Source organism: Sceloporus occidentalis, unplaced genomic scaffold, assembly GCF_023333645.1.
Source record: "Sceloporus occidentalis isolate IW3139 unplaced genomic scaffold, rSceOcc1.0.p SCAF_365, whole genome shotgun sequence".
In the NCBI taxonomy this organism is placed as follows: Eukaryota; Metazoa; Chordata; class Lepidosauria; order Squamata; family Phrynosomatidae; genus Sceloporus; species Sceloporus occidentalis.
The window spans coordinates 13,251-155,976 of NW_028317345.1; the positions used below are offsets into that span (position 1 = coordinate 13,251).

The 142,726-nt window shown below is 47.0% G+C and overlaps 9 protein-coding genes and 1 pseudogene across 11 annotated transcripts in view; 1 reads left to right on the forward strand and 9 right to left on the reverse strand.

Annotated features, from left to right (window-relative positions):
• The window catches only part of LOC149273581 (ribosomal protein S6 kinase alpha-5-like), a gene marked incomplete at its 3' end in the record, with an annotated part of 13,253 nt that extends 13,190 nt beyond the window's left edge, over window positions 1-63 (reverse strand). The window contains exon 1 of the mRNA XM_089506115.1: window positions 6-63. Coding sequence (XP_089362241.1) covers window positions 6-63 — 58 coding nt within the window. The remainder of the gene's footprint in view (window positions 1-5) is intronic.
• A 7,946-nt stretch (window positions 64-8,009) lies between these two features.
• On the forward strand, window positions 8,010-16,879 carry LOC149273582 (D-glutamate cyclase, mitochondrial-like). The gene is made up of 12 exons (XM_089506120.1): window positions 8,010-8,091; window positions 9,231-9,384; window positions 11,072-11,270; window positions 11,692-11,842; window positions 12,451-12,573; window positions 12,707-12,904; window positions 13,249-13,509; window positions 14,358-14,457; window positions 14,748-14,896; window positions 15,409-15,528; window positions 15,857-16,008; window positions 16,739-16,879. Exons 1-12 carry the CDS (start codon window positions 8,082-8,084, stop codon window positions 16,877-16,879), a joined length of 1,758 nt encoding a protein of 585 aa, XP_089362246.1. The 5' UTR covers window positions 8,010-8,081.
• A 1,118-nt stretch (window positions 16,880-17,997) lies between these two features.
• Window positions 17,998-19,113, reverse strand: LOC149273583 (G protein-coupled receptor 68-like). Its single transcript, XM_089506128.1, has one exon. The coding sequence runs from the start codon at window positions 19,111-19,113 to the stop codon at window positions 17,998-18,000; it is 1,116 nt and encodes a 371-aa protein (XP_089362254.1).
• An 8,844-nt stretch (window positions 19,114-27,957) lies between these two features.
• Window positions 27,958-59,976, reverse strand: LOC149273584 (protein Daple-like). Its single transcript, XM_089506129.1, is given in 37 exon segments — window positions 27,958-28,878; window positions 29,106-29,327; window positions 29,656-29,912; window positions 30,074-30,142; window positions 30,233-30,301; window positions 30,437-30,628; window positions 32,810-33,042; window positions 33,220-33,309; window positions 33,586-33,731; window positions 34,256-34,442; window positions 34,539-34,682; window positions 34,780-35,057; window positions 35,177-35,338; window positions 35,797-35,967; window positions 36,637-36,729; window positions 36,731-36,779; window positions 36,936-37,063; window positions 37,428-37,475; window positions 37,477-38,417; window positions 38,420-38,498; window positions 38,594-38,647; window positions 38,649-38,696; window positions 38,698-38,733; window positions 38,936-39,117; window positions 39,753-39,897; window positions 40,428-40,508; window positions 40,510-40,575; window positions 43,272-43,430; window positions 43,623-43,704; window positions 44,111-44,295; window positions 45,499-45,639; window positions 46,036-46,119; window positions 46,659-46,717; window positions 47,121-47,190; window positions 55,121-55,229; window positions 57,636-57,731; window positions 59,906-59,976. Coding segments are annotated over 37 exon segments (6,147 nt in total).
• Window positions 59,977-64,945: 4,969 nt separating this feature from the next.
• LOC149273585 (serine/threonine-protein phosphatase 4 regulatory subunit 3) lies at window positions 64,946-75,840 on the reverse strand. Of its 3 annotated transcripts, none has more exons than XM_089506111.1 (15): window positions 75,699-75,840; window positions 71,673-71,728; window positions 71,419-71,517; window positions 70,503-71,120; window positions 69,230-69,307; window positions 68,737-68,853; window positions 68,270-68,386; window positions 67,987-68,118; window positions 67,585-67,687; window positions 67,190-67,348; window positions 66,672-66,841; window positions 66,343-66,485; window positions 65,781-65,971; window positions 65,299-65,528; window positions 64,946-65,062 (listed from the first exon to the last, which is right to left on the reverse strand). In XM_089506111.1, the coding sequence occupies exons 1-15, from the start codon at window positions 75,838-75,840 to the stop codon at window positions 64,946-64,948; spliced, it is 2,472 nt and encodes an 823-aa protein (XP_089362237.1). The 3 variants fall into 3 exon arrangements, with proteins under 3 accessions (XP_089362237.1, XP_089362236.1, XP_089362238.1); XM_089506110.1 differs by having other exon boundaries at window positions 67,987-68,138; window positions 68,251-68,386; XM_089506112.1 differs by lacking the exons at window positions 70,503-71,120; window positions 71,419-71,517 and having other exon boundaries at window positions 67,987-68,138; window positions 68,251-68,386.
• An 8,422-nt stretch (window positions 75,841-84,262) lies between these two features.
• LOC149273586 (tandem C2 domains nuclear protein-like) lies at window positions 84,263-93,366 on the reverse strand. Its single transcript, XM_089506130.1, has 11 exons — window positions 93,306-93,366; window positions 91,328-91,558; window positions 90,908-91,078; window positions 90,627-90,715; window positions 89,752-89,827; window positions 89,198-89,298; window positions 88,431-88,547; window positions 87,559-87,750; window positions 86,557-86,671; window positions 85,993-86,192; window positions 84,263-84,373 (listed from the first exon to the last, which is right to left on the reverse strand). The coding sequence occupies exons 1-11, from the start codon at window positions 93,364-93,366 to the stop codon at window positions 84,263-84,265; spliced, it is 1,464 nt and encodes a 487-aa protein (XP_089362256.1).
• Window positions 93,367-100,965: 7,599 nt separating this feature from the next.
• On the reverse strand, window positions 100,966-109,892 carry LOC149273587 (fibulin-5-like). The gene is made up of 9 exons (XM_089506116.1): window positions 109,844-109,892; window positions 109,191-109,421; window positions 108,796-108,918; window positions 103,217-103,333; window positions 102,788-102,907; window positions 102,552-102,674; window positions 102,139-102,265; window positions 101,799-101,994; window positions 100,966-101,127 (listed from the first exon to the last, which is right to left on the reverse strand). Exons 1-9 carry the CDS (start codon window positions 109,869-109,871, stop codon window positions 100,966-100,968), a joined length of 1,227 nt encoding a protein of 408 aa, XP_089362242.1. The 5' UTR covers window positions 109,872-109,892.
• A 12,073-nt stretch (window positions 109,893-121,965) lies between these two features.
• On the reverse strand, window positions 121,966-133,836 carry LOC149273588 (thyroid receptor-interacting protein 11-like). The gene is made up of 21 exons (XM_089506131.1): window positions 133,698-133,836; window positions 132,950-133,005; window positions 132,744-132,854; window positions 132,285-132,551; window positions 131,956-132,024; window positions 131,594-131,759; window positions 130,542-130,874; window positions 130,415-130,455; window positions 130,256-130,333; window positions 129,528-129,698; window positions 126,187-129,180; window positions 125,933-126,073; window positions 125,547-125,740; window positions 125,177-125,340; window positions 124,779-124,882; window positions 124,321-124,420; window positions 123,803-123,884; window positions 123,405-123,519; window positions 122,995-123,117; window positions 122,392-122,575; window positions 121,966-122,180 (listed from the first exon to the last, which is right to left on the reverse strand). Exons 1-21 carry the CDS (start codon window positions 133,834-133,836, stop codon window positions 121,966-121,968), a joined length of 5,847 nt encoding a protein of 1,948 aa, XP_089362257.1.
• Window positions 133,837-136,644: 2,808 nt separating this feature from the next.
• Window positions 136,645-141,038, reverse strand: LOC149273589 (ataxin-3-like; annotated as a pseudogene).
• A 1,422-nt stretch (window positions 141,039-142,460) lies between these two features.
• LOC149273590 (NADH dehydrogenase [ubiquinone] 1 beta subcomplex subunit 1-like) overlaps window positions 142,461-142,726 on the reverse strand; it is a 1,163-nt gene continuing 897 nt past the window's right edge. Inside the window, exon 2 of the mRNA XM_089506127.1 lies at window positions 142,461-142,521. Within this exon, the coding sequence (XP_089362253.1) occupies window positions 142,485-142,521 (37 nt within the window). The 3' untranslated portion in view covers window positions 142,461-142,484. The remainder of the gene's footprint in view (window positions 142,522-142,726) is intronic.

The following is a 142,726-nucleotide window of genomic DNA, read 5'->3' on the forward strand; positions in this document are numbered from 1 at the left end:
CTCACCCGTCCTCAGCTCATGCTTCACAGTGAGCAGGTCACCTTCCCCGGAGGGCCCCTCCATGCCCTGACAGGCGGAAGCCTGGAGACTGTGTACCGTAGCTCGTAAGGGGTGTGGGTGAGGACTTCCCTTCTGCCCGGGCACTGCCCAATACCTCCTCCGCCGCCGCCGCCGCCGGACCCAAGCACCACGGCACGGCGCAACCCAGCACCCAGAGAACAGGCACTACCTAATCTGTCACTACACACACAGCGCGCCCATTGGCTGCAACTCGGTGGGGGGCGGGGCCAGACGCACCCTCGCCCCGGAGATTCCCTAGACTGCAACCTCCAAGGTTGCGAGAAGGGGCGGGGCTATGCAAACGTCAACAGAGCACGGCTGCCTTTCATTGCTCAAAGTCATCCAGGCTCCCTTCGCATGCCAGCTACTTATTGGTCTATCGAAGCAGTGTCTGCGCGATTATTGGCTAGTAATTTTTGCTATCTATATATATATTTATATAACAGATTCCCGCCTTTTGTCAGTGCTGTTTTTCTGCAGACTCGCTGCGTGAGTATACAGTGCTGTATACAGTGCTGTATACAGTAATATAACCCCCAGCGCTTTATACAGTAATATAACCCCCCAGCGCTGTATACAGTAATATAACCCCCCAGCGCTTTATACAGTAATATAACCCCCCAGCGCTGTATACAGTAATATAACCCCCAGCGCTTTATACAGTAATATAACCCCCCAGCGCTGTATACAGTAATATAACCCCCAGCGCTGTATACAGTAATATAACCCCAGTGCTGTATACAGTAATATAACCCCCCAGCGCGGTATACAGTAATATAACCCCCAGCGCTGTATACAGTAATATAACCCCCCAGTGCTGTATACAGTAATATAACCCCCCAGTGCTGTATACAGTAATATAACCCCCAGCGCTGTATACAGTAATATAACCCCCAGCACTGTATACAGTAATATAACCCCAGTGCTGTATACAGTATTATAACCCCCTAGCGCGGTATACAGTAATATAACCCCCCAGTGCTGTATACAGTAATATAACCCCCCAGTGCTGTATACAGTAATATAACCCCCAGCGCTGTATACAGTAATATAACCCCCCAGCGCGGTATACAGTAATATAACCCCCAGCACTGTATACAGTAATATAACCCCCAGTGCTGTATACAGTGATATAACCCCCCAGCGCGGTATACAGTAATATAACCCCCAGCACTGTATATAGTAATATAACCCCCAGCACTGTATACAGTAATATAACCCCCCAGCGCTGTATACAGTAATATAACCCCCAGCACTGTATACAGTAATATAACCCCCCAGCGCTGTATACAGTAATATAACCCCAGCGCTTTATACAGTAATATAACCCCCAGCGCTGTATACAGTAATATAACCCCCAGCGCTGTATACAGTGATGTAACCCCCAGCGCTGTATACAGTGATATAACCCCCCAGCGCGGTAAACAGTAATATAACCCCCCCCAGCGCTGTATACAGTAATATAACCCCCCCCAGCGCTGTATACAGTGATATAACCCCCAGCGCCGTATACAGTGATATAACCCCCCAGCGCGGTATACAGTAATATAACCCCCAGCGCTCTTTCCAGGTGACTTTCCAGGCTCAAACACCACACTGAGCTGATGCTTTATGGCGATGCTAATGAAGTCCGTTCCTCTATAGATTTTCTTTAGTCAGAGTGTCTGGCTGGGTGATTAAGACTGAGACATTGTATTGTTTCCCACAGGCAGTATGAAAAAAAAAAAAAATCAGCACAATGTTTTTTAAAACTTATTTTTACTCTGATACTAGGAATAAAAAACGGTGGGAAATCCGCTTTAATGTCAAGGCCACCCTCTCCTGCAGCAGGACAGAGTGGCAACAAGAAGGGCCTAGAATCATTCCCGTAATAAAGTCCTAAAATGAATCCATTTGCATAGAATGGTAAGTGTGTCCTTATTTTATCATTTATTATTTATATGCTGGAGACTGAAATGCAATGAAAATAAACATGAAATTGAATTTAAAAGTAAGTTTTCAGTTATTTTCTAAATATATTTGACACATCGGTCTCTTCTTCCTGGAGTATATATCCCTGCTGGCGCCTACAGCTGATTATTTTTGTAGTGAATTGAAATCTAAATTTAAAAAAAACTTTTCTAAAATATAATCACAGTGTACAGACACAGTAATGAAGAATGAAGATTATGATGTCAGCAGACTTATATTATTTTCTATTTTTTTCCAGTATTAAACACTCATTTAATTTCACTTTTTTAATTTGGCCGAGAGATTTTGCCTTTAATTCGTGTAATTCTAGCGGTAGGCTGTCGCTGGCTCACAGTGGGTTAAACACGTGGTTTAGGTTTGAGTTTCAAAAAACCTAAATTTAGACATCTTTTTTTTTTTTTTTTTGCCGGTTTAAGTGATAATTTATGGCAGCGTGCAGAGAACTGGAGGCCCTTTCTAGAATTGTCTGTGGAAGAACGAGAAACGACATTTCAATATATAATGAATAGGAAATTACAAAAATATACGGTAAAAAAAAATAGATAAATGAACGTCTCTATTTAGAGGTAAGGAGTTATATAATGGACGTTGGCGCCGGGCAGCTGATGTATTTTTCTACATAACGAATGAAAAATAACATTAAGTATAATACAAAGGGGTTAGGAATAAAATGACATTCTAGCGCAAAGGGATAAAAGTGGAGCGGTCACCATAGCAACTAACAAGACTTTTCCTACTGATTCCACTACTTTGTGCCAATTTTTTTCCCTATCCCTATTTCTGCTCAAAAGAAATGCACCAACACCTGCTCCACGATATCACCTCCCCCCTAGGTGATACCCTCATACCCAGCAATCTCCTAGGAAAGGGGCATCAAGGAGGAAAGTGGGGCATCTGGGGAGGACACACACAGGTGAGTGGATAGTGAATAGGGCATTGTGAGGCTTGGTGGGATGCAAAAGCTGGGTCCTAAGGGGCATCTCAAACCAATCCGTTGAGCTCCTATCATCCTCAGCCAGTGTTGCTGGTTCTGTTTTCATATAACACCCGGCACGCTGTGGGCATTTAGAGCTTTCTTTTTTGTTGCACGACGACATCAAGACACAATTTAAAAGTATTGTGCAGAGACAGATAGAGTCGCGTGTTTCTCGCCCCGCCGCGTGTTTCTCGCCCCGCCGCGTGTTTGTCAGACAGGAGCACTGGACGTTCACGTGTCGCTCGTAGAAGGGATAAGCGGCAAAGGTAACCCGATACATCTTGGCTAAAGAGCCAGGATCAAAATTCCGCACAGTGACCAGCAAACAGTGTTCATTTCATTCTCTATTTTAAACGGTTACATAGTGAGCTCCGTCCAACCCTGTCCCCTCTAAAAAGAAACACCAGATCCCTTCAAATATAAATGAACTAAAATTTAGCTTCATTCTGAAAATACGCATGGCAAAGAAAGCCTGAAAAAGGAATAAATGAAAGAGTGTTTAACATGTCAGGAGTGTGTAATGATTTCGCAATAGCCTGTGCTGGTTTCAGGTAGTTGGGGGAAGAAAATTGACTTTGTGCCCTTCACTTCCTGTTGAGTATTGATGCAGCTTCCTGTTCACAACCTACACGTTACGGTCATTATTCCAAAGATTTAAACGGAAACGTTTATATACACTGAACAGAACACCCCACTGCGTCATGGCACGCCGCGAATTACATGTTACACCTTCTACCCCCGGCCAATCGGCACACCGGGGGGCGGGGCTTGGGAAGTAGCGCGTCACTCAAACGCGTTCTCGGGTGTCTCAGACACCGGAGGATGAGATTGGGATGGCGGGATTGCTGTTCCGAATCCCGCCGAGCTCTACCTCTGTCTTGAAAAGCGTGATCGAGTGGCAACGTCGGGACTGTCTCGAACTAATTGGGACAGTTGAGAGGCATGAAATCATAAAAATAAAACATTGAAATTCCCCCTGGATTTTTAATGTATATTTTAATGCTTTTTTTTAATGTTATTTTTAATTTAGGTCGCCAAATTAAAGACAAGGATTTCTGATCTGCATTAATATTTAGTTTCCCCTGTAATAATCTATACATTGTCCTGGGCCATCGCACCTGTAATGATTAAATGGATATAGCCTCTGCGATCATCGGCGCCCGCTCTCCTGCTGCGGCTGGCTTTGTCTATACAAATTGCGCCTCGCGGTTAATAATATAGGACAGTCCTTTGTTTCATTGGCCTAATTTCCAGCCCCGCAGGGATTTGGCAGCATGCGCGTCTCCCATCCACAGCTCCGGCTTTACAGGGATCAGTTACGACTCCCGCTGGGCTCGGAGAAACAGCTTGTTATTGGAGATTTTTTTAAGTTAAAAAACTATTTTTTTTGTGGTCTCAATGCCTGCGCTGTGATAGAAGAAAAAAAAAAATTTCAGCCCCCCTTTTCCTGGTTTCGGGCTTCCCAGGATGCTTTTCCAATTCTCTACTTTTTTGTTTCTTAGAAGAACATGTAGAAATTTCACAGCCCCCTGGCATTAGATTAGAGTCTACCAGCAGATCGGCCCCATTCGGCCCCCGTCTAGTCGCCTGTTTCTCCTGCTGTAAAGATTCAAACCTTGGTCGTTGGTCTCGTCTTAGATTCAGGAGCCGTATGTCTATCCCATGCATGTTTAATACCCTCACTGTATTACCCTCTACCACTTCTGCTGGGAGGCAGTTCCACTTATCGACCACCTGCTCAGTGAAATCAAACTTTCCTCCATTGCATCTAAGCCTCTGACCCTCCAGTTTTAGACTAAGATAAGTAGTGTCAAGTTAAACGCAAAAAAAAACACGTTTCCAGAGTCTCGATGGCTGAATATTATATGGAGTTCTTTCAGCAGAGGGCACCAGGAGCGCAGAATTAAACAGCTCCCAGGGGGTGATGGGAAATGTAGTTTTTGTCCACTGTGAGGCTTATTGGTGCAAGATGTCTGCCTTCTGAGGTCAGCAGGGCTGGTATGGAACTTGCTGCTAATCTGTATGTGACTTGTTACTTCTTGCGGTCTGTGTCTGCCTTATATTAATAGGAGTCTGGATGAACAGCCTTTAATGAATTACATATCTGCCGTGTATTGGACACAGCATAATCCCCGTTTCTTTACAAAATACTTAAATTCCATTTAACGATCAGCTGCAGGGTGACCTTTACCCCTCAGCTCATTAGTCCTAGAGTTCTAAAATATTGTTTTAATAGTTTATCCAAACTGTATTCAAATACCTATAAATGTTACAATAATAGAGTAATACAAAGTATCTGAATGTATACATTTGTTTTAAACGATATAAAACTTAGTATTTTACAGTTTCTGTGTTTATAAAACTAGAATCCAAATGTCTGAGATTTAAGCCTTTATTACTAAAGTCTGGATTTTATTGCGATATGTGGTTTTGCGTCATGGGAGTTGGAGTGCTCGGCTGTGACATCACAGGATTTCAAGAAGTTCATGTTTTCATTCATTTGCGAAGTGCTTACATATTCTCTGGCGCCGTACAAAAGGGAGACATCACTTGTGGGCCAAAATGCATGTTTTTTTTGTATTGTCTGTAAGTGAGTGACTTTATTATCAAAATATTTAAGGATTGTTACCTTTTGTTTGTTAAGCGCCAACAAATTACGCGGCGCCGTACAATTTAAATGGGGCGGCATATACTTAACATATATACATTAATACATACAGATAGAAGAGTTGGGAACCCGGCCCATGAACGGTCATCTAGATGTATGGTATTTTGACCCAAAGTTCCTGGCAGGAATGGTGGACTTTTGAGCTGATATACCGTATTTGCTCGATTATAACACGACCCTGATTATAAGATGACCCCCCCCAAATCTAAATATTAATTTAGGAAAAAAACAAAAAGCCTGAATATAAGACTACCCTATAGGAAAAAAAGTTTTACCAGTAAATATGAATTCATGTAAACAATATTTTCATATTTAATAAAAGCTATGATTGAGAAAAATATATATATTTTTATTTCCTTTTATTTGCCAACCTGCCCCCACCGTTATGCACATCTGCCCCCAGGGTTGCCACTCTGCCCCCAGAAATGCCTTATACCCCCTATTTGCCACTCTGCCCCATGATGTGCCTTTTAACCCTCTATATGCCACTCTGCCTCCAGAAATGTCTTATACCCTCCTATATGCCACTCTGCCCCATGATATGCCTTTTAATCCCCTATATGCCAGAGTGGCATATAGGGGGTTAAAAGGCATATCATGGGGCAGAGTGGCATATAGGGGGTTAAAAGGCATTTCTGGAGGTATATATATATAACTGCTAACAGCAATCTCACTCCTATCAAACCAAGGCAGCCAGTACATGCTGGAACCTGGGGATGATAGGAGTGTGAGTACAGCCTCCCTATGCCATGCTACCACCACCACCCCCCTTACACATCCATACTATCACACACACACACTCATTCACAAACATTTAAATACTCATTCATTCCATTAATCACACACACTTCACACATTAATCACAAAAACCCTCCCCACCCCCTTACCTGAACTGCAGATCTCCCACTCGCGGACTTCTGCAGGGGGCCGGCTGTGCGAGCAACTTCTCTGGCCCCGCCCCCAGAGGAAGGAGGGGGGGGGTAGAGTTATGTGAGGACTCTGCTAGCTTCCTGTTCTCCTGCTGCTAGAAGAGCCGCTGCTCGCGACCAAAGCACCGGCAAGCAGCCTGGCCCCAGCAGAATGAGGTCTGATTAGAAGACGACCTCGATTATAAGACGAGGGGTATTTTTCAGAGCATTTGCTCTGGAGAAAACCTCGTGTTATAATCGAGCAAATACGGTATATCATTATATCCAAAAGGGCCGCTCAGTAAGAATTTCTAGTTTCGGTCTGGTTGACAGAAGCGGCTGGTGAAGTATCTGAGTTCTGATGTCACTGTGTGTTTCAGGAGCGGCGAGAACACGGATGACGCAATGAACGGACCAGTTACACAGCCAATCACACGCCTCTCAGGTACGTTAGCGGCGCTTCCAGCCTTGCATGTGAATAGGGTGTTTAACATTGAAATAACGTTGTATCCAGTGTCATGATGCTAAATTGCAATGAAGGAAAGCCTTGGAAAGCGTCACGACATGTAGTCGAAGGTACTTCCGGTTCAGAGGAAACCGGGTGACATCACAAACACCGTCCAGATTTCAGGAGGCAAATGTCCGTAGTAGCGAGCAAGAACATTATGAGGACATTTAAGTCCCTTTAAGGACCGGCTTTGGGAACCTTTCCTCCACTTTCTGGACAGTAGTCTTCTACTACCTCTGTGACTTTAGGACACAAAGTGACCTGTTAGTTAAGTGAATGAGAATCTTCATTTAAATGTTTAACCAGCCGGTTAACAATTAACATTTTAGAGCCCCGATCCCAGTCCTGTTAGTTGAGGTAAATGTCGTTGGGCAGAGACATATCTGACGGGGCATGATGGAGTCCCTCTCAGACGTGGAGGTAAGACAGCCGGGTACTAGCGGACGTTTCTGCCCTTCCACCCACTCGCCGCTGAGGGACAGAGCCGACGCTCCTTTGGGAGTCTGACAGGGACCTGTGGGAGACCTCAGCTTCGGGAAGATCCTCCTGGCCCTCAGAGTCCTGCATGTGAATAACCGCAGACAAGTCAGACATGTTGGGCTCATGGCGAGTCTGTTTAACTGTATAACATAATATCAGAGTGAATAAATTACCCTTTAATGGAAAAAAACCATCCATTGTTCCGATAATCTAATCTCGTTTTGTTTCATGTCTTCTTAGCAATGTTTGTTTATTTTAAGAATATTCTCAAAATATGTTAATATTTAATACAGAAGTATTTTTAACCTAAAATGATTACATATAATGTGCGTAGAATGATGTATTCCCTCCAGGAGTGTGAAAGGTGGTTTTTAATTTGCAGGAATTTACGTCTCTGTTTCCCCGCAGGTCGATAGTATGCTTTCCCTTCAGAGACTCAGATACCTTACGCCAGCGGCTGTGCGAGGGTTAATCCGATACAACAAAGTTAACCTGACAAATACATCGGGGATGTCTTCAGGTGATGGTCACTTTATTAAATTCATGGTTACGTGCCATGTTTATCTTAATAATTAGCTTTTTCACCAAACATGTGCATGTGATATATATATATATATATATATATATATGTGTGTGTGTATATATATATATATATATATATGGTATAATCTGTATTACAATATATATATATGTAAATAGTTTTTCAGTTTTTGGGGACATTTCACTCCTTTGTACGGGGAACTTTGAGCTATACGAGTACATTTTCTCATGTGGATGATACCAGCATTGAAATGTAGTTTTGTATGGTTTCGGACGCATATTTATCAGCATTCCTCCCTCGTTCGCAGTGCTGGAGGTGAAGCGCACCTTGGTCTGGGGTCCAAACTCCTCATAACGTAACAATAATTAAAGAAGGAATGTATAAGTAAGGCAATGCTGAGACTCCTGGGATATAAACCAGTGAGTCAGTAAAACGTCAGAAAACGTGATTTAAATGTGAACGAAAATCAGCGTTTCTTAAACTTGACCGATACTCCTAGAATATAACTCTTTTGGTTGAGTGAAGGTGCTTTTTGCTGGGGTGGCAAGTATGGTGGGCTTCCAGTCTCCACTCCGCAATCTGTAGAGAGTCACAGAGCGGGGAGATAGACATTGGATTACCAACAAGACGACGGGGAGGGTCATGTGTGTTTAGTTACAGAGAGAATCACAACCAACCCGACCAGGGCCGGCCGAAGACTTAACGCCGCCTGGGGCGAAGTTTAAAATGCCGCCCCCTGCCGACGCCGGGGGGGGGCGGCATTATCTACCCGCCCCCCACCGGTACTTACCCTTAAACAGTCCTGCGGCGAGTCTCCCTGTGCTGCCACGGTGCCGGCTTGTAATGCTGAGCGCCGGAAATTCGCGTCACTTCCTGCGCTCTGCATTACAAGCCGGCACCGAGACCGAACAGGGAAACTCGCCGCAGAGGAGAGAGAGAGGGGCGCCGAGCGGGTAAGCGAAAACCACTCGGTGCCCCTCTCTCTCTCCTCCGCTTCAAAAAAACAAAAAAAAAAAACGCTTGGGGCGCCCCTTCTGAAGTGCCGCCTGGGGCAATTGCCCCAGTAAGCTCCATTGTAGGGCCGGCCCTGAACCCGACTGTTTTTTGTTCCGTTGAAGGTTACACTCAAGCCAACGTGGTGATAATACACAAATCCCTCGCGGACGACTTTGAGAAATTCTGCCAGGCCAATCATGGCCCTCTCCCCTTATTATACCGGAGTGCTCCAGGGGAGTGGAAGTGCCCTCCGCTGAGCAAGGACTCCGATATACGGTAAGCATCTGCCGTCTGCATTGGCATTAATGTTGTTAAAGGTCAGAGATGACCCAAGGAATACACGTGGCCCCGAACCAATATTTTTTGCCAGCAGTCTAGATTTTTTTCAAGTGTTCAGTCAATTTGGTTCTGCCGGGAAGATTCCAAATCGAGCCTAGATTTTTGGGGGTTTCTACTGAATCGTCTCCTGCGTGTAGCTTCTAAATCAAGCGTTCCCCGCCACTCATTTTAACTGAAGTGTTATTTGGGTCTCAGAAGCAATCATTTCTTAAAAATTAATTTCTTAAAAAACGGTAAGGTTCAGGGTCTAGATTTTTTTGGAGGATTTCGGACAAATCTGTTCCCCCAGGTAGCTTCCAAAAAAAAAAAGGACTCCGATATCAAACCTTTTCAGTTATTTGCCGGAAAACCTGAAAAAATAATCAAGACTGCGGAGTTTATGAGGCATGATTTAATGGTTGTTTTGAGTTTTTAAAATATAAAAATTTTTGGCAAAAAAATAATGTCCGCTGTCAGGTTTTCAGCCAATCATCTCCTGCATGTAACTTCCAGGCCTTCCAGACAACTCCATTTACCTGGCATGTTACTTGGGTTCGAGGAAGAATGATTTTCTGAAGTTTTTAAGTATTTCAAACATTTTTAATTTTTTGGGGGATAGTATAGATTTTATTGGCAAAAACGTGAGGTCCGTGGTCTAGATTTTATTGGATTTTCTACTAATTTGTCTCCTGCATATAGCTTCCAAATCACACCTTCCATATCACATATCAGGAATGAGTTTCTAAAGGTTTTTAGTTTCATTAACCCCTTAAGGACGATGGGCGGTCCCTATACCCATTGAAATCAATGCATTTTGAGCCCGTACATGTACGGGCTTTGTCATTAAGGGGTTAAAAATGTTTCACCTTAAGGCAAAAGCTTAAGGTCTGCGGACTAGATTTCTTCAGGTTTTCAGCCAAATGTTCTCCTGCATGTAGCATCTGAATCAATATTTCTATACCACTAGTTTTAATTTGAATATTATTTGGGGTGTAGAAGGAATGATTATCCTAAATGTTTGAGCGCTTATATATTTTTTTTCTCATTCTTTGGCAAAAACTTAAGGTCTAGTTTTTTTTAGGTTGCTTTTGATTTTACACGCCACACTAGAGGACAGCATCAGGATGCCGGTCCCGTGGGACTCGTCAAAAAACTTGCCGGTGCAGGTGGTTTTTCGGGAGTTGTGGGCGGGAGCCGGTAATCCCGCGCAGTCCCGCAAGGCTGCCTTCGCGTTGCTCCCTCACAGCGTCTCTTCTCTTGTTCCACCCATGAACCCAGCAGAGTCACGTGAATTTACGTCACGTCACGAATTTACGACTCTGCTCCGTTCCGGTTGGGAGGGGAGAAGAGACGCTGTGTGCGAAGGCAGCCTTGCGGGAGTGCTCGGGAAATCTGCAGATAAGGTACGGGGGTGGGGGAGTTTGAATGAATGAGAATGCGTGCTTGAGGAAATGAATGAGTATCTGTGAAGAGGGAATGAATGAGTGAATTAATGGGCGGGAGTGGAAGACACACGTTGCGGGAGGTAATGGTCAGAGATTTAGCGGGAGCGGGAAACTGTCCCGCGCAGGGATCTACTCCACATCTATAATAATTTTTGTTGTATCTGAATGTAGTGTTTATGGTCACTTGCTTTACTTTGTAGCACAGACTGCCTGCAATACAGGAGATACCTACACGGAGTCTTCTCCGGGAGCCTGAACACCCTGGAGAGTTATTCTGAGCAGCTGAAGGACATGGTGACCTTCTACCTGGGCTGCAGCTTCTCCTTCGAAAGCGCAGCAGAGAGATTTGGAGTCCCGGTGAGAAACGTAGAGCAGCAACGCAACGTCAGCATGTATTCGGTAGGTGTCTGAGGCTAGAGCTGGTTGACAAATGACATTTAGTCCGTGGGACATTCTGCAAAAGCTCTTGATTTTTTCCAAAAGAATGCAGGTGCCTGTGAAGGGGCAGAAATTCCAGCGCTGAATTGCACCATTTTTATTGGCAAAAGATTTTGCCCACCTGTAATGATATCCTCAGGGTATAAATAGAATGTAGTTGGTACCAATGGATCAGGTCTACTTGGGCATCGATATCCTTCTTCTACAAGGAATTGCTTCTTCTTTAAAGCACACTGGGTGGTTTGTGTTGCGTGTGCATGCAGCCCACTTGAGATGTGGACCCTGAGTGGGGTACAGATAGATTAATAAAGTGGGCTAAGAATCATTTTATAGACTATACCTGCTTTTTTTCTAACTCCCGGTACTTTTCCTCTTCCCGTAGACAGACATCCGCTGCTCGTCCGTTGGCGAGTTCTCTTGCAATCTTGTGGTCACCATGAGACCGATTCCACTGGACAAACTGGATGCCGCGGTAAAGGCAACACAACCGCTGACACATTGCCACGGAGCCCCTGTTCACATCGGCTGCCCAGGTCTGTTAGTGAATTAAAGGCACGAGATGCCCATGACTTTTATTGTCATTGGTTTGCTCATATATATATATATATATATATATATATATATATATATATATATATATATATATATATATGAATATTACATCTCAAAATCTCATACAATCCCCATTCATACTTTAACCATATTATATATATATATATATATATATATATATATATATATATATATATATATATATATAAAATATGGTTAAAGTATGAATGGGGATTGTATGAGATTTTGAGATGTAATATTCCGGTTGCTGCTTGACTTCAGGTGCCTCTTCCGAGACCTAAAATATTTACGTACACTTATGTAATGTGTAAATAGAAGTTTACGCTGGTCTATGGGTAAAAACAAAAAAGGTGAGAAGTCACATTACAGTAGAATTATTCAAACCGTTAAATTGCTAATTTATATGTTCCTTGCCTCATTGGGCACTTCCCACCATGGCGTAAGTAAATCTGGTGTAATGTGTAAAGCAGATCTGTCATACAACAAATTAAAAAAGAGATATTCCCCTGCCTCCCCGTCCTCTAATAACGTATCATCGAAATAGTTAGTAACTTTCTGTCTATATTAGGCTTTCTCGGGATACGTGATCTCCAGAAAACAGATTTTGGAGACCCGGTACGGTTTCATCCAGACGATGTCCCTGTATTCTGGGCGTGCGGCGTCACCGGCGTGGAGGCTGTTAGTAGCTGCAGTACGTATAACCTCACAGCCAATCGAAACCTTATCAACAAGCTGGAATTTTAATTAAAAACAGGGAATATTTACTTTTTTCAGATTTCAATATTACATTTTCCATGTAAAACGTCTTTGTGGTCTTCACTCAGAGTCGCCCCTGGCCTTCACTCACTCTCCCGGCTGCATGTTTGTCACGGATGTGGAAAGCGAGGGCGCTCCGGTTACTCGGCCCGAAGAAGTTCCAGAGGTTTTCCGGATCTCTTGTGACCCCGCACACTTCAGCTTGGTATCGCAGCGGGCAGCGCAGAGAATCCGGGCCTTGGAGGGAATCATCGGCGTAGATCCAGGTAACACAAAAATAATAATAATCCCCAAAATGGGTCCTTATCATGCTGCAGATCCTCCTGGGATTTTATATCACGCTAACACGCAGCGAGGGAATAGCCCCTCGCTATTGGTGTACACACTCTTTCTCGTAAGCACAACTGTCTCTTTTTTATTTTATTATTTTTAATCATTAGCTTTTTTTTTTTACTTGCTTTTTTTTTTGAACTTGGCGTTTAATGCATTTTTAATCACAAAGTAGTAGTTAAGTAAGCTGTAAAAACGATATTAAACCGCGTGAAATGCCATAGAAGACCGTAGAGAGATTTAACCCTCACCGATTGCTAAAAAAAATTCTGTTTTCCAGGCGAACGGGGGATAAAGCATCTTCTGATCCCGGAGGAGCTGCTGAAGTCCAGCCTCTCGCTGTCTCACGCCAAATCCGCCCTTATAACCACCGGGTTTCCCACTCACTTTCAGCACAACCCGCCGGAGGAAACCGACGGCCCTCCCGGCGCTATCGCTATGGCCGCCATGCTGCAGGCCCTGGGGAAACAGGTTGCCATTGTGACAGATGAGCGTGCCATTGATCTAAACAAAAATATTCTCGACAGTGCGGTTCAGCAGGGTAATGTATATGTGTGTTGCTTATAATATATATAATTACATGATTTGTTGCTCCAGTTTGTCAGACCCTTTGAATGCAGGAACTGTAAGAAGCGCTGCGGAAATTGTTGGCGCTATTTAAATAAATAAAGAATAATAATAATTGTTTAGGCAGCTTTTAAAGTACAGTAGGATTTCCGTCCAACGAAGAATGTGTATTAAAGGTCTTTCTAAGAACTTTAAAGTACTTTAATATTTCTTATCTAGCTGAAAGAAAAAAAATAAGAAATCGCTACCCTATAGAACAGGGCCATCCAACCTGTGGCCCTCCAGTTGCTACTGGACTACATCTCCCATCCTCCTCAGCTAGCCCCTTAGCTGAAAGAGCATTATGGGAGATGTAGTCCTGCAGCAGCTGGAGGGCCGCAGGTTGGACGGCCTGCTATAGAAGATTCTCATGAATCTTACATTCGTATAAAGGTGACGTACGACTCCCGGAGCGTCCCTTTAATAGCCCACCGACAATCACTAAAACTTTACCGTGTCAGAAAACAGAATTGTGTTTTTTTTATTAGTAGCAGCCTGTTTTATTATTTATTTGGTAACAGTTCTTTTCATTTTTACAACAGAACATTTATAAACGTCAGAATAATTTGGGATACATAAAAACCTCTCCTTACTGAATATTTTGTTTAAAGTCTGCGTTAGGTGTAATTATCTACTTGTGATTTAATTAGACAACTTTTGTATTTTCTTTTGAGCTCACGCATGGATTTTATATGAAACAGATGGGAGAACCGTGACCGGCTGTAGCGCCTGAAGGCAGTGGGCTTTGTGCTAAGTTTCTTTGTGTGTTTTGTTTTGCCCTAGGAGTGTTAAAATCCCCTGTGCCTCTGTTATGTTACAAAGAGGAGTCTGCGGACTCGCCTGTGAGATTCCTGTGCGAGGACGGAGATCCCGAAAAGCCGAGGTTAGTGACCGCGACTTATAAATGTATAAATTTAAACCAATAAGTAATAATTGTATAATTAGAACATCCCGCCTCTATGGTACATTGTGTGTCTTAGTGATTTATAGTGATTTATGGTATATCTGGGTGTAGCTATGTATCCAATGGGAGATGGGAATTCTTAGTATCTCCCGTTGGCTGCTCGCTGTTTGAATTCAGAATCCTGGCCTAGAGGTACACTGTCAGCTTGGCTATGATCGTTTCTCCCCATCGTTAACACGTATTTCTTTGGCCTGTCTGCATCCTGGAAGGTATGATCACCTGGTGGCTATTGAACGGGCAGGACGGGCAAGCGACGGTAACTATTACAACGCCAGGAAAATTAACATCAAGCATTTGGTGGATCCCATTGATAATCTGTTCCTGGCTGCCCAGCGTATCCGAGGCATCACGACAACGGGTAGGTTTGTAAGTCAGTGCAAGCCCGATTAGAGGTAATATCGAATTAAGTGTAATTAACCAATTAACAGACGGTTTAAATGTCCTAAATATCTAAGGAAATGTGTTAAATATGGATAAGCTATTTAAAATATATAAACTATTAAAACACCATTTTATCCGCTGCCAGGTCTGGGAGTGAAATTTACTAAAAAAATATATATATATTTTTTCTTCTTCAATGAAGATCTGGGATCTTCTCTTTTTCCAGTGAATCGTGTTCTCTCGCCCCTGTGCGGTTTGCATTAGAGCTCCATCTGAGACATTCTGAACATTTATGTTTGTACATTGTACAGCACTACAGCATATGATGGACCCATATAAATAGCATTTTCTTCTTTGTACAGCGCTGCAGAATCTGCCGGCGCTTTTTAAATAAAGTATAATAATAAAATAAATCAACAAACAATAATTCTCCGGCAGCTTTCCCTCGGACTCACAGACTTGCGGAACTTTTTTTTTTGTATTGGCAAGGTATCGGAGACGGTGGGAATGAACTGGGGATGGGCAAAGTAAAAGAAGCGGTGAAGGAACACATTACGAATGGAGACACCATCGCCTGCGACGTGGCTGCAGACTTTGCAATTATTGCAGGTGAGTCTCGCGCATTTCATCCCTTTGTTGCGTTTAAATCGGATGTGTTATTGATATACACTGAATTAACCCCATGTAAAGGATACATTATATATGTATTAGAACCCGCCTTATGTGAATACCACATGAGCAGCCTGCTCTCAGGATCTGCATGATTATTCCTCCCCATTAAGTTATCGCTTCTCTATTGTTATGTCGATCACCAGTGCAAAAGGGGTAAAAATTTTGGGAATCACAGCTCTGTATTTTTAAATTGTTCTTTTACGTGAATCCGGCTGCACTCAGTACTTTTCCATATTAATCTATGTGGCCGCCACTCTTTTCCTAGGGGTGTCTAACTGGGGAGGATACGCCGTATCGTGTGCTTTGTACCTCCTAAATACCTGTGGGATTCATGAGCGCTATCTGAGGAAGGCAGTGGGATTCCCCAGGACTGCAGGGGCCGAGGTCTGGACTGCTGCGCTTCCTACCATCGATAAGGTAACGAGCAATGTCAGCAAATTGTTATATTCGTCCCTTATGAGTTTAACAAGAAGACTTCACTTTAAAAGTGTATTATAAATGGAACAGCCTCCCAGCAGAGGTGGTAGAGGGTAATACGGTGAGGGTATTAAACATGCATGGGATAGACATACGGCTCCTGAATGAAGACGAGACCAACGACTGATTAAGGTCCGAGTCTTTACAGCAGGAGAAACGGGCGACCAGACGGGGGGCCGGATGGGGGCCGATCTGACGGCAGGTTCTATAGTTTTCATGTTAGTAAAAGCATAAAGTTCGTCAATTTTTTTGTTCCACATAAATATGTTAAGAGATTCGCGTTTCTGCCGTTCCTTTGAAACATCATAATATGAATTGTTACAGTTGAGATAAATTTGGAGTTCAGCTTGAAATCGTTTTATTTAAACAACGGCTCTCGTATTATTAGAAAACATACAAAATACATAATATTTCTCATTCAGTGAATTTATGGGCTTACAATATCTTAAAGACGCAGTGAAAATACATTAAAGCTTCTCAACCAATAATATGTGCCGCACGCCATCGACAAAACCCCGCGTGCAGCTTTTATACCACATCTGCCCCAAAGTGACGGATGACCTCCGACTAATCCGATTCTGCGCAGGTTACACGGAAAGCTAGTCCTTAACGCACGCCGTAAATCCACATATTACTCATTTCAACATGCAACTTATTTAACTGCAAACAGGAAGAGAAGATGCTGAAAGTCCTCGTGGATCAGGGAGTGCGCAGCGGGATGACCGGGGACCTCGCCATGGAAGTCGACGGGCTTCCGTTTTATAACACGCATTCCGAGATGATCCAGAAACTTCTCGAGGCCACAATGTAACGTCATTCCTGCCCGGAAATTCTGCGCATCGGCGTCATAAATTACCATGTGATTCAAATGGGGTTTAATGAATCCCCCCCCCCCCCCTACTCCCTTGTATCTGTAGTATGTGTTAAAATGAAAATCATAAAAAAAAATGAATATAATCAAGCGAAAGGGGTGGCCGCACATAACAATTATTTACTGATTCACAACCCCTTCTGTATAATCAGCTGAAAATAATATATATCACAGTTTTGGGGTCCATGGCATAAAAAATGATATTTATCCGAAATCGATTGCTTTTGTCCTTAGACTCATAGAAAGATGATATCCCTGGCTCAACAGAGTATACAGATTTTTCTTGCAGGATGGGGCCCTGCTACACTTGCTAATAAACCCCCCTGGGCTGCTCTGGTTTCAACAATATAGCCCCATTCCCTCACCTGCTTTTCCACAGATGGGCTCTATAGACTAAAGCAGAGCCTGGCCGGGTTCAATTGGTGCTCTATGGGATAGATATCCAGATGCCCCGGATCCTTCCTTAGATACTGATGTGTTTTTGCCCTATTACTGAGACATTTATCCAGGCTGGATGTTGCCTGCCTCATCTGCTTCCTTGATGCAGAGACCGATGTGGCTTATCTCATTAAGCACTTTATTTTTACCGCAGACGTTAGACGAGGCTCTAATTCCCCATATTTTCTCTCTGAGTGCGCATTAAACGTCCGCTTTTCCGCGGCCGGAATATTATAGCTATAGTTAGAACCACCTTTTTCCTTAAAAAAAAAAAATAAAAAATAAAAGTTTGTGGAAACTGTAAATAACGCATTTTAAGAACCAAAATAAATATTTTTTGCGGCAATAAAAGAAGTTGATCGTGAAACGTTAACTTTAATGATTTGATTCGTTAGCGAAATGCGTCTGCGGATACAGAAAATATGCCGCTGCTTTTGGCTGAGATTTGGATAAGTAAAACTCTATGTTGGAACCTTAAGAAAATAGAACAGAAAATGAATTGTTTTCCACCAAATGTGTTAAAGAATATTCACAAAACCCCTGTTCTGATACTAACTATATATACCGCGGGGTCTGCTCGCCAGAGGTCGCCGTCCTGAATGGAGGGCACTGGAAACTCATTAACAGTCAGACTTTTGTCCATGGACAGCTCCGATTCCACGTGACTCGGTAACAGAAACTTTGTTCTCACACAGCACAGAAGTCTCGCTCTTAGAGGGTACGGGCTTGGACCTGCAGATGTCTTCGCTAGTCGTCTCCACGCGATTCAGTTCGTAGGAGCCCTTGGCTACCTTCTGACACCGCGACAGAGCCAAGCAAGAATCTTTCAGCCTGACGAAGTCTTTGTACGTGTTCTCGTTGGCAAAGCAGTACAGCACCGGATCCGCCGCGCAGTTGAAGGTGGTGAGGAGCAAAGAAATATGGTAAAAGTTGAATATGCTCGCGGCGAACCCGCAGTCTTTCTCGAACAAGCTTCTGATGACCACCAAGACGTGGTATGGCCCAAAACAGACCATGAAGATGAGGACGGTGCTGAGAACCAAGTGCTTGATCTGGAGTTTCTTCTTCGTCTGAGTTCCTTGGCTCTTCCGAACCACCTTAAAGATGCGGCAGTAGGAAAAGAGCAGCAGGAAGAGGGGGAGAAGGAATCCGGCGAGGAAGCGATAGTAATTAATGCTGTGCTCCCATGTTTTCATGGGATAATGCTCAAAGCACACGACGTGGCTGTCGGGATCTTTACTGAACTCTCCGTGTTTGAAGAAGAAGTAGCTGGTCATGATCTCCTTGAGCCAAATGATGGAGCTGGCCACGGCAGCCGCCTTCATCGTCCGGAGATGAAGGAACCTGAAGGGATGGACCAGCGCGAGGTAGCGGTCCACCGAGATGCAGCAAAGGAATCCGATGCTGATGTAAATGTTCTCGTACAGGAGGATGCCGCAGATCCGGCACATGACCTCGTTGTACGTCCAGTTATCGTGCTGCAGAACGTACTGGATCCAGAAGGGTAGAGAGAAGATGTAGAGAAGGTCGGCCGCTGTTAAGTTGCACAAGTATATCCCGAGCTCATTCCTGGCCTTGATTTGCAAGACGCCGTAGTACAGGGACAAGCAGTTGGCTGGAAGGCCGATGACGAAGACGGTGACGTACACCACGGGGAACAGCGTCTGGTGTATGGTGTGGTCGATGGTACAGCCGGTGACGTTGGACTCGACGAGGTCCTCTGTGATGTTTCCCATGTCGGAGAAGAGCCGGGCAGGCGCGTGCATCTCAGCCCGCTGCCATTCCCTCTCCGCGCCCCGAACGTTGGCCCGGATTTCACTGGAAATGAATAAATACGTGTTCAAAATGAGTCATACATTTATTGCAGTTGTAAGACATTTTTGGGGTGCCCAACGCATTTCACTGCTAAAGCATTTAAGGACCTGTATGTTCCCTGCGATTATGCCCAAAAATAAAACTGTTGCCAACATCTTAGACACATTGTGTGTTTTTTTACGCGACGACGCGGGAGTCCGAGATCCCAATCCGTTCCTGGTATAAAGCAGCATTAGTAACGGTACATTATATAGAATATATAATATAACGTCTCCACTTCAGGGTTCCGTATTTAAATCAATGCTGAGACTTTCACGCAGGACGTGTCATATGGAACATGTGAATAGATGGGGAGGGGGGGGGTAAATCGTAATGTTAGATTGTACGCTCTCTGGAAATTATTGAGCATTCCTCTCCTTAAAGAGTAACTTCCTTTTTCAGATAATAAAAAAAAGGGGGTTTGGATCTTAAAAAGGTATTTTTACTTTAATAAATTAATTAAATGATATAATTTAAATATAAATAAATTCAACAATTACATTGTAACAGTGCGGGTTACTGCCTTGCGTATGTACGGTATATACAGACTATATAAGTAGCGCCGTCCCCACTTACCCCTAATCCATTCTCAATTTCCTTTTTCAATAAGGATCGACCCGGAATGTTCTCTCTGACCAATGGCCAGCTGTAGGAAAATCAGTTTAAATGAGATTTCATCCCGGGCCGGACCTTTTCTGTCGGTCGCCTCTTTAGATCTCGCCCTGGCGGTCTTTCTGTCTTCCCATCTTGCTATTTCTTATTATTGCGTTTTTTTTCCGCTCACGATACGCTTAGATATTTCCTGCGTCTCCACCCGCCTCGGACAAAGCTTACAAATAATGACACACATCCTCCGCACAAAACAAAAAGACGCTTTCCTCTGTTAAAAAGGGAATTAAAGCCACTGCGGTCCCAGCCCAGCCCCATTTATTACCGGCTCGCTCGCTGTTATCAGAGTAACGGGGGGGGCAGCCGTTGTGGTCTCTGCGGATCCCCTGGAGCCAGAACCCGGGAGATGGGGGTCTCTAAATTCAAATGGGACCCCCATTTCCATACTTGTCTTGGTGGGTAGTTTTGGAATCACTAGTGGTGTAGGGATCAGAGGGTCTATGGCTGACCCATTTGGCCCGGCCCATCCCGTCCCGTCCCATCGGCCCTTTGTTGTCTGCATTAAAGACTCAAACCTTGGCCCTTAGTCCTTTCTTGTTAAGGGTAGCCTTCAGGTTTGCGTTATTCTGTTGGCCAACTTTGAGAAGATTTTACCCCAAAGCTTGCTGGACCTGCTATGGACCTTCACAGGTGAAGACCTCTCCATCTTCTCCGTCTCGCCTCTCCCTCTTCTCCGTCTCGCCTCTCCCTCTTCTCCGTCTCGCCTCTCCCTCTTCTCCGTCTCGCCTCTCCCTCTTCTCCGTCTCGCCTCTCGCTCTTCTCCGTCTCGCCTCTCGCTCTTCTCCGTCTCGCCTCTCGCTCTTCTCCGTCTCGCCTCTCGCTCTTCTCCGTCTCGTCTCTCGCTCTTCTCCGTCTCGCCTCTCCCTCTACTCCGTCTCGCCTCTCCCTCTTCTCCGTCTCGCCTCTCCCTCTACTCCGTCTCGCCTCTCCCTCTTCTCCGTCTCGCCTCTCCCTCTTCTCCGTCTCGCCTCTCCCTCTTCTCCGTCTCGCCTCTCCCTCCTCTCCGTCTCGCCTCTCGCTCTTCTCCGTCCTCTCCGTCTCGCCTCTCGCTCTTCTCCGTCTCGCCTCTCCCTCTTCTCCGTCTCGCCTCTCCCTCTTCTCCGTCTCGCCTCTCCCTCTTCTCCGTCTCGCCTCTCCCTCCATCTTTTCATCCTGCTTTATTTTTTCTATTTTCTTATTTTTCTATGAGTCTACTGGGGACGGAAAGAAGCTGAAGGATTTCCTTGTGAGCACATTTTACGGATTAATTGCTGATGACGCGAGGATAGATTGGAGAGCTCCCTGTACGTGTCAGGTAATCCCCAGAGGGTCCGTAATGAACGTACGTCAAGAGGCCGCTAATGAATGCGAATCGATGCGGACGCTCGGTAAGCAGGTCATACACTTGCTTTACGCGGATCAGGGAGGTAGAACGGAGAATCCCAGGGAAACGACCTCGTTAAAGGAGCGAAATTCTGCGTAATTATCCGGCATATGTATATAGGGGTCTTAGGGGTCTCGCCGTGACAACGGGGTTCCATATGGTCTAAATACACGGCTTCTGCTACCAACTGCTATTTACCAAAATGGATGAATAGAAGAGCTGCCCCTACGGGGGAAAACGGTTTATGGTGTGAATAAAATAAATAAATAGTATCCGACCGATGGACCCGTTATTTTCAAAATGCCCCACGTCCTATTCCCACATTCTCCGTCACATGGTACAGAAAGCGACAGGTGATTGGACGAGGGCAGCCCCAGATACATCGGACGAAAAGTGTGAAAGTGGTGATGTAGGATAGACCCCTTGGGGATAAGTAAGTAATTATTATTATATTATCATTATATTATTATTGTTATTATCTCTTATTTATAAAGCTCCAACAATTTACAAGTAAAGAACTATTTAAAATCAGTTTTTTTATATATATTTCCTTAAAACCTTTTTTAGACTTTGAACCAGAATAACATTTTAACCATAAACCAAATTTAATTATGAGATTTAATTACGAAATGATGGTTTTCATCGGTGAAGCAACCGGTTATTCCACCTTATAGGTCCATCCTCCAAAACGAATGAATATAATGTACTAGAATATGGAGTATTGTGATGCTGTGCGTTTTAAATATGTCATTGTTACATGCAGCCTGGTTGTACAGCGCTGCGGCATCAGTAGGTGCTATAGAAATGACCCAGGAGTTTAATAAAACTATTACTGGCGTTATCTGCGTCTGACATTGTTCTATAGAATTTACTGTGGATGTAGACGGCTAAATACATCATTTTAGGATAATACTAATTTAGTCAAAAATGTAATTCGCTGTTTTATTGCTCTTTGCTCAGTTCAGTGGGGTGAGAAGCCCCTGTGGGTTATCCCGGGGGGGATACCTGTACCCGGTGGCGGTGAGAATACAACCAGGTAACAAACCTTCTAGAACTGAGATAAGTAGCTGATACTGTAACTCACATGAATTTTACTGAATAACCCGATATCTCTGGGAGAGCCGGCTCCCCTCACCCCAATACCATCTAGTAAAGGGGTCCGGGGCACTCACCTCGGGGTCCATGGTGGGTCAAATGTCAGCAGAGGGTGAATGAATTCATCTCCAGCAGAACTTCCCAAGCAAAGGGGGATCCCTTCATCCGATTATCCCCCTGACCCAAACCTAGATGTGCGGTCGTCTCCCCGACGCAGCCCCGGTTCTGCCCCTGTCCTCCTGATGCAGACCCAGATCTGCCCCCTGTGCTCCTGATGCAGCCCAGATTCTGCCCCTGTTCTCCCCGACGCAGCCCCGGTTCTGCCCCTGTCCTCCTGATGCAGACCCAGATCTGCCCTATCCTCTGCTTCTCCTGTGCTCTCCCTCCTCTCCGGCTCCTCTCCTCCCACATGGGTCCCCCCCGTCCAGTGTTTCATGTGTGTATGGATTGGTGAGTAATAGTTTTCCTGCGAGTCAATTTACAGTAAAATAAACCTATATGCGTTCCGTAAGCGTATGTATATATATACTGTGTATTATATTATATATGGGTTTCACATATATGTTCTCTTCACATATGTGTTTCTTTCAATGGCATAAATTGCTTTGACCGTTACAGAATTAGATGCGGGCGCTTGGCAGACCTTTCTCTACCTGCCAGGTGTCTTTTAAAATAACCCAATAAATAAATGACATTTCTGGCAGCGGACGCGATGCATTATTGCGCGGATTTATCAGGCACTCCCTGCTTAAGAGCTGATAATTTAAACACAGACATCCTCGGAGTGTTTACTCCATCCATCGCCGGCCCCTCCGGACACTGAATCACGGCGGATTATGGAGGAGGCTGGCGGGACGGCCGCCAAAATGCAGAAAAGATAAATTCCAGGTTTTGCAATACCGAGTGAGGACTCAATGATCCCCAGTGATTACTCACCATGTGGGGGCAGATCACTGGGGCAGAAACTGTGTTGGGTGATGGTGGATGGGCCACCGCCGGCCGGCCGCATGGATCTCCCAACAAATTCATTTTATTCCTAGCATCAAATTAATACTTTCCAAATCTCCTGTGCCTTATTGAAAGTTTTTGCCCCATAAGATTTTTTCAGGCAGCTGTATATTATACGAGTTCTCACTCTATCTGATCCCCAATCTACTAACACCCCCGACCCCTTATACCGCCTGTGGGGAACAATAGAATGGCTCAGTGATGAACAGGCTTCATTTGCATTACTGTATACGGCGCTCATGGGTTATTACTGTATACAGCGCTGGGGGTTATATTACTGTATACGGCGCTCATGGGTTATTACTGTATACAGTGCTGGGGGTTATATTACTGTATACAGCGCTGGGGGCTATATTACTGTATACAGCGCTAGGGGGGTTATATTACTGTATACAGCGCTGGGGGGTTATATTACTTTATACAGCGCTAGGGGGGTTATATTACTGTATACAGCGCTGGGGGGGTTATATTACTGTATACAGCGCTGGGGGGGTTATATTACTGTATACAGCGCTGGGGGGGTTATATTACTGTATACAGCGCTGGGGGTTATATTACTGTATACAGCGCCGGGGGTTTATATTACTGTATACGGCCCTAGGGGGTTATATTACTGTATACAGCGCCGGGGGGGGTTATATTACTGTATACAGTGCTGGGGGGGGTTATATTACTGTATATAGCGCTAGGGGTTATATTACTGTATACAGCGCTAGGGGGTTATATTACTCTATACAGCGCTGGGGTTATTACTGTATACAGCGCTAGGGGGTTATATTACTGTATTCGGCGCTGGGGGGTTATATTACTGTATACGGCGCTGGGGGGCTATATTACTGTATACAGCGCTGGGGGTTATATTACTGTATGCAGTGCTGGGCGGGGTTATATTACTGTATACAGCGCTGGGGGTTATATTACTGTATACAGCGCTGGGGGGTTATTACTGTATGCAGCGCTGGGCGGGGTTATATTACTGTATACAGCGCTGGGGGTTATATTACTGTATACAGCGCTGGGGGTTATATTACTGTATGCAGCGCTGGGGGTTATTACTGTATACAGCGCTCATGGGTTATTACTGTATACAGTGCTGGGGGCTATATTACTGTATACAGCGCTAGGGGGTTATATTACTGTATACAGCACGGGGGTTATATTACTGTATACGGCGCTCATGGGTTATTACTGTATACAGTGCTGGGGGCTATATTACTGTATACAGCGCTAGGGGGTTATATTACTGTATACAGCGCTGGGGGCTATATTACTGTATACAGCGCTAGGGGGGTTATATTACTGTATACAGCGCTGGGGGGGTTATATTACTGTATACAGCGCTGGGGGGGTTATATTACTGTATACAGCGCTGGGGGGGTTATATTACTGTATACAGCGCTGGGGGTTATATTACTGTATACAGCGTCGGGGGTTTATATTACTGTATACGGCCCTAGGGGGTTATATTACTGTATACAGCGCCGGGGGGGGGTTATATTACTGTATACAGCGCTAGGGGGTTATATTACTGTATTCGGCACTGGGGTTATTACTGTATACAGCGCTAGGGGGTTATATTACTGTATACAGCGCTGGGGGGTTATATTACTGTATACAGCGCTGGGGGTTATATTACTGTATACGGCGCTGGGGGGTTATATTACTGTATACGGCGCTGGGGGGCTATATTACTGTATACAGCGCTGGGGGTTATATTACTGTATGCAGCGCTGGGCGGGGTTATATTACTGTATACAGCGCTGGGGGTTATATTACTGTATGCAGCGCTGGGGGTTATTACTGTATACAGCGCTAGGGGTTGTATTACTGTATACAGCGCTGGGGGGTTATATTACTGTATACAGCGCTGGGGGGGTATATTACTGTATACAGCGCTGGGGGGTTATATTACTGTATACAGCGCTAGGGGTTATATTACTGTATGCAGCGCTGGGGGTTATATTACTGTATGCAGCGCTGGGGGGGTATTTTATTCATAATATGTCACACATGGGACTTTATCTTTAATGATGCCATTCTTGCCCTGGGTGGTCGGGGTAAACGCACCTGGACTGGGTCTCATTAATCGTCTGGCACAGAGATGAAATGCTTCCCGCATTAATTACAAAAAAAGGACTAAAACTGTCTTAATTTTTTAAATGCCTCATAAATTATATGAAATCACTTATTATCACGCAGCTGTTAGATTCTGATAAGGATTTTATGCAGTCAGACTTTTTATGGTTTATTAGATTTTGGGGTAAATTTGCTTTGAATAGGGCAACGGGCAGAGGTTCTTCACAGCTGTCGGAGCCACGAGGGGTGGGGAACGAGCCCCCCACAACCAACAGGAGTCCCGGAGGAGAAGTTACGGACTGCGCACGCAGGTGAGAGTCAGGTACCGGTCACATATTTGTGGGGGGGGGGCCGCCGGTCGCGGAGGCTTTGTGTATATTACAGAGAGGGCGGTTGCTGGGGTATTAATCTGTCTGCTTATTTACTCTCATCCAGAGCTGGGCATTATGTCAGACAGCTGCGCGCATGGATGACTCCTCCAGCCCTTAATGGGTTAAATGGTATGTCATATAAACACCAGATTACAAAGATTCCGGTAAAATCCCTGTTTAATACCCCGCGTCTCTCAGCCTCCCCGTGGGTCCAGGATGCAGACCCACATGTGATGGGAACATCACACGTATGTGGCTCTGCCTATGACCCTCAGCCAGCCAGACACATAAGAATAATACGGTTTCTATAAGAGCACTTCTGTTGTCGAGGAGTTAAAGTGGAGCAGTCACTCAGAACATTCTATTAGTTACTATAGCGATTACTTCTCTGTTACCATTCGATTTTAGAGGCGGCACATTATAGAACCTTAATTAGTTCTGACTTATAATGTTAGAATATTAAATCATACGACCCGCAGACGGGCTCACGCTAAAGCAATGAAACACACGGAACCGCGTGATGTCATAATTTATTTGTATAATCCAAGGAATTTCCAAACAAGGAATAGTAAATCACAAAAACAACAAAAAAGAAATAGAATATAACCAAATTTCATATCTAGAACGATAGACAGGCAAATGGATTTTACGCGTAATTTGTTGTCATGGAAACGCACCAATTATTATAGAAAACAGTAAAAAGGTTGCACCATAGGGACGATGAATTGAAACTTTGGCTGAACTCCAAAAACAGACAAAATGCGGGTTAATGGATCATCGTTCCTCGGGACGGCTGCTAAACGGGCATTGTCAGGAAATTAATTTAATCACAAAACGTTATTTACAAAGTCCGAGCTTCACAATAAAGTCATTTACATCATACGTACATACCCCGTTTCACAAGACCCTTCAGTGTTTTTCAAGCCTTTCGTAAACCTTTAGACGTTGCACACAAATACAGCGTAAAACTGCGAGCCAATCAGAATACAGGATCCTAAAGAACTCCAGAAATTCCATGATTTCACCTTAAAAGTGTTCTTTAGCATTTTGTAACTAAACGCAGCATTAGAATCGTCACTCCGAGGACCCAAATCACCCCCTAGGAACCACCTTTAAAGTGAAAGAAATAATATATTTGTTTTGTGTGTTGGAATTTTCCAGGGAATTGTTAATTGTCATGTGACTTCAAAGCAGGCACTGATAGCTGAAAAATAGAGTCCTAAAAGTTTAATTGTTAAGCGTTTAGTGTAACAAATACGTGGAAAAGGACCTTTAATTTATTAACCCTTCCTTAGAGGCAATTCTGGGGCGTTTATCTATTGGATGACGGCGGCTTTGGACACATTCATATCAATAAATATCAGTAGTCGAGGATTGAAGTTCAGTAGTCACGCGGCTCCCAAACACACCATTTTATTAAGGACTTTGTAGAAAAAGCACCCTAGTAGTGAGCTGAATCTCTAGAAATATTTAGAATTATTTTTATGTGTGAAAAAAAGCCATGAGAAATCGGAACGGGGACGCGCACGCATCAGCAGCCATTGTTAAAAGCAGCAGTCGTTACGGGGGGGTATTAAGGCGCCGCATCCTCAACGTGGAATGAAAAACACAATCGATGATGGCGTTAAACCATAAATAATCCTAAAGACAAAAAAATGTGGATGTAGGAAGCCAAATGAGAAAGGAAGTTGAGGGTTTGGGACAAAGCGATGTGGAGAAAGTTTATTAACGCGCAAGAAAATCGTTAAATTAGAGGCGGGAGACAGCATTGGGAAACCTCGGCGGTACCCTTACACCGCGCCCTTCCCGCCAACATGGAGGCAGCGGCGGCTGGTAATAAGCAGGAAAGGAGGCTGTGATATCAACTTTACTTTTCTCCGGATGATGGGAGTTTTAGTCTCCCGGAACCTGGAATGTTCATACACCGATGGCATTGGTACGGATGAGACTGAACCAGGGATTCATTTTTTTGGATTCTCTGGTGGAACCAACAAAGTTCAACCAAGAAGCAAAGAAGAGCAGAGTACCGACGAAGCATAAAGTAACCGGTGATACGGATCCGGGGCGATCTATTCAGCCTGCCGCTTCTGAGGAAGTCTTTTCCAGAACCGGGAGAGAGGAAAGTCGTGTTCTGACCGCCGGGGTCAGACACAGCCATACTCGTACCAGACAGACTGCGGGTCGGTACTTGGGTCTGGGGACGCCGGCGTACCTTTGGAGGAACTTCTTTTGTTGGGTTCTTCCTCAACGTTTAGTGTAGAGTGACGTTCGCCGCTTGCGGTCTTCGCAGATTCGCCAGAAACCAAACCCTGCGAGACTTCCACCTCTGGGATGGTGGAGACGGGTCTGACGGGTGTCACCACTTCTCCGGAGCGAGGGATCGGTCTGGTCTTGGTCCTGGTGGAGCCGTGGACGGGCGCGTGATGTTGCTGCAAGCCGGCAGATGATGGAACGGAATGCATCCTCTGGTCTTCTTTAGGAACGGCCAAGGACAGGCGCCTGGTATCTAACGGCCGGCAGCGGGATTCATCGCCGCGTAGAGCGCCGTCCACCCTTGCAGATGCTGGACGTTCCCTAAGGGATGTCTGGGAGCCCAAAGGAGTAGACGATCTCAGCACATGACTGCTAAAATCCTTTCCCACTGGTGTTTCCACCTCCGGTTTCTCCAGTCTGCCCGGGTCTGGGCCGTTGGCTTTTAGGAGGTCAGCGGTGGCCACACTGAACGACCTGCTCAGAGGGCTACCCCTGCTGGAGGGAGACGCCGGGCGCTGCGGTTCGGGAGTCTGCTTGGACAACGTGACGGACTGATGTGCAAGTCCGCGGTGATGAAGGCTCAGGGGGCTAGTCTGAGCACCCAGCTGCCGAAGGTTTGGCTTCGCCTGCGCTCCCGGCTTTACGCCGCTGCCGTCGGAGGAATCCAAAGTTAAGCTGACGGACGTCGTCATGCGGCTCGCCGGCTGCGGGTCTCTGTAGCCGGACTGCAGCAACGGGCTACCAAAATCTGGAGCTTCGCCTGCCTTCTTAAAGTAATCCCCCAGCATGTCATCCTTACAGCCAGACGCATCCTGCGCAGGAAAAAGGGAAAATGCCGTAAATTAACAAATTACTTCAAAAAAGGCTATTTTCCTGTTGACAGCATTCTTACAACATTAGCCTGCTGGCCGCTGGAGAGTTAGGAAGGTGTTAGTGTTCATGCTCAGTGAGTGGAGGTGAGTGGGAGTGGATGGGGGTGAGTGCAGGGATGAGTTTGGGGTGGTGGAAAGTGAAACAAAGGTGCAGGCAGGTTGAATACCCTGGGAATATACAGAGATGTGGCTCTCCTGCTGGCCCTGTCTGAGCTGCTCCTCCACACACAGGATCCCGGGGACGGCGAGTGCTTTCGGGGGGCAGTCTGCGGAGATTCCTTGGGGTTTAGGTTGGGAGAAGGGGGCTGGGAGGAGGGATGGAGGGTCTCAGCCTCTAATAGAAACTGATGCAGGGTGATGAGCTCGTTGTCATTTAGACTGTGCCTGCGCTGTAAGGGAAGCGGTGGGGCGAGGAAGAGAAACAGGATGAGCGAAGCAGGCAGCAAAGACCCCCCAACACACACAAACTGTAGGAAGATAGTTATTCTTATACACCACCGGAGGGCACCAAAGTGCTGCACCCAACCCAATGCATCAGCCAATCCCCCCCCACCCCCCGCTACGGACAAACTCAAAGAAAAACATTATCGACAATGCGGACGGATATATACGTCGTTCGTTTGCCTCTGTATCTGCCCCACGGGACGCTTTACATGGCTATATGACACTACACGGATCTAGAGCATTTTTTCCACCCCGTTCAGAAAGGTAACTTACTGAGGGGGGAGACAGCTGGTTACCCTCGTTCAGAAACTCTTCTAAGGTCACCATCTCGCTTCCGGGAGACCCTGATCGGGGCCGGACGTGAGCACGACTCGGTGGTCTTTTCTCTGGATTGTTGTAAGAGGCCAGGCTGTTTCTGCTGAGCGAAGACTCTGGTTTGTTGACGGAGCGGCACAGGTGGTGGTCTCGGGGTAATGTCGCCACATCCTTGGTTGGGATCATGTCTTCGCTGCTCATACTCTCTGTTCTGCCTGGCAGATGCCCAGAAGATCCTAAAAATATGGACATTAAGCACATATTCGGCCCAAAACGCGCTTACAATATAATGCGTATATGTTATGCGGCTGTGACGGATACTTTAATTGCATCCCCGATAACTCCGGAGAGGTAAATGTGCCCCGGGGGCTTGTACCTTTCAGGGTGAGGGGTGAGATGCTGTTCAAAGTACTTCTGTTACTGCCTATAGAACTCAGCCGGGGCTCTGAAATGAGAAAAATCACAATAAATTCCCGGAAGATGTTTACAGAAAGATGGCAGACAACCAGCAGAGGACAGAATAACGGAAAGTTACCCCGGGGTCCGGCGCTGCCGGGTTCAGCCTCCTGCGCTGGGTCATGGAGGTTATCATCTGAGGGGAATCCTACGGAAGGATTAAAAACAAGAAGAATGTCGTCAACAAGACCAACGTGACCACAATATCCCCACCGACGCCAGCATCTATCCACCAAGACCAAACGGTCTAACGTTCCCCGTGAGCGCGGTCTGGCTCAGTCACCTCTGGGTCCCGCCGGCTGCTGGGTTTTGCCGCCGGGTCCCGCGCACGGCAGGTGGACGGCAGACGCGGAGAAAGCTCTGGACGCGGCCTCCATCCTCCTGGAGCGGGAGAGACTTCCCAATCCTTCCGCTTCGTCCTGGTCTCCTGCGTGGTAGGACATCCGGTGGTGCTTGTGGCCGACGTCGGTGGGAACTGACGGAGGCAAAAGGACAGCTTAGTGAGATGGGGGAGAGCGGCGTGAACCAGGAGGGGCCCGAAACGCGTCAGAGCTGGGGGCGCAGCCACAAAACGGGAACAGCTGGAGGGGGAACGGCTTAAAGATACAAAGTATCCACCGCGAGATTAACGAAAGACACAATCGCAGGTAACCTGCGGCTCCTCAGCTGAACTAGGAATCCCCATGGACTTTGAGTGCCTGGGGCGGAATTCTACTACAAGAGTAATAATATCCAAATAATTTATATATATCTATCTATATATCTATCTATATATATATATATATAATATTTCCTCCAAGGCCAGGAAGAGTTCCTGAACACAGAAACTATCCCCCCCCCCTCATCCTCCTTTGTGGCTACGACCGTTCTGTAATGTTTCAGGCGAGGTAAGGGTTAATACGTTAAACAAAAGCAGCAACAAAAAACAGTAAGGAGCGCGACGCAACGCAAAATCCTAGCCAAAAGCGGCAGACACGAGGAACGTGGTGACCACGGGGGCCGGCGAGGGCGAGAACGCGCAAACAGGGGCGGGGGCCCTGAACCTAATCCCATCTCAACTGTGACGATCCAGTGCAAGTGCGGAATGTGGAGCTGTTACTATGGAAACCAATGTTCCAGCGGATTACTTTTTAATTGTTCTTTATATACCCCGGGGTCTCCCCAGGAGCCTGCACCATCTCCCATGCCTCCAACTGCCCCCCATGGGCCGAAGTGGATAGGAGAAGAAAAACCTCCGGTCTACGTTACATTTCTGTGCCGACGGAAAGGAGAACTTCACGCCTCGCTTCATAAACCGCCTTCCTTAAACGGATTCGGGAAAATTCCGTCCGATTGCGTCAGAAACGAATGACAGAGCGTTTTTTATTTTTTTTATTTTAAGGAAGTTAAACCATAAGGAATCCCCGTCACAAAGGGGGTTTTTTTTTTTGGGGGGGGGTTGCAACATTGAAAACATCATCTAAAAGTTTGCAAAGAGATGAAACGGAAGCAGCCGGAAACCGTACGAGGGTAAAAGGTTTTACTGTCGTGATGGATGAGCCTGATAAGATTTATATCTATCTATAGATTTATAACCTACGGTAGGACTCACCTAAGATCTACCCGCTGAGAACTTCACCCCCCAACCCGAGGAGATACGAGGTCCGCAACGTGCAGCGCGTTCTGGGGTATTTGGGACGGAATCACGGCAAATGTTTTGTTAGACAAGAAAGCGGGGGGGGGGGGGGTCGGTGTTAGAGAAGGCATGCGAGCGGCTTCCGGAAACGGTATATATACCGGCTTCACCAGCCGAATTGCCTTAAAACGCACACACACAGGGCAAACCGGCTGTATCTGCACACAAACAGGGAAAGCAAGACGGGGGCTTTAACGCCCCCCGCGGACGCACATACAACGTGCCCGAGCTCGGGGCCACACAACTTACAGTTTGCTTGGTGATTGTGAAATGCGTGGGGGTTTTGTGTTTTTTTTTTTTTACATAAAGTGGCTTAATTTCAATTAACAAAAGCGGTCTTCATCTCGTTCAGCGGTTTGCTCGATGACACATGGCTGGTTTTACAGATTACGTGCGTGCAAAAGAAGTCCTGGGGAAATATATATATATATTTTTTTTGGAGGGGGGGGTTTTAAATTTTTTTGGTTTTTTTTTCCCCCATAGCCCTGGAAAGCCCGGCGAAGAAGAAGCGAGCGTTAGAAGTCATTGATTTCCGGGAGAGAGACAGAGCCGTTACGAGACGATGGGATATCGAGAGACGACCAGAAGCGCAGACGCTTGGAGAAACGCCGCTGGCCCTGCGCGGACTTCTCCTTGTCCTGACTTTTGCTTTTCAAGAACGGAAACTTTTTGCGTGGAGCTGCTGAAGGCAAACAGATCACCGGGGTGAGAAAAGAACAGAGCGGAACAAGTGGCTAACAAACACCTCGAGTCCGGACCACCGCCGGCCACCAGAAGACTCGCGTCGAGGGGCATCTTTCCAATACAGGAACGTTACAAGCGCTTACGCTGGCATGAATATCCATTGTACAGCGCCGCGGTATAGGGTAGCGCTATACAAAACAATAATAATCTCTAGAAATTTTTCCTGCTCTATATTTTTATGAGATTTGCTGATTTCAGCAACTTTTTGAAAGGAGGCGGCCGAGGAGAACCCCTTACCTTTGGTTAATAATACCCTGGAGCCGTCTTTCTCCTCCGAGCCCAGAGAAGAATTGTCCAAGTTGTCCTGCTGCACCCGGAGGGGCCGGGAAGTGGACGGCGACGAGGCTACGTTCAGGGTATCGGCCGCTTGGGTCAGACCCTCCGCGCAGGACTTGGATCGTTCCCTCGAATGCTCTTTCCTGGGTTTAATCAGTCTAGCGAGAGCTCTGGCGCCCGACCAGTGGTTTTTCCTGAAAAATCATATAAAAATAAAGTCAAACCAGAACGAACACAGAGAGAAGCAGCAACGGATACAGCGGAGTCCGCGGCCGGCCCACGAGCTGCTTATCATACGACAGCGACAGCCCACAGGGGGCTACGGAATGGTGCGTTTCGGGGAAAACGAAGCATAATGCATTGAGATTTACTTTTTGGGCGCAGGATCGTAGAATTTATACTGGTCCATGATTTTCTCCTCTAATTTCTCCTTCTGTCTTCTTAAATCATTCAGTTTGTCGCTGCAGAGAAAAAGAACTTTAATAATCCAACATTTCAATAATTATTATTAGTTGTTCTATACGGAATATTCATCAGCTGGAGTCTATAGGTCAGGGTTCTAAATTGGAACAGTCACCAGCCAATGGGAGATAAGCAGGGCAAAGATTCCACCTTCCATTGGCTGCATGGGGTACCAGTCTAAAACCATGTGCATATAATGAAACCGTGTCATGAGGCTCACGCTGCGATACAAGGGTTCGTATGTTACACGCGTGTATGCGCTCCGGGTCACATACATGTACTGCTTCTGCTCCTCGTGGTAATGCTCCTTGCTCTCCATGCTCTGCTCCAGTAGCATCTGATTCTGCTGGCTCAGCATCTGGATCTGGCTGAGAAGGTGATGGTTTTCCTCCTCCAGGTTACTCTTCAGACGGGACAGAAGCTGCGAACGGAGTACCGGGAACATGTAACGAGGTCACGGCAGGAACGCACGCTAAGGCGCCAGACACCGGCAAGTAGTCACAAGACTCACCGCGTGGGTTACTTTTAAGTAATTTTTACAAAAAGATCCACTAAATTTGCAGTTTAAGTTATTTAAGAAATGAACTTACGGAGAGATAAGAGATACTTTATTACTCCCACAGAGTTTTACTTTACTGGGGGGGTGGTAGATAAGTGGAGCAGCCTCCCAGCAGACGTGGTACAGGGTAATACAGTGAGGGGGTTAAACATGCATGGGACAGACATACGGCTCCTGAATCTAAGACGAGACCAACGGCTGATTAAGGTTTGAGTCTTTACAGCAGGAGAAACGGGCGACTAGACGGGGGCCGGATGGGGCCGATCTGCCGGCGGATTCTACGTTGTGTATTTTTAGAATTGTATCAGGGCATCTTATTTGCCCGGGATGGGGCTCCCTCTGCTGGATGGGGTAATAGGGGTTTGAGTGCCGTTTGCCCCGGGTACCTCACAGTGGTTGTCCAGCTTGGTCAGGGTAATATCCATGGTCTGGTGCTGCTCCTTTAGCTCGTCGAATCGCGCCTGCCAGCGGTTCAGCTCCATCTGCGCGTTATTCAGGGCGGTTTTCATGTCCTTGGTGTGTTTGTGTAAACTCGTATATTCCTTCTGCAGCTCCCCGTGCAAGAAATTCAACCTGCAACATACAATATACGCGAATAAACACGCCCGCCTCCCCCCAGCGCCCGTCCATATCTCCACCACACACGGAAGGGGCACCGAGGGACCCCACCTGTCCAACTCCTCCTTAAGCTTCTGCTTCTCGTCGGAGGCGGCCAGGTGATTCCTCTTCTCCTGCCGCAGGGCTTCGCATTCAGCTCTTAGGATCTTCTCTCGTTCTTCCAGCTCGCTTCTCTGTCTCAGCGAGACGTTAAAACTGCAAACAGAAAAGGAGCGGCGTCGGCAGCGTGACGAGGAGCCGCCAAGCGGCGTTACCCCCTGTGCCTGCGCCGCCGGGGCTTCCGTCCACTCACCTCTCCTCCAGGCGGCGGTGGCTCTGCTCCAAAGCTTTGTGCTGGGTTTTCAGAGCGCCGTGCTGGCCGATCAGAGCCTCGTATTCGGCAGACTGACGCTCGTACAGGGAGCCCAGGTGGTTGTGGTCGTAGAGCAGGGACTCGTGGGCCGCTTTGAGACCCTCCGCCTGCCGCGCGAGGCCCTCGTCCTCGCTCTCTAGAGCGGACAGCTGGTTCTGGAGCTGCGAGATCTGAGACTTCAGAGAGGAGCGCTCGGACGCGGCGGCGGAATTCTCCACCTGAAATACGCCAGCGAGACGCGTGTTAAAGCAGCGCAACGCACGCCCTCCGACGAGGGGACCTCTGAGGCATCGCTAATTTCTGTGGACACTCCAGTAGACATAAGATGAGCCCCCACCTGCAGGCTGGCCGTCTGCGTCTGCAGGCCCGTGTTATGTTCCTGCAGGAAGGCCGCCTGTTTCTGTAAGGTCCTCATCTGGTCGTCCAAAGACGCGTTCTGACACTCCAGGTGCTTGAGCTGCTCTCGGAACAGCTGCTTCTCGGCTTGCAGGGCTGCGTTCTGCGGATGGCCATCCAGAGAGAAAACAAAACGTGAAAGAGAGTCTGTGGAACATCTACAGGTCTTCTGAGACTCCGCCGGGCCACCCATGTTTATTTATATCCTTTGGCTGAAATGTTCATGGACCAGCGAAGTCCATACAAAGCAATGAAGGGACTAATTATATTTATATATATATATATAAAAGGCTATCGGTGGGACCCACGCATGCAAGATGTCCAAGCTAAGCACATGGAAGACGTCATACAAGAAGGACGCCTCTCTTCAGATGACCATCGTGTCAATTCCAAACAACGTCATTAAAACCACGGACCGTATTGAGCCCAAAAACCCTAAACTTCTTAAAACTAGCTTCCTGGAGGCGCTCTGTAAACCGCGGCTGCTTTCTAACCACCCCTTCCGGGAGGCAGATATCACACAAACAGACCGGGCAATGGTCTTCTGGTCAATGAACCTACATTCCTCTCGAGTTCGATGGCTCGGTCTTTGACCCTCAGCAGCTCCCGGGTGGCCTCCCTCTCGCCGTTCTGTGCCTGGCTCTTATACTCTGGGTTTTCTCTGGGGTTTTTACCCAAATTCTGAAGCTTTTCCATTTGAGTCCGGCTGTGGACTCCGATATCTTGTTTTATCTGCAACACAGGAGCGCTCGGTTATTTCTACACAACTTATCAACGGTTCCTATTATCGAGAGACGGGGAAAGATCCGGCGGACCGACATCAAGTCTACGTTTGACCAGATATATATATAAATAATTTATATATATATACATGCTTTGGGTGTCGGAAGTACAATTCTAAGACTAACATTCGCCCACGGCTCTAGATTTAGCAGGGGGGGGGTTTATACTATACCCCCCGGGACAGTCTGCCCTACCCACCATTCAGCGAAAGGATGTTAATTAATTATGCAGCATTTTAAATATTGTTTTCCGGGGGGGGGGGGGTGTAATTACTGGAGACGCGGAACAGCTGGGAATCGTTCACCTGTCCCCTCCGCCGGCTCGATGTCTCTCGGACATTCACAATCCATCAGCCGTCAACGAGACAGCTGCCGGCTCGACAGCTGAAACCAAACCGCTCGCTTCATACGAAAGCGAGCCCTCTGTACAAGGCCGAGTCATTCTATAATAGGCATGCTTGGCGGCACGGAAATTCTAAATCTTTTGCCGAAAAAAACACAGATTCCATTCCCTGAGGTTCCTGGTGGGTACGACATCATGGCAAGAAATGCGGATACCAAGCAGCTTCCCTGCCCCACACTTTTTTCCTATAACATAAATAAATTTAGGGCTTTGTACCAAATTCAGCTCGTTTTGGAGCTGCTGGTTGAGCCCGCGAGCCTCTTCCACCTGCGTCTCCAGCACGAAGATCTTGCTTTCCTTCACGGCCAGCGGTGGTCTTCATGGTGGACTCCATCTTGCTTTCCAGAATCTTATATTTCCTGTAACAGTTACACGGATATCGCGGTCAGGTCTGACAGTTTGCTAAAGAACAACAATAAGAAATGAACCCCACCAGGGACCGCTCTGCATGTCGGGTACCCATAGGCGCAGCTTCCACCCCAATCGGCGGTCCCTTCCCCTCGTTAGCCGCTCACCTCTCTGCGTTGCTGTTTTCGTCCTGCAGCATCAGCTCCTTGTTTAAACCGATCTTCTCCAGTTCCAAGGTTAGCTTGTCCAGTTCGCTGGACATTTGTTGGGTTTTTAATTTCTCCAAAACCAAATCCTGCAAAACAAACCAAAGTCACGTAGTTATAAAGAAAACCTGAGATCCAGCCGTAAAGAAACATGTTAATAACGTGTATTTCAGTCGCTTCATCGGATACCCGATATCACATTGCTGATAGCTACCGAGAACCCATAGATAATAAAAAAAAAATAAACTTCCCAATTTATATAAAAAAATGAAATATTACGTGGAAGCGAACACTATATCTCACCGCTGAGATGTGTGCGAGAATCAGGGGCCCTGAGCCTATAGCAACATACTTACTAGTTACTATGTTACTGTAAAAAGATACTTAACACTTGTAATAAATGCGTGACAGTATGAATTCTCGTTTACGGTTCTTTATGGTTTAAGATCTTACCTCTCTTAACGTCGCTAGCGTCCTCTTGTCAACGGTTAATTGTTGAAGAAAGGTTCTTATTTTCCTTCTCCAGCTCCCGTATTTTTGCGGCCGATTCTCTCAGCTTTGATACTTCCTTGTCTAGCGTTCGGCTTTCTTTCTCCAAGTCCGCTATCTTGACCGCATTGTCATCCAAGATGGCGTCCTTCAGCTCCACTTGGTGCCACAGTCGTTTTGATTCCTTTTCTAGAGTTTTCATATGTTTCTCCAACTGCGACATCTCCTCTTCCATAGTCATCTTCTCATTCTCCAGCCTCTCCAGCCTTTTGTTGGACAGCCTCATTTCCTCCAAGTTCTTCTGCAGTTCCTTGTTCTCCTTCTCGGCCTCCTGAATCTCTGCTTCCAGTTCCTGGACCTTCCTGGTCTCAGCCTCCAACATATGTTGCAACTTCCTATTCTCATCAGTAAGACCCTGATAACTGATTTCTAGGCGTTCTGACTTCTTCCCCAACGCTTTTAGGACCTCTACGTTCTTTTGGAGCTCTTCTTTCTCCTTTTGAAGATCGCCGTTCTCTCTTTCAATCTGCGTCATCTTCGTGCAAGAGAACCTCATCGATTCCACTGCTCTCCTGAGTTCTAAGTTCTCTTCGTCGATCTGTTTGTTTTCCTTCTCCAACACCTCCAACTTAATAGCGACATTTTGCAAGGTGTCTAAAGACTTCTTCAGCATTCTATTATCTCCTTCCAACCTCCCGTTTTCTTTCTCCAAAGCATCCACTTTTTCCTCAATGATTTTCACAGACGCCACTTTCTTTGTCAACCTTTCGTTCTGCTTCTCCAGCCGATGGACCTCTTTCTCCATTTCTTCTACTCTCTCGACTTTTTCCTTGACCTGGTCCATCGTTTTCTGCAGTTGCTTCTTCTCGTATTCCACCTCACTTAGTTTGCCGCTGGTGTCCGTGATGGTCTCGTGAAGAATTTTGTTCTCCATCTCGATTTCTTTCACCCTGCCTCGGCATTCACCTGGGACCTTTCCCGAAGAGTGGACAAAGCCTGCGAGAGGTGTTGCTTTTCCTGTTCCAGATCTCTGATCTACTCAAGAAGAAAAAAAAAAAGATCTCATTGTATCGCTGGAGATTATTCCTGGACGTTCCATGCATTTGATAAACTAACGAGATTTCCTTTACCTGCCTGTCCTTCTCAGATTTTACATTCTCCAAGGCTCGAGAGAGATGTTCCTTGGTCCTTCAAAAGATCTTCGCTCAGACTTTCAAGGTCCAAGGTGCTCTGTCCTCTCTTTCTCGAGTTGCTCGTAGACGCTTTCAATCTTTAGGAATTATTGGTGATGAGAAGAAAACAAACAATTAAGGAAAGAATATTGAAACATTTTTTTTTATTGGAACCTCATATTTAATTTGACCTCAGGACATATGGAGGACACCTTGAACCGATGCCAAGAAGCCAACGCCATGCATGAGATGCTCCATTACGGCTGTAGTTGGGGTAAAGGCATAAAACGTGGTTCTCACCTTCTTGCTGAGCTGTTGGTTTTCTTTCTCCAGTTCCTGCCCTTTGCGGCTGCTCTCCTCCAGGGACAGCGAGGTCTCCCGTAACTCCTGGACGATGTTCTGCAGACTTTGGTTCTCTTTTTCCAGCTTCAGGATCCGACTGGATGCAGATTCGTTCATCTCGAACACAAACGACTTTCTAGCTGATGAGAACAATAGGACGGAAATAAAGAACGGTTCCTTCGTTGGATACCGGAGACGAATCTGAAGCTAAAGTCAACGAATACAGAGCTAGAAATAAAATGATGAACTGATTTCGATCGAGAACGAGAGAGGCGGGAGATTTACAAACACGTCGGGGGGAAAAAAACGTTCTTCATTTATATCATCGGACAAACAAAGACTACTCCTTTATATAATATTATATATAAATAATATTTATTTATAATAATGGATGAAATGTGTAGGGATTACGGAGCTTTAAACAGCGTGCGGCGTTACATCGGCACAGGAATCATCGGGGGCTTATGCACTAAGCAGTGCTCTAAAGAGTTACCGTCAGGAGCTTCAAGGCGTGGTGGTCTAGAGCCAAAAATCCGTACAGTCGACTGCCCCCCCCCCCCCATTTAGTAAAATGTAAATAATCTGCCCAAAGGGGGATCATTGCTATGCCTTATTGGTTGAGATGGCAGGAGACACAATGTAGTTTATTGCATTCTTGTTCCGAAGAGCTTGCAATCTAGTGCCATAGTACATGATGCACGAAGCAGTGCAGTAAAGCAGGGGCACCGAGGAGTTTATCGCTTCGCCCCGGCCCCCTGGATAACGCCCCGCTTACCATCTGACAGGTCGGTGCTCTTGGACAGCTGCTCCAGCTCCCAGCCCAGCTGCACGGACTCGTTCATACTCTGCTTCTGCGCCATCTCCAACACCATGTTTTCTTCCAGGAGCTCCTCGATCCGGTTTTTGTCCGAATAACGATCCTAGAAACGGGCAGGGGGCGGAAATGATTTTATTTCTGCCACATTAACAAAAAACGAAGAGTTCTTATATCGATGACATTCCGCATTCGGCATAAAAACGGGAATAAGAAGAACGAGCGCAGCGTCCGGCGCAACGACCGCTGAGAGTTACAGCGCTTCATAAACGACCGGATTACGGGAGACGCCGACGCTTAAAATCCAGATTAATAATAAATTCACGATTTTAGAATTTATTTATTAGACCTGACTTCTCTGTTCCATTTCTTAATTCCAGGGGTATTATTTTTCTCCTAACAATTTGGAATTTTGGTTTTTTTTTTCCCATCTAAATTCAAATGAAATCCACTGAACAGAGACGGATATTTTCTGGCGTCGGTTGTGTTTTTTCCTAAAGCGTGGAATAATGTTTGATAACCCCCGGGAGGGGGGGCGCTCTGCGGGGCAGACTCTAGATCTAGGTTAGACCCCGCGGCCCCCTTTGGAGGGTATAATAATAACGATAACGATAATACGGCGCGCGGGGCTCTCACCAGCTCCATGTCGTGAAGTTTGGATTTCAGCTGCAGATTTTCCTTCTCCAGGTCGTGCAGTTTGTCTGTCCGCGCACGCGCGGGCCGCCAGCTGCTCCTCCAGCATGCTTTTGGTCTCGATGAGAATCAGATTATCCTCCCTCAGCTCCTGCAGAAGACACGATGGTCGGTGAGTCGCGCGTGCACAAAAACATATTATATGTATATATATATGTACATACACATACATACATCTACTACGCATACCCCAGTATCCCCAGCAAAAAGGGGTAAATTAATCAGTCCAGGACGGTGCGGGGGCATTTCCTAATATTTACTACGGCCAAAGAGGGGCACTTTTGTTTTAGGGGGTGTGGTTAGAGGCGTGGCTGGGGTGAAGGTTTGTGCCTTATTGCGAGGGTATTTGTGTTACTGAGGGGTAAATTTTACCCCGTTCAATTTATAAAGCCGTTCCCTGCTGTTTCTATACACATTATCGGGGCTTTTAGGGCCGTAGAACCCTGCGATACCCTCATACCCAGCAAACATTCCGACCTCCTAGAAAAGAGGGGGCACCCGGGATCTGGGGGGCCAAAGAGGGACAGAATAAATGTTTGTGGGCAACAGCAGGAAGGCTTTACTAAATATAAAAAAAAAAAAAAAAAAAAGTCAAAAATCTCCCACCTGCCACTTTATACTTTTTTTTTTTTTTTTTACATGTTTTTGACAGTTACTGACCGGACTGGTCAGTAAAATATTTCCAGTTACATTATTAGGAAGCCGCTGGGAGGTTATCTGGGGGACCCCCCCCCTGCACTCTGCAGGACGTGAGTGCCCCCCCCGGGCCCCAAGAGGTGTAACCGGATCATAGTGCGGAGCGTTCAGGGTTAACGAGCTCGTGTTTCTCCTGCCCTCCGGCTCCAAACGAGTCAGGAAACTTAATCTTCCACCAAAAAGAGAGTTTCGACAAAGTGCATTCCCTGGCAAGCGGTAATCGCTCGCTGCGCTCCGGAATTCCAGCACCGGACCCAAAACTCACATTAAACCTCGTTATGTAAAAAAAAAAAAACAACTCTCTGCGTTAATTATTTCTACTGATTAAAAAATATTTTGTCTAATGCAGGGTTTTCTCATACATTTAGCGTGCACACCCCAACCTTCTCTAATCCAGAGTCCTGCACCAGTTACAAAACAAATTCTAAGCACAGCATATAATTAATTACAATAAATCTGTTCTACTAAACTGTAGTTAAAAATATAAAATAAGTGTTTTTTCACCATTTATTCGGCGCGACGTGTAACATTTTCATTTTTGTAATACCGTATTTGCTCGATTATAAGACGACCCTGATTATAAGACGACCCCCCAAAATCTGAATATTAACTTAGGAAAAAAAGAAAAAGCCTGAATATAAGACGACCCTAAAGGAAAAAAGTTTTACGTTTTACCAGTAAATGTTAATTCATGTAAACTATTTTTTTAAATAAAAGCTATGATTGAGAAAAATATTTTTTTTGTTTTTATTTCCTTGTATTTTCCAACCTGTCCCCCAGTTACGCACATCTGCCCCCAGGCTTGCCACACCAATATGGCACTGTGGCCCATGATATGCCTTTTAACCCTCTATATGCCACTGTGCCCCATGGTATGCCTTTTGACCCCCTATGTGCCACTCTGCCTCCAGAAATGCCTTATACCCCTATATCCCATTCTGGCATTTAGGGGGTTAAAATGCATATTATGGGGCAGAGTGGCATATAGGGAGGTATAAGGCATTCCAGGAGGCAGAGTGGCATTAAGGGAGTTAAAAGGCATTGTATAGAGCACTCTGCCTCCAGAAATGCCTTATACCCCTATATGCCACTCTGGCATTTAGGGGGTTAAAAGGCATATTATGGGGCAGAGTGGCATATAGGGAGGTATAAGGCATTTCAGGAGGCAGAGTGCTCTATTAAATGCCCCCTTAGGCCACTCCAGAAATGCCCTATGCCCCCATTTAACACACACACACACACACACACCCTATACCCCCATTTAACTAACACACACACACACACACTCTCCCCCCCCCCCCCTCTCACCCCTCTCTCCCCTCTCAGCCCTCTCTTACCGGTGCTTCCAGCCGGGGCAGCAGGTTGACGTCGCCTTCCGCTGCAGCCGGAAGGAGGTGCAGTTGGCAGGGGGGGTTTGTATGCGTCCGTCGCGTATACTTTCCCCGGCTGTCAGAGATCAGAGTTCCCCGCACCGGTGCGGTTCCGGTGCGGGGAACTCTGATCTCTGACAGTCGGGGAAGGTCTACGCGACGGACGCAGACAACCCCCGCTGCTAGCCACACCTCCTTCCGGCTGCAGCGGACGTTGTCTACGCGAATCGCGTAGACGTCAACCCGCTGCCCCGGCAGTACAGCAGGAAGCACCGGTAAGTGTGTGTATGATGGGGGGGGGGTGAGACAGGAGGATCCAGGTCCCCTGCAGCGGTGCGGGGGATCTGGATCTTAGTCTCCTAATCAGACCTCTATTTGAGGTCTGATTAGAAGACGACCCCGATTAGAAGACGAGGGGTATTTTTCAGAGCATTTGCTCTGAAAAAAACCTCGTCTTATAATCGAGCAAATACGGTATCTGGGTTTTTTCCAGATTATTTATGGGCTTTTTTTGTTGAGAAAGAAGGCGTCTCCAGGAAAAGTATTTCTTCCTGCGTGAGATTCACCTCGGCAACGATAAAAGCGATTGGGGCCTAAATTACACAAAACGCCTCGGCGAGGCTTCGCTAACCGCTCCAGCTCCAGGTATTAAGGGGCCGGGGACCATGTAGAAAGAAGCGCTCGCCGTATCCAGGGAAACGGGAGACATGTTTTCACGTACGTCCATGCGCGCCCGGTAAAAGTCCACGTCGTGCAGCTTCTCTTTGCAGCGGGAGAGCTCCGTCTCCAGCCGGTCCAGTTTGCCGGCTTTCTCTTTGAGGGAGTCGATCTCATCTCTGTACGTGCGGGCGCTGCGAGCCTCGGCGGCCAGCTGGATATTCTGCAAAAACACCCCAAAAAACACGTTAATCTCCCCCAAACGCCTCCTCCCCAGGGCACCCGTACCACAGAAACTACCCCAACCTGCCCAAAAACGTATTAGGAGGCACCGCAGGCGGGGCAGGTGGAGGAATGGAGCTTCAAACTTTGTACAGCGCTGCAGCATAGGACGGCGCCATATACTACAACGTACCTCCTGCTTCAGCTTCTGTAACTCCAGACCGAGTCGCTCCACTTCGTGTTTGGTGTCCAGAAGTAACTCGGATTTCTCTTCTCTGTAAATATAGAGATTTATTCCTTAATGCTGATCTTTCCTGGAATTTAATCGTCTTATCCAAGTAAAGCGTTGCTATTTACTCCGGAAACCCAGAATCGGCCCCATCCGGCCCCCGTCTCAAGCCTTAATCAGTCGTTGGTCTCGTCTTAGATTCAGGAGCCGTATGTCTATCCCATGCATGTCTAATCCCCTTGCTGTATTACCCTCTACCAGCTCTGCTGGAAGGCTGTTCCACTTATCTCCCACCCTCTCAGTGAAGCACAACTTCAGAGGAAGTCCACGCATGGGCACGTCACAGAGAACCACTAGGGCAATGAACAATCTAACCGGCAGCTTTCCATTGGCTGCGGTGAAACCGGTTGTAACCAATAGGAGCCGCAGCGTCGGCGTGTCTCGGCACTCACAGTTCCTGCCTCATCCGCCGGAGTTTTGCTTTGCCGTCGGCCAGCTCCACGGCCAGGTGCTGCCGGTCCTCGCTCGGCGGGTGCTTGGGGGCGCTTGCCGAGTTTTCGGGGCTGGATGATTTTACTGGGCTGGGGGGGCTGAGAGACTGCAGATAATCCCTCTCCTGGGTCAGATCCACGATCGCCTGCAATCCACACAGAGAGAGATCGGGGGGGGGGGGGGGGGGGTTACACACGGGGGGGCATTTAACCCTTCGCACAACAGAAGTGAAAAGTAACTCCCTGCCCCAAACATTCGGGATGCCTGGGGGGGGGGGGGGGAATAACTTATTCAGGTCCACAGAACAAATCACAGGAATCTAAACCACAACAGATTGTAAATCAAAACAGAAAAACTGTCCCTTTTCTAACGTTACTATTTTATATAGCACCATCCTATTCCGTGGCGCTGTACAATGGAAACTTCTTTGTAAATGTATTCAGCTTTATTGCGTTTCCGTAAATTCTGTGTTTATTTAGAGAAAACATAAAAGCCGCGTTTTGGGGGTCCGTCGAACATCGCGTCTGGGCGGAATTTCCTGTAAAAAAAAAAATGTCCACTTTTTCATGAAACCTCCCAAATCCCCCACTTCGGCGAGATCTGGGACCGTTCTGTTTGTACAAAGGAATGAACTTTAACACAGTGACAGGGGTCAGAGATACAGGGGGGGGGGGAGAGAGGGGCCGGCGCGTCCCTTCCTGTCCCTTCCAAACCCGCCGGTGGAAAAACTGCAATTATTACGCCAATAAAAATGCAGTTGTAGCAAAAAAATTCAACCCTTTAAAGACGGATCACTGTCTGCCCCCGATTTTAATTCATATTCTCATTCCATAAGATTTTTTTATATGATGAAAAAACCCTCCCGAAGCATCAAAAATACGGAGATAATGTTTAAAAAGGCGGATTTAATTATGTAATTGTTATAATCAGTTGGATCGTCTCAGTTAAGATGAAGTCTGTAAATGTATGATTCTCGCTCTGTTATCGGAGCCCCGATCTACTAGACAACCCCCCCCCCCCCCCCGACTCCTTATCATACTGCCTGTGGGGAAATATAGAATGGCTCGGTCTCAATCTCCCAGCCGGACTCTCTGACTAATGAAAGTCTATGTCGGGATGGACTTCATTAGCATTGCCATAAAGCATCAGCTCAGTGAGGTGTTTGAGCCGGGAAAGTCACCCAAAATATCACATGACTGACAGCAACGGCGGCTCCAGGTCTGCAGATAAAGGAGGATTATTGGGGCAAAATGAGCTAAAAACAAGAGAATCAGAAATCCAGGTCTGGACGAGGACTTCGCCGGAGAGCAGACCCAAGATCACAAACCCACATACGACGTTCGCTCACCTCCCTGCATTCATCTCTCTCATCCACCAGCTTGCGCAGGCTCAGGACCATGCTTCTGGACAGCGAGTCCATCTCTTCTGGAGCCACGTCGGGAAGGTCCAGCCATTGCAGGTCAAACACGTTCTCCTGATTATGCGTCACCTGCCAGAAACAAACAGGGGATTACTTTATTCAGCCTTCAGCCAATCACAAGGAGACCCCCTCCAGTCCTTGTATCACTGGGGGGCAGCATTACCCATTGGCCCAACAGGGGCAGAACGGACCGGGGTTAAAATCAACGAGGCTGCGGCTCCTACAGAACCTCTTGGCAAAAGAAAATACCCAACATCGGATATCAAGAAACAGCGGAATTCCAACTCCCATGATGCTCAGTCCCGCCCCCGGTCTGGTGGGTTTATACAGGGAAGATTGACAAGCTGTGAATCCATATTGTGGCTAGTGACGGGGCTACCGCCTGCCACCGAGAGGCGGCTCCGGAGGGGGGGGGGCCGCTTTACCTCTAATAATAAATGATTCAGGGGCCGTTACTGGAAATACCTCCTGGATGTGAGACACGATTCCCGCCTGAGTCTCAATATCCAGCTGCTTGATCCTCACGATGTACTCTTCTTTCCTTTCACACTGAAAATACAATCAGAATAAAGCAAAAAACACAAAAAAATACGAATAATCGATAATAGAAAACATCCATCGGGACTTCGGGTCACGGAGCTTCCGCCTTAAATATCCGCTAAACGGCAAAAATCCCTCAATTCCAGCAAGAAGCCATCCTTACGTCTGTAACATCGGCTGATAAAGTATCGCGATTCCGGAAACATCGGAATTAGAATGTTCTGCCACGAAACAGAACATTTCTCTTTGTGTGCGAAGGGATAATCCGCATTAAAAATTATTTACAGAGTTACAATAAACTGGATTAAAAAAAATGTTTAAATAATAAAATAAAAAACTGAATAAAAAATGAAGTTAAATGAATTATTAAACGTTATTTCTGCCCCCGAACGCCCCGGGCGCTGAGCCGTTACGATGGAACATAAGATAAAGCCGGCTCATAAATTATCCGTTCCCGGAAACCATTGCCGTTAAAAATGTATATAGCTAATCCTCGGAGGAACAGGTGAGCCCCCGAGCCCCCGCTAGAAAAACCGGGGGGGGATTACCTGCACGGCGCAGCCCAACATCAGCAGCAAGATCTTCTTCATCTCCTCCATGCTTTTACCTGCACATAACCAGACAAAAAAGGGATATTCCAGCCCAAATCCAGCATCTTCATTCACTCATTTATTTATTTATATTTTTTTACTGATATTGATTGATTTAAAGCTGTTTTATATTGTAGCCAATCAAAAAAAAAGGCATTTAATTATTTTTTTTATTTTATTTTTTTTTGCGCATTGCTGTTTTTATATTAGTTTTTTTACTTGCCAAAAAAAATAAAAAAAATTAATTCCATCTACTCTATCTAGAGAAGGACATATAGAGTCAGCCGGGAGAAGGAAATTGGATTAATAGGAATAAAACAAAAAAAGCAGTATTTTATATAAAAATACAGGAGCATAATAAAAAAAAAAAAACCTTTATCGTGTTAATGCCCCAGCCGAGGGCAACAACACGACACCCACCGCTGAGAGGGTCTTTACTTATCATCAAAACATTCGGCAGGTTCATGACAATCAGCTGCTGCAGAACCTCCTGAAACGACACGCAAGAAAAAGAGCATTTCACTTACTGTGCGAAACATTTACAGGGTTAAAAAAAAACTGCATTACGAAATAAATAAAAATACATTTAAAAAAAAAAAATGGTATTGTTTTACAATAAAATATAAAGAGAAATGATGTGCAGGTGGGTTAATTAACCCATAAAATCCCATAAATCTATCATTTCCACTGGTGACGTATACATCACTTTAACTTCACTAAAAACAAGGATGCGCAGTTGGGGAAGATTAAAAAAGTAACAAAGTGCCTCAGAGGTCTCTTCTTCGGATGGGTCGACGATGGTTTTCCCCAGTGATGAAAACTACACTGAAAAGACTCAGAATCTAACTGCCCCGGTGAGGTCATCAGCCTCCTACCCGTTACAGAGGCATTAATCAACCGTCCTTTCCCAAAATCACCCCCGGGACATACAGCGGTCCCGCCGCGACACGCTAAGCTATGACATCATTTCTGACGGCTTTCCGTGTCAAGGAGGAACAACGTGAATTCCTTCTGATTACAAGAAGAATCAATGACGGGGTGGAGAGAGGTTTCTCCGGGCCGTGCGCGGACACCCAGCCCGAAATCCCGATTTCATATCGAATTTCCCCGTATTTTCACCAAAAAACACAAAATTTACCTTTTAACTACCGCAGAGGAGGCGCCATCCCTGCGCGTCATAAGAGACATTAAACGGCCAAAGATATGTGTCATGTGACGTCAGACTACGACAATGCCGCTTGTTACCCCACGACCCCAGCACTTGGTACGGCCCGGCCGATTTAACGCGGGAACGCCAAACAATTCAATTCATGGAAATCTCGTAAAAAGATCCTTTTTCTCATAAAACCGAACCCGGCGGGGAAACGCAGCAACGGCCCGTAACACACAACGGCGCGATGACATTTATCCGGGGTACTAATCGCTGGATCCGGAGGTAAACATCTCCAGGGCGACGCCTCATTGGCTGCAATCTAATAACTGGTGCAGGAATCATAAGTTCAGCATTTGCCACAAGTGCCCCCCCGCGGCGGGTGACTCGAGAGAAATTTCTAGATTTTGCATGCTGTAGATTGTATGCTCCTTTGCGCAGAGCCCTCATTACTGATTATTATGGGATGTGCTACTTGCTACATTGTTTGTTGTACAACACTGCAGAATATGATGGCGCTTTTAAAATACCGACGATAACGCCGAAGTGTTAATAAATCCAGATATTCCTTATATTCGTTCTATCCTCCGTATAACGCGTTTTCCGCTCGTGAGACAAAAAGTAAACATTTTCTTTCATTTATTCTCTGATTTCGTGACTATAACATGCCCCCCCCTGCAGCATCCTCTGCACCCCCGGGTGCCCCTGAATCGGGGAGGAATTAGTCACAGTTCCTGCCGCCGAAAACAAAAACCCGAGAAGAAAAGAAAAAGTGAATAGGACACAAAATACTCCGCAGCCTGAAAGGATCTGGGGGGGGGGACGCAATGAGCTCATCTCTCCCTAATTAACCCTTCAGGGAACGTGGATTTCTTTCTGGCCCCAAGGAATCCATATATCCTTCAGTGGCAATAAAGGGGTTAAACAATGGTTTGCAAGCCCTGTGCCTGCGAGTGTTGGGGATCCCTGCGATAAAATACATATTTAATAATAATAATAATAATAATAATAATTAATTACTGCAACAATGTTTCAAAGAGCATTCTGTATACAACAATCCTAACAATCAGGTGAATGGAGCATGATGTCATCACCACGCCCCCAAATAAAATATCTACCCGCGTGTCAAGAGTGTAAAAATCTACAAAATATCCTCGAATATACAGTATACAGTAATATAACCCCCCGCGCTGTATACAGTAATATAACCCCCCAGCGCTATATACAGTAATATAACCCCCCAGCGCTGTATACAGTAATATAACCCCCCAGCGCTGTATAGAGTAATATAACCCCCAGCGCTGTATACAGTAATATAACCCCCCAGCGCTGTATAGAGTAATATAACCCCCAGCGCTGTATACAGTAATATAACCCCCAGCGCTGTATACAGTAATGTCAGGTTTTATCTCATTTTGCCCCAATAAACTCTTTATCTGCAGACCTGGAGCCGCGGTCGCTGTCAGTCATGTGATATTTTGGGTGAGTTTCCCGGCTCAGACACCACACTGAGCTGATGCTTTATGGCGATGCTAATGAAGTCCCTTCCTCCATAGACTTTCATTAGTTAGAGAGTCCGGCTGGGTGATTGAGACTGAGCCATTCTATTGTTCCCTACAGGCAGTATGATAAGGAGTCGGAGCTCAGATAACAGAGCGAGAATCATGAAAACATTTTATTGTGGGGGGGGTGCAACTGGGGTAAAAAAAAACAAACAACTGAGCAATATTTCAGAAAAATTCTTTTTTCTGATACTGCGAGATTTTCCCCTTTATTGGCCAAATGTCCAAGGGGTCCCCCAAACAGGACCCGGGGCTCTCGCCGAGACGGCGCGCAGTCAGTAATCTCCGTAAAGAATCCGGATGAAACGCGATCGCCGATTGAAGTCCTTTGCAGACGGAAACCGGTTTTACTGCATCCATCGCAGCTTTTATTCCCGTCTTCTTGCGCAACGAAAAACCTGCCGGCTCCGGCCGATCCCCTTTATATAAACAGAGAGCCGGCCCGGCGGGGGCCAGAGAGTCCAGCTCCGTGCCACAGGGGTGAGGGGCACAATTGCATGTTAACGGGGCAAAATCAGTACAAAAGGACTATTAATACAATTATTGTTGCCGTCCCTTTTTAGCATCAATAAAACATTAGTTTTCATAAACATTTTAATATTAAAAAAGCCAAATTTATAACTGGAGCAGGACTCGGACGACATCTTGGGATGCGAGTGCCTGAAATGCCCCTGGCAGAAGGTAATCTCAGTTGAAGCCCCGAGGGGGGGGCAGATTCTGTATATTCAGGTTGTGTTTTTTTAATATACATCCAGAAGGTTCTACCAGGGAGCGAGAAGTCAGCTTTAATTATACGACGTTTCCCTAAAACAGCGAATATTGTCAGATTTCCCCCGTTTCAGTATCGGGGGAGCGCGGGGGGGCAGCGACGCTGGTGCATGGCGACGAGCCCCGCCTCCGGGGTATTACAGGGGTAAGAACGCGTTAACAATTTTGTTATCACTGGCGACAAAACCAACAGGAGGTCGAAAATCTCTTATCAGCGCCTGCCGGTTCCCACGGACCCCCCGGCGCTCACAGGATGGTGGGCAGACGGCTGGTAATGACCCCAACGTGACGCGAAAGGGTTAATACCCAACATGCTTTACCTCCAGACCCCAATCGGGGAATAATTACAATAACGAGCCGGAGGGGGTCCTCTGCCGACAATCAGAACCCTGCCGGAGATCGTTCAGAGACCCAAAGGGGGTCCCGGCTGGGAGGGTGTAAGGGGCAGATGGGGGGGGGGTTGATCTCCTGCAGAGAGACGGCCGAGGACAGCAACCCCCCCAGCCCCCAAAAAAAACAACACAATGACATTCACCAAATGGGACAAATGGATTTAGGGACGGGCTGTGGGGCATTTTTAACCCGTTCACTGCCACAGGGGCTAATACATTCACTTTGGAGAGGGCAGATTCCGGATCCTGGGTAGGGCTCATAGCGTATATTGGGAGGGGGCTTTATTTCTTTGCACCCCCTGTGATAGCGAACAGGACGCGCTGTCCCCTCTCACCACTCTCATCAGACTGCGCTGCCGGGGGGGGCAAACGCCGAGGGTTAAAGCCTCTGTCCTAATTGAATGCAGTGGAAATATGGATTAAATGCCAAACGGAAAGCGGGGATTATTGAGGCGCCCCGAGAGACGGGGGGGGGGGGGGGGGCATTTATTTAACGTCCTAACAATCCGGGTCCAAAAATATACAGGAAATACAGACAGATACATTGCTAGATACATTGTGATGAGAAATGGATATTGTTCTAGATTTACCTTTTATTGGGTGAACATAGAAAAAAAAAATAACACTGAAAAGGTTTTCAGGACCGGAGATGGCTTCCGTCTGAAGAAGAGACCTCTGAGGTCTCAAAAGCTTTTTGTAATTGTATACCTTTCTCTATATCGGCCCAAAAAACCGAAAACACAAAACACAACGGAGCTGAGCACCTGATTGTAACAGAAGCCGTGTCTTTTTTATCGGAGGATTGTTTATGCTGCGATGACGCGTCGAGAGACGCTAAACCCCAACTATCCGCACTCATGCGGGGAACTACCACCCTGCGCAGGTCCGGCTCCGACCTGGGGGGCTCCGACCCGGGGGGGCGCACATTCTGGAGCTGCAGGGCGTCCAACATAATCGACCACCAAGAAATATGGTGGAGGGCAGCTGTACCTGCGCAGCCTCACAGCAGGAATATTTCGGGGGCTCCTGTGATTGGATGTGACGGGGGGGGGGACATTGTTTGAGGGTCTTGCATCCTGGACCCCCAGACTGATGGACAGAACCAGGACGTAGGGCTTCGGGCCGATAAATAAGAACGGGCCAATGAGTGGGTGGAAAGCATGCACCATCTAGAAAGCCTAGAACTCCCGGGAGTCCCCGTCCGTCCGTCCGTCCATCCGCCGATACGACGTTACCCTCTCTCATGGGCCGGCGGGCAAACGTTTAATGGCGTTCGGCGTCCAGCGAAGATCTTCTGCCAACAAGTTTATCGTGCCGGGTGAAGCCAACGACTGCCCTTTGCAGACGGCCATCTGTCACGGAGACAGCTGCGAGCCACGAGCGATTAACCGGCTAATGCTGCCACGCCAATTACCATTCGGCCCTTCAAACAGGGCTCCGGGTGCCAGGGGACACGGCGGGACAGCGGGGGCAACAACAACCCCCCCCCCTCCCGGCCGGGTATTTCAAATGATCGATGACACCCAAATTAAAAATGACACATCGGGCATTGCGGGGGTTAAAAGCTTCAATTAACCTCTTAAGTCCTGTGCAACTGTAATTGCGGTATTTTCCATAAATCCCCCAAAATCCCTACCTTTGCCGACATTTTATTAAATATAAATAAAGCTCCAAAAGGCCGCACATCACGCGGAGATCATAGAAGTAAAACCCGTTTATTTACAAATTAATATCTAAAACAGTAACAACTGCGCCACTATGTTACTTTTTTTATATTTTTTCTTTCGTTTTATGAGTTTTCCAGTAGATTGGTTAAAATCCAGACCTAAATTTATCACCGGGCTCTGTTTAATTTTCCAGACGGAGCCGGTATTCGGATCGGTTCCAGCTTTGTAAGGGTTAAAGGCTCCAGCAACTGTTCCTTAAGACTGAAAACAAACTTTGGGACTCAAACAGAAGGAGACTCGGCAGCCGCCGCGGGCGCCGAGCGGCTCCTGTGTACCGCAGCCTATGGTTTCTATAGCTACCGGGTGCTAATAAACTGCCCCCCCCCCCCAAATCTGCCCCAACGGAATGACTGCTTTAATCCGGGGTAATTATTCAGGGAAACGACAGGGCAGCGGATTCACTTTCTAAGGATACGGATTGTTTGCAGGGCCGGAGCTGTAATTAGAGGATCCCGTCAAAAATACATTAAAATGAGTGACAGGGGAGAGTGACAGACGCTCGTTAGCCTCGGAACGCAAAGGGTTAAATCAATAAAGGCCATACAGAAGCATAGAATCTGCCTGCAGATCGGCCCCATCCGGCCCCGGCTTGTCTGCCTGTTTCTCCTTAATCAGTCGTCGGCCTTGTTTTAGATTCAGGAGTCGTGTGTCTATCCCATGAACTGTATTACCCTCTACCACTTCTGCTGGGAGGCTGCTCCACTTATCTACCACCCCCTAAAGCTTTATATGATAAGGTGAGGACCAACATCCAAACTCCCCTTGGGATTTCACGAATATTCGTGTCACTTAAATATGTCGCATGATGTCACAAAATTTTTTTCCAAAAAAAGTCCAAATATTCCCCCAAAAAACCTACAAATTATAAAAAATCTGGATTCTCTAGACCCCCGAGCCGAGCCGGTGTCGGCCCCCGCCGCACAGAACTCGCATTTATACGCATGCGCAGCATTCACTCAGTCCCGGGAGATCGGTATTAATAATAAATGCAGCCCACCTGCGGCTTATATATTTAATATTAACCCCTTGCGGCCCTTGGCATTCTCTCATTTACATAAAAGACACAGAATGAGCGGGGTGTTAACTCCTCGCTAGCCGGTATCCCCATTACATTTATTTATAAAGCGCCAGCAGAGGCCGTAGGGACGGTGAAAATAATGAATAATGACATCATTAATACATAATAAGACTGCTACAGAAGCAGAGGCGGAGCCTGCGCTTGTGAGCTTACAATCTATTTAACAGAAGCCTTTGCTTATATCATATTATGCTGCCGTAGCCCGGCTCAGAGTGATGTCATACCTCGAGGCATGGAATGCATGACCTCACATCTAACTATTTATAAGCCGCACCATAAGATGTCAGTTATTTAACGCGAGACATCTGTGGCTCCTTTTAGCTGACCAGCGTTCACCATCTGAAAAAAGTCCATGCAAAGGAGGGACCTCTGAGGTCTCTAAAGCTGATGTCACTCCGTATCGCCGCATCACTCCAGGAGTTTTGACCCAGTAAACCAGGTTGGCTTCACGCAGATTCTGTGAGTCAGACCTGGCTGAGGATGATAGGGGTTTAATCTACAAATAGATGGAATCAATGATCCTTGGCTTTTCTGGGTCGTCTCCCCCCCCCCCCGGGGCGGGTTCTGGATCCCCCCCACCCTGGATGTGACTCTTGTAGTTTAGAAGGAAACGGGTTGGAATCCGACACTTTCCAAAACCTTTGGCTCTAATTCTTGGCAGAAGTTTGGCAAAGGACAGGACCTGATTATCACGCGGGGCAATAAATCCCCTCCCTTAGCGAGTTACACAAGCCGTGGGGATTCCTGCAGCAAGGCCGACGGATACCGCTGCCCAGACGGAGTTCATTCCTAATCCTTTATACAAACTTCCTCCTGAGTCCCGCACCAGTCGCAACCATTATTTACACATAAACGGCCAACCAGGAGGAGGAGGTCTGGTACTACATAAAATGAGATGTATTATAAGAATATATACTGTATATACCGGATATATATATACACACAACAATCCACAAGAATAACGTATTACTGGACGATAATTCTCCCTGGCAGGGAAGGAGTTAATTATGGTGATCCGCTGGATGGGGCCGACTGATCTCAGGCTGATCTCCCGGGAATCCTCACAACACTGTTTACTACAGAGAGGATCCCAGGGGGTTAAAAGCCCAGAGAACATGCGCTGGGGACGCATCCTCACAGCCGTTACTAGAAATAATGTGTTAGCTACAGCCTAGCCCACTGAGCTTACAATCTAGCAGCGTCAATAAATCCCTTTACAGAACGTGAAGATAAACCAGTGATACAGCGTTAGGAAAGGGTTAACTATAATATATACAATAACAATACATGTAACAATGTAACAATATACACACACACAATGTAACAATATACACACAATGCCTCGATCTATAGAATATGAATCAATGTATCAGAGCTGCGCCCCATTATATATTTATAATATAGCGCCATCATATTCCGCAGCGCTGTACAATGGGGGAAGTGATTTATAACATTAGAATACGATTGTCCCGAACACACAACGAGCTGCCTGCGCGACTCAGGAAACGGTAACCACGGAAACTTCCTGTTATTGCTTTCCTTAAAAAATAAAACCATTAACAATACGGAAAAGTTTCATCGAGTAAGAAAACAGAACGCGGAGCGGCACCGGGGGGGCCCGGAGGACCCCAAAAATATAACCTCATTCACAACAGGGAGAGGGACTGCGGAGGGGGTCCCGTGACAGACTGCGCACGCTGGCCGGGGGGGGGGGTCGGTGCATGCGCAGGACGGTGCCCTCACCTGGTAGTAGGCCTTCACGTGTCTCACCAGGATGGTCAGGTTCTGAACACGCAGGATGACATCATTATTCACGTGTTTGTTAACGCGCTGGTTGGACGGTCGGGGGTCTCTGCGGGAAACAAAGTCAGTTTAAAAAAAAACTACTAAAGACCCCCCAGAGCTATAAAAGAACCAAAAACCGCGCTCTTACGAGACAAAACAACTCTGGCGTGAAGTGGAGCAGTCGCCATGGCAACCGATGGAATGTTTCTGGGGATTGCTCCACTTTCACTATTTTGAGAAACCCACGGGGGGGGGCATTATTATTCCATATTAATACACGAAGTAACTACGATGCCCCCCGGATTAAAGTGACGCAGTCGCTACGTTTTAGTTCTTCGTCGTATTTTAAAGCTGCTGCGAATTACCCCGCGTCCCGCCGGACTCCCAGCCCCCTCCCAGAAATAATTCCTTTCATTATATACGTTTTTTACTCATTTCTCATTTTTGCAGGGAATGCTTGTCATGTGACACAAAGGCAGACACTGATAGGATGTCGCCATAGAAACCAAAAACACAAACAACAGGAAACAAATAACGTCTCCAAATAATGAATACGGTGATCTCAGAGGACTCACGACGTACAAAGAGAGATTTCTGCCTCTCACCTTATTTACTGATTTATATGGCGCCTTCATATTCCGTGGCGATGTACAACGGGATTTTTCTCAGTCTAGGTTTTTTGCCCCTTTGCTCCGTGGAATTCACTAATCCCCCTAACTAGCTGCTTGTGGCTTGCAGATTATCGAGGGCCGGGGCATTTCACGTTCAGCTGTTCGGGAATCTCTGTAAGGAGACCCCCGAGAGACATTACAACAGCTCGGTCAACAATGGGATTTACGGCCGGTGGGGGGGGCTGCCCCCCAAACACGCAGCTGCTCGCTACACCCCTAAAGGTCATCGGAAGCCCCCAAAAAGGTGAATTAAAGCCAAGGAGGTCACTTTTGTGGACAGAAACCCGACCTTCAGAGGGAGGAGCGAAGGTCAAACCCAGACATGGGATAGCAGTCCAGCCGAGACGGCATCGTCCAAAAATACTCCGCCGGAAGGAGTATATATCTGGAGGCTACTGATCCCCCCCCCCCCATCTCCTGCCCCCCCCTAAAATTAGAGAGCCAATCATTCCTCTCCTCGCTACAGCGAGCCGCGAATCGCCAATTCATGCGGAATCCTTAACAGGTCTCTGAAACACTTACTGGGAGCGACCAGTAACAGGTTAATGCAGCAGATCGGCCCCATCTGGCCCCCGACTAGTTGCCCCTTTCTCCTTTAATCAGTCGTTGGTCTCGTCTTAGATGTCTATCCCATGCATGTTTAATACCCTCACTGTATTACCCTCTACCACTTCTGCTGGGAGGCTGTTCCCCTCATCTACCACCATCTCAGTAAAGAAACATCATTCCTAGTGCAGTTGGCAAACCTTTCCCAGAAGCAACCTGTTAACCAAGTAAAGTTTTGCTTTGTTGATAATTGTTGCCGGAAAGACTTAATTGCCACGGGCCACAAAGTTCATTTTCATGAGTTACCCTTCCCCGCTTTATTGTGGCTGCGGTCCTGCCCCGGGGCTTCACCCCCCCAGTCTGTGGGCAATTGTTTTTAGTTCCAAGGACCTTAAAGGGACGGTCTACTGCCCGGCCCGACGGGCCTCAGAGCGGACACAATGTATCATGATTTTATTCCGCACCTAAAATGCCACCGGCGACCGGGTATCCACGCCCTGTATCCACAATGTGACCAACCCCAATCAGCCTAATACCACTGCCTGTTTTTAAAGATAATTCACTCATAACATACCCCGGGGGGGGGGGGGGTGTAATTATTTCCATGGCGATGCCGCAGGAACTGCATTATTCCCACGAGGGACGCGCCAGCAGCGAATCGCACAATTAAGAAGATAATCGCAGGAACGTGATGACATCACAGGCTGCTTAACCACAGGTGACTCAGAATCATCGATATAGCACCGTCACATTCTGTAGCAATGTACAAAATGACAGATTGCATACTGTCAGAAGAGCCCCTGGGTGCGAGCGAATACCCCCCGGGGGCGACGCATGGCGCACTCCACACGCGGAGAGGATGTGGTTAACAGATAAAAATATACCTTTACCACGTGGTGTACGGGCCGAGTCACGCGGGTCCCAGACACATACATCAATCGTGAAAATATTGTACTGCGCTGCAGCGTGCGATGGCGCTACAGAAACAATGAAGTCCCCCTACGAGGCAAATCCGGTGATAAACTCCCCCTAGATGATAAATCTCCAAAAACGGCGGCTGTAACGGGGGCTACGGGGGGCAGTTAAAGGGGCCACGTGTCCAATGAGCGTCTTTACCCCCCACACCCTCCCAAAACACACTTTATTATTATTTATATGGCGCCGGCAGATGCCGTGGCGCAGTTACACTAGAAAAGAGCGAGAATGAAACATGTGAGTTTACACGCTAATAACACGCGACACGGCTCGGTACTCACATCTGCAGCATGATTTTATTCAGGAACACCCCGTCCACCAGCTCCATGTACGTGTCCAGCTTCGTGTCATTCTCCCCGCCGCAGGGGCCCGAACGTCTTCACCTGCGGAAACAGAGACCCCGTCAGAGCGGCGAGCGAAGGGTCCTCCCAATAATCACCATTCTGTACACCGCGTGCAGCACCGCGGCCTCTGCCGGCGCTATATACACCAATAATCACCATTCTGTACACCGCGTGCGGCACCGCGGCCTCTGCCGGCGCTATATACACCAATAATCACCATTCTGTACACCGCGTACGGCACCGCGGCCTCTGCCGGCGCTATATACACCAATAATCACCATTCTGTACACCGCGTACGGCACCGCGGCCTCTGCCGGCGCTATATACACCAATAATCACCATTCTGTACACCGCGTGCAGCACCGCGGCCTCTGCCGGCGCTATATACACCAATAATCACCATTCTATACACCGCGTACGGCACCGCGGCCTCTGCCGGCGCTATATACACCAATAATCACCATTCTATACACCGCGTACGGCACCGCGGCCTCTGCCGGCGCTATATACACCAATAATCACCATTCTGTACACCGCGTACGGCACCGCGTCCTCTGCCGGCGCTATATACACCAATAATCACCATTCTATACACCGCGTACGGCACCGCGGCCTCTGCCGGCGCTATATACACCAATAATCACCATTCTATACACCGCGTACGGCACCGCGGCCTCTGCCGGCGCTATATACACCAATAATCACCATTCTATACACCGCGTACGGCACCGCGTCCTCTGCCGGCGCTATATACACCAATAATCACCATTCTGTACACCGCGTACGGCACCGCGTCCTCTGCCGGCGCTATATACACCAGTAAATAATAATCGTTATCCACTCGTGATCCCGGGGGGGGGGGGGACAGATACCCCACCTGATACACCTGGGGCAGTTTCATGTTGGCTTTCCTCTGTAATTAACCCCTTAGCATCCAGGAGGGCAGTTCTGGGAGCGCTCACGTATTATTTAAGGTTCTGGGGCCCAGGGGCCGGTGACAGCTCTAGCCAGGGCGGCCTGCATGATCGCACTCTGCGATACTCGACCAATTGCCCCGGAGCAGGAGGGCATCAGACGCAGGGCCACCTGTGGCCCTTCAGACTTTTACAGCCACGTCGGTATCCTGTCACCGTCTCCCTCCATGTGTCCAGCAGCGCTTCCCATCCGAAGAAGAGACCTCTGAGCTCTCAAACTTTGATGTAACTTTATATTTTGTTTTCTTTTTTGGCTCGGTTTTGAGACCCGACCCGTGGCCCCCGCTGGGTTTATACTGGGGGCCAAAGTCCTGAGTATCTGCCCCAGGGGGTAGTAAGCCTGATACCATCTGATCCCCACCTTCATTCCTCTTATTCCGGCTCAAAAAAATAGTTAATTTTAACCCTTTCCAGGACTGAAGACGAAGAGTAACGACGGGGCCAAAAAATTTTAAAATGTATATAATATGACTGCGGACACTGTATATGGGACACGGGGGGGGATATATGGGACACGGGGGGGGGAAATATGGGACACGGGGGGGGGATATATGGGACACGGGGGGGGGAATATATGGGACACGGGGGGAATATATGGGACACGGGGGGGGGGGGAATATATGGGGACACGGGGGGGGGAATATATGGGACACAGGGGGGGAATATATGGGACACAGGGGGGGAATATATGGGACACAGGGGGGGAATATATGGGACACGGGGGGGGGGAATATATGGGACACGGGGGGGGGGGAATATATGGGACACGGGGGGGGGGGAATATATGGGACACGGGGGGGGGAATATATGGGACACGGGGGGGGGGGTTAGAGCCTTTAGTTCTAAGAACAGAAACAACAAAAAGTTTTATTCAAGTAAAAAAACAAAAACCTAAAAGCAGGATTTGAAGTCATTAAATGCCCCAAGCGGGGGACAAAAAGAGTCTCCTTCATTTAAATAACAAACAGTGGGCGCAGCAGGTGGTCTGGCGGGAGCGGGGGGTGGGTTTGTCTCTGAGGGGGCAGGTTACTGGGGGGGTCTCTGAGGGGGCAGGTTACTGGGGGGGTCTCTGAGGGGGCAGGTTACTGGGGGGGTCTCTGAGGGGGCAGGTTACTGGGGGGTAAGGGGTGTAAAGAAAGCGCAGGTTTGGTTTCCGGGGAGGGGTAGACGAACCAGACTCTACTACCCCTACCCCGACACCGAGTACCGAGACCCCAAACCCCTCCCCCTCACTCGGGACTCACCCAGGTCACCAGGGGGCTGTCTAGGAACAGGTCCAGGAGCTGGGACGCGGTGATATCCATTTTGTCCCGGGGGCTGCTGGCTGAGAGTGCTCAGAGTGCCATAGTGTGCGCTGCGCTGTGCGAGGCTCTCGGTTCGCTACGAGCTGAACAATGAGAGGCAGATCTCTGCGGGGGGGGGCAAACCTTCACCCCTCCTCCTCTCACCCAGACTCCCCTCTAACTCCTCAGGGAAGTGAAGCACATGGGAAGAGGTGCATGGATCAGCCTCCTGAGGTGGGTGGTAATGCACAGAGTTTGCTGCAGGCCTCAGCTCAGGGGCCCCCGCGCTTACTACAGGTAGCTGAAAATGAGCCAGCGGCCCCGGGGGACACAACGGGTACAGCTGGCAGCCAATGGGAGGGCCGGAGAGGCGGGGAGGGTACAGCATGCACCAATCAGAGGCAGGGACTGGCTGGGCTGTGCCGGGGGGGGGGGTACTGTCCGCTGCACCTGTCCCCAGCAGGTCCACGTGCCCGAGAGGGGTGACCCAGGGCGACCCCACCAGCCCATTATTATTAATATTACTACTATTTTAATTATATTTATTGTTAGATGTAATAATTACTATTATATTTATTACTATTATATTTATTATTAGATTTATTATTATTAGATTTATTATTGTTATATTTATTACTATTATATTTATTATTATTAGATTTATTATTGTTATATTTATTACTATTATATTTATTTATTATTAGATTTATTAGACATACGGCTCCTGAATCTAAGACGAGACCAACGACTGATTAAGGAGAAAGGGGCAGATTAGGCGGGGGGCCTGCTGGGGCCGATCCGGCTGTAACTTGAAATTAGGAAGAGATCGTACATTTTCTCTGAAGCAGTAATTATCTCCGCTGCGTGGGAGAGAACGGCGGGGATTATACGTCCGGTCAGAACGGCATCCGAGTATAACCGAGTTACCCGCCCTGGAAACGGGGGGGGTAAGGGGGCATCTACCGCCAAAACATAATGTCTTTCTAGGTCGGGGTATGCGATGCTGCACCAGTGATGCCTTATTACCCCCGTTATAAACCCTCCGAGTTGCACCGTGTTAAGCAAGTCTCTGGCACACACAGGGTTAAGGAGGGATGGAGGCAATTCCGTCGCATTGTTTGCCCTCGTGCTCCGGGGCTATTGTTTGCGGCCGATCTGTGGGGTCAGGGGGGGTAATTCCAGCTGCAGCCCATTCAGCCATTGCCATCCCAGAAGCCTTTGCCCCCGGCCCGCACGGCATGTGGGAATTCCACGCGGGGGTCACCGGAACGGCTGCCATTGTTAGCGAAACTTTGTGCAATTCCAAAATATCAACGCTTGGAAATCAGGTCCCGAATTCTCATTAAACGGCCCATAAAACGTGCGCCACTTCGAGCTCCGCGGAGGTGCCGGGCGGCCAGCAACTGAGACGTCTGCACTGCGTACAAACATACTAATAACAATACCAACAATAAAAATAACAACAACAATAATAACAATAACACTAATAACAATAATAATAACAATAACAACAATAAAAATAATAACAATAATAACAATAACACTAATAACAACAACACTAATAATAATAATAACAATAACACTAATAACAATATTAATAACACTAATAACATTAATAACAATAATAATAATCGTAAAGGTCAGGCAGGACGCTTCCAATAAGATACATCCGGGGTGGGGGCCCTCATCGCAGGATAAAGATATCGCTTTAAAGCTTCCAGCGAGTGAAACTTTATACCCCGCGTGGAGTTCACTCCGGTGCTTCAACAATAACCGCAGCAGAAGGACGACGAGACGGTCTGCTTAACACATTTAATAGAGCAGGAGAGAACCCCCCCTGGCAGATCGGCCCCATCCGGCCCCCGTCTAGTCATTCGTTTCTCCTGCTGTAAAGACTCAAACCTTAATCAGCCGTTGGTCTCGTCTTAGATTCAGGAGCCATATGTCTATCCCATGCACTGTATTACCCTCTACCACTTCTGCTGGGAGGCTGTTGCACTTATCGACTACCACCTCGGTGCACTCCAGAACACATTCAAGGCAAAACTGAAGAAACACTTAACAGATAAATCGGCTGATTTTAATATAAAGATATCCTTTCGGCTGACGTTGATTTTAATGTTTCTGCTGCCGGACACAATGTAACAGTAAGCCATTGTTTGAACTCCATTGAGAAAGTCCTGGCGCCATCTAGCGGCCACATTAAGGATTCACAAAGCTTGTGGAGTGGCTTTAGTTTCAAAGGTTTTAACTTTTAAGAGCTGAAGAGCATCGCTGGTATTTTGTTCAATAGAGAACTTAACATCTGCCAGAGATAAAAAACCCGCCGGCCCCATCCGGCCCCCGTCTAGTCACCCATTTCTCCTGCGGTAAAGACTCAAACCTTAATCAGTCGTTGGTCTTGTCTTAGATTCAGGAGCCATATGGCATTCAGATGCATGTTTAATACCCTCAATGTATTAGCCTCTACCACCACTGCCAGGTGGCTGTTCCATTTATCAACCGCCCTCTACAATTAGAGACAGACAACTTTAATCTAGAAACCAACACCCAATAATCAGCCTATAAACTCACAACACATCTCCCAAGATAGGGAATCACCTCCTGGAGGTTGGGGGGGGGGGGGGGGGTTGTGACTTTAATCCAAATTTGAAACTTTAAAATGTATATTTGTTGCGGCTTAAACCCGTATTCTGCCGGCATGTTGATAAAGTATGGATTGTAAAATTTTTGCTGATTTCCGTGCCCGGAACCCTCTGGACTGACCCGTTCCGTGAGACGCAGAATAAAATACTTCAACGCAATTGGACGCTTCAAAAGTAAATTTGGAGGGTTTTCCGTTTTAAGTTAAAATGACATCAGACGGAGCAGCACGACGCAGAAGAAAACACAGACAACAAACCAGACGCCGCGAAGAGGTTTCTATCCTTTCTCTAGAAGTCTGCATAAGAAATAAAAGTCGCCGAGTGTTTTTTTTTTCCGTTGGCCGGTTGGGTGAATAATTCACGTCTCCCAAGCCTTCTCCTAGCAACCCCTACAAACAGCTCCCTGAAGACAATGCGGAGGGGGAGGCCAGACGCCTTTCTTATTTACAGTCCATGCGCAGGGAAGCGCGGCCGACAGGCAGGAGAGTCCCGGCCTCCTCGATGCACAGAAGAGGCTCTGAGTTCACGGCTGGTTCATCAGCCCCCCAAACCGCTTAACGCAGCCATTCACCACTTTTATTTCCCCATACAGAGCCTCTCCGGAGCGGATCATACACGGAATCGCGGGATAGATATTTGACGAACACGGCAGGAAAGTACTCGATGCGGACCGACCGCCGCTCACGGATAACTAACGCTTTACGTACAGCCACATTTATTTATACGTTTCTGTGTTCTTTCTTCAAAGGAACCTTAAATACTTTTTTTTTTTGTGCAAATGCGTAGAATCATTTTTATTTAATAGTAACAAAACACATAAAACACTCGTCAGCTGCACAGCGGCAAAAATAATGAGAAACCCTTCACATTCTAGATTGCCCGTCTAGACTCGGGACTTCGCCGGTTTTTTTTTGGGTTTTTTTTCTTCATAACGTAACTAAATTTGGAGAGTTTTGTGGTTTACAAACCTCTGATCTGGGACCCAGGCAGGTCGCGATCGTTATATGCTTCGGCCTAATTAAAAGGAAAAGAAAATCTTACATCAATCAACGGACCGTTAACATTTCTGTAAAGGGATCAATAAATATTTTAGCACCATGTTCGCACCTCTAATAAGATGTCTTGGTTTTAGAACACATTTCCCGACTGATTACGTACCTATTTTGGGATAATTTTGAGATTTATTTAATACTGAAAGCTGCGGCGCTTAACTCTTCTGCGGTGATTTTAGGATGTTGTACTTCTAAACTTTTTGGGGAGATAAAGACCAAATTTAACACCTGGGAACATGTCATAACATATTCCTACAAGGAGGAATTCTAGGCCAGTAAGAAAATATTTTAATAAAAAGCTTAAACCTGACACACCGAGAAAGGCCCATAACAGAAAATGACATTTTTTTTTTTTAAATAGTTTTGTAATTTCAGAATTTTACATTTCCTAATAGAACCTTCAACACTAAACAACATATTGAACTAAAAAAAAAAGTGAGAATTCTGACACTGGGAGCTAGAAACACAAAGCAGGTAACCATCACAACAGTTATTATATTACATGGAAAAAAATTTAATGGTCCCAAATATATCCAACGACTCAGCATACACTCGGGGCAGACAGAAATAATTAAAAAAAATTATTGTAAAAATCATGACACCAAATGACCAGATCTAGAATTCCACTCAATCTTTAATTAAGGGGGGCAGGAGAATTACCCCGACACCTCCAAAAGAAATCTGCAGTTTTAAGGGCGTGAGGGAGACAATTTTTATTAAAAAAACAAACAAAAAAAAAAACCCAAAACATAAAGGGGGCAAAAACGTTATAATTGTCCCTCCCCAGCGAGGATTTTAAAACGTGTTGTGGCAATGAGAAAATGTTCAGGATGTGTGAATCCCCAAAGGCAGAAATATTCCACCCAAAGAGAAGTGCTGGCATCCACCGTAGCTGCACAAAAATCCTCTTCTGAATGGCGTTCCGGAACCTCTCCTCTGTTACGCATCATCTGATTGGAGCACCCGACCAGCCAATCCAGAGTTCACTGACAAACTCCTGCCCCGTTGGCTTTTTTTTTTTTTTAATTATTATTTATTTACGTTTTTTTTTTCCTTCCCTGAGAAAAGGGCAAAGTGTGGTCTAAACTGGGAGAGTACAAAGGCTTCGGTCCTTTTGTTCGATACCTCCCTCTCTCCTCGTGCTCCTTGGAATTGGCACTTGATGAGCAGAAATCTACGCGTTGGTTTGTGTCAAATTTGCTCGCAGAACTGGGGTGAGATCTGTGTGTTTTCGGTTTTTGCGGGAGATCGGATAGCGAGTCTCGACGGGAGTTGTCAGAGCTGTTGCTGGTATTAAGAGCCAAGCCTTGCCTTCTTTGCGATCGGTAGAGTCTCTTCCTTCTCCTCTTCGTCCGTGTCGTCATCTTCCTCGTCATCGTCTGGATAATCCACGAGTCCTACGAGACCTCCCTGAGAACAAAGACGGCATGAGTGCCCCGCGCATGCCCAACCCCTGGCAGCCAGCAGCTGAATTACAGACAGGGGGGGATTAAAACGTCTTTTACCACCAAGCCCGTTCCCAGTGAATTTTTAGTGTAGTGAGCCGTACATTTCTTCTAGTTTAAATCAACGTATATCTAGATGATAATATATCCCCCCCCTCCTCGTTCCAAACCCCCCCAGAGTCGGCTTGCGGGAATAGTTACCTTTGTAGTAATAGCTGTCGTCTGAGATGTGCTTTTGGAAATAGACCCTGGAGATCCGGGAGAACCTGGGGATCCGGGGGACGTGGGAGACCCGGGCAGGGCGCTCGCTGCTGATTGGCTGGTGAGGTTCGTCTTGGCTGTTCCCCCGGAAAACGAAAGCTTAAAGCTTGGATTCTGGCGGCCGGAGAGGTTGGTCTTCAGAATGACCTCTTTCTCTTCAGTCTCCTTTACTGAAAGTCACAAGAAGAGAACTTCGGTGACCTGCGCCTTGCTTTATATCATCCCACCACGCGGATATCGTACAGATCTCACTTGGCCAACAAAATACCCGCAACGTGAGCCAGCGATCCCAACTTCTGCTTCCCAAACCAGGCTGTTCAGTTAAATCATACTTATTTCGTATTTAGGAAAATATAATCTAAACCAAAAAATAAGCGGCTAATGTAAGCACTGACTGCCTGCCCCGTCATTTCTAGACTTACATTTCTTTCTTTCCATGAATTTGCTTATAGGATCCATCAGATCATCGTTATTCTTTATTTTGTCTGAGGGAAGCACCACTGGTTCTGTATCTTCTAAATCATCCTCATCCGTGTTAAACCACATCTCTTCTTCATCTTCCAAAGAACGAGCGTCTCTTCGGTACCTGTGATTCCGGAGGATGGATCTCATGCTGCGGAGGAAGCGATTGATCGTCAAATGTTGGTTCTTACTGTTCACGTCAAACGGCATAAATCCAGACGCGTCAGTAACATTTCCAACTGGCTGGCATTTTACTTGCAGTTCACTCCAAATAATTTTCCAGTAATAAACAGGGATTTTTAAAAAAAAAAGGAGTAACAAGAGATGAGAGAACGCCCGGCGGGCTCGGGAGACGAGAGAACGCCCGGCGGGCTCGGGAGACGAGAGAACGCCCGGCGGGCTCGGGGAACAAGCACCACAAGTAAACTCTTAAAGCCGTTGCTTAAAGGAGTCGGAATACGACGAGATGCGCTGAGAAGGGCAGACGGGGAGAACACGGGGACCGACGGAGGCTTATTTTACCTGTCAAGTTTAGGATTATCTTGTCTCTCCCTTTGCTGATCGTAGCGTAGTTTAAGTCCTTTGAAAGTCTGCACGTAATCGATGTCCTCCAGAGCTTTCCAGTAATTTTCGATGATGTGGGATGTTAATGATTTTATATCTTCCTGTCAGGGAAAAAAAAAAAAAAAGCAAAAGATACGCGTTACATCCGGGTTTGGTTTACGGAACTTCGACAATTAGAATGAACAGCGCTGCGCATGCCCCAAGCGTCCACGGGATTTAAAGAGGGTAGAGGGGGGTTTTAAATGCTCTTTGAAAGCAAATAATCAAATGCAAGAGACAACACTCACCACGCGGACATATTCAAAGATTTCTATGATGGCGGAGTTCAGGAGATTATATCGGGAGCCGTTGTTGAGAAAGGCCTTGACCACGGGTTCAAACAAGAAACTCTTCACAATGTACCGATTGTAGAATTCGTCCTTCAGGCCCACGATCTTCCTCATAAATCGAAGAGCACCTAGAAGCATTCACAATAAATAAATTAAATCCTCAACAACTGAATTTAACAGTTTATTTTGTACTTTTATAGAAAGGTCACATGGCATCAGTTAGAAAAGTAACATTTTCTATAGGAACGGAAAGTTTCACAATACACTGGCTATTAAAAGGTGTCTGGATTTGTCTTTAGAAATATATTAACCATTTAATAAAACCCCAGATTGTGTTTACAGGATCTTATAAGGAAAACCCACAATCCCATGACGGCTCGGGCTGTACCGAGTCCGGTAGAAAGACTATGGAAAGCTGGCATTTCATCATAATCGCCCCAGACATTTAATATGAATTGGGCAGCTGTTTTACTCACATAAGGCCAGGAAAGAATGCACGGAAGACATGAGAACGAGCACTCTGCGTAAGATGTCCTTGTTGATGATGTAATTTTTAATATGGTAGGTATGATGCTCCACACAGAAGGTCAGCAGTTCCAAGATCAATGCCAGCAGCTGGGCTGTCTGAAAATCATCTGCCACGAAAGACGACGAGTTATTATACAGAGAGGACTCGAAAGGGTTCGAGCTTTACCCAAAGACAAAGCATAGCTTCCTCTGGGTAACGGAAGTCGAGTCCACACTCGCACTTCACAACATTCCTGTCACAACCGAACAATTTGCCAAAAAACAAGATAAAATAAACCTCCGGCGCCCAGACACGGCATGCATACCCCAAAACAGTTAAACTGACAGGACCCTCCACACTAACCTTTGCTGGGCTTCTCCTCCGTGGTGTTGGCCAGTAACGGCGCGGTGAGCACGTGCATGCAGTGTTTGTAGAAGAAACCCAGGAACTCCGTCTTCTCCGTTTTCTAATAAAATGCGATCATTTTGGTTAATTAACTTGTTCAAAAGATTGACAGACGTAATCAAAATGACTCTAAAGAACTTTATGGCACAAAGAAATCCTTATATGATTGCCAAAGAAAAGCATTAGAGATTATTGGTATGAGGAGATACAATGTACGGCACTACATAGTAATTCGGAAAGGATACAATGTTACACTGCGACATCACAAGGCATGTTTAAAGACCAGCACTGCCCAACAGTAAAGAAAGAGGCAAAACACATTATCCACGTGGCTTTCAGCGATAGACAGGGGTCACTTACACTGGTTGTCGCCAGCATGTTCTCCGGGTCAACCAGTGTACGGAGAAGTCCTGTGAGTTGTACAGCACCACCGAGTTCAGGATCCGTGTCACAAATCATATGTTCTATGATGAGATTTATCAGCAATATATCCTGTGGACGGGACAAACCGGCTCGGTTACATACGCGTATGAGAAGAAGAACACAAAAAGGGAGCAGGCCACCAGCGGACATTTAATACGATAAAAAGAAGTCAAGTCCGGCGAAAGGGGGGGCAGCGATTACCGGGAAGATCGTAACTTACATCATCATTTTGCTGAGACTCCTGCATGACAAACTCTCGCACCATGGAGGGATTATATTCAACCAAGTAAGAAAAAATATCCGTGGCTGCACTTCGGACCTGCGTGTCATCCATGCCCTGAAAGCAACAAACAGGGACTGTATAGCATTATTCATCCAGAGCTGCCCACAAAGCATTTACCCCCCATCTTGCAGGACGCCTATGCGGAGAGACATGGCCCATTATATATATTTGGTGGGATGTACAGCGTGCATATTAAGGTGGTCACAAAGTACGATGATATGCGTTCTTCATTGGAGACGGTTTATGGGGCTCGGAGGGTCCCTTTAAGCTGCTGTTTTCCCAGACGAGGATATGATGAACTTGTTACCGAACCACAAGCTGAATAACAGTCCCAATAAAACAATAAAACCCACATCACTGGATTACTTATTAAATAGTGAAAAAAAAACAGGATTCCAACTCACTAAAATCACTTCCAGCGCTGGCAAAATGCCCATATTGGACAAGGTCTTGAAGAACGTGTCTCTGTTTTGAGGTTGTAACGTCTGGGAGAACGCACAGAACTCCTTCAGAAAATTTACCTGAAAAGGGGACACAGATTAGGCACTTCTACGCATCGCAGCGGCCAAAATGACCTGTAAAGGTGGTCCGCACCAGAAACGTACACAATTTATATAATTAATGTAAAACAGACACAGCAGTCTCCCTAGCGTAGCCATCATTGTACCAGCTGCCCGACGCATTTAACAGGGACCGCGCATGCTGCTTGAGGTGCGGTGTGAGCTTTTGGCTTTTATTATTTTTTTTTTTTTACATTTAGTTAAGTACAACAAGTACCCTCAAGTTCCAAAATGTACACTGAATGGGACAGACCGTGTAGCTCGGAGGCCGTTCAGTAAATCCCACCCTTGCACAGAAGCGCCCTCTAGTGGTAAAGCAAATACTTTGGCGTCTTACCAGCTCCTGCCTCTTCTCGTCAACTGTAGCTTCGTCTGTGAGGTGTGCAAATAACTCTGTTAAAAATTTCTCATCTTCCTAGAATAGGAAGAAAGGGAAACGATCAGCATTTTAAACGTCCACAGTGCAATCGATCTCACATTTAGGCCATCGGAACAGATAGAGAAATACTGGTCCCAATAACCAGTTACCTGGCAAATCCATTTATTATTATATGAAGACGTCACGACAACGGCCTGCGAACGTCACAGCACCCACCAAAAGCATTTCACTTAAATATTGGCAACCACGTCTACATGTGTCTAATGAACAAATATAAAATACTAATACACATATATATATATATATATATACACACACATAAAATGTAAAAAATATAACCCAAAACAAGAAAAAATGTTACCACTAACAGTCCAAGGTCAGAATAAAACAAACATAGAAAAGTAGTATTTTTTGCTTTGGATTTAGTGCGCTCGACACCCAGAAGTACGCCGGCCTCTACGACTTTTAAACGCTTAAATAATAAATCCACGTTTACGGGCCACTGAGAACCCGATTTAATCCCTGAATGTACAGAGTATACATTAACGTTCTCCGCTGGAGATACCGAACAGCTCCGCATTCACAACCAAAGCGATACCTTCTACACACGATACAATTCTGCAAAGTTTGTAAACCGACCTAAAAAGGTCATTGAAAAAGCCACACACATTTAGCCATGCACAGAAACCGAAGGCAGGTCCGGCCCCCGATCGGCCCATCTAGTTTGCCAGTGCTTCCTTCTTTAAATACTCAAACCTTGATTAGTCTCTTGTCTCGTCTTAGACCCCAAGCGGGTTTAAATCCCCTCCATCACTTCTGCCGGAAGTCTGCGCTACTTACCTACCATCCTTCCCACCATGAACACCTACAAAAATTATACATGTTCCATGGCTGCCGTTTGTAACCATGATTACGGTATAAGCCATCATTTAGCGTCAGTGAAATCGAGACATGGAAAGGAAGCCTTGTGTTCGTAAAGTGTTTGTCCTGACGTTGGCACAACTTCATATAACTAATATTTTAATCTATATTGGTTTTATTACCACTATGGATAAAAATAATTAGGTATACAGCTAACGCACACATTCTTCACCCTGTAACGGTAACTTTTACAGCGGCCACAGAACCCAAAATGTAAAAAAATAAATACGTTTTTGGGAGCCGCAGCACAGCGTCTTTTGCCCTGATGTGACATCGTCCCCGCGGACTCGGGTCCCTTTTCTCTACATACCTGTAACATGCCAACTATCTCCACTTTGTTAAAAAATATGAAGGAGTGAAGCGTTGACAACATATTCTCTTCAAACACAGAAGGGGTCGGCAAGACGACATCTTGAATATACTGAACTCTGTACGTCTGGTGGATTTTTTGTTTGAGTTCCGAGTCGGAGATGGGAATCACCTCTTTGAACCTCGCAGTCTTTGTAAGAAATTCCCTGTGTTTTCTCTGCACGGACAGAGACGGGTCGTACTCCAAGCATCCGATAACGTCCATGATGCAGTCTTCAGAAAACATGACCTCAAACAGCGCAGTTCGGTTTAACAGGAAGATGCCCTTGATGATTTCGTACAAGTGGTGTAACCCTTCGACGTTTTCCAAATCTTCGCAAACGTGGAAAAGTTCAAGGAGCTTTTTGATGTAGCCCTCATTCTCCAGGGCCAGCGAAAGCTTCTCCCGGCGGAGCGGAGAGGGTAGAGAAGAAGCCACGACCTCGGCGATCTCTTCCAGACGACTTAATTCACAAGGCGGTAACTCCAAGCCGGGAGAGGACATGTCATCGAAGCGTTCCTCTTCCGACTCATCCACCAGATCTTGGGTGATGTCCACAGAAGGGTCCTTCCCCTGAACCTTAAGATAAACACGAAAGCATCGAGGTCATCGAAGGGAAATGAAAGCCTATGTTTATTCATTCAGTTACGGACATCAAGGGGTACGTCCAGCCTTAAAAAAAAAAAGGTCTTTAACCCCTTCATGACAAAGCCCATACACGTACGGGCTCACAATGCATTGTTTTTAATGGTTTAAGGACATCCCATTGTCCTTTAGGGGTTAAAACTGTTACAATTACAATGTGGTTTTTGCTTGTCAACCCCCGAAGAAAAGATCTGCAACTGAAACATTTAATAAACATCGAGCGTCGCAGTACCTGACATATCTTCTCCCAAATCTCATCACAGCCAGCCTTTTCCTGAAAGCTAAGAGCCAGGTCATAATTTTCAGCTTCCGACCACACAATCAACGTGTCCTAGGGAGAAAACAAAGCGTTTCCCCTCAAATTATCTGCAGTACTTTGCTGCCGTGGGTTATAAAGGCACCCGAGTGACGAGGCAGCTGTATCGGGATTCGGCTCCCCTCGCCGGGGGTCAGATACAAGGTAACGAGTATACGGGAAACGCTTACCTGCTGCTTCTGGTAGGCAGTGTTGGGGTTAATCTTGGACTCCAACAGGAGAGAGCCTGAGAATAAAAAATACAGAATAAGATTAAAGGTGCGTTTTATCGCAGACAGGAGGAAATTACCATTCAGTTTATTGGTGGGGATACAAAGCTATCGTTATCTTTCATAAGAAGACCAGGGGGGAGAATTAGCTTGCCCGGGGCCACTCGCGGGACGGAAATCTCTCAGCAGATGCTGCGGCACTCTCCTGACTGCCTAGCAAGAGCTTCTGCGGCAGCTGCGGCTTTCACGTTCGCATAGGTTAACATTCATATTTAAGTCAATTGTCCCAAACGGCCCCTGACAATGTATAAACTAACATCAGAGAAATGTAAAAGGTAACGCTCGACCGTTCCGTGAATAAATCCAGAGATATTGGAGATTTTACCGGGGAAAAAAAAGTTCCAAAAATTAAATGTAAAAATAAAAAATTGTAAAAGTTAAATGAATTAAAGTGATGTTAAGTCGGGGATATGTGGAAACAAAACAAACAGCTCCCTTGGGTTTGCAACATTTGTAAACCTGCATGTGTTTGTTTCTAATGCTAAATTATCTAAACATCACAAAAAAAATAATAAACGTCAATATTTATACGAGAGACGTTCCAAACAAAGTCGCCCTCGGGAGACTCTCGAGGTTTCGTTCTGATCCGCGGATAAATTCACAGCACTGGTCAGGCCTGGAGATAGCGGGAAAGCCAGCCTTTATTTACAACAGAGAGCAAAGGTCACACAATAAATACCGAAACAAACACCAGTAATACAGCCTTCTATCCGGCTTCCACAATTACACGGATGTTCAAAAGTTTGGGGTCACTGAGCTGTTTCCATGGAAACCAAGGGAATCTCTGGCTGTAATATAAACTTAAACTTGGACCAGTGAGTGATGGGAGTGATAAAGGGCCATTGGAACACAGGAGTGATAAAGGGCCATTGGAGCACAGGAGTGATAAAGGGCCATTGGAACACAGGCGTGATGGGAGTGATAAAGGGCCATTGGAACCCAGGAGTGATGGGAGTGATAAAGGGCCATTGGAGCACAGGAGTGATGGGAGTGATAAAGGGCCATTGGAGCACAGGAGTGATGGGAGTGATAAAGGGCCATTGAAACACAGGCGTGATGGGAGTGATAAAGGGCCATTGGAACACAGGAGCGATGGGAGTGATAAAGGACCATTGGAACACAGGAGCGATGGGAGTGATAAAGGACCATTGGAACACAGGAGCGATGGGAGTGATAAAGGGCCATTGGAACACAGGAGCGATGGGAGTGATAAAGGGCCATTGGAACACAGGAGCGATGGGAGTGATAAAGGGCCATTGGAACACAGGAGCGATGGGAGTGATAAAGGGCCATTGGAACACAGGAGTGATAAAGGGCCATTGGAGCACAGGAGTGATAAAGGGCCATTGGAACCCAGGAGTGATGGGAGTGATAAAGGGCCATTGGAGCACAGGAGTGATGGGAGTGATAAAGGGCCATTGGAGCACAGGAGTGATGGGAGTGATAAAGGGCCATTGAAACACAGGAGTGATGGGAGTGATAAAGGGTCATTGGAACACAGGAGCGATGGGAGTGATAAAGGACCATTGGAACACAGGAGCGATGGGAGTGATAAAGGACCATTGGAACACAGGAGCGATGGGAGTGATAAAGGGCCATTGGAACACAGGAGCGATGGGAGTGATAAAGGGCCATTGGAACACAGGAGCGATGGGAGTGATAAAGGGCCATTGGAACACAGGAGCGATGGGAGTGATAAAGGGCCATTGGAACACAGGAGTGATGGGAGTGGTAAAAGGCATCTGTACGCAATGTTAGCAATATTGAAAACAAATGCAAAAACCTAAACATGTTTTAATAGAAATACCCTAAATAAGATGATTTAAGTGTGAGATATACTCTCACGCTAGGCCGTTGTCATGGAGACGGCATATAAACCTCCGAGGCTTGTTTATTAAACGGCAAGTATTAAACGTTTCTAATTTATTACACCTTAGACTGTGGCGTCGTTGGTTTATTAGAATCATATCGCTCTTCTTAAAGAAGGAAATAATTATCAGCGTCGCGACGACCGCTAAATATAATATTAATTGCTTTTAGCGAGCCCCGTGGTGTCGTCTCGTACGACGAGCGCGCGGCAGCCCTGTCACGTCACCCGCAGGCTGGTACTCCGCACCCAAACGCACCGCCGGCGGCTCCCTAGCGTCCAAACAATTACTACCGATCGGTGAAATCATTAAATATCACCCAAAAAACAGAGCATCGCCTGAATTTTACACATCGGCATAAGAAGAACGGCAGCATTTACTGGATTAAGCTGAAGAAGAAATTATAAATCGTCCTAAATGCCATCTTTATTCCAGTTAATCGTGACACTATCGCCATGGAAACCGGTCTCCACACATAACACTTCCCACCAGAACCGCTCTTTCTAAAGACCTTAGGGGTTCATTTACTAAACGGTGAGTTGTGGTTATTTTGAAACCCAGAACTTGCCAGTAGATCGGCCCCATTCGGCCCCCGTCTAGTCGCCTGTTTCTCCGGCTGTAAAGACTCAAACCTTAATCAGTCGTTGGTCTCTTCTTAGATTCAGGAGCCGTATGCCTATCCCATGCATGTTTAATACCCTCACTGTATTACCCTCTACCACTTCTGCTGGGAGGCTGCTCCACTTACCTACTTATCTACCACCTACGGCTGCCAACCTGCTCCCGTCCCCTGATCATGCACACTTACCCCACTACGGGGCAAAGCGGGGGTGTACAGAAAACCCAGAACCTGCCGGCAGATCGGCCCCATTCGGCCCCCGTCTAGTCTGCCCCTTAATACTCCAACCTTAATCAGTCGTTGGTCTCATCTTAGATTCAGGAGCCGTATGCCTATCCCATGCATGTTTAATACCCTCACTGTATTACCCTCTACCACTTCTGCTGGGAGGCTGCTCCACTTACCTACTTATCTACCACCCTCTAAATGACTATCGTTTACAAAGAGCCAACTGAGGGGTCAATGTGAAAACAATGTATCCCTCTGTATAAGTGATGTGGATACCCGCGGAGACCCAAGTAGCGGCTCGGAACGGGGGCATTTGTGTGCATCAATGTAACAAATGGGTAACAATTATCAATTAGTGCCGGGTTGGTACAGACTTCGCACTCTCTGGACGCGTCCCTCCTGTTTAAAGGTTTCCGTCTCCCTTCTAATATTAATGACACTTCCTAAGTTACTATTAATATCTAAAATTCTGCAATTATTACCGTGCCGTCTATACCCTGCCCTGAGTATATATTAAGAGATCCGTATTACTGTCTGTGGCCCCCAGCCTGTGTAATTAATGTGTGAGTGTGGCCCCAGATAATGTGTTGGGGGGTATAGGTACACAATTTCAATTGTCATGGAGTGACCCCAGGCGTATAAACCCCATTAATAATAATTACCCTGTAGCCCAAGGCTGGGTAAATCCATTAAATACAATTTTTACTACACTCTGTGGCCCCTGACTTGGGGTATTTACAGGTTATATTAATATCATATTACTCCCAGGCTGGGTATATACAGCCAGAGAATGATAAATACCCGGATAAGTACCCAGACAGGGGCACCAGCACAAGAAAACTTTTATATTATCTGTATATACACATTGTATACGAGTCCAGGGTATGGGGTATAATAATTATATTATATATATACATTGTATACGAGTCCAGGGTATGGGGTATAATAATTATATTATATATATACATTGTATACGAGTCCAGGGTATGGGGTATAATAATTATATTATATATATACATTGTATACGAGTCCAGGGTATGGGGTATAATAATTATATTATATATATACATTGTATACGAGTCCAGGGTACGGTAATTATATTATAGAGCTATGGAGGTTATGGAGAGCACAGTAATAATACCCAGATCATATCATTCTTACCCCGGTTATTACCCGCAGTAATGTTCTCATTAACCCCGTCCCGGTACTCACCGTCGCTCTCGGCCCGCACCAGCAGGGACATGCCCTTCAGCCTCTCCACGTAGCCGGAGGACACATGGCCGGTGCCCCGGTCGTCCCACTGCCGCTCCTCGTTTAAGGTGTAGACCTTGACCCGCCGCCGGGTGTCGGTCATGGTGCCGCCCCGGGATTTACTCGGTACCGGGTTCCGCTGACACGAGTGACCCAGTACACGGGCACCTTCTCTGGGCTCTGCTCTCAACCGCAGTACGAAGGCCCCAGTTCCCGCTCACACTAGTACAGTCGAAGGCCCAACCCCTGGCCTTGCCTCAGACACCTAGTCCTGCGGACAAGGCTTAACCTCCGACCTTTCCCCAGAGACCTAGGCCTAAGTCTCCTCACACGTTACCACGTAGGGCAGGGCCTAGACCCCGAACTCTCCTTACACACTATCCCGTACAGCAGGGCCTAGTCCCCGCGTTCTCCTCACACGTTACACCGTACGGCAGGGCCTAGTCCCAGGGATCTCCTCTCACGTTACACCCTACTGTAGGCCCTAGTCCCCAGGCTTTACTGTCACTAGTAGCCGGTGCAAAACGGCCTAGTCCCCAGGCTCTCCCGTTCCCCCCACGATATGACAGGCCCCAATCCTCGGGCTCTCCTGACTCGTGCGGCCGGACAGGCTCCGCCTCCAGGCCCCGGACCCCCGGCCTTTCCTGCTGCACACGCCGCGTGTCCCCTGGCTCAATGGGTGTCCCCTCCCGGCTGGCGCCAAGTGCTGGTGCCGGGCCCCGGGGCCCCCTTCGTGTTGGCGGGAAGCCTTGGGTTCAGTGATCCCGACTCTCCGCTGCTACCGCCGTCGCCCGGTGTCTCCGCCCTCCGTGCCCGGGCCCAGTGTGTCAGTCACAGCGCCGCCATCTTGCCTCCTCCTACCCCACACTCCGCCGAGGGAGGGGGGCAGCACTGAGTACCCCAAAACACACAGGAGGGGGGCAGAGAAAGTCCCACCCCCGGGCAAACACCCCCATCATCCAGGGGGTATTGGATAATAACTATTATTATTTCAAAAAAATTAATGTAATTATAACAAATAATATTCCTCAGAATTGAATGTCTAAACTATAAATTGGGGAAAATACTGCGTTTCAGTCACATATGAGGCCGACCGACCCATATATTATATTATAAATAATGATATATATATTAAATATCACTGAACAATATATAATAATCTATAAATAATAATATATATTAAATATCACTGAACTGTATATAACTGTATATAATATTCTATAAATAAAAATATATATTAAATGTCACTGAACAAACTATTCAATAAATAATGATATATATTAAATATTACTGAATGGTATATAATATTATATAAATAATGACTTATATTAAATGTCACTGAATGGTATATAATATTATATAAATAATGACTTATATTAAATGTCACTGAATGGTATATAATATTGTATAAATAATAATATATATTAAATACCGTATCACTGAACGGTATATAATATTCTATAAATAATGATACATATTAAATGTCACTGAACAATTTATTCTATAAATAATGATTTATATGAAATATCACTGAACGATATATATATAATATTATATAAATTATGATATATATATATATTAAATATCACTGAACGGTATATAATATCCTATAAATAATAATATATATTAAATATCACTGAACGATTTATTCTATAAATAATGATATATATTAAATATCACTGAACGGTATATAATATTCTATAAATAATGATATATATTAAATATCACTGAACGATTTATTCTATAAATAATGATATATATATATTAAATATCACTGAACGGTATATAATATTCTGTAAATAATGATATATATTAAATATCACTGAATGTGAACGAGCCTTAATTTATGTTCGGCTGCTGGGCCTTTACTGAGGTTCACCTGTTTGCAAGTAGGAACAGGGCTCCTAGGGAGGACGTCCAACACGATGCCAGCCTCATACCCTATCTCTGTGTAACAAAAGGTAAAACCGTCAGCATTCACCCATTACCATGGAAACAATATAGTTCCCCCCTATTGGGGAACCCATCTACCCCATCTGGCCCTCTTGCCCCTGACTCTTGCCCAGTCCTAGTAAAGTAATTAAACGTGTTTGTGATCAGAGCCTGTTGCACCTACACTATCCACACTCTATAGGGTCATTGTTCAGATGGGGCAAAAGGGGCAGTTGCTCCAGGCTTAAAAAACTCCACGCAGCGGGTCCTTCTACCCGTTGGCGAAAGGAAGGGAAAGAAAACATGGGGGGAAACTGGAATAAAATTGAGACAAAGGGGCAAAATGGAAGCTCTTCTTAAGTATTTTATGCACAGGAATGAAGTTTAGAGGCCATAAACTAAAACTAGAGCCTGAGATGGGATGTAAGAATGTTTTACATTACTGGGTAGATAAGTGGAACAGCCTCCCAGCAGAGGTGGTAGAGGGTAATACAGTGAGGGTATTAAACATGCATGGGATAGACATACGGCTCCTGAATCCAAGACGAGACCAACGACTGATTAAGGAGAAACGGGTGACTAGACGGGGGCCGGATGGGGCCGATCCACCGGCAGGTTTTAGGCTAAAAGTTATAAAAGTTATTTGACACGTAATAAAAAATTGTGTCCGTTTAAAAAAAAATAATTTGTCAGTCAATAAAAACGTATCTTCCGGAGATTTTTCAGGTTTAAATTCACGCGCCCGGACATGTTCAGGTCGGGGTCATCGGGATGTGGATCCCGTTCGCCACCAGCAGGGGGAGCTGCGAGAGCGGCTAAAAAATATATATTTCCCAAACAGAATCCGCTGAAGATTTCAGACTTTATAACCCGGCACATGAATTGTTGCTAATTTATCATCATTCTGAAATGAGTTCCAAGAATAACACTGGTTGCTATAGTGATTGCACTTGCTGCGTTATACTGGAATTTTAATCTGTTATTGTAGGAGGAAGAAACAAACCAAAAATCATACACAGATCCTAATAAATATATTTACTCACTGTCTCTCGTCCATCCACATGAAATATATTTGCAGTAAACGTGGGGGAAGGCATCCTGTGTTGAAGACAATGTTGGTGGCAGAGATGGGATCCATAAAACCCCCCAAATAGAACGTTCTAATCCGTAATGTATCCAGTACCTTGCTACAGAAAGGAAACTATCAAATGTAAATGAATTAGCGGGGATGAAGGGATCTTCAAACCATGGTATAGAATATGAAAGTTTCTGAACCCCCACTTCTTGGGATTTATTGGCTGATGAATGAGAAACAACGTTGCAGACCACCCAAAAAATGTAAATGCCCAGAGAGGTACGCTTTTCTTTTATGTGGTTAGAGGGGTGGCTAAGAAAATTTCTTTATTTACCCCCTTTAATTTATAAAGCCGGTTCCTGCAGTTTCTATACACATTATCGGGGCTTTTAGGGCCGTAGAACCCTGCGATACCCTCATACCCAGCAAACATTCTGAGCTCCTAGAAAAGAGGGGCAACAGGGGAGGAGGGAGGGGCATCAGGGGGACTGGCCAGACTAAACAAGGACACATGGGAGGTATGCCGATGAGTATACATTAGATATCTCCTGTGGCCCGTCAGTTATTTCCGTGTTGTCGCCCATGTTGGGTCATCGCGTATCCTGTAGGGGCTGCAGGCTCTGTGCTCGCCGGTGACGCGAGAGTAACGATAAGTGGATTGTTTGCAGTTTTCTGGGTGGCCTTTCTGGTATTTATTGTTATTATTACATTTTATTTATTATTACATTTATTTTATAGCAGCTTCCGGAGATTCGATTTCCACGCCTTTAACCTTTACAGCCAACTTGGGATCAATTTATGGAAAATGTACATAAAATCAAAAGGGACGTCATATGGAATAAATCATGTTTTTATTGGAGCATAAACAGTAATATAACCCCCCAGCGCTGTATACAGTAATATAACTCCCCAGCGCTGTATACAGTAATATAACCCCCAGCGCTGTATACAGTAATATAACCCCCCAGCGCTGTATACAGTAATATAACCCCCAGTGCTGTATACAGTAATATAACCCCCCAGTGCTGTATACAGTAATATAACCCCCAGCGCTGCATACAGTAATATAACCCCCAGCGCTGTATACAGTAATATAACCCCCCAGCACTGTATAAAGTAATATAACCCCCAGCGCTGTATACAGTAATATAACCCCCAGCGCTGTATACAGTAATAAACCCCCCAGCGCTGTATAAAGTAATGCCAGTCGGTGTTGACAAAAATCCTGGTTTTATCCCATTTTGTTCCAATATTTTATCTGCAGACCTGGAGGCTACCATTTTTGGGTGCTTTTTCCCGATCAAACACCACAGACTTTCATTAGTCAGAGTGTCTGTCTGGGTGATTAAGTCGGTGGCAAAAACCTGGTTTTGACAATTTTTCTTTCCGATAAACTCCCTTTATCTGCAGATCTGGAGCGGCCGTTGCTGTCAGTCATGTGATATTTTGGGTGATTTTCCCGGCTCAAACACCACACTGAGCTGATGCTTTATGGCGATGCTAATGAAGTCCCTTCCTCCATAGACTTTCATTAGTCAGAGAGTCCGACTGAGTGATTAAGACTGAGCCATTCTATTGCTCCCCACAGGCAGTATGATAAGGAGTCGGGGGGTTTAGTAGATTGGGGGTCAGATAACAGAGCGAGAATCATACAAATGGCTGATATGCAGCTGCCTGAAAACATTATATTACGGGGGGGAAAAACTACAACTGGGGGATAAAAGAAGTTTAGCAACAGAATGGTTTAATGGCTGCTCCCCCATGGTGAATGTAATGAAGGCGACATTCCTGCGTCAGAGCGCCAGGTGACCGACTTTGAAATGTTTGCTCGGTGCTTTCTCTATTAATGTCGATACATTGTGTTCCGTGTGCTTATTAAACAGAAGAGAAACATGATATAACTCATTCTCTCCCCGTCGCAGACAGCCCATTCATACCTGCAATCAGCTTGTGTTCTTTATGAGCACAAACACTTGTGATCGATGGCCCCATTGTCCTACGACGGCCCGTGGGTTACGTAGACGTGAGTTAACCTGTTAGTGCCTGGGAACGGTCCAACACTTTGCAGGGTGCTGCCACTTCTTGTCATTGCAAGGGTTAACACAAAAAAGACTAATAATAACTCATTCTTGTTATACGTCATTAATAATTCTAATATAATGCAGTCCTTTGATCGGTGGAAACAGAAAAACACGCTTAGAATTTTATCCCATCTAATTAACTAAATTTTCTAGCTGCTGTAAGACCCCCAAACCTTACTTTTTTTGTTGCCCTCGTCCCGTGCAACCCTCAATTCCCATATTAAGGATTAAAATAGCTCTGGGGCAAATCATATATCTAGTGGGGTTAGCATTTGCCCTTCGACTGTCCTAAATTTGAGGACGTGGTCACCACTAGCAAGCGCTTTTGTTAGTTGCAATGCTCCAAGTGTCCACAAGGGGGAGACTCAAGTCAGAGACAGTGTGTCTGTATACTATATATATATTATGTGATTCCCCATTATATCACATTTTATATATATATATATTATGTGATTCCCCATTATATCACATTATATATATATATATATATATAATATGTGATTCCCCATTATATCACATTTTATATATATATATATATAATATGTGATTCCCCATTATATCACATTTTATATATATATATATAATATGTGATTCCCCATTATATCCACCAGCCGCTCAGGTCTTAGCCTTTGGCCGAGGGCTAGCAGCCAGTCCCCGGTAGTTATATAATGACGCAGGTCTCTCCGGGTGGTATTTACACAAATTGTTTGTATTCTGGAGGAATTGCCCTTGTGTGAACTTCGTCAGACGCCGATTCCATCCAAATCACGTGTCGTGGCAGGTTTATATATATGAACTATGTAAAGGGCATGGAGCACATGTTCCTCTGCCTTGGCGCCGAGATAAAGTCACGCGGTGTAAGGTACGGTACAGGTAATCAGCCGCTGGCACGCGGCCCACCCTGGCACTAACCCGGAACACCCTCTACTAACATAAAGCCGCTGGTAACAGTAACGAGGCTCCTGGATTACATCAAGAAACAGAACAGGAACCTCGCCGGCCGTTAACGTCAGATATTTGCATACGGGGACGCACATCAAGGAATACGCATTAACTTCCCAAAAATAGTTAACTAAGCAGAAGTTTTAGCTTTGGCAGGACGATGACGGCCCATTAACCCTGATAACTCGGCCCGTCCTCTTTAGAATCTGCCCGAGTTCCCAGATAATCAACTCCCCCACCACCCCAAGGATCTGCCCCATTCACATGGAAAATCGACCAAAAAGAACCAGCCTCTTCACCCCCCCCCCCCCGAGAATCTACCTCGCGGTCTCTACACCCAGCACCCTATCCACAATCTCCTCCGTCTTCTGCGCCCGTGGGGACGCCGACCAATAATGAAGAAGAAGTCCGGCCTCGAGCAATAAAGTGTTAGGGCAGGGGTAAAAACAGGGCAGGGGTAAAAACAGGGCAGGGGTGAAGCAAATCGCCTCTCCTATAGGAGTTGGGGGGGGGATGAAACAAATGGAAGGGTTTCCTGATAATGGATGTCGTTATTCTCTACAAACAATTACAGGATATTTCACACAGTGAAGAAGGTGGACGACAATTCCCATCATCCTCTGAATCGTGGCTCGTAAGGCAGCCGTGAGTATCTCTCTCACACAGGCATCCGTCACATTGTAACAAGCGCTAAAAACAGACAACAAGCGAAATCCCCCCCCCCCAAAGTCCTGGACACGTTACATTTTTTTGGGGTGAGAAAGTGGGATAACGTTTATTTTGGTGAATAAATTAGTAAAGTGGCCGTTAGAGCAGCAAAAGGAGGTTTTCGTGGCCTTGTGGCAGACAAGGGGTTAAGTACGCCGCTGGCCGGAGACCTGGATGATTCAGCGCAGACAGACACGGTGTTGGCCGAGGCCAGCGAGATCCCGTCAGCGTTCCGTGATATTATCAGTGCTGTTAGAACAAACAACACGCAACAGGGGAGCCTCCCCAGAACAAACCCGGGGGCCGCGCCGGACGGGCGGCAGGAACTCGCTGCTCGAGCTCCGGGTGATAAGGATGTGCCCATAAAATCACCTCTTCCCTTCCTGCGACGAGCTGATTTATAGACGTGTTGATAAAATGTCATTCTTCCGCTAGCGTGTGAATGACATGTCATGAAAAACATGCTATGACATCACATGATTAACCATTTTATTGCCAGGGGAAGGCCAATACGATATGATACTAGCATCTGCCGTATGAGATACATGTATGAGATAATGTTAATTACAGTGTAATAAACCACGCTTTGGACCCGGAACGTTAGCCGGTCCCCGACACCCAGCACGTCCGGCCCTCCATCATTACACGCGGCTTCACCTTTATTAGTAATGAAAGTGTTAATAAATACGCAGAGGCCGGCATTGAGTACTTTTACGTTTGAAGGGAACCTTCTAATTCCGATCCATGACAGGGTCGCCGGTGACACGTGTCAATAAACACATATATGTACAATGTACCAGGACGTGCGCTCACCGAGGCTGTCAGCGATGGGCAGGGAACGCCTGCGTTACACGAAATACAGAATAACTTCGCATTGTGATTCCACAATCAGACGCAAGTAACACGGAATGGTGACGGTCACGTGACGGTAACACGGAATGGTGACGGTCACGTGACGGTAACACGGAATGGTGACGGTCACGTGACGGTAACACGGAATGGTGACGGTCACGTGACGGTAACACGGAATGGTGAGGGTCACGTGACGGTAACACGGAATGGTGAGGGTCACGTGACGGTAACACGGAATGTGAGGGTCAGCTGGAAGTAATGGTGATCATCGGGTGATGATGATGTGAAATGATCAGGCTGAAGTATCATGGGATGGTGAGGATCAGGTCGAGGTATCATGGAGGAACATGGAGGAACGTGTGCGCCTCGCTCCCTGCGTGTATATGCGTACCTGCGCGGCCCAAACTCTAGGAGGCGCCACCAAGTAAACAAACTCTGAGATTTAGATGAATTTTCACTAAAATAACGTTCAGCGAAGCAAACTTGGGTTGCTTGACGGATCCCAAAGACACCGGAATCACTGCCCGTGCCATTCGCCCCCCCTCACGTCCATTACAATCTGCTACACAGCGGCGGCCCCCGGGGGCCGTTATACCTGTGTGTGACCGATCGTCCTGTAGGTATATATATATATACAGATCCCATCTCTTTACATTATTCATAATTTCGCCCCATATTAGAAACCATAAGGTACATCCTGCGCTGCGTGATCCGCAGTGATGTCATTATCCATCATATTGACGTCCGACGTATTCGTTACCGTGGCGATCGTCGGGCTATAACGTTATTATCTCTGCCCGGGAAATAAAAGTGGTAACAGGGTCCTTGTCTTGAAGATTGGGGGTTAGCTCAGTTCTATTACTTCGGCATAACCCCAAAATACTTTAACCCCCCCCCCCCCGGGTAAGTCTGTTTCTCTCCGATCCCTAGCAGCTTCAGGAAAGGTTCAGCTTGTGCCATTTCATTACCACCTTTTCCGGGTGGCTGATCGTGTCTGTCCACTGATCTGCCGCTTCCGAGCTGTTGCTGTCGCTGCTGATCCAGACCTGCAGACGAAGAGAATGAAGGATGAAGTCAGGAACGTTTCCAGAAGCAGAGAACCCCCCCCGACACGAGACGCGGCCCTGCTCCGGCCCCCCTAACCATCTCCTTTAGACTGTAAGCTCTTGTACTTTTGGGAGAGTCGACCTGCATCGGCGTTCTTTCCCCTGTCAAGTTTACTGTCCTTTTTTAAGTAACGCCTGTCACATTTACTGCACTCCAGCAAAGCCTTAGAATCCGATTCCTCTCGGTAACATCACCCCTCGCTCTTACCGCAGACGTTAAACATACATGTCTAAATACACGCGTCTTCCCAGCTCACGTTCCGTGTCCAGGGCGATTCCTGCCGCGTGTCACGTGTTTTGGGGACAGCTGCACCTGCGGCGATCTCCTCCGAGCCAAGGCAGAGATCCGACTTCCCCGTGTTTATTAGTTTTTTTGGGGCTTGTGGAGAGAAGCCTGGCTGCTTCCCAAAACGCGTTAGGAAAGGGAGCAGCCGGTCCGTGTCCCCCCCGCCCCCCCCCCAACGGCACAGAGGACTCAGTGTCTGCCTGAGAAGCCCCACAAAAGGGCCGTAATTAGACTCCGATCCGATCCGGACTTTCATTCATTATAAAAGTAAGCGGAGGGCGCCCTTAAATATTCGAGGGACTGAGGAGCGGGCTTAGACAATACGCCCCTTTTCACGCAAACAGATTCTGATAACGCGCTTGTGGCCGCCACTCACGATCGTTCCTTCTGAAACCCGATTAATATCCAAACTTCTATTCTTTAGGAGCCAATATTATTCACACAATATATTTTTGGGGGTATTTCCCCCCCCTGGTTTAAAGTTGGGGGGGGCAATTTTTTTAAGTTTAATTTAATCTATAATGAGTTGGATAGAGCTTCACGTCATGAATATAACCGAGTATTACGTAAATCCAGAAATCGAAGTGCTATTTTTGGTTGCGTGGGATAGTGGTCCCCCGCATCTCCCGCCAAGCGCGGATAAACCCCCGCCAGAGGTATCGGGTTCGCTGCCCATTGTCACCAAACGTAAGCTAATCCCTACGGTTGGACCGCCTGTAACATGTATTTAAAGAACACAATGGATGAATGGGTTGCTTTTAAGAAAGCGAAACGCGTTGCCCTCGATGTAATTCATACGGCCGGCGGGAGAAAATCTTTTACGGAGAATCGTAAGACGATCTTCCCTGTTCTTGGAAGCGTTGGAGACGATGAAAGGACGGTCTGTTTCCACCCTGAAGTCATGGAAATAAACCGTCGGGGGGTGAAAAGTCTACGGCACGGCGCAGTCACCCCTCCGGGGGCAAAATCTTCAGGGGGGGGGGGTTTAAAGTCACCCCGGCCAATTGACTCACTTGTAGAAGCCCAACGATGGCAAAGGAACGTCCGTGGCTGGTTTGCTTAGACGTTTTATAATGTGTGCCCCCCCCGTAGGATCCACAATTGTTTCCGTAATTAACAAATGCTTGTTTTTCAACTTAATAGCCATAATAGTTGAAGCGACCCCCCCCCCCCGCGCTTCATGAAAGACGTGAAGTTCTAGAACTCCAAGAACCAAACATTCCACCCGATTCTTTATTATTCCACCCCGATTCCCAGCCACCCTCATTCCTACCTGACCGATGAAATGCTTCCGCCTCACCGAGCTGCGACTGTAAAGTTTGACCAGAAAGTTGATTCCCTCCTCTTTCTGCGACACGGGGAAGGTCATGGTCTCCCCCCAGGTGACCCGTCCGCTCGTGGCCTTCAGGGGCCGCGTCTTCTTCTTGTACATCAGCCCCTCGGTGCTGAACATCTCCGCTTTCACGAAGAAATCTGCGGGAGTCACCATAGAACCCGTCACGTTCCGAAATCATTAACCCTTTCAGCGAATGGGGGGGGGGTTAAAGCATCAACCCTATCAGTGCCAGCCTAACCGGGGATAAATCCGCTTAACGGCCTCAATATGAAACCGTACTAATAATGATAGTTTTTAATGTAAAATTCCCCAAATCCTTCTTTTCTGCAGCTATTAATGTTTCTGATGGGGGGGGGGGTCATTAAAAACTTGGACTAAAACCCCGGTTCTGATCCCCAGTTCCACCTGATCCGCTCAGACTACTGCCGCACGTTCAGGAATTCCGATGGGCTGCCAAACGCCATGGTAACGGTGCCACAAACGGACTCCCGTCGGACTTACTCAGAGAGAGCGGGGTCGATGAGCCGGGCAGGTTCTGGGCTTTTAGGATCTGCAGCTGAATCCTGCTGTTTATTGCTTGAAAACAGGTCCCGATCTGCAGCTCGGCGTGACAGACCTGCGCGGACCAGCAAGGAAATGGTTAAACAGGAATCTTTGCGCATTATAGACCCCGCTGGGATCATATAGAAGACCCCCAGTCTCCTGCCAGCCCCCCCCCCACCCCAGTTTCGTGGCCCCCCTCTGACTCCGAAAAGGATTAAACGGTTAAATAACAGGTGGGCTTGAAATATGAGGGATAACAAAAGCTACCCGACGGGCCCGACACGCAGACAATGCCAATCGCCATGACAATAGCCACGGCAGACAATGCCAATCGCCATGACAATAGCCACGGCAGACAATGCCAATCGCCATGACAATAGCCACGGCAGACAATGCCAATCGCCATGACAATTGCCACGGCAGACAATGCCAATCGCCATGACAATAGCCACGGCAGACAATGCCAATCGCCATGACAATAGCCACGGCAGACAATGGCAATCGCCATGACAATAGCCACGGCAGACAATGGCCGCTGGGCCACCTCGCAGCAAAATTCCTGCACGGAAGCTGCCGTCCCACCTAGAGAGCCGTAAAAGACCGCCGGGCCAGCAGCTGTGGGATCCGGCGTGACCCGCCTGCCCCGGGGGGGGCTCTTATTTGCTCTCCCACCACTTCAAAGCTCCTCTCGTCCCCAGGGCGTCCCATCACTGGGGGCTGACGTCATGGAAACGACACACAAAAAAGGTTTTACTGCGTTCTAAAACGGTGCAAATAATAATAAAAAAAAGCCGGACTGGTAGACAAATAACGCTTGTGTTTGCCCGGACCCCGCCGCGGAGGGTTCCGTTTACTTTACTGCTGGGGAGGAAATATTTTCTGAATTCCTGTCCAGACGCTACGTGCGCGGGGGGGGGGTATTCACTATGAGGACGGAACGCCGAGTCCTTCTTCACTCACGGACACTTTGGACGACGGCACCACGTCCAGCCAATACTCCCTCTCGTCCTCGCTGAGGTCGCGCAGGGACACGGAGCACTTGCTGATGGTTCTTTTCCTGGGGGTCAGGCTGAGGACCTTAAAAACGAGCCGCGCCGACTGCAGGGTCTGCAGCTTGATGGCGAACACAAAGGTCTCCATGAAGTCCATGTCCTGCGGGGAAGGAGGAAGAACTCAGCATCTTGGGGCCGACGGGGTAGATTTGGGGGGCAAGCAGGCAAAAACACTAGGCCGGCGCCTGCGTGACGATGTAAGCGCGTCTGCCGGCTGGTTATGAGTGCGAGTGTGTGTTGCTGACGGCCAGCGGCACGCCGGGCATTCCCTACCTGTCTGGGGCTGAACTGAGTTAGAAAAGATACAAGAATAAACCCTGAAGAGTTGCCATGGAAACGTCACATTTTTCTGCTTCCGTGGCAACAAGCACGACAGAACCAGAAAGTACGGCATGAGTCACAAACGGATTTCTTCCTGCACCGCGGAGCAGGAAGTTCTACTTTTCTGTACTTTTTGGACACGGAAGAAACTTTCTGCCAAAATCTATCATAGTTCACTTCTTTGTAGCTTATCATACCCCCCGATCCCTGCTTTAACTCAGGTGACTCTGCTACGAAGACCTGCAGTTACTGCCTGGGATGATTCGTATTGTAACATAAAGTGTTACTTTTACTTAAAGCCCGATCAGCAGTAAATTGGGGCAGGCCCCGGGCACGGTAACGGCCTGGCGACCAGGATTCCTGGTTTGGGGTAAACGGGAAATCACTTTTTTTTTTTCTTTGAAAATACCCCATTACTGAGACTTAAAACGAGATAACGCCGCCGTCTCCCGGACTTACCAGAGCGCCTTCCTTAGCAGATGACTTAAACTGCACCGGTTTGGGTAACGTAATGATACCTTTTACGCAGATACTCGGACTTTCTCCGCAGCCCGACGGCCAACTCAGATCTTTTAACTAAGAGAAAAAAAAAGGCAAAATCCTGTGATTTACGTTCAATTAACTCCGTCCTATTACTTTTAATTGGCAGGCACTTATTGGCAGTCTGGTATGTGAGTGTGCGCTCTCACTCCCTTTTATACTTGGCTTCTCAAAATTCTATTTTTTTTTTAATTTGAAGTCTAATCGTGAATAGATTAATATAAGGAGGGGGTAGGAAGAAAAAGGATTACCCCCCCCCCCATCTGTGCTACCCCGGGAGCATGGGGCAAACAGACGGCCGCTGCATGCAAAGTGGGGGGGCTTCAATATTTAAAAAAAAAAAAAAAATTAGACAATAAAATTTATTTAAAAAAATGACCATTTGGTTGAAAAATGTTTTTATTTTAAATAAAATGAACATTGTTAAAAAAATGAATAATAAAAAAAAAAAGAATATTCTGTTACAGTCAATTTAAAAAAGACAAAAAGGAGCGTGAGAAATCAATAAAAGGAGCCAGTCAGGGAGCGGGGTGTGTGTGTGGGGGGGGCTGCCGTTATACTTGAACGTGTCCTGGCAGTCATAGTGTTAACCCGGCCCTGGCATTAAGCTTTGTGTAAACTGGCATTAATGTGTAATAAGACACTGCGCTCCGTGAGCAGGGATAAAGAGACTTCTGTGTCCTCACCTGCAGCATGGTGATCCAGATTTGCTCCACGGCCGAGACGTATCGCACTTTGAAATTCAGCCTCCCCAATTCCCTCTCGTCCCCCGATAATGTGATTGTATCTGAAACACGCGGTTAATGAGCGGAAAACCCCCGTTAGTGTAAAATACTTGGAATGTATTAGAATTCAGCCAATAGGAGATGGACTCTCTGCCCTGCTTATCTTCTATTGGCTGCTCATCCTAATTCCTATTTATTGCCTCCAGCATCACGAGCCGGGGGCTAAACGTTCTACAAATCGAATCGCGATGACATTTATCAATAACGACGGAAAAAGGAGGATTATGCCAAAAATATTCAATCGGAACAAAATAATCCGAGCGATCCGTCCGAAAAGGCCATCGGGGGACATTGGGGGTAAATCGGGGATATATCGGGGGTAAATCGGGGGAAAATCGGGGATATATCGGGGGTAAATCGGGGGTAAATCGGGGATATATCGGGGGTAAATCGGGGATATATCGGGGGTAAATCAGGGATAAATCAGGGGTAAATCGGGGATACCGCGTCCTTACCCAGACTCCGGTTACTGCCCTGGGAATCCTTTCTGGAGGAGTTGCTGCTCCGGATGCTGGAGACCGAATCGTATCGCTGGAAACACAGAAACCACAGAATGTGAAACCCAGAACCCGCCGGCAGATCGGCCCCCAGCGGCCCCCGTCTAGTCACCCGTCTCTCCTGCTGTAAAGACTCAAACCTTAATCAGTTGTTGGTCTCATCTTAGATTCAGGAGCCGTATGTCTCTCCCATGCATGCTTATATTCCCCTCACTGTATTACCCTCTACCACCTCTGCTGGGAGGCTGTTCCACTTATCTACCAACCTCTTAAGGTTACAGGTTAAAAAGCAGAGCATTGCTCCATACCTGCCGGCTGAGATAGTCTGCCAGGTGCTGAGCAGGCGCTCCTTAAATATTACACAACATGTATTTGCCAAGCAATTCATTGATTAACCCTTTAAGCATCTGCTTTGCGAGGAGTTGTTCTTCTTGCGACAGGTTTAACCCTGTCTTTGCCAAGCTCAACAACTCAGTAAACCCCATAAGCTGATTTAACATGCATGGAGCGCGCCAGGAATGGGGTGGAAAAACCCCGGACATCTTTACTCTTCAAAGATCCGGACCTGCCTCACGCACTTTGTTTAAATAAAGCCTCCTAATGCCTCCGGTCAGAGTTACTTCGCACATTTATTGTTCTGCATTCCGTCCGTTTCCTGATACAATAGCTGCCATCTCTCTGCAATCTGTACCGCAGGTTCTCGCCGAGACCCAGTTCCATGTATACCTTTCCCTTATTCTCTCACTGTATCACCCTCTACCACTTCTGATGGGAGGCTGCTCCACGTATCTACCCCCCTTCTCAGTAAAGTAAAACGTCTCTTGTTCTCGTACCTGGAAGCATCGCGTGGGACCCGCCAGATCGTACAGCGAGCTGCTCAGAACCGGAGCGTCGGCCGCTTTAATGTTCCTCAAATCACAAACTGAAAGGTAGACGGAAGCAAAAGAATCACCACGGAGCCGCATGTCTATCCCATGCAGGAGGCGCGTAGCTACTACTCCCACAATGCTCAGCCAACCACCCACACCTTCCTTTTTTTGGGATGCGGGATGAGCGTCATGGGAGTTGCAGCTCCCCGCCTGCAGGCGCCGCGGACGCAGTCATCGGCCCTCACCTGATCCGTAGAGCCGGGCCGAGCCGGGGGCCGCTTCTCCCCGCCTGCCCAGGTCCGGTGAGGTGTGCTGCAGCACGTAGCTGGGGTTGTAGATGACATCGTAGTTCGGCCCCGGGTGATAGAAGGCGGACAGCTCTGCTTTGCGGTCGTTAAAGGTGGTCCTGGCGGACCCTGAAAGCCACAGGATATTCCAAATTACGTTAGAAAAGCAGTAAAAACGCACAGCGCCCCCCCACCCAGAAACCCGGGGGCCGCGGGGCCCTAGGAAAGGAACTCATTTAGGGCCCCATATCGCTTCTGTTAGAGCTCTCTGAGTGCCAAGTGCATGCGCGGCTCCTAAAGAAGTCTCGTAACGTATGGGTCTCGCTCTATGAGACGGGCGAGAAGTCTCTGTCCGCCGCCGGCCGCTTTCACTTCTACCTTTGAGTCCCTCCAGGTGAGACGGGCCGGAGAGCGCCCGCGGCTGGATATACGCCGGTTTGAACGTCGGGACCACGAACGGGACCTCTCGGCCGTCGGCCGGCAGCTTGGAGAGCAGATAATCCTCGCTGCACCCCACCTGTCTCTTTAGAGACACCGAGGACATGGGGGGCAGATCGACGATGTGAGAACCTTTCCGGGCCGCCTCAGACCGGTCTCTCTCCGCCAGGCCTGAAAAGACAGAAACGGGGAAACCTAGAACCTGCCGGTGGATCGGCCCCCAGCGGCCCCCGTATATACATCTCATTCGGATTAATGAACATTCTACATTCCAGTAGCCATTTTTTAAATAAAATCAGATCATTTTGGGTGATAATCTGGTCCGTTGAGGACATCCCGCGGTTTTTATCACTTTCGTGACGGGCGAAGCTGTTACCCCCCCCCCCCCCCGCCATAGGGCAGAACGGCAGATGCAGGGCGGCCGCTCCGGGGCAGGAAGAGCTTCTGCACTTAAAAGTAACCCTGCAACACTTCGTAGAGTCCCCTAATCCCATCACTCCAGCCAGCCGATGAAATAGAAACACAGAACCCTCCGACAGATCGGCCCCATTCGGCCCCCGTCTAGTCGCCCCCTACCCTCTACCACTTCGGCTGGGAGGCTGTTCCACTTAAACTCCCTGATCTTGTAGGTTATTAATTTATTATTATTGTTATTATTGTTTTTTTTATTGTTATTATTGTTGTTATTATAATTCTATTTTATTTATATAGCGTCAACAATTCCTGCAGCACTTCTTACAGTCCCTACACTCAAATCTAGATCTGACAGACCTGATACATTAGGCAGCGGCGGCTCGGCTCACGAGCTTACAATCTAGCTGGGTTTTTCCTTTTAAAACCGTTATATTCCGTATTTTGTTTTCTAAGCCCTCCCGATTCGCCCGACCGGCCGCTACAAATACAACGTATCTCAAACCGACCCCTTCCCGAGGCTCACATTCCAGTTCCCGTGTATTTTGTGAGTGTCCGGCTCACAAGAGGTTAATTTTCGCTCCGAGATGCTCTGAGTGGGCAGCTAGCGGGGTGAATATCCCGGGAGCGCGGAGGAGCGGGGGTGATGACTGCGCGTATGCACGCACTCCCTTAGTAAATAGATGAGGAGCGCGGAGACTCCCTTCGGATCTTAAATCCACAAATAGTTTGCGAAATCAAACGCCGAGTCACGGGCAGCGCCACGTCCCAGCACCAAGGGGGCTCGTCACATATCTGACTGGGGCAACAGCATGAACAATATTCCGACAGCATGTCCTGTTGGGTGGTGGATAAGTGGAACAGCCTCCCAGCAGAGGTGGTAGAGGGTAATACAGTGAGGGTATTAAACATGCATGGGATAGACATACGGCTCCTGAATCTAAGACGAGACCAACGACTGATTAATGTCTTTACAGCAGGAGGAACGGGCAACTAGACGGGGGCCGCCGGGGGCCGATCTGCTGCTGGTAATGGTATCAACATCTTGTCACAAATTAACCGTTTTAGTGTCACGCATTACACATTTCTCTGGCACTCCTGGAATATTTATGAATTTTACTATCGGGTAAAGAGATTCTATCACCATAGAAACAACTGACATTGTCCAATCAGCAGGGACATTCCATTGGTTGCTATGGTGTTAAGAAACTTTTCAAACTTTACATTAAACTCACTTAAAAAAAAATAAATAGAAAGATGTGGGGCAATCACCATGGAAACAATGGAATAATACCCCTGCTGATTGCACAAGGGAGGTAAGTGCAAAAAGGAATTCTCCTACGGCCTCCGCTGGGAGGCTGTTCCACTTATCTACCACCCTCTCATTAGAGTAAAACAGTTAAAAAAAAAAAAAAAAAAAAAAGAGAAGCTCCTGCATGCCCCGGCAGCATTCGGCACGGATCAGAGATTTATTTATTATTTATTTATTTATTTAATGGCCTCTCACCTCTTTTACTGTCAGTTTGGAAACATCCCTTGCAGCAGCTCTTTATAAACTCTGCAGCCATTATCCATGCGACTCTCCGCTAACCGGGGACCCAGCAGCGGCTCAGGGAGATGGTCCTGGTGATGAGAGGGAGATGGTCCTGGTGATGAGAAGGAGATGGTCCTGGTGATGGTCCAGGTGATGAGAAGGAGATGGTCCTGGTGATGGTCCTGGTGATGACAAGGAGATGGTCCTGGTGATGACAAGGAGATGGTCCTGGTGATGGTCCAGGTGATGAGAAGGAGGTGGCCCTGGTGATGGTCCTGGTGATGAGAAGGATCTGGTCTGGGTGATGAGAAGGAGATGGTCTTGGTGATGAGAAGGAGATGGTCTTGGTGATGAGAAGGAGATGGTCTTGGTGATGAGAAGGAGATGGTCTTGGTGATGAGAAGGAGATGGTCTTGGTGATGAGAAGGAGATGGTCTTGGTGATGAGAAGGAGATGGTCTTGGTGATGGGAAGGAGATGGTCTGGGTGATGAGAAGGAGATGGTCCTGGTGATGAGAAGGAGATGGTCTGGGTGATGAGAAGGAGATGGTCCTGGTGATGAGAAGGAGATGGTCTGGGTGATGAGAAGGAGATGGTCTGGGTGATGAGAAGGAGATGGTCCTGGTGATGAGAAGGAGATGATCCTGGTGATGAGAAGGAGATGGTCTGGGTGATGAGAAGGAGATGGTCCTGGTGAAGAGAAGGAGATGGTCCTGGTGATGAGAAGGAGATGGTCCTGGTGATGAGAAGAGTTGGACACTGAAGCGACAGAAGGAAATGCTACTCCTTACAAGTAACAGCGATCAGCATTCTGGGTGTGAACAAGCAACATGCAAATAACTCATTGTCCGACTTCTCCACATTCCCCAGGAGAACAAGGAATGAGAAGTTCCCGGGCAGGTGTTAGTCACAGCCTTTCAGGAAGGACACGGAGACGCACCGGGGCTGGGTCATGCGGGGCTTTATTCACTAAACAGCGAGCTGCAGTGGGATGGAGCATCTCATGTAGGTCTTATGAAGGCACATCCTGCAACACATGGTTTAGTGAATACCTATCATAGTATTAAACATGAGAATTCATGTAGGTCACAGGGGCCCCTGAATTAAAGTGGTTCCTTTGACACAGTTTACATTCCTTCTCTGTGTTAGCCTCTACCACTTCTGCTGGGAGGCTGTTCCTCTTATCTACTACCCTCTCAGTAAAGTAAACCTTCCTTCCGCTCCATCTCAGCCTCTGACCCTCTGGTGTTAGATTCCGGTCTCTTTGGAATAATCCCCCTTCCTGTCCTTTGTTAGACCCCTCTATGGGTCTTGATGTCCCGCTCTCATCATCGAACGAGTCCCGGCATCTCGTGTTACGGGAAAGAACTGGTCTGTCACCTGCGCCTCGCAACATGATTAACCCCAAAATTGCCTGTTTTGTGTTATTTTTAACCCTCGGCTTTGCCCGTTATGCTAATAAACCCCAATCCCCCTCCGCCACGGAACACAATGCATGCAATTAACGTTCTGATTCGTCAAAACAATCCATTGCTGCGATCCAATCATTTGACAACATCGAGTCCAATCGCCTTCTGATGGGGCTCCGGGCCCTAACCATCTGCGGACCCCCGGCGATACGGTGCCCCCACATCTAATTCCATGAGAAATGCTTGGATTTTCTCTTAGAATTGTTACAAACGTTTCAATTTCACAACATTGTCTAGAAAATAAATAACGTTCCAGACCCAGAATGCTGTCCTATCTAAGAACAGAAGAAGACAACGCAACAGACTAAGATTCCGCCTTAAAAATCTGGGATTTCCACTTAATATTTCTCATTAAAGGTCCGCGCGGCCGGCCGCTAAGTAACATGGAGCCACCAAAGGGCCACCAAAGGGCCACCAAACATGGATGAAAACAATCACAGTTTAAAGCCCAGAAGGCAAGGGTTGTCCATGTTGGGTGGAAACCCAACTTCTCAAGGAGCTCCACGAAGTTCCTTCATGGTAGAACTAAGGGTTTCCCTTCATTTTTTGGTGCTTGAAACTTGTTATTTTTTGGACGGCGAGCACTTGACTCAATAAGGTGACTTTTCTGACGCAACCGATGGGCATCAGATGGGAATTTTCAGAGAACGCGCACATGTCTGCCTCAGACCAAACTCAAAACCACGTCCCACGCCAAAGCACACAGTCTTATCAGCTCAAAGCCCAACTTTACGGAAAATAAAAAAAAAACTCTGAGCTCTCGAATTAGAAAAAAATTCCAAAACAAGATCCCGGATAAGAGGTTGAGATAAGACGTTCTGAGAGGCAACCAAACGTACTCCAGAAACGGGTAGAAAGGAGCTTTATTACCCAAATATCTTTCCAAAAATAAGCGAATTTCACCGAGATAGAATAAAAAAAATATTATTATTATTATTATTTTATTTTTTTTAATTATTTTAAATATATTATTATTTTTTTTGTAATAATATTCATTTAATTTAACATATTATCTGCACTCGACGTTTTCCATGTTTTTAAACATTTTTAAACATGATATGCGATTTAGGGATGGGGGGGTGGAAAATCTCTGCCCCCCCCCAATCTGTGGGATACTAAGACTCCTATCATGCTTAGACAGCCACTGGAATCATAGTCTGTAGAATATGTTTGCGCATGGAAAAAAAATGGATTTTTCTTACTTTTTGGGACTTTCCGCCGACCTGTCCCAAGACTTACGGAACTTTCTAGAGTCCGGAGGATAATGAGGATTATTTACGCTGCTTTTTACGAGTAATGGTTTAATAACCGGTGTTAGCGTAGAAACTCCAGATGATTAGAGAGCAAAAGAACAAAAGACGATTTATAAGCCGCGGAATGAAATAAACGCTCACCTCTCTCACGCGAGAGCCTCACCCGCAGCAGCGCCGGCGACCAGGCTCCATTTCTGCAAAAAATAACAAAAATCAAAAAGAAAAAACCCAAAAAGTTGTTTTTTTCCCTTCTTTTTTTGTATCATACGTAAGCAGGAAACATATTCCTTTCATCCCAAATACTTCATGTCCGGCTGACGGTATCGGGGCAGAAAAGGGAATCTGGAAAGGGAAAGCGGATGAATGTGGTCTTTGAAGAGTGACAGCCCCGGCCAGCAGTCTCTGTGTGCGGTGACAGGGGTGTGAGAGACGGAATAAGAGCAGACAACGAGCATCACGAATACAGGGCAAGGCTTCAGCCGCCGATTAACCATTTCCCTGCCAGACAGCTGCACACCCATCCCCTGTAAAGCCCATTCACACACGCTCACACTTACCACACACGCACACTAAAGCACATACTCTCATTCCCACACTTCATATCAATACACGAGATAAGAGACATACCAAAACACACTCACCTGAACACGTTCTCACACAGCCACGGAAATTCCATATACTGAGAGGGTGGTGGATAAGCGGAACAGCCTCCCAGCAGAAGCGGTAGAAGGTAATACAGCGAGGGGATTAAACATGCATGGGATAGACATACGGCTCCTGAATCTAAGACGAGACCAACGACCGATTAAGGTTGGAGTATTAAGGGGCAGACTAGACGGGGGCCGAATGGGGCCGATCTGCCGGCAGGTTCTGGGTTTTCTGTACACCCCCGCTTTGCCCCGTAGTGGGGTAAGTGTGCATGATCAGGAGACGGGAGCAGGTTGGCAGCCGTGTGATAGGGTAAGTGATATGTTTGGTAGGGCGCCCGAATCCTCAAATGCCAACACACTATATAAACATGAAACATGCAAAGAACCGTTTACTTCCTGTGCAGAGAAACATGCGCAGCGCCGTGCACACCGACATTCCTCCATCTGTGCATCAAAATAGTAATTCTCGTACTGCGGGGAATGTGCCCAAACAGCCCTAATCACACAATAAACTCACATTAACCCTGCGAGGGGCTCACAGTTTTTAGGGGACGTTCCACCAGTTTTGACTGATCTGGGAACTCAACGTAAATCTAAAAATAAATTCTTTTTTCTTTAAATGCCATGAAATGTACAATTTGCCCAAATCTGACTAATTTTACTGATTATAACCCATAAATGACATTCTATATTGTGATTCTGAAGCCGCCTCCTGTATTTCGGGATTCTTTCCTGGATAAATCGTATCGTTGGCTCCTTCGTCTGGAATTTGTTGGAATCTTATAGATTAATTGTTTCGTATTCAGAATCTGGGCATTTACTTTCAGTGCCCGCGAGCGGGGTAACCCGGGGCATGGCAGCCCCCCCTGCTCAATCACAGTGATCACTACACCCCCCCCCTGTGCAGACTGCAGCCCATGTGCAGGGACTGGGACCACAGTGACAGGACTGCCTGTAGGCATTTCTCCGTATATCCCATGGATCTAATCAGGGGCGATTGTAGTGATATGTATATATATACGTTACAGGAATGCCCACATATATACACGCTGCCAGGGACTGCCTTCCATACACAGTCCAGGAGATCCCTCGCCCTCCACCTGCCAGCTGGGACTCACCTGGTGCACACAGCCCGGAGACAGCCGCAGGAGTGAGGCGGGAGGGCAGGAGGGCGGCGGGGCGGGGGGGCAGGTGAGCCCGGAGGGTGTGACTGGGTGTGCGCTGGGAGTCACCTGCAGGAGGAGCAGGCGGAGGGCACAGGGGCAGCACTGCTGGGGCAGAGAGCTACTGCTGGGGATATATGGAGCTACAGGGTCTGAGATTGGGGGTGCTGTATGATTGGGGTGCTGTATGATTGGGGTGCTGTGTATTTGGGGTGCTGTATGATTGGGGTGCTGTATGATTGGGGTGCTGTATGATTGGGGTGCTCTGTATTTGGGGGGCTGTATGATTGGGGTGCTGTGTATTTGGGGTGCTCTGTATTTGGGATGCTGTATGATTGGGGTGCTGTGTATTTGGGGGGCTGTATGATTGGGGTGCTGTGTATTTGGGGTGCTGTGTATTTGGGGTTCTGTGTATTTGGGGGGCTGTATGATTGGGGTGCTGTGTATTTGGGGGGCTGTGTATTTGGGGGGCTGTATGATTGGGGTGCTGTGTATTTGGGGGGCTGTGTATTTGGGGGGCTGTATGATTGGGGTGCTGTGTATTTGGGGTGCTGTATGATTGGGGTGCTGTGTATTTGGGGTGCTGTGTATTTGGGGGGCTGTATGATTGGGGTGCTGTGTATTTGGGGTGCTGTATGAGGAGTTATATTTCACCCCGATCCATATCCTGTTACTGAAATAGCAAATATATTTGGGGTTTCCCCTCATTTTCAATTGAAAGGACTGAAAAGTGTTAATAATTTCACATAACATCTCACACAATTCCTTTATATTGGGAAATTCAATCTATTTACCCCGTTTAATTTATAAAGCCGTTTCCTGCTGTTTCTATACACATTATCGGGGGGTTTAGGGCCGTAGAACCCTGCGATACCCCCATACCCAGCAAACATTCTGACCTCCTAGAAAAGAGGGGCATCAGGGGGGGAGAGAGGGGCATCAGGGGAGGGAAAGAAAGAGAAGGATGAATGGAGGAAAGAGGGGGCACAGAGGAGGAAAGAGGGACACAGAGAGGGACTGGCAAGACTAAAAGGAGACTCTTGAGAGGTATGTTAACCCCCCTGATAATAGTGGTCCATAGTTTCAGATTTGCTGTTAAAAGCATGGTTGCAGGTGACAGCAATGACCACAGGGGTGGAGCTTAGTGAAGCCACACCCACCAGCACTAAAGCTCCACCCAGATTTTCCTCATGCCAATTTTATCCCTTCTCTCTTTTCTTGATCCTCTCACCTCTGTCTTTTCTCTCCCCTCTCTCATCCTTTTCCTCCACCCCCCTTTATATGTTGCCTCTCTACCTACCCTTTTCCTCCTCTCATCTCTTTTTTCTCTCTTTTCTTTCTTGTCTGTCCTCTTTCGCTCATCTCATTTCACCCACAGGGGGGCAAATATAGTCTGAAATTCCCCAATTAGGAAGCTGCCCCGCGGCTTGGGGGCCAGTCTCGTGCCCGCAGCGGCAGAGCGGTGTTCCCGCTGCCCGTGGCCCTTGCCCAGTAACGTGGCCGCCGGGAGCCGCTCCCAATTCTTCAAGAGCTTTTAAATGGGCTATTATAGGATTGGGGGGGTATTTACCGGATTGGAAACCTGAGCACCGGGTTCGGCCGAGTTCAAGAAATAAATGCCGTTCGTGGAAAGTCCTGAATTAACCCCTTAGTCGCTGGAAGCTTTTTTAACCCCCCCCCCTGCTTTTCTTGACCGCCAACGGCCCCGTGGCAATACATAGAATTTTACGTGGCTGGGGGGGTAAATTGAGACGCTCGGGGGGCATCTGCCAAGACTGGATTATCCCCCCCCCATTAATATTAAATCGTTTTAGTTACACCTCGGGCCAGGCATTGTAGTCGCCCCCCGGCTGCGGTCACCTTCATCGCGCTTCCTTTACGTGATGCGATCCGTGAATAACCGCTATGTTCTAGGAGTTTAGAGAACAAAGCCCCCCGCGTAACAGATGTTCTTTACTCCAAGGAGACCCCAAAGACGTTTCCACGAAGCACATATCGCTGCGTTTGGCGATTATCGCTGCGTTTGGCAGACGATTCCTTTCATCCGGTCACATCTTGGCCATTGTGTAGAGGGGAGGTCGCGACCTTCACTCCCCGATGGCGGGTACAAGAAACGGCTGCCAACGCACGGAGATCCGTAAAGCCCGACAGGACGGGAGCTGACGGGGGACTGATATTAGTACAAGAAGCCATAATCTATGTTTCTATGGAATTTAAGAAGGGTGGTAGATATGTGGAACAGCTTCCCAGCAGAGGTGGTAGAGGGTAATACAGTGAGGGTATTAAATGCATGGGATAGACATACGGCTCTTGAATCTAAGACGAGACCAACGACTGATTAAGGTTCGAGTCGTTACAGCAGGAGAAACGGGTGACTAGACGGGGGCCGGATGGGGCCGATCTGCCGGCAGCTCTGCCCTATACCGTCATGTAGCTTTGATTTTGCGCTGAGGCTGTTTCTTATAACATATATATATATATTAATAAAGTATTAAATAATGTTAATAGTCACACGAGGCCAAGCGACGGGTCCAAAACATTACTTTTGTTTCTTTTAATGAAGTTCAGCAATAAAAAAAAAAACATTTAAAACATTAATTTTGTTTTTAACAAAATAAACAAAACCTTTAAGAAGTATATCGTTTAAATTACAATATTCCTTTCCCGATGCGACAGCCGCCACGGGCTACAGAAGAAAAAAAAAACTACGCAGATCCCGGAGAATTAACAAGAAACAAAGAAATGCAAAAAAAAATAAAATAGACATTTCAATTAAAGGGACGGTAACCATGACTACCTGCCGCCGGCAACCAGGACAAAGGGGGGCGCTTGTCACTTTGTAGCGCCCTTTGTACAGCCCTTTGATAAGAGCGACGCTGTGATCCAGACCCTTGCGTGTTAGCTGGGGATGATGGGCATTGTAGTCTTTATTATGCTTTGATATGGAAGGGGTTCAGATTGCGTAACAGTTCTGTCGGCTCTTATTTAACTACTTAGGTGCCAAGTGGTAAGAAGGCTTTGACATGAGCTGGAGCTTACTGGTTTTCAAAGAGTTAACGGCGCCGTCGTGAATGGAACCCGGCGCAGCGATCCGCGCACTCAGAAGGAGTACGGCGACACGAAGACGCTCAGCCGGATGACGGAGCTGCCGCGGAAGTTCACCACGGTGTTCACCGTCACCATCTCCAGGTCCAGCACGATGTCCCGCGGGCCCTTGATGGGCCGCGTCATCACCAACGTGGCGCTGATAGGACCCGTTTGCTGCGGGAGAAGCGGAAAGAGGCGTCAATTTACAAAGAAACCCCAAAATTCAGGAGCGAGACCCCCCCTGATTATTACATCACAGCCATTGGGGGCAGCTGTTGGCGTCCCTGTGCTTGGCTGAGGGTGATGGGGGTCCCGGTTCTAGATACGGATTAAAGGTGCCGTGCCGCTCACTCTGCTGAGTTTAATAAACTCCCGGATACTTTATTCATACTTTTTTTTGTTGTTGTTAGGAGACCTAAAGGGTGCCGTGAAAGCAGCCACTGATTGGCCGTTGCCGTAGAAACACAAAAGCTTCTTAAATGTTTCTGTATTGTCCTCGTAATGGAAGCTTCAGGAGAATAAAGTGACGGCCGAGAGCAACGGACGCTCCGCAGAGCCAAATCCCTGCGTGAAATACGATAAAGACTCCGACAAACGGCGGGTTGGCCCCCCAAATATCCTCTCTCTTTGGTAACCAGAGGCTGAGATGGAATGGAAGGAAGTTTTACTTTACTGAGAGGGTGGTAGATAAGTGGAACAGCCTCCCAGCAGAGGTGGTAGAGGGAATTAAACATGCATTAGACATATGGCTCCTGAATCTAAGACGAGACCAACGACTGATTTGAGTCTTTACAGCAGGAGAGACAGGCGACTAGGCGGGGGCCGGATGGGGCCGCAGCTCTTACCCTCATGTAGAACTCTCTGCCCTCGTTGCCCGACTTGATCTGGAAGATGTAGTAGGCCCCGGGGTAGCGGGTGGTCGCCTGCATCTGGAAGACGTCGGTGGGCACGGTGCGGCTGGAGATGAGGTCCATGTGCCGGTGGACGATGGTGAACGGCTGGTCTCGGCAGGCCGGGTTCTCCACCTGACACATGCAGCGGCTGCGCAGGACACACAGGGGCTCGTCAGCAACCCGCCTGCCCCCCGAGATCCCAGAATGACCCCACCGGGGGGGGTGACTTTATACCCCCCCCCGGCACTTACCTCTACGTACATGTCTAGTAAGGACCTGCGCAGTTACTCACTTTTCATTGATCTTAATGTACGGATCCTCGCATCTCACCGCGTCGATGCATTTGTAGGCGCCGGGAATGTTAAAGCAGGTCTGCTGCGCGCTGCACGTGTTGTTCCTCGTATCGCATTCGTCGATATCTGGAAAATGATCGCTAATTAGCTATGGGAAGAATATACGGTCCATACCCCTGCTTGAACACAGGTGACTCAATCAAGTGTGTCTTTTAAGTCAAGATTTCCATGCGGGCCGGTATTAGAGCCGTTTGGGTGGCACATTTGCTGCGTGGTATCTTGACGATGGGATTTAAAGGGTAAATATTTAAAGCATCCCATGGGGGGGGGCAGCTCATTCAGAAAATCCCGGGGGGGGGGGTAATTATTCCTCCACCGTATCTTTTGGACGGACATTTTGGGCTCGGCTCACCCTGGCAGCTCCGGCTGTCATCGAGAAGCACGTAGCCCGACGGGCAGCTGCAGTAGTACGACCCCGGCTGGTTGACGCACTCGTGCTGACACAGGAATTCCGACACGCTGCACTCATCCATATCTACAACAAGAGGATACGCCGGTGAGGCCGGGAGGAAAGACGGCGGGATCGCTCTATAGGGGTTCATCTTGTACGCAGCCGCCGGCCCCCCGGGGCCGCGGCCTGTAATTTACCGCTGCAGTTAACCCCGTCCTCCTCCAGCTCGTAGCCGGGTTCGCAGCGGCACAGGTAGGAGCCGTAGGTGTTGAGGCAGCTCTGCACGCAGGGGTTTTCCGTGACGCACTCGTCAACATCTGCAAAATCAGAGAGTCAACCGGTCAGCGACGTCCATTCCAGACACACAGCCCAGAAACCGGTTCGGTACTGGACCAGAGAACAACGTCAGGGTTCAATAAACCAAGAGGGTGATAGTTAAGTAGAACAGCCTCCCAGCAGAAGTGGCAGAAGGTAATACAGTGAGGGGATTAAACATGCATGGGATAGGCATACGGCTCCTGAATCTAAAACTAGACCAAGGAGCGTGTTTATCTTAAGACACCCCCGTGTTATAACATATTCATGTTCCGCGGGTCGGGGGGGGCAGCATGTGGCTCGTCACGTACCTTGGCAGGACCTTCCGTCTTCGTTCAGGATGAAGCCCGGGTTGCACGTACAGGAATAGGACCCCGGGACGTTGGCGCACAGCTGCTGGCAGTACCCGAAGCGGCATTCGTCGATGTCTGCGGGTACCGAGTACAGAGTATCGTTTGGATGCAGAGTAACATTTAGTAGTAACAGTAACGTCATCATCATGAACAGAGCTGTCCTAACGTCTCCCGTCTGCGGCTCAAGAACATTTATTCCACTGCCACGTTTGAGCTGGGAGCTCAGCTCTCATTGCCTACAATGGGGAATCTACTGAGCATGTGCGAGAAGTGTACTGGGATATGCTCCCTGCTGTACGTAGCAGCGGAGGGGGAGGAGCCAAATGAGACAGAAGAACGCCAATAACTCGAGAACGCCTGCACCGATTTACATGCCGTAAAATGCACCGGAGTCTGTGCAAAACGCACTCTAATATGAAAGTAGGAGTTCCTGTACCTGCGCGAGACAATTACTTAACAATGGCTGCTTGCAATGGCTGCGCATATCCAACCGTTGACCGCACTCATGTGATCAGGTGGCCGCTGGGCTTCCCCATCATCCCCAGTCAGGCCCTAAGAATCCACAAGAGTGTTAAGTATGTTTCAGGCTGCACTCCCTGTCCACGGGCCGCGTCATGGGGTGGGGATCGGTGTGAAGCTTTACCACTTGGGGACTTAATAACCGTCTCCGAGACATCAGAGGATGAGATTCTTTGAAGTGGCTGGAGGTTCCGCTCCTCTTGCGTTACGGGCAGCACACGGGGTCAGGCGTGTGAGCGTCACTCAGACACGGGATGGCGTCTGCGTTTGATCTCTGCATCATTATTAGCGGAACCCGCATTAGGAAAGCCTCAGTCGTTGGGTCTCATCTTAGATTCAAGAGTCATAGCTCTTTCCCATGCATGGTAGATAAGTGGAACAGCCTCCCAGCAGAAGTGGTAGAGGGTAATACAGTGAGGGTATTAAACATGCATGGGATAGACATACGGCTCCTGAATCTAAGACGACCTACGACTAATTAAGGTTCTGGGTATCAATGATGATTATTATTATATTGTTATTATTATTGTTGTAATAATAATAAAATAATAATAATAATAATGATAATAATGATGATAATAATAATAATAATGATAAAAATAATAATAATGATAATAATAATAATGATAAAAATAATAATAATAATGATAATAATGATAATAATAATAATAATAAAGCCCTACAGGTGACGGTGAAGATGCTCAATGCGCCCTCTTGTGGTCATTTTCATAACCTACAACTGGATGTTAAACCTTAAATTTGAAAAAGAAAAAAGACATTTTTTGGAGCATTAAAGGCGCGATCGCAAGCCTTTAGGGCCGATATGCAGGAATATGAACTGTTTTCTGCTACAGAATAACACATTGAATACAAAGAGTGTGGTAGAGAAAGATACGCAGCAGTTATGTGATTAAAACAACACTGCAGTGACATAACGCCAAATGCGCCTATATTGCCGGACTGTACCATAACCACTATTTACTCGTTGGCCTGTGCAACAAATCTAAATTATGATGTCATTGCAGCCGTTCTTTGATCAGCTCTGACAATCTGCCAGCTGGGATTCTGACACACAGCTGTTACTGACTGTAAGCAGCATCCACGCTCTCTGCTTTGAGTGTCAACTATTTCCTCTGGAGGCTCCATAAAAAAAATTAAAGCTGAACTTCAGACTTTTTACTGCTCGTATCAGATAAAAAACAATCTTCCGTAAATATTCTTGTTTTCTCTTTCAACCCAGTTGTAGTTTTTTCCCCCGTAATATAATGTTTTCAGGCAGCTGCATATCAGCCATTTGTATGATTCTCGCTCTGTTATCTGATCCCCGATCTACTAAACACCCCGACTCCTTATCATACTGCCTGTGGGAACAATAGAATGGCTCAGTCTTAATCACCCAGCCGGACTGTCTGGCTTATGAAAGTCTATGGAGGAACGGACTTCATTAGCATCGCCATAAAGCATCAGCTCAGTGTGGGGTTTGATCCGGGAAAGTCACCCAAAATATCACATGACTGCCAGCAACGGCCGCTCCAGGTCTGCAGATAAAGAGAGTTTATTGGAACAAAATGAGATAAAACCTGACATTACTGTATACAGCGCTGGGGGGTTATATTACTGTATACAGTGCTGGGGGTTATATTACTGTATACAGCGCTGGGGGGTTATATTACTGTATACAGCGCTGGGGGTTACATTACTGTATACAGTGCTGGGGGGTTATATTACTGTATACAGCGCTGGGGGTTATACTACTGTATACAGCGCTGGGGGTTACATTACTGTATACAGTGCTGGGGGGTTATATTACTGTATACAGCGCTGGGGGTTATATTACTGTATACAGTGCTGGGGGTTATATTACTGTATACAGCGCTGGGGGGTTATATTACTGTATACAGCGCTGGGGGTTACATTACTGTATACAGTGCTGGGGGGTTATATTACTGTATACAGCGCTGGGGGTTATACTACTGTATACAGCGCTGGGGGTTACATTACTGTATACAGTGCTGGGGGTTATATTACTGTATACAGCGCTGGGGGGTTATATTACTGTATACAGCGCTGGGGGTTATATTACTGTATACAGCGCTGGGGGTTACATTACTGTATACAGCGCTGGGGGGTTATATTACTGTATACAGCGCTGGGGGTTATATTACTGTATACAGCGCTGGGGGGTTATTACTGTATACAGCGCTGGGGGTTATATTACTGTATACAGCGCTGGGGGTTATATTACTGTATACAGCGCTGGGGGGGTTATATTACTGTATACAGTGCTGGGGGGTTATATTACTGTATACAGCGCTGGGGGGGTTATATTACTGTATACAGCGCTGGGGGGGTATATTACTGTATACAGTGCTGGGGGGTTATATTACTGTATACAGTGCTGGGGGGGTTATATTACTGTATACAGCGCTGGGGGGGGGGTTATATTACTGTATACAGTGCTGGGGTTTATGCCCAAGGAGGAGAATGTTATATTTTCTAGACTTCCCCTTTAAGAAAGGTCGCCATGGAAATCCATGGTATAATATCACAAAATGTGTGTTTTAAAGCACTTGGTGTAAAGCATATACTTGAGTTATGGGACCGGCAGCAGATGCAAGAAAAGTTTTATGTTTTTGGACAAAACTAAAAACTCTGAACATTTCTTTCTAGGAGAGGGGGGAGAGAGAAGGAGAGAGAGGAGAGGAGAGGGGGGAGAGAGAAGGAGAGAGAGGAGAGGAGAGGGGGGAGAGAGGATTGTGAAATCTGCTGAGGAACAGAGGATGGATTTCAGAGTTAAATGAGATTTCTGGGACGTCACAGAGCCGCCTTTGTTCCGTTCCCCGGCTGCATGAATTTACTTTCAGATGTTTTCTCCATTATTGCTACAAACAACTCCCGACCCCTTCCCAGGAGGAGAGGACTCACGAGGCTTATTTTCACTTTATTCAAAACTTCTTCCTAAAATGCAGAAGACTCTGGAACTCTGGCCCTCCCCGCGCCGGCGCTCACCGCTGCAGGAGCAGAGACCCTGCGTCAGGGGTACCTGGGCTATTATTATTCACTGATCCACATAGCGCCATCATATTGTGCAGCGTTGTACAATGCATAAACATTACATAACAAGCAACACATTGCATAACGACTTAGTCTGAAACAAAAGGTCAGGAGGGCCCTGCACATAACGTCTAATAGGATGATGAGAGTTGTAGTGAAAAAACATCCGGCTTCATAGAATAAAAAAGTTTGATTTTCCAACAAAATATTTAAATTGTAAATCGCATCGATCAGCCGGCTGAGACGTTTTGGGCGATCGGCAAGTTTCTGGTTGAAGGACAGAGCTTTGGAGACCTCAACCCATCAGGGAGACCTCAACCCATCCAGGAGACCTCAACCCATCCAGGAGACCTCAACCAATACAAGAGACCTCAGGCTCATCTGGGAAACCTCAACCCATCCGGGAGACCTCAACCCATCAGGGAGACCTCAACCCATCCAGGAGACCTCAACCAATCCAAGAGACCTCAGGCTCATCTGGGAAACCTCAGGCCCATCTGTGAGACCTTAACCCATTCAGGAGACCTCAACCCATCTGGGAGACCTCAACCCATCTGGGAGACCTCAACCATTCCAGGAGACCTCAACCAATCCAGGAAACCTCAAGGCCCAATTGGGAGATCTCAGGCTAATCCGGGAGACCTCAGGCCCATCTGTGAGACCTCAACCCATTGAGGAGACCTCAGGCCCAACTGGGAGACCTCAAGGTTAATCTGGGAGACCTCAACCTATCCTGGAGACCTCAACCTACCTAGGAGACCTCAAGGTTAATCCGGGAGACCTCAACCTATCATGGAGACCTCAACCCATCCAGGAGACCTCAACCTATCCAGGAGATCCAAAGTCTGTAGGCTACATCAACTCAAAGAAACACACTGAGGCTGCTTAGAATGTGGAGACTTCTGGTGTTTGACCCGGTGACATTCTGTCTAACACTCGGAGAGAAGACAGGGGCCGAATGGGTCTTACTATTATTATTATTATTATTATTATTATATGTATTTAAGCGTTCCCAATAAAATAACGGAGCCGCTAGTTCTAGAACACGAGGTCGCGCTGCGGGAAAGAAGACATAAGGGTTTTTTTTTTTAGCTCCTTCACTTCTTGAACCATCGATGAAAGACTCCGCTGGAAGCTTCTGATCGCAGAGTTCGGGGGAAGGTCACATCGTAGCTGCTTGAAATTCCAATGAAGCCATAAAACCGAGTTCCCGTCCTCCGCTTCTCAACCCCAAGTAACCGCGAATACCGCCCCGGGGTGGGGTAACCCCAAACTAACCGCAGAAAAAGGGGGGATGCCCAATCTGGCCAAAGTCCCGGACGAATCGGGTCCAAGCAATGGGCGTCAGTTTCGTTACCCAGGTCGATGCGATTCGATCCGCGCATGTTCCTTGTCCACGCGCCGTACCGGGGCATCTGGATCTCATCCCCCCCCCCCCCGCTGTTTTATAGACGTGTAAAGTACGTGGTGGTGGAGAGAGCGGCCACATGCCTTCAACCCAACTCCACGTGGCACTCGTCTTTAACCCTTTGGGTGAAGGAACGTTCAACAAAACACCGTTCTGGACTAATGGACATTCTTCTCGCTCATGTGATCCACTTTAACTGCTGAGAACAGACTAAACATCCCACCAAGCAGGGAAAACCCCAGCATCTTCTTACTTGAGCACAGGTGAGACAAAGAAACCTACGGTATCACACCTCCAACCAAGTGTAATAATAAATCGAATAATCTGGCCGGTAAGCGGTGCACGGGGACAGGCATTGACTCGGCGGCTTCTCTGAGGGGCCCCCGTTATCCTGCACCCCCCCCCACATCGTTACCTTAAATCCAGATGCATAGTTTCTCAAGGTGAAACATGGGGGGTCCTAGGGCAAGATGGGTGGGCTCAACAGAGCCCAGATTTTTCGTGTGACGTTAGATCAGACTGAGCGGCCCCCAATACCCAGTCCGTAGGCACTTACCTAAACACTGCCCTTCCAGCAGCCAGTAGCCCTCGGTGCAGGAACACGTGTAGCCCCCCTCCGTGTTTATACAGATCTGGGTGGGGTTGCAATGGTGGGTTTCGCTGGCGCATTCATCGACATCTGCAACAGGAAGAGAGGGCGTTAGCGCATCGGCTGCCCCTACTGCCAGAGCCCCCAACTGTCTGACAAACACCCCCAGGACCCCCGATATAAACAGGCCAATGGCTGGAGAAATGTATCCGGGTCACTTTTTATGGCTACATAATTACTTAGCAATACGTCAGGTAAAAGACTGAATGAATCCCCACCCCCAGTCACGCCTCCAACCACACCCCCTAAACAAAAAATGCCCTTCTCGGGGTATTTCAGATGTGGGGGGGTTATGGGCTCACCGGCGCACTGACTGTTCTCATCTAACTGATACCCAAAGCGACAGATAAGGGGCCGGGACGGCGAAGGGAAGTTGGGCGCAGGAAGTGGCGCCACGGCGGGCAGGAAGGTGTTGCGGTACGTCGTTCGGAACATGCTGTTGGTCCTGGGGATGCAGAGGTAGCCCCCGTTCTGGTTGACGCACATCATATCCCCCCGGCAGGGGTCGGCGATGGTGCGACACTCATCCACGTCTGGGGGAAAAAGAGGTTATTTCGCCAAAAAGAGGCAAAGCCGGCGTTATTCAATCCAGTTAATATCCTTAAATTATCTGCCCCTCCCTCACAATCACCAGAGAGACCCGGCGTTATCGGGGAGGAATAATCCTGCAGATATGATGGCTGCTCCCATGCTCTACACATAACGGGGGGTTCTATGAAAGGTCTTTAACTCGTTTTCCTTCCAGTGGGATTAGCAGAAACCAATAAAGGGTTAACGGATAAAATGTATCTCTTTATTCTGGTTGATTTGTATTTTTTTCCCCCAAAACATCAAACGACAAAATAAAATGAAAACTAATTTAAAACACATTTTCCCCCCATTTATCTCCCATTCTGAGTCTCATATCTGGCCCGGGGGAATCGGCCCCCCGCGGCCCCTTTCGTGACTGCCGTACCTAAGCACTGCCCGGTGGAGCGGTCCATTTCAAAGCCGTTGTTACACTGCTGCTGAAACACAAGACGAAACACGCACGTTAAACAGTCATACCTGCCAACTGCCCCAGGGTTTTGGGCTCAGTCCTGTCCCGGGAATTATATTATTCCAACATTTTGCCCCGAGTATTTGGAAATGTATATAGGCCGCTATTTTTAACCCAACGTGAGGAATTTCACCAGCAAGACTGCGGAGATATGCTTTGGTTTTTTTGGGTTTTTTTTATGACATCATAAACGGGAAACATGACGACAATAAATATAAATAAAAATAAAATACTCATGCCGTGTCCAGGATCCCGTTGGCAAAAACAGAGGAATTAAAACCTTATCGCAAACATGGCCGGGAACTTATTATCCAGAATAATTGTCTGTTGCGGGGAGGAAGAAGAAAGAAGAAGAAGGAAAAAGAAGAAGAAGAAAGAAGAAGTAAGAAAAAGAAAGAAGAAGAATGTGTTTGTTACACGAAGGGCACCCTGGCGTTGTTCGCAGAAAGCAGAGGGCGAGGGTCTGGTTATCCGTATTGAGCAATTTGTTGGAGATAGTCAGGGATGGACGTTTCTCGTTACAGTGAGGTTTAATTTGGGGAAAACCTTAAGATTCTGTAAAAATGTATCCATATTTCTTTTTATGGAAACGTGTCCTCTGGCAGACCCGGCGCTGATCCTTACCTGAGCAGAGCCGAAATGTGGAAGGTGCAGGCTGAGGGAGAGCAGCGCCAGGATTCTACAACACGAAAACAAAAGGGTTAACGGCAAAGGGCACAGAACAAAAAGGATCCCACGTTCCGGGCTGGCGGTATCTATTTAACGGAAAATAAAAATTATATTAGAAGCCCACCATGGGGGGCATTCAGCAATTTATTGGTATCGGCCTCAGCATTCTGGTGACTGTTCAATGAATGCACTACTCCTTTAACTTATTATTGATAAATAACACTAGTAGCAATTAAAATATTTCTTGCGTTAACGCACACGTTTTAACTTACTATGTTCTGTAATAAGAAGTGGTTCCCGTATTTTGTGCCAACCGAAACATGGCCGCCGGGGAGCAGAATCCAAAAGCCAGGGCTGCCAAACCCAAGATGGCGCACAGCCACGTTACTGTCAGTGTTTAAGGACTCCGTCAACCACAGGCGTGATGGGAAAAAACCGCCCAAAAACAACAGAAAAGGGGGAATAGAAAACTCGATATAAAAATATAAATCCCCCAGCGGATGGAGGCCAAAAACGTTTAGAAAATCTCTCCTCCATCGCTGGATGTAAAGCCGGCCAATCGTCTCATTGATTAAATCAGCGGTTGAATCATTTTAAATATATTTTCAATAAATGATTGCGTTCTATCTTTCTGTTATGTGTATGTAAGACGTGACGTCCCGTCAGCTAGACGTCGGGCTTGGGGTCGCTGCCAGTAATGTGAGTCGGGGGGGGGGGCCGTCTGCGGGCCGGTTTAATGGTATATTTTTCTTGGCCGGGCTCCGTGGTCTCTGGTAGTGAAATCACGCGCAGGAATGATTCACTAATTTGTGGAAAAAAACCACAGGAAAACAGACTCATTTTCCACTCCATTAAACGAGGATCTGGGACTCCCCGCCTATCCAGCCAACGTCTTCGGAACGCAAGAGACTCGCTGCCATCGGCCCCGAAAGCACAAGGACCCAGGAATGGCCGATTCCACCGAAGTTTGTATCAAGAGACTGAGGTTCTGGACCTGCCAAGCGGACTGAGGTTCTGGTCCCGGGGTCTAAAAAACCCGAAAGCCACTGTGTGGCCCTGGACCATGGATGGTTAAAGCACCCAGAAGTTATGGAATCCTAGTCCCGCTCCTGCGTCCCGTTCAGAATGCTGGATTTGGACCGGGTCAGACTGGGATACGGATCAACGGGTTCTACGCACCAGATCGCAGACAGATCGCTGACTGGGGGTAGTGGATCCCGGAGGTGCTGCTCAGGGGATTCCAGACCCCCTCGGACTCGCTGTCACTCCGGATCACTGCCTCGTCACATGGATTCGCTTTTATATCGCTTTCTTATATTAAAACCATGCTGTAATCTACTGGATCTCTGGCACTTGGATGATCCGATACGAGAACGCAGATATACTAGAAGTTACCCGTGACTTGGTCACAAGATCCCTTTTCACCAGCGACCGGATCACAACATTGTGGAGTGAAGACACCACTGATGGGGGTTATTACTAAATACGGTGATCCTGGTGCAAAGTTTGGAAAGTGGTCTTATCGCCATAGCAACCAAAACTTACTGAGCCGATCCATTGGTCGCCCTGCCGATTAGACCACTTTTTCAAACTTGTTACTACTAAAGTCGCGTCTAAAATGTAAAAAATTCTAAATAAATAAAAAAAAAAATAATAATCCCAGATTTGCGGTCACAGAATTCTAAAAAGTATCCATTGTTTTATTGGAATCTGTTTTCTTCCGTGAATTGTGCAAGAAGGGAGCGTTTGCTGAACGATGTTCCGCTGAGAACAGTATGAATGGATTTGGCCGCCCCGCGTCCCCGGTGACCCGTGCTTCCCGTGCAAAACATTCCTGAATACGTAAAGCTGGCGTGATATAGATCGGAGAGGAGGGACGAGGACATCAACGCGGTGTCTTCATTCACAGAGTCGTGTTTCTCGCCATTACCCTGACGGCGAGCCAACCGAGCATTAACCCGCCGGCAGCGCGTGAGATAAAGCTCCTCGTCCCCCTGGCTCTCAAAGGGTTAATACCAGCGCCCCTTAAAGTTCTATCTCTCACACACGCATTGGGTGTAGAAGCGCCCCAAGCTTTAGTTCACAAATCTCAGATAAAGTGCGCATGTGTGCTTGGGAGCCATCGCTATCTCGCACAAACAAAGGGTTAAGAATCCGAATTCTGTAACTGTTTTAACGCGGAAAGATTTTAAAGAGTTAAATTGTGCCGCTTCTGATATCGGAAAGAGTTTGGGATAAAAATGTGCACAGAAATCAGAGAATGTACAACTAAGTCAACCCCTGCTTTGATATAGTCAGCTAGATTGTAAGCTCTTTGGGGCAGAGATCTATAATTTCACTTCGTTTCAAGCACCTACTCTTTCCGTGTTCTTATAGAAATGATCTCCTGTTTAATAGAAACATTTTACACAACCACGTGAAAATCTGACTGAACGTGTTACACGCAGAGACGTGACGTACGCGTTTATAAAACATACGTTCATAGAGAGCACAGAAATATTTACATCGAAACATTCCGGGGACAGCATCAGGTTTTGTTGTTTTGTCAACATAAACGTTGTAAAAAAAAAAAGAACGAACAAAAAAAAGAACAGAAATATTCTAAAAAAATACAGTAATAAAAAAAAAAGAACTGCAACATTCTAAAAATAATAATAAACAAAAAAGGAACATAAACATTCTAAAAAAAATAATAAACAAAAAAAGAACAGAAACAATCTAAAAAAAAATAAGAAAAGGACAGAAATATTCTAAAAAAATAAATAAAAAAAGAACAGAAATATTCTACAAAAATAAATAAAAAAGAACAGAAATATTCTAAAAAAATAAATAAAAAAGAACAGAAATATTCTAAAAAAAAATACAAAAAAAAACAGCAACATTCTAAAAAAAAAACCAACTTTCTTTACTGCTAGCGAGTTCTGGATAGAGATATACTGCGGGGGGGGAATGTCTCGGCTAGTGGGACACCTGCTCTATAGCATGTCTGGATCTATAGGAGAATCTGGGTTTTCTGCTGGGATTTTCGGTGTTTTCCAGGAATTCACGTAAAGACAGAATTTTAGGAGCTGCTTTAGAATAATAAAAGCCCCGGTACTCACCGTAGTGGGAGCATGTTCCTGCCCTGGAGCAATGTGTGGAAGTGAAGCGATGTGACCCGGGGTGGGATGCGTCCGCTCGCTCACAGCCTGGACTCGGGACTGAGGGGGCAACCGCTTGGGTTTAACTCCCTGTCTGTAACTCCGCATTAAACCAATTGCAGGAGGAATGCAAAAAATGAACCCTTCATTTTCTGAGTATGTTAAACAATGCAACGGGGGGCCTCGGCTCAGACAGATGGTTCCGATTACTCCGTTCACAAATTGGCCAGACCCCTCACAACAATCTTGGGGGTAACTGCCAAGATAGAAGGGGGGCAGGCAGACACAATAAGTGCTTTAACCATTCCGTGACCAGAAGCCAGCGAGATACAGAGCATTACATTCTTGCCCTGAGTAGAGTACAGACATATCACTCAATTAATTAGGACAGACAGGCAGTTAGAAAAAAAGGATATACGGCCACGGCCACGATAACACCAATATCACATTTTATATTTAAGTATTTCTTTCTGAATCAGCACGGCAGTGGTATTTATAGACAAAAAAACAGCTAATTACATTCAACGCTATAGCAAAACCCCTTTTGGAGTCCTGCACCAGTTGGAAATATTTTTATAAAATATACAAAAGGAGCGGGCTGGGGTTTTTACGCTCTGGAGTCAGTGAGGCTTGTTTGCAGAGAACAGAATTTAACCTAATTATATATTAACCAAATTAAATATTGGGTCAATTCAAGTTTTAGTGTGTTACACATTTGCATTTTTACAGAGGACCGCTGTTGAAATACACATTAAAAACATAACTGAACCATGAAGTGTTGTAAACTTCCCCTATCTAGAAGCGATGTAAACGTTTCCCCTATTTCATATTGTTTTAAATATTTCCCCTATCTAGAAGTAATGTAAACTTTCCCATATCACAAAGTGTAAACTTTTCCCGTATCTCAAAGTGTTGTACACCTATTTCAAAGTGTTGCAAACCTTTCCCCTATCTAGAAGTGATGTAAACGTTTCCCCTATCAGGGAAGTGTTGCAAACCTTTCCCCTATCTAGAAGTGATGTAAACGTTTCCCCTATCAGGAAGTGTTGCAAACCTTTCCCCTATCTAGAAGTGATGTAAACTTTTCCCCTATCTGGAATTATTGTAAACTTTTCCTCTATCTGGAAGTGTTATAACCTTTTTCCTATCTGGAAGTGATGTAAACTTTTCCCCTATATGGAAGTGATGTAAACTTTTCCTCTATCTGGAAGTGTTGTAAACTTTTCCTCTATCTGGAAGTGTTATAACTTATAACCTTTTCCCTATTTAGAAGTGTTGTAAACGTTTCCCCTATCTGGAAGTATTGTAAACTTTTCTCCTAACTGGAATTGTTGTAAACTTTTCCCCTATCTGGAAGTGTTATAACCTTTTCCCTATCTGGAAGTGATGTAAACTTTTCCCCTATATGGAAGTGATGTAAACTTTTCCTCTATCTGGAAGTGTTGTAAACTTTTCCTCTATCTGGAAGTGTTATAACCTTTTCCCCTATCTGGAAGTGTTATAGCCTTTTCCCTATCTGGAAGTGATGTAAACTTTTCCCCTATATGGAAGTGATGTAAACTTTTCCTCTATCTGGAAGTGTTATAACCTTTTCCCCTATATGGAAGTGATGTAAACTTTTCCTCTATCTGGAAGTGTTGTAAACTTTTCCTCTATCTGGAAGTGTTAGAACTTATAACCTTTTCCCTATTTAGAAGTGTTGTAAACGTTTCCCCTATCTGGAAGTATTGTAAACTTTTCCCCTATCTGGAAGTGTTGTAAACTTTTCCCCTATCTGGAAGTGTTATAACCTTTTCCCTATCTGGAAGTGATGTAAACTTTTCCCCTATATGGAAGTGTTGTAACCTTTTCCCCTATCTGGAAGTGTTATAGCCTTTTCCCTATCTGGAAGTGATGTAAACTTTTCTCCTAACTGGAATTGTTGTAAACTTTTCCCCTATCTGGAAGTGTTATAACCTTTTCCCTATCTGGAAGTGATGTAAACTTTTCCCCTATATGGAAGTGATGTAAACTTTTCCTCTATCTGGAAGTGTTGTAAACTTTTCCTCTATCTGGAAGTGTTATAACATTTTCCCTTATCTGGAAGTGTTATAGCCTTTTCCCTATCTGGAAGTGATGTAAACTTTTCCCCTATATGGAAGTGATGTAAACTTTTCCTCTATCTGGAAGTGTTATAACCTTTTCCCCTATATGGAAGTGATGTAAACTTTTCCCCTCTCTAGAAGTGATGTAAACTTTTCCCCTATCTGGAATTGTTGTTAACTTTTCCCCCTATCTAGATGTGCGCTATAATTTATTTCCTGTTTCTGACGTTATTGTGAGACATGTGTGGAGTTTGTCTCGTTGTTTAGCTGCGCTCACATTATTCACTATTACTGATATTCACCAGTATAGTAAACCCGCGTTGATGCTGCACTTATTCTTTTCTATTTATTTTCGGATAATAATCAGGACTCTTTTTTTTCCATATCATGGAAATAAAAACATGCTTTAATTTTATTTACTATACAAATGAACGCTACGGCCCTGGAATGATACTTTTACAGAACAGATTATACAAAAAGCAAATAAACTGTTAACCCTTTCAGTGTCAACAGTGGAAAGGCACATTTTCTTTTCCAGAGTGAAAAAAAATGTGCTCCAGTATGGGGGCGACGGGGGGGTAATATCCTGCGCGATATCACAGCAAGATCGCTATCGTAACCGAGCACCATTAGCAAAGCCAGACCCCCAGACTGACGAGTGATGGAAGCCAAGACCCCCAGACTGACGAGCGATGGAAGCCAAGACCCCCAGTACCGCAGCGACTAACATTTGGGAGCAAACTGTGCTTTTAGTATCCGTGACTATCCCTTTAAACAGCGCAATAACTTCATATAAAGAAACGTAACCAGATCATTGGTGATGAAAGTTACTCTGCTATCCGGGATTTTGGGGTGAAAACCCCCCCGACCGGTGCTTTGCTTGTGTTGAGGGGGGGGGGGACGCAGCCCAAAAACATAAATTGGTTTTGTTTCACAGGCTCGTTAGCGAGTCCAAGAATTCCGGCACATCTGGAAGCCATCGCCGGACCCTCTCCTCCCCGCGGTGAACGCCAAGCGCAGGCCCTGCGTGACTCCGTATCCTCCGCTGTCATTTCCTTGGGTCCGGATTAAAGTTCTGTGGTCCGAGACCCCCCGACGAGGGGCCCGGAGCCACCAAACATATGGGGGTTACGGAAAATGCTGCGGCTTGAGATCATCTCGCAGCAAACCGCATAAGTGGCCTTTCGGAGACATCACGGCGGGGGGGCTGCAATCAGGGCCAGGATGAATTTGCCCCTAAGCATTAAAAAATAACCCCCCTTACATTCCACCCCCTGCGTTAACGTGAGCAGTTCCACTAAACGCCCACAGACTGTCAACTTCGGAGACCGGGGGCTTTTAGGCAACCTGCACGGACATCCCTGCTGAATTTTTCTCATTGGTGCTCAAATTTCAGTATTTTGCCCCCCAAAATGCCCCTGTAGTTTGTAAGATTAAAGCCTTTACAGTCCTCGGTCTAAACACATCCCAGAGAGCCCTGAAATAAAGGGCCGATTCCCTGCGCCACTTAGCGGTTAATCCCCTTTCACCCAAGCATAGAACAGGTGATTCTTTTTTTTAGGACCCGAACCCCCTCTAGATTGTAAGCTCCTTTGAGCCGGGCCCTCCTCACCTGCCGAATTATGTTATATACTACTTGTTATGTCTATCTATTGTACAGCGCTACGGAATATGATGGCGCTATATAAATAATAATAATACGCCTCCCAGCGCCAACCCGATACTTGGAGAATTGGACCCGGGCAGACCCCCCGACCGCCTCGTTGCATATTTGGATTTTTCACAGGAAAAAGGAATGTTATTTTTTTGATTACGGCGGCTTCTCCACCCAAACCGTGAGAACGTCGCCCCAGCCGCACGTCTTCTCACCGTAACCATTCTCGGGCTGAGGTGGCTTGCATTTATAGACCATTCTGGGGCAAATTTTTTAAATGTGGAGCAGTTCCCATGGGAACCAATGTTTTTGCCGTCTGCTCCGAATTTGGGATCTTTGCACCAAAACCGTTCTGGTTTTACCAGATTAAGTCAAATTATTTTACCCTCCAGTTGTCTTAATTACCCTCATAATTCCTTTTAGATTTTAAAATCATAAATTGCCCCCCCCCCCACTAAGCCCACCATTCCTGGGGTAGATTGTAAGCTCACGGGCCGGGTCCTCGCCTCCTGTATGTATCTGTCTGTGTAAACGTATCTTTGTTAATCACGCTATAGTTAAAGCGTACAGCGCCGCGGACTATGTCAGCGCTTCATAAAAAATGATGGCGTTGTTATTTAACCCACGCCGTGCTGATTTACAAGTATGACTTGAAAATGAAAATAAACCCCCCAAAACTAACGGCCGGCGGGGGGGGGGGTTTGGTGTCTGGCTCTGGAAGCCGCGGCGCGAGGCCGTCTGGATCAACCCGTTAACCATTTATGGAGATGCAGAAAGGCCCACGGGGGCCGGTCACGTCGTTCTGCCAACATCCCCATAAAGAAAGCCTTCAGCGGATCTGGCGGCTGCATTGTCTGAGAATGCAACTGGGATCCGAGTCAGCTGGACGCTTTCTGCCGAAAGCCACCCTTTCACTGCCGGAGGGGGAAGGAAAGGGAGCCGCTCACCTAAACGGGGTGTCCAGAGTCTGACTCCATATGCAAAATAACTTTATGTGCATGCGGAAGCGAATCATGACATCACAGATGAAGTTTTTAACCCCCGCTGGCATGTCGTGTAAACGGCGCTCAGAGCCGAATGGTATAAAATGATGATGTTTAACAGTTCGAGTGCCAGGACAGTTAATAAAGTCCTGCCGGCCCCCCCTGCGGTTTTATTCTTAAGGTTTTGCACATCATTAACTTTCAGTTACGTGTTTACGAGCGGACGGCACCGTGGGGGACAGCGAGCATGCGCGTTAACTCCCGCAGAACAAGACGAGCCGCGGCGTTCCCGAAGAGCCTCGAATCTTTCTAGAAAACCATGGATTTATCTGAGCTTCGGTGAAATATAACCCCCCCCCCCCCCCCCCATTTTTAGCGGTGGTCTCCCATACCAGCTCTGCCGCTCGTCCCGCGGTAAAGACCCTTTATGCCGACCGCATGTAGGCCTTAAAAACAGGCTCAGGGTGAGGAAAGGGTTAATCCCAGAAATCTGTGATTACAGGAAAACGATGCCTTGATTTCCATTAACCCAAAACACATAAGGTTTAAATCATTTGTCTCTACCCCCCTCACAGCGCTGACCCTTATGCAAATTAGTACATATATATATATATATATATATAAATTCTCTAAACCGACCCCACAGAACCGTTGGGGGGTTTAGAGAATAAAAAGTTTGGTTTTCATAAAAGTTCACAAACTTTTCATACAGTTGCCACATAATATATGAATGAATTGGGGAGGAATAACAGATTAATTCTACACAGTTGAGCTGCAGTGGGGTATCCATAAGACTCAATACCACGGGGGAGGCTCGCTGCTGTGGCACGAGGGGTTAAACCGCCGTCGCCTTTCGCACAGAGCAGGTTGGATTGCAGAGACGGGGGCCGCTGGGATATTAATGAGGAAAAAATATCATTAATCTGCTGAGAAAACAAACATTTCTGCGGGAATTTCCCGTCTAGCCGACTTAATGCGCTTTATTGCGACATCGAGGCTTACGGCGGCCGAACGCGAAGCAGCGCGGGTTCTGTTCTGAGAAGTCTGTTAATCTAATCGCTAAAAGAAAGAAAAAACACGTTAAAATAGCAGGAAACGGGAACATTAAACACGATATCTCACGTTTCAGGGATTGCGGCCAAAAAAAGCTCAGAAAAATACGATTATGGGAACCGGAGCACAAACCGGGGGCAGCGCCGAGGCCGCATCGTCTAAACGCCGCCGGCGGGCAGCCGACACACGGTGCGGGGCTTTATTCTCATCCATTAGCAATGTTATTTAATATTTTATATAAACCGCTAGGATTTACCCAAAACGGTGAGGAAGGAGATGTGTTGCCCCGGGGATCTAGGTGGTTCTAGGGCCACACTTTAAACGAGACAACCTTGGACCCTGAAGCGTCCCCCAACTACAAAAGTGGCAAGAATATGTAACTACTACTACCCTCCACCGGCAAAAATATCCAGGTGCTCACAAAAAAAAAACAGTATCATCCAAAAACGTGTTTATTTTCTATACTATAACTTACAAAATCACAAAAATATTCTAAAATTGTTCATACAAAAGTGCCTTAGTGCTTATAATAAAATAGTATGATATCTTATTAAAAATAATAATAAATGTTTCATATGTATCACTGCACCCCAGTGCTTTATATTTATATATATATATATATATATATATATATATATACACACACATACACCATATATATAAAAATATATATATACACACACACACTATATGGCCAAAAGTATTGGGACACCTGACCATTACACCAGCAGGGGCTTTGATGACATCACATTCTAAATACATTATTATTATTATCATCTTTTATTTATATAGCGCCAACAATTTACGTAGCGCTCAATACAGAGACATTAATATGTAGTTGGTCCCCCCATTGCAGATAGAACGGCTTCTGCTCTCCTGGGAAGGATTTCCATGATATTTTGGGGCGATCTTATGATGCGTTTGGCTATTTCAGCCGTCTTTTGCTAAACCGAAATCACATTTTATATAGAATTGTAGCTTTCTTTATTAGCATAGCAGCAGCAAACCCCTTTTTGGAGTCCTGCACCAGTTGGAAAGATTTTCTAAATATACAAAAGAGCGGCTGATGTTCTCCCGAGGAGTTTCCTCGCCATCTACCGGGGAAAGCAAGACAGCCGTTCACAACGTCTAACTGGCTAGTCATATAATAGATTATAATAATAATAATAATATTTAATTCGAGGCCGGAGGCATTGAAACATCGCCCCCCCCCCCCCCCCCAGTAGGACAGATAAATCAGGACTACATTTTTAATACGGTGGAAATAAAACATACCTTAAATTAATTTTATTTACTATACATATGAACACTACAGTCCTGCATTTATACCAAAACAGTATTTTCCAGAACAGGCTTACGGAACCGATATACAAAAAGCAAATAATCTATTAACCCTTTGAGCGCGAAGGAACTTGGCGTAGTGATGGCCTCCAGCACTCAACGGGTTAAATCGGAGGCTCTGCCGGAAGTTGGAAAGGGACAGAGAAAGGGGGGGGGGGGGGACAGCGAAAAATCAACATTTCATTCAGAGAGCAATTAAATATTCTGCATTTAAATATATAAAACTTTTTAGTGGCTTTTTTTTTTTTCTGCTATCTCCCTAAAACCAGTTTAAAGGGACAGAAAGCTCCAATACCTCATCGCATGATTACACGGTAAAATAACACTGTTTGCCAGCCGTCCGGGAGAAAGATTCTGGTGCGGAGGGCAACTGGAATTAAAGCAGAGAGGAAAATTGCCCCTCTTCCCAAATAACACATCTGGGGGGGTCGGTAACCGTTAACCAGATCAGCAAATGCCCCTCAACGTGTTAAAGATTCCCTTAAGGAACGGTAAAAGGCAGATTTTCTGTTCCGAGGGTGCGATACCAGACTGTGAATGGAGGGCTATGTCTACTAAACGGCTGGATTCGCCCCCTGTAACGGCACAGCGTCAACATGTATAATACAAAAGGAATGAGAAATTCTACCCAAAATCTACAAGTCTGACATTTGGCAGGTTTTTTTTTTTCTTCCCCCTTTTGTCAATCCTTCGACAAACCTGCAGAGTGATTTAATAAAGAGAATTCATTCCGAAATTCTTGTCTTTTTCTTATAAATACAAAATAAGGTTAAAGTAGTATAGAAATAAGAAGACGCTTTTTTTGTTTTTTTTTTATAGAGGGGCGCGAGAGACGAGGGGCGCGAGAGACGAGGGGCGCGAGAGACGAGGGGCGCGAGAGACGAGGGGCGCGAGAGACGAGGGGCGCGAGAGACGAGGGGCGCGAGAGACGAGGGGCGCGAGAGACGAGGGGCGCGAGAGACGAGGGGCGCGAGAGACGAGGGGCGCGAGAGACGAGGGGCGCGAGAGACGAGGGGCGCAAAGGCAGTTACTGATCTGTACAAAAAGGCCTCTTTGGATTCTTCTATCTACAAAGTATCTGTGCGAACAAAGTGCGAAAAGGCGTCCCGTTCGTCTATTGCTTTAGAAGGTCTCTGAGCACAGATCCCGCGCTGTCGTCCGACGACACGGGCAGAGGGGTGAAAGTGGGGAGAGCGTCCGATATCGGCTTTAGGAGAAGGTGCGCGGAGGCGCTCGCTCCCAACGAGGAGACCGGGACGAGGGGCACGGCGTCCGATCGGGGGGCCAGGAACGGGTTGGAATCTGCCTTCCTGCTTGACTTTGCTGCGCCTGCGTGAGAGAAGACATCGGGATTACAAAAGGGGAGGAAATCTGGTTAATTCTTTCACCCGATCGCTGCCAGGACGCTCGAAAAGAAAGCGACTCCGGGAAGTTTTGGGGGCTTTACGGGTCCCTATAGAGAGGATCGGGGTAAATCTGGCAGGGTCAGGGGCAACGTGGAGATTTGGTAGTTTGATGGTGCGAGACTTTTATGATAAACCTGTAGTCGGATGGGAAATGCGAGCGAATGCTTTCCGTGTTTGCCTACCTGATGTCCCGCCAGCGGTGGCCGTCCTGGGATTTCCAGCTTCTAGAGGAGTGATGTCTTGCAGGGACATCTTGAGAGGCGGAAGGGTGGGAAGCGATTCGGTCTCCAAGAACTTCACAAAGAGCTCTGAAAAGGACTGGAAAGACATACCGTGGATCAAAGCGTCTCTTAAACAAGATCCTCGAGCTAAAAAACGGTCCTGCCGCCACTCTGTAAACCTATCGTGAAACCAGCACAGCTCAGGAGCGCCTGGCGATCACGCTCGGGACTCTGGGGGTGCTGGGAATGCTGGCAAATTGCCTGATCTCTTGGGCAGTTTGTGATTCTTCATGCAAGGCCCGGGGCACGGTGTCTGATGATAACCCTGGCAGGTGAATATAACCCAGCGCAGGAACCGGAGCAAAGCAGCGACCCTTCACCTCTGAAAGTAAAGCGAGTCTTAATCCTAACCCTCGCCCCATCGCAAACTGCGTGACTCCGGCCCTCCGTATCGCTATCCACGTTACCCTGTCCCCAGCGGCTCTACAGGCGGACATGTAAGACACAGGCACTTACGGTATTAAACATGGAGGAGGAGGTGGGTCTCTGGGGGGTGCTGGGCACACTCTTGGTGCTGGGGGACCCTCCAAACCAGCCGGTCACCCATCCGGTTACACCGCGGGTGCCATCTGTCAGGAGCTGGAGACATGTAAAGACAACACAAGTGGGACATTCAGCTTTATAGGTGAGATACAGAGGGGTTACACATTCAACCTTCAGTTACTCTTAATACTCCTGAGGGTCAGCTTCTCCTGTGAGAAGGGCTATACGGACCCTGTGTAATGTATAGTTCAATCAGCACGCCATGTAAACGTACACTTTTATGAAATATTTTATATCACGATTCAGCCACAAACGAGCTTTTTATTGCGTTCGGTTTCTCGCAATCTTTAATCTAAACTTTTCCCTTTTTGTTGCCTCCTTACCTCCTCCATCTCCTGTTTATTAATCCCAAGAATGCTTCCCATTAATCTCAGCACCTCGTGACGCTTTTTCTTGGGAGTTTGGAAGTGGCCGATGAACAGGTTTCTCATTAGCAATCTAAAAAGTGTGGGGGGGGGGAATACTGATTATATTTGCTGCGCGAAATTCAGGATTTTGCGAGGTTACAGATCTTACAGTCCTCGGTCTAAATACATCCCGGAGAGCCCTGAAATAAAGGGCCGATTCCCTGCGCCACTTAGCGGTTAATCCCCTTTCACCCAAGCATAGAACAGGTGATCTTTTTGGTGTCTAGGACAATAATTTCTGGAATAGCTACCATAAATCATAAAATTCCAGCCATAGCTATAGATTAAAAGTGTTCTCGGCCGGGGACACGTACTTGTCGACCTTGCCCTCTGTGCTGCTTATTAAGTTCAGCAGTTTATTCTGCGCTTCTTCCAACATCTCCTGCTTGAGGTCACCTGAAATGGAGAACGAGAGTCTTTACATTGAGCGGGAGCCGCCGACGCTCACGCCAAAGTATGGAACAGTTCAACGTAAAAACGGCTCTGCTTTCCCCGTCACGGATCGCCTCCCAGACGAGCGCCGACCCGATACTCGGAGAATCAGACCCGGGCAGATCCGAGTCTTTTCTTTGATTACATAATGACCTTGACCCATGGTGGGTTCTCCCACCTAAAATGTGGATGTACTAATAAACCATTCTGGGGCAAATTTCGAAATGTGGAGCAGTTGCCATGGGAACCAATAGAATGTTTTCTTTGCAATCTGCTCCAAATTTAGGAGCTTGGTACCAAAACCAACACAGGTAGATAACATGATACGCAGCACGTTAGTCTGCGGTGCCGAAGCGCTTACAAGTGCGATATTCTGCATAGAGCTACAGGAAGCCCTTACTCTGCCGCTGCAGCTCCAGCATTTGCTCCTCTTTCAGATCCAGTTGCTCGGTGAGTCGAGCTGCAGCTTCTAACGCGCTGTTTGCTTCATCTAATTGTTCCTGATAAATAGAAAAATAGAAAAGTCAGCGACACAGGCAGGGACGCGTTCTATAGTGGAAGCAAACTAAGGCTCGTAAGATGTTCTCTATGTGCTGCGTGGAGTTAACAGCCAGGGGCCACACAGCGGGGTGGAAAAAGAACAAACAATGAACTAAAGAACACGTAATAAGGTCGCCGTTAGACGGGCAGTAATATTAAATATATCTCTCTATCTGGATATCAAAAACAAGTGCGGCATTGGTAACATCTACATCCTAGAGCTTTATGTTCATTTTCTCTCTGAGCGCAGCATAAACGAAAAGAAATGCAATACAGATCCAGCTCGTGTGGCCTAAAAATCGGTTCCTGACCTCGTACCTGCAGAGACGCAACGATATCTTCAAGCTTTTCAGCTTGTGCCTTCAGCTCTTTGTTCTGCTTCTTGTGTTTGTTCAGCTCGGCGGAATACATGGCCTTCTCCTCTGCCACGGAAGAAGAAACCACATTTAGTGTTTAGCTTAACGGCGAACCCTCGGATACACGGAACAAACCAAAAATACCACGACCCTCCTTTCAAAGCGGTCTCCCCCATCCCACACCGATGTTATCGGATTCAGGTCCCCCAGAAAGTCACAGAATCAGATTTGGGTTTCTCTCGCTTGAATTTGGGACTTCCATTTAAATCCCTACTCCTTGAAAGTGCCACGCAGGGAACACAACATAAACTCCAGGACACATATCAGGTATTACGCGTCTCATTGGCCGGAGTCACTCACCCTGCTGGAACTGCTCTAGCACCATCTGCAGGTTGCTCAGTGACACTGCATACTGCCTCACTTGTTCTTGGGACATGCGCAGCTGATGGGCGATCTCATCTCTCTGCTTGGAAACCAGGTTTAGCTGTTCTTGCAGAGACTCCACTTGCATCGTAGCCTGAAGACTGAGCAGAACGCAGCGGAACAATCATTAGGTGAATCATTTAGCTTTAACAACGGTACAAAAAAAAAAAAAGAGGCAGGCTTTAAATTAGGGTTCCAGCAAGTCCTCCACTTACCCGCGTTTATGTGATAACTCCGTAGGGGTGAGATTTGATCCGGCTTTATTTTTCCAACACTATTAGCAGTAATAGAGGAATAGTTATCATACCTGGCATTCTGTACGGCACTGGAGGAAGTCGATAATTTATTTTCCAGAACGGACACTTTTTTCCTCAGATCCGTTTCTCGCCCTTCGGCAGCGAGAGCCTCCCTGGTGTACGAATCTTCCATCTCGAGCAAGTGGCGGCGTAACCTCTCCAGTTCTTGACTTAAACGCTGCTCCTTTTCTCGCAAATGTTGAACCTGACAACATCGATCGTATAAAAAAAAATTGGCTTTAGGATCACAATATCAGCCGATATATCAGCAGATTGCCACCCCCCCCACCCCCCAAGAAAAGGATGATGGGCATCGCAGATCCATTACTTGACTTTATAAAGGTTTTATTCCAGATAATCGAACAGATAAAGCATTACAGTCACCTTAGACCCTCACCTCGCTCTGCAGAGAAGCGTTTTCCATTTGCTTCTGTTTCAGAGTCAGCATAACCTGGTCTCGCTCGTGCTGGAACAGAACGGCCTTTTCTTGCATGGATTTCACCTCGTTAAGCAGCTGGTTCAGCTCACCAGTTTTTCCCTGCATGCAAATAAAAATTCAGATTTCTAGTGACGGTCGATATTAAAATTTTACACAGATTATTATTATTTTTTCCCCCAAAAGTATCAAAGACTTATCTCTGTAGAACAAACCTGTTCTCTTTCTTTAAGAAGGCTCTCGAGTGCCGATGCTTTCTCCCTCATGGAATTCGACTCAAACTCCATCTCGCGGAGCATCATCGAAAACCGCATGTTGGTTTCGTGCAGCGCTTGGAACTCGGTCGCTTTCTCGGCGCCTCTGGCCACGACCTTTTCGTTTTCCGCCTCCAGCTTGCGGATGTCCGTTTCCAGAACGTGCGCCCTTTCCTTAAGGTTGGTGACCGCCTGTTTCAGAAGCTCGTTCTCGTTCTCTTTGTTCCTCAGATTTTCGGCGGCGGAGTTTAATTTGTCACCCTTGGTTTTGATTAAAAGGTCCTTTTCTTTCAGAGATTTCTGCAAAATATCGTTTTTTTCTTTCAGCTGCTTAATCTCCGCGTCCGTGTCTCTCTGGTCCTTCCGGACGCGCTCCGACGTCACGGCCACCGAGTCCGAGAGCCTCTGATTATTCTCCTGAAGCGTCCGGATCGTGGCCTCCCTCTCTTGCAGCTGGATCTTCAGTCGTTCACATTCCTGCAAAGCCTTCGTGGCCTGTTCACCGCTCGGGTCCGGGGAGGCAGCTGACGGAACACCTTGCCCGGCAGGTAGACCCGACGTACCCGGCTGCAGGTTGGCTGCATCCAACTCACCCAAAATCAGAGCTTTAGCAAGGCTAAGCTGCTCTAGGCTACGCTGCACGTCCCGCAGCTCTAAATTCAACCCTTTCAGCATGGTTTCTTTCTGTTCGTAGTTTTGAACGAGTCGGTCGTACTCCACTTGCAGTTTGGAGTTGGAATCGCAGTCCTCCACCATCTGCTTCCGAAGCTTATCGAGGTGCTCCTCAAAATGGGCAGACTCGTGCTGCATGTTCTTCACGGTGGTCATCACTTGCTGCTTCCACTCTTCCATCTTCTTCACCTGCTGCTTGAGCTTGTCCCGTTCCTGCAGCAGCTCCTCGAACTGGTTGCTGCTGATGGCCCCGAGTCCGTTGCCGTTGTCGGAGTTGGAAGCCTGCAGAACGGCCAGCAAAGTCTGCGATTTCTGGGTCAGCGCATCGATTTCGATATCTCTCTCTCGGATGATCCGAGACAAGTTCTGAATCGTTTCCTTAAACATTTCATTGGTGCTGCCCTCCTGGCCACGGGAAAGTCTTTGGTTCTCGTCTTGGAGCTTGAGAAGAGCAGATTCTTTGGCCGCCACCACGTCCATGAGCTTATGGTATTCCGTTCTGAGTTGGCTGTTCTCACGGGTCTTCTCGTTCAAAATGGCCAGCACCTGTTCCCTTTCCACGCCATAGGCCTGTATCTGCTGCTGTAAATAGACGACATCTTGAGAGTAATTCACAGAGCAGACTCTGGCAGACAGACTCTGTATCTCCAAATCTTTCTGCTGAATGATCTGCGTGAGTTTCCCGACGTCCCCTTTCGCCAGCTGATCAATCTGTTTGGTCAAACCGATGTTCTTCTCGTTGAGCGTTTTTATCTCCATATCTTTTTCTTTGATGCCTTTCACCAGCCTCTCGATCTCTGCTTTGGACAGGTCATGCTTCTCGTTGCCGTTCTCGCCGTTGATGGTTTGCCCCTTGGTGTCCGGCAGTATGACGGTAGAATCGTTTTGGAGGAGCTGCTCGTTCTGTAACTGGGAGCTGATCAGCTCGTTGGTTTGACGGAGGCTGCCGATCTCGCTGTCTTTTTCCGCGAGCAGTTTCTCGTACGTCTCCACTATCTGCTTGTGCCGTGTCTTGGCCTCGTCCGTTTCTCTGATCTTCTCCCGCAAAGACCGTTCCAGCTGTATAGATTGCTGGCTTTGTTTTTCAGCTGCCATTTTCAGGAGTTTCAGCTCTTCCTCGTAACTATCCTTGACTTTATTCAGCTGCGTTATCTCTACCTCGAGGTCGGTAATGATGTCTAAAGTTTTGGGTTCGACTGCTGGCTGAGGTCTGCCCTGCTGATCCTTCAAACGTTCGATCTCCTCCTTTAGATGGCTGTTGTCTTCTTTCATAGATGCAAGAGTCCTTTCCTTGTCCTCAACGCTTTGCCGCAGCTTATCACACTCCTTGGAGGTTTCCGAGAGATGTTTAAGGCTCTGCTGTAACTCGCCATTCTTTTCCTTTAGGTCAAGGACAAATTTTTCCTTCTCATTTATAAGCTCGGTCAACTGCTTCTGTCCTTCTAAGCTGCTACTCAACATTTGCTTGGTCTCCTCATAGTCCTTTTCCAGCTGCTCGAGGCTCCTCTTGCTCTCCGCTAGCTCGAAGTCTTTACTTTGATTGAGTTTAACCAGACGCTCGTGCTCCTGTTGTAAGGCAGAGGTGTCCATTTTCCGAGCACTAGTGAGCTCGTCTATGGTGCGCTCGTACTTTTGAGCTTGTTCGAGCAATCTGTTCTCGGTATGGTTTAACTCGAGTTCAAGCTGGGATTTTTGCATTCTCAGAGCCTCGATCAGAGTCTGTTTCTCCAGAGCGTCTTCGGCGTTGGCCGACATTGCTTCCTGTAACTGAACTTTGGTCTGTTCTTGAGTGGAAAGAAGCATTTCGTTCTCCATCTTGAGGTCACAAATTTCCTTTTCGAGGTCTTCATTCGACTGCTTGATCTCTGAAAGCTGAACCTTATTTTTTACAGCCTCAGATTGGCCCTCGTGAATTTGGAACTGGGACGGAGAGTCTTGTTTGTCTGCCGAAAGTTCTTCCTTTCCTTGCTGTATGATTCTCTGGAGTTCTAGGTTTTCCTCCCTAAGGGTAGAACTTGAGGTTTCCAATTGGTTAATTCTTTCAGAAAAATCCTTCGTTTGGCTCGAGAGACGTTGATTCTCCCCACGCAGCTCGTTCAGAGCGGACGTCGTCTGGCGAAGCTCCTCGTTCTGGTTATCTTTCTGTTCCCTGAGCTCAGCGTTTTCCGATTCCAGGCGGGAAACGTTCTCCTTTAGCTTCAGTAGGTCCTCTTTCAGCTGAGCGATGCTCCCGTCGGCCTCAATCCTCTGCTTGTTTAATTGCTCCTTAATTAAAAATAGATGCTGGAAAAAAAGGAAAGATTTAATAAATTCAATTATAATAAGAGAAAAAAACACAGGGCTGACGTAGATTGGAAAAAGGCACTTGGGCCGTAGTATTACCAGAGCTTCACGGTGCACATAATATAAATAACCCCAAATCCCTAAAAAAACCTTGATGACATCATTATTCTATACGAGGCTACAAAGTTGGGTTCCATAGAAGGCGTTCTGACCCCACTCAGTTACACGAGACCGTCTCTGGCCCAAACATAAGAAACATATGCTTACTGTCGATAGAGGGGGCCATGTTTTAAACAATTCCGAGAACAGAGCTGTCCAATTATGACCCAAATTTCTAATCCCAGTACCTCCACGGCTTCTTGGTTCTGCTTGTCGAGTTCCTCTAACTCGGCTGCCAGCGCCTCCTTTTCCGCAGCGACTTCCGCTAGTTTTAGTTCTTTGGCTTCGAGCTCTTCCCGCGAGGCGACATCAGAGTCCTCGGCAGACCGAATGCGACTCACCTCCGCTCGCAGTTCTTCCTTAAATTAATAAAAACATATTTTTGTCAGAAAAACAAGACCGATACTTTTACAGCAAACGTAAGTACTAGCAGGTCATCGTTCTACACGTCTTAAAATAATGAAACCGGGTCTATGGCGTCTCGCCTTTGGTCATAACTCTAAAAAGGGCTGGAAAGGACCCAGAAAGCAGGTTGACGTGGCTTCTGTGATGTTCTACGCGGTACTAAACATTTTTTTTCTCTAACAGTGTAATGCAAATAATATTTTTCTCCCTAAATTATCCTCTAGATTGTAAGAGATCGTAAGGATTCCTTGCACTGCCGTATTTGGAATGAAGATTGTCGGCTAATGATATAGAAATTAACACAAAAAAAATAATTTTTTGGACCATCAGTTCAAAAGAGGTAAATAAAATCCTCAACAAAAACACCAAAACAAACCTAAAGAGCATCTCCCTTTCTAGAATTCCCAGTCCTTGCACCATTTGAAGCAACTGCAACATATTGGACTAGATCAGCAGCTATTATTGTTTAGTTTTTAAATTAAAATATTACAGGGAGAAAAAATGTAAATACCTTGTCTTTCTCTAGCTGACACTTTTCCTCTAGAAGAGCCTGTACGGTCCCTTCGAGTTCCTCCACAGCCGTATTGCTCTGCAAAACAAAATACCGGTAAGTGTCAGCTCCACGCCTGCCAAAACCCGACGCGCTTCACGTTCCAAGAGGCAAACGTACCGGTTCCGCAGCCTTTAATCCGGTACCTTCCTTCTGTGCGTCTGAGAAAAAGAACGGATGATATTTTCTTAAAATACTTGCTAATATGTTTAAAGTACAAAATATCCCTATTTTATCAACATCTCACCAAGCAACGCTTCCCGCAGTCTAATGACTTCCCCTTGCAGAGCCGCCACCTCGGCTGGGCCACCAGGCTGCGATCCCTGCTGCTCCCTGAACTCGGAGAGCTGTGCTTCGTAATCTCGGCCCAGCTGGACTTTCTCCTCCATCGCCAACTCGTTCTCTTTTCTCAAGAGGGCTTTCTCCTCGCTGGACGAAGCCAGCTCCCGGCTCAGGTCCGACACTCGACGTTCCAGTTCCTGCATTTTCCGAGCCGTTTCAGCTTTCTCCGTTTCCAGGGCATGGGTGGTCTTCTGCATCTCATATATTTTGGATTTCTCCCCGGCACCATCGCTGCCCCCTAGAGCCAAAGAGTAATCTGTTACAAACAGCAACATCATCAGCGCAATGCCTCGCGTCGGCACCACGGCAGCTGAGCCACCATTTATCCGGCTGCCACCAAGTGAATGTTTGTCGCAGACATCGGCTTCAGCGTGAAGAAAACAGTGGTCTCTGAAGCATCAAAGAAGCCAACCAAGAATGGTCGGGCGTTATTGTCAGGTAAATACCCCTCACTGTCTGTTTGGATAACATTGGGTTCTGCAGCATTATATAGGAAGCGAAGACAGAAACATAGAGTTTGAGAAATCAGAACCATCCGGCCCCCGTCTAGTCGCCCGTTTCTCCTGCTGTAACGACTCAAACCTTAATCAGTCGTCGGTCTCGTCTTAGATTCAGGAGCCGTATGTCTATCCCATGCATGTTTAACCCCCTCACTGTATTACCCTCTACCACTTCTGCTGGGAAGCTGTTCCACTTCTCTACCACCCTCTCAGTAAAGTGAATCTTCCTTACATTGTATCTAAACCCCAGGGCCTCTAATTTACATTCCCTTATAAAACTATCGTTAATCATGGAAGTGAACAATTCACAGACAGATACGGTTACTAAGGTGACACCGGCAGCTCAATAACCGCTCGCTGCATTCTCTGGAAACCTGGCCGTGGCTACACAACGATTAATAGATCGTTATCACCGGCAGCGGGGAGGAGAGAGAGAGAGCGAGGAATCCATCCTAACCTCGCGCTAGCTGCTCCTCCAGCTCCTCTATCCGGTCTTCGTAGTCCCCCAGCTCGTCCCGGTGCCGCCGCGTGTGCTCGGCAAGCTTCTGGCGATGCGTGTCTTGGAGGGCGGACAGCTCGTGCTGCCGCTCGTCCCGCTCCCGATCCAGTCTCTCCTTCAGCTCCTGCGAGGAAGCGTCAGACAAAAAAAAGCTTTACGCGCTTTTAGAATTACCGCCTTTCATGAATAAATACATTCAAAAAAAAACAACCAAACAAACTAGACTTAAACTGAAATAAATGAAAGATACGATGACTTTAATACAAAGTAGGACAGGACAGCAGAACATGTGGCGACGAGGGACTGGGTTTTAGCGGTACCTTAATGCTATTTCGCAGCATGTAGATCTCGTTTGGGTCAGAATTTTGCAGACCTTGCACTTTTGATGCCTGGAATTAAAAAAAGAGATATAATTGATTTGAAAGAAGCAGAAAGGTTAGGATTGGAGTTTGTTCCGTGAGCTTGTTATATTTTACACTTGTAAACACTGATCACGGATTACACTGTGATGTCATCCATGTAATAAGGCTGGATAAAGTGAACACGAGCTGCAACCGCAGAATATTTAATACTTTTGCAGACCCTGTTAAGGTTCTTCTAATCTGCGGCCCGGACGGACCCCTAAGTCATAGAAGGGGTGTAGATGCACCTGAGCAAGCTGCTTCCAGTGGGAGAGCTCGGCCTGGAGCCGGGACACTTCGCCGGACAGAGTGTTGATCTCTTGCTGGGACCAGATGACGTCGCCCAGGTCCAGGTCCTCGCCCTGGAAAGCCGAGGCGGGGGGCTGGATGCTCGTCATAAAGGGGGACTGCGTGGCCCCCGCGAGGGAGGCGCTGGACAGCTGAGCCGACGCTTGTTTCTTCTGCATTTCGTCCTGGAGGGCGTTCAGTTTGGCTTTAAGGTGACTTATTTCCACCTGAGGATAAACGATGAAAAACATGTAGATTCCGTAAACGTGAAGCGCCTCTACCCTCTTCTACATCTTAAAGGGATCCTGTCCCATAGACGATGCTTAACCCTTTAAGTCCTGGATGTCCTGTAAATACCCCGCTGGGGCCGCGACCCCTGGATGGATAGGCGGCAGCCGGTCTGTCTTTTTGCCGCGTACCTCTTTTTGCTGCAGCCGGTTCCTGAAATCCAGAGACTGCTGCTTCACCTGAAGCTCGGCCGCCTCGTGCTTCTCCTCCAGCTCGGTGACAAATCTCCTCAGTCTCTCATTCTAAACGAACAAAGAAAAGCAACGCAGAATGAATGGCCCGTCCCGGACAGCTCGGATTCCACACCGTCTGTCTCACGTACTCTCTCTGTATTTACCTCTGATCTCTGCACCCCTTCCAGCTCCCTGATCCGAGCACCGGAGATCTCCACGTCTGCAGCAACACCTGGAACACAGAAACCGTCCCACAAAAATCTGAAACATGTTTACCTCGTATTACGTGTATTACGGTAAAAATACATCCAGTGACAGCCCCATAACGGCGCTGTCACCAGACCCCCGTGACACCTCCGTGCCGGCGCTGTCACCAGAACCCCCCTTTGTGCTGGCGCTGTCACCTGAACCCCCCCTCTGTGACACCTCCGTGCCGGCGCTGTCACCAGACCCCCCCCTCCGTGCCGGCGCTGTCACCAGACCCCCCCCCACCCGTGACACCTCCGTGCCGGCACTGTCACCAGAACCCCCCCTCCATGCCGGCGCTGTCACCAACCCCCCCCTCCGTGCCGGCGCTGTCACCGGAACCCCCCCCCTCCATGCCGGCGCTGTCACCAAACCCCCCCCCTCCATGCCGGCGCTGTCACCAAACCCCCCCTCCGTGCTGGCGCTGTCACCAGACCCCCCCATCCGTGACACCTCCGTGCAGGCGCTGTCACCAGACCCCCCCCATCCGTGACACCTCCGTGCAGGCGCTGTCACCAGACCCCCCCATCCGTGACACCTCCGTGCAGGCGCTGTCACCAGACCCCCGCCCCCGGTGACATGGGGTTCAGTAAGGAGCCACCTGTGCCCTGTCCCCGGATGCCCCACAGACAGATGCCAGGCCCCGGATGCCCCGCAGTCACTCACCCTCGGCTTCCTCCTTGCCCTCCAGCAGCATATCCTTAGTGAAGCTGGAGATCTGCCCCGTGAGGGATGACAGGCTGCCCCCCACCTGTCCCAGGGACTGCCCCAGGCCGGAGCCCAGGCCCCCGAGCCAGGAAGCCATGGCAGAAGAGTTAGTCGGGAAAACCGAGTCTTAGCCTGAGACGGATCCGGATACACGGACCCGGGCAAGATGCTAAGCGGGCTCCGGGTGTCCCTGGGCGGTAGTTTCTCTCAGGAGACACCGAGGCTTCAGCTCTCCGCTCCTCCGGTCACAATAAAAGCTCAACGGCTCCAGGGCTCGCCGCTCATCGCCTATTAAACCATCCCGGCCTCCGCCAACTCAACGGCCGCCATGACAGGGACTTCGGGACTCGATGGTCGGAGCAGAGCGACGTGTCCGGGTTGCGGTGCATGCCGGGATACGGGAGGACTGGGCGGGCGGCAGCTCCACGTGTACCCGGCTGACAGTCACCCTGGGCACCCGGAGCGTTAAATTATTATTCAAGCGATGGAAGGACCCCTGCGCCAGGGTGTGGGGCCCCTGACATTTATCGGGGCCCCTGCCTGCCAGCTGTTATTGGTCCTTTACTGGATTCACTGATGGATCCTACACTTACCCCAGGGCAGGGGTTTGGGGGGGGCACTTGGTTCCATGAAGCTGGGATAATGACGGGAAAGATACCCCGGTGAGGGGCAACTTTCTTGTTACTCAGGGGTGTGATTATAAAATTAGGCTTACAGGGCCGACCATGAACCTGCTATCCATGCGCACCGACGCCGAGCCACGCGTGTCTCCTGCCACGTATGCAGAGGTTGCCCCAAAAACCATGATCGGCGGAGCTGATACAGCAATTACATTCCGTTACCTTCGACATACCCTGATTGGGGGAGAATCCGTGATAACTCCACGGGTAAACCAGGTAGAAAGGAGACGTGCAAACGGGGCAAAAACTATTTGGGCAGGTTTTTTGGTAATCCTCCAATGGGAGGAGAGGACGTCCCCAAAATGCGCCGCCATATTGCACGGAGCTCACGTTAGGGGGGCTTTCAGTGACATCCTCTGCCCAGATTCTAGGATCGGGGGGATAGGCCGTCACCGCAAGCACCACCATTGCGGTTGAAATTCCTGCCGGGTTACGTCCGCTGAGAGGCGGACGAAGATAGCCAATCGAAGAAAGAAGAGAGGGAAGTTTTCCTCCGATTTGACTCGGGCCTCGTTAACGGGGTTTCGTATGAATCGCACAAATCCGTTAACATGATTAAAAAATAATAATAAACATTAGCAGGACTCGCGATGATTGATTTTTGCATGAAAAACTTAACACCAATTTACTCAAATAAAAAGCATTTCATACTTTTATTTAATAACCTTTGGATAGCAAATCGAACACAGAATCCATGGCTAGACAATCACACGCGTTAAAAGGATACAGTGTCTTTTGGTGTTTGTTTTAAGATAAACCCTCATTCATACAAACGTGCCAAAAAATATATTAGCTTTTTTTTTTTTTGTTAAAAGTTCCCCGTTAACCCCAAACAGTCTGCAGAGACGATAAACTACCCGAAACGGCCTTTTTTTTTTATTATTATTATTCCGTTCCGACGATTTCCACGCAGGTTTTGCTTTGAGTGGTTAAAAAAAAAAAAAAAATAGGCATTTTAGACACAAAGTTTCAGGACATAAACCCGTTACACGCAACACCGCGCATGCCTCTGGTACTCAACAGGTTAATGCATTCTGGAACGCAATTAAAAAACGGTAAAAAGAGGTAAACGTACGAATCATTCCGTTTGCAAACAACAATAGAGAGGGCGATACGGGGTCTGTTGTAACAGATGAAGACGTGGACATGCGGGCCCCCCCATACACAGACCATGCGCGTACGGGGTATATCATTCACTTAAAGGGACAGGACCCCTGTATCTATACGCAGACGGATATAATGGTGAAAAAAATGACCTTTTACTATTATTTATATTATAGACTGAGGTGTAACCCATGCAGCGCCGTCATCACGGGGGGGGGGCTCTGAAAAACACTTTAACCTCAAACATTTTAAACTGAAATTTAATTTAAAAAAAAAAAAATTAAAATAGAGCTTTAAACGTTAATCTTATTGCTCGGCTTCTCCAGAAGTTTGACGCAGAGGTCAGTGGGTCAGCAGGCAATCAGAACCCCGGCCCATTCTCACTCCTGCTAATACAGATAAAATATCTAGAATCCCTATTAAAAAAATACAATAAGTAACATTTTTATCAACTGTCAGATATAGAAATGTTTACTTAAAATGTAGGCTATCCATAGCATTTAACCCTCGCATTCACCAGCAGGCTAGTAACTCTGTAGTCTATAGTGGCCCCCTATAGCATCTCGCAGACACACCGAATAGGCTGATTCCGGTTTACAATCAAAATGTTCTGGGGGGGGGGGGGTAAAATCTGTGCTCAGCAATTAATAGACAGACAGGTCCGGGGGTCTCTGACCCCACCAAAAATGGTGCATGCAACCGCAATAAGAAGCGAAACGCGTTGGTTTGTTCCCCTGGAATACATGGCCGACACGGACAAGAGAACCGCCAGTCTTCGTAAACAGTATTAAAAGCACCGTTGCCCCTTCTGTTGCAGGGGAGGGGGGGGGGCAAAATACAGGTCAGATAGCGGTGGTTCCCCCAAAAACACTGGGAATGGGCCGGCTGGATAAAGGGTGTATGCAGAGGGGTCCGAGCGCACGATGTGATGGCGAAAAGCTTAGTTTGGTCGTTCACAGCTCAGCTGGTTTGGTGAAGCCGGGTTATGCGGTTGCCGCGTGCGACGGAACAGAAAAAGAACGGTCAGAATGCGAGAGTCCGGAGCCGAAGACCACCCGGCTATAAAAAGCCATTCGTAAAACCATCAGGGACACGCGGGGGGGAGCACGTCGCAGACGCTGTCATTTCTCGGAGGCGTTGGCGCCGCTCACACCTACATCCAGAGACATTTTCGTGGCAGCCCTCAGCACGTCGTCGTTACTCATACCTGCGCCTGACGAGAGAGCAAAAGGGTCACACATCAACGCCGATAACAAACGGGGAATTCGAGCGCTTTTTGGGGTCCGAGACGGTGCTGTGGTCTCGAGACCAGAACAATGGTGGACTTTCCCAAAGCTTACTCTTTTCAGCCCGTTTAGTTTGGGTGAGGATCTCTACATCCAGTGGAGTCCCATTCCTTTTCTGACCATCTCAGAACCATCACTGAAACCCCCCGGCCTCCCTGGGATTATAATACAGGGGTAACAGGGACTGGAGACCCAGCACGGAGCGTTCCGGCAGCTATGCTGTGATATAAGACGCTTACCCGTGTCATTTGTTAGCGCGTTACGGGTGTCCGCGTTCCCCTCAGAGGACGGCTGTCCCGACTTGATGTTGTTGTTCTGCTGCTGCCTGAAAGAAGACGCAATGTCTGGGATGGGAAAAAAAAACTAAAATCCCTAAAAACGACAGATAACCCCCGCTGCGATCCGCCTCCCGACATCCCCGTCACCTTCTATTTGACCGTAAGGGACAGTATTCAATCTCCCAGAAATTACAACATTCCCCTTATGATAAATTAAAATAAAATTAGGACGCTGCAGAAAGAATTAAATATTTATTAGAGTTGGGGGGGGGGGGTTCTTATTGAACTTTTAACGGCTCCATAAACCACAGAGAATTAGAAAAGGGGTAATTACTTCTCGAAGTACATCTGCCTCCGCCGCCGCAGCTCTTCGGACGTGAGCGATCCAGGCTCGCTGGGCCCGGATGGTTGGGGAACGGCGGCCGACCCGGACTCGGTGAAGTCACTTTGATGTCCGCCTATTACACGACACAATGGGTAAGAATCGTACGGGAAGCGCGCCGTGACCGGTTATCTCTGCGTTCCCCGCGTGTTGCCGAACGCACCTTGCATACTGAGCTGAATCGCCCGGCGTAAATCCGCTTCTTCGTCTTCCATGTCGATCTGCTGGCGGCTGAGGGCGAGGGCTTTCTGCAAGTTCTCCTCGTCCTCGTCCATCGGGACGGGTCTCTCAAACAAGGCGTCCTCCTCCACGGCCGTCTCGCTCGTCTCCAGCCTGTACGTGGGGCAAAGAACCGGGTTCTGGATGGCCGTTTACTTAAAACACGCTACGTGGAAACGTCTGGGGTAAAAGACCAGCCTATCCCGTAACGGAGACCTTAAATCCAGAGACGGTTTCTTCACGCCCAGAAATATTATGATACGCAAGAAGACGTTCAAAGAGAAACCCAACCGTACCGCTGGTCTCTGGCCGCCGAGTCCTCTCCTATCAGTCTCGGTCGCTGGAACTGCTGAACTTGGACCATCTGGAGAAGCTGGTCGGCCTCGCAGTCAGGCAGGTCTCCCTTAACCACAAATATGGAATAACCTGGTACAGACGGAACAGAGCTAAACATAGAATCCGCCGGCAAGTCAGTCCCGTTCGGCCCCCGTCGGCCCGTTTCTCCTGCTGTAAGACTCAAACCTTAAATCGGTCGTTGTTCTCTTCGTAGATTGAGGAGCTGTATGTCTATCCCATGCATGTTTAATACCCCTCACTGTATTACCCTCTACCACCTCTGCTAGGAGGCTGTTACACTTATCTACCACCCTCTCAGTAAAGTAAAGCTTCCTTCCATCCCATCTCGGTCTCTGACCCTCTAGTGCTAGATTCCGGTCTCTCGCTGTAACATTTTTCCTCCTTCCCTCACTTTACGTATTGAAATGTTTCTATCACATCCCTCTCTCTACCCTCCTCCAAGCTATCCATATAATTGTCATATTACATAAATACACAGACTCATACATTCACTAAATATATTATTAAAAATAAAAAAGCAGTTGTCGTGATAATGAAATGGATAACAGCCTTACCTTCCTGCTGTAACTGCGCTAGGAAGAGTGCGAGGTATGTGTCCGAGATCAATTCTGGTCCCGTCAAGAGAGAATTCAAGTTAAACCACTGGAGAGAAACACAAACCATAGAGCAGCTGCATCGGGGACTACAATCCTTATCATCCAGACTTTAGGTTTACGCGCGATTCCCCACATGGTACCATATCCAGCATTTTCCCCCTGATCTCACTAGAGAGATGGACACGGCCTCCGACCCATACCCCCCCCCCCCCCCCCCGAGATCTACAGCCCTGGATACTAATAACTGTTCTATATAACTAATATATAAATATATATATAATGTAAGAAAAGAAAAAAAAGGAGTATAGCAGTACGCGGTGATACCTTTTTTATTGGACAAGCTTTCGAGAGTTATCCTCTCCATCAGCTCTTCAGACTTTTCTGTAAAATATTACGTTAGTCCAATAAAAAAGGTATCACCGGGTACCGCGATACATTGCGTCTACTGGACTTATACGGCTAAACCCATTTACATATAGAAATATATAGATATAAAAATAAGCATATGAAATATATAAATATATATGCAGCTTTGTGAAATAAAACGAAGTTGTAAAAACCAATCGACGAGAATGCTTTTAAAAAAACAAAATTCTAGAACACGGTTTATCAATAAATGGAACGCAGCGGCATCTCAGCTACAGTCCAACCTCTTAATATAAAGCGATTCTCGTGAATACGGCTGCAATGCACACGGGTCGGACCCTTCCACGCGCATTATCCCCCCCTAAAAGAGAGAATATCCGGCGCTAAACACTCAACGACAGAAAGGAAGACCACGCAGCGGGCCGGGACCTCACCTGTTTCCCCAGCTTCCGCACCGTGAACCAGTGCTCTTTATAATTGCAGATAAACGCTCTTTCGTTCTGTAATCACAAATATCTCGTTAAACTCGGTGCGTTCGGTCCTGCGCGTCACGCAGACCCCCGACCCACCATACACCAAGCACTGTTATTATCGGTTTATTAAAAATATAACGCAGCAGGGACTTTACCGTTACCATAGGCTAATCTTTTAAATCTATGGACAGAGAAGGCACCAGCACTCCCACTCCCATCACACCTGTCTTATCCATCACTAATTCATATAGGAATAAAGTAACTCAGAACTTATATTTATTATATATTTATTATATAGAGCATAAACAAAACCCGCACAATAGTGGGGGGATTGTGGAAAGAAAAATCTTACATGGGGTCGATCCCAAGGTTCTGATACTCAGGACTGTTGAACAGAATGAGCTCCAAGCCCCAGACTCTCAGGGCGTCACTTATAACCTGTCGAGAAATAAGTCGGCAAAACACGTCAGTCCCGGGGGGCACCAAACCACCGGCTATCCCATACGAGGCGCTCGCGGAAGCCTGAGAGCGGCACGGAAGGACGGCAGCTCACCTGGATGGAGAAGAACCCGCTGTCGTCCATGTTGGCCAGAGGGTTGCTAAGCAGGGGCGAAAAAAAAGAATATTCAACACATATTCAATATATAGGTATATACAATGATTTAATATACATGTTTCATTTATGTGTTCTACATACAAAGGAAGAACCGCAATGTCGGAGAGACGGCTTTAACCCTTTCTTACCTGCATGAACGTCCGGTATTCCTCGCTCGTTAAGCCTCCTTCGGCCATCCTCATCCTCTCCTGCTCGTCCAGCTGCATCGCGATGGAGGATAACTCCACGGGCTGAAATACTCTCCTGCAGCAGGTTATTGAGACAGTGCTGGGCACACAACGAGCCCTCTTGCTGAAAGAGAACACGAAACAAGCATTTTGTATACGGGAATATCCTTCCCTACACCGCGCATGCTCGGGAGAACCCCCCGGCACGAAGGGGCCGCCGTGTTCTCCCAGACACGTGTGATTTACACATGTTACCGTCCAGCACAAGGAAAGCGCTGCCCTGCAGTATGTGGAATGTATAAACTCATGGAGCCGAACCAAATAAACACCCCACATGGTGCAGGGCAGCACTTTTGCCGGTGTGCCGGCCAGCCGTATGTAATAATGATACGTGTGCGGGGAAACACTCCACATGTGCGGCAAACCCCCCGATACGCGAAAGGATCGCCAAACTGATGCAGATGGCAGTCCCCCAGGGACTATACCCAGGTTTCCACACTCTGTGCCCCTTTTAGGGTTAAATCCCACCCCTAATTGTGGTAAAGTGCCCTGCATTTCATACGGTGTCATGGTAACATGGAGGATGGGGAGAGTCAGCTGGCACCCCCCACCCAGACATAGGAGCCCCCATATACACAGACTGCCCCCCCAATGCCCCTGTACTGGCACTGCCCCTTCCCCGTAAAACTACAGGGCAATAACCCAAACAGAACCCCGGCTTCCAACTTACTTTCTCGTGAAATATAGACTCCATGTTTATTTGTCTCTCTTAGCCGACCCCGACTCCGCCCCCTCTTCCACACGTCAGAGACGTGCCGGATCAAAAGCAGCCAATCAGAATGCGGGGATTCTATCATGTGCCCGGCTCACTGTGAATCAGTTGACTGGAGCAGCGTCACGTGATCCGTACCAAACCCTATCTGCAACAGCCGAGCGGCCATGTTGGAATCGGGCAACACTTCCTCAGTATGCCACATACATTTATTTATTACATTATTAATCACAGATCCGTTTGTTATTTTTAATCCATGGGGCTGCAGAGATAGTGTTGTCATGGTAACGGTGGGGTGTGGGCTACTTTCAGGATAAATAACTAAAAAATCCTGGATAAAACAATAATGAGTGACATTATTATTATTATTGCCAACAAATTATGAAACAATTTAAATGGGGTGTTAAACACATACATAAATACGCAATAACCCATACAGACATAGCAGGCGTAGAGAACCATTTCGTTTAGATTGTGAGCTCTTAAAAGCCCAACATTCTTTCCTGGAACTTTTCATAGAAGTACCATAAAACTAGTTGACCGCTCAAGGGCCGGGTTCTCAACTCCTTATATGTCTGTATGTATTAACGTATATTTGCTATGTGTGTTTACCGCCCCAAATATACTGTACAGCGCTGCCGAATTTGTTGGCGCTTAATAACTAAAAGATGATCATAATTTTATTTCCCCAAGCATTCCATAAATGGCACCTAATAAATGATAACACACTACTTACTGCGCCCCTTTAAATAGAATACCTCCGCCTGAATTCCTTCACCTACAATATCCCTAAGACACGAGACGGACGTTTTTAACATCCATAAAAATATTTCACTTATTCAAAAAGTCACATTGTTGCTAAACAGAAATATTGTAACAAAGACTGGAAAATCAGTTCCTTTTGTACAAAACAAAAGCCTCGTCTATATAAAGCCAGAGACGGAGTATTTAAGTGAAGGTGAAAACCTGTATAGGGCCAACATAGAAAATATAGTTAAATATGCATTTTTTTCCTCATTAAAAAAGTAAGCAACAAAAACCCTCTTATTGACGCCAAAACAAGTTGAATTATAAATGTGTTCCAAATAAGACAAAATAGTTGGGCGATCATATTAAGCAAATAACCTTTGCCTTTTCAGGTGTAACCACTCTTTTATGAAGGATTTGAGTTCCTATAGCAACAGTCTGCCTGTCACATGACAATTAAGGATTCCCTAAACAAAATATGTTTAAATACTCAAAAGCACCTGATGATAAATTTATAAAAAATATAAAATAAAAAAACAAAAAACGAAAACAATAAGGAAAGGGTACTCATAAATACGGTTTATTTTTAGGGATGAGTACAAACTGCCCAGAAGGCAAACCATTTTATACAAGCGGGTACAACGGCTTTTATCCAGAAAGATTTAAAAATAGATAAATCCCAATTTTTTTTTCTTCTGGTCTTCATCTCCAAGTGACCTCCTCGTTCGGCTTTAGTTCCCTGTGAAGAACGAGAAAAATTAAAACTCTGATTATTTGGCTAAAGAGAACTTGTAATAAAGTTGCATAAAATTGTATTCCTGTTTCCACGCAGCTTCACCCTAAAATCTTGTTTTATGAATGTAAACGGGACCGAGTTGCTAAATGAGATCTTCACGGCCGTCCTCAATGCAATAAGTTGACTTCCAATCACGTCAATCCTTCTG

Coding starts and splice junctions, on each gene's coding strand:
- LOC149273582 (XM_089506120.1), top strand. Junction 12,905..13,248: donor AATCATCGGCGTAGATCCAG/GTAACACAAAAA, acceptor TCTGTTTTCCAG/GCGAACGGGGGATAAAGCAT. Junction 14,458..14,747: donor GGAGATCCCGAAAAGCCGAG/GTTAGTGACCGC, acceptor GCATCCTGGAAG/GTATGATCACCTGGTGGCTA.
- LOC149273583 (XM_089506128.1), bottom strand. CDS start 19,113: ATGGGAAACATCACAGAGGACCTCGTCGAGTCCAACGTCACCGGCTGT.
- LOC149273585 (XM_089506110.1), bottom strand. CDS start 75,840: ATGACCGACACCCGGCGGCGGGTCAAGGTCTACACCTTAAACGAGGAG. Junction 71,518..71,672: donor CTGCCTACCAGAAGCAGCAG/GTAAGCGTTTCC, acceptor TTTTCTCCCTAG/GACACGTTGATTGTGTGGTC. Junction 68,139..68,250: donor TGTAAGTTACGATCTTCCCG/GTAATCGCTGCC, acceptor TATGTAACCGAG/CCGGTTTGTCCCGTCCACAG.
- LOC149273586 (XM_089506130.1), bottom strand. CDS start 93,366: ATGGCTGCAGAGTTTATAAAGAGCTGCTGCAAGGGATGTTTCCAAACT. Junction 87,751..88,430: donor CTGCTAAGGAAGGCGCTCTG/GTAAGTCCGGGA, acceptor CCTTCCCCGCAG/GACATGGACTTCATGGAGAC. Junction 86,672..87,558: donor TGCCGTCGTCCAAAGTGTCC/GTGAGTGAAGAA, acceptor TGGTCCGCGCAG/GTCTGTCACGCCGAGCTGCA.
- LOC149273587 (XM_089506116.1), bottom strand. CDS start 109,871: ATGGACCGCTCCACCGGGCAGTGCTTAG. Junction 108,919..109,190: donor TGAGAACAGTCAGTGCGCCG/GTGAGCCCATAA, acceptor TTCCTGTTGCAG/ATGTCGATGAATGCGCCAGC. Junction 103,334..108,795: donor GCTGGAAGGGCAGTGTTTAG/GTAAGTGCCTAC, acceptor CGGTACCCGCAG/ACATCGACGAATGCCGCTTC.
- LOC149273588 (XM_089506131.1), bottom strand. CDS start 133,836: ATGGCTTCCTGGCTCGGGGGCCTGGGCTCCGGCCTGGGGCAGTCCCTG. Junction 133,006..133,697: donor GGGCAAGGAGGAAGCCGAGG/GTGAGTGACTGC, acceptor GTGTTGCTGCAG/ACGTGGAGATCTCCGGTGCT. Junction 129,699..130,255: donor GTCAGCTAGAGAAAGACAAG/GTATTTACATTT, acceptor TATTAATTTAAG/GAAGAACTGCGAGCGGAGGT.